At 39.9% G+C, this 144,179-nt stretch overlaps 1 protein-coding gene across 4 annotated transcripts; it reads left to right on the forward strand.

The window, feature by feature from the left end:
* The first annotated feature begins 7,861 nt into the window (after nt 1–7,861).
* Nucleotides 7,862–100,832, forward strand: MAPK10 (mitogen-activated protein kinase 10). 4 transcript variants are annotated; one of them, XM_086464727.1, is made up of 12 exons: nt 7,862–7,927; nt 20,136–20,305; nt 42,556–42,685; nt 46,105–46,163; nt 47,715–47,853; nt 49,105–49,270; nt 52,487–52,558; nt 74,721–74,903; nt 77,074–77,198; nt 93,544–93,607; nt 94,452–94,529; nt 100,690–100,832. In XM_086464727.1, exons 1-12 carry the CDS (start codon nt 7,862–7,864, stop codon nt 100,830–100,832), a joined length of 1,395 nt encoding a protein of 464 aa, XP_086320853.1. The 4 variants fall into 4 exon arrangements, with proteins under 4 accessions (XP_086320853.1, XP_086320854.1, XP_086320855.1 ...); XM_086464728.1 differs by lacking the exon at nt 52,487–52,558 and adding an exon at nt 63,413–63,484; XM_086464729.1 differs by lacking the exons at nt 7,862–7,927; nt 52,487–52,558 and adding an exon at nt 63,413–63,484 and having other exon boundaries at nt 20,184–20,305; nt 100,696–100,832.
* The last annotated feature ends 43,347 nt before the right edge of the window (nt 100,833–144,179 follow it).

Below are 144,179 nucleotides of genomic sequence, written 5' to 3' on the forward strand. Positions count from 1 at the left end.
AGCCTCTTACACTTTTTAGAGTAATAGTATTTTTAGTTGTCTAGCTACTGTATTAATATGTAAATATAAACCGAGGCAGGAATTGAACATCCTGACTTTGCAACTACAACTGAAGCAACTCTCCTTGCTTGGATTAGAGAGGTGGGATAACAGATTTACCAAGGTCCCTTCCAATGTGAGTGGTTCTGTTTCTGAACAACTGTGAGGTGTAAATTGGCTGGCTTGGTTCATAGGCCAATTATACAGTTCTTTCGAAGTTATGATGATAAATATAGATGTTTCAGTTCAGCAAGATATTCCATAGTCCTAAACAGCTTTTCATATCTGTCATACAACCTTTGATATAGGAAAGATGAGCATTGGTAGAGTGTAATGTAATTTTTTACCAAATAAGTAAAAGCATGGCTAAATATTATTTTGTTCACATAATTTGTTCTTCTTAAGCCACCAAAACTGTAAATTTTTCCTCTAAATTGAATGAAACTGTCATAGAAATTGCTGTTTACTCTGCCATAGTGACACAAAATCAAGGTACCCTGAAACAGGATCTGTATCTGGATCTAAGTGCCCTGACCTTTCATACATTTCTCCTGAAGTTAGTTTTGCTTTTAACTAGGATATTCATTCTTTTTACATGCACCTTTCATTAATGGGGTGGTTAACTTGTGTAACAGAGCAACGTACTAAGAATGAGATCCAACAGCATACAGTTTAATGTGTTAGAAATTAACTCCAAACGGTTGAGCTTAGAATATATAATTTAGACAAATCTATTAATTTTATTGATACTACTTGATGCAGACAATAATTTAATATGTTTCTCTATGTATTCCATAGAATATATGTCATTTTCACCAGTCATACAGTGCCAGGGCCATCTGTGTTAAAGACAAATTTAACTGAAATGGAATTAGGTTTGGAGGTTGTGCTCTGACTTGGGAGTGTATTAAAAATAGTTTTGATGTGATTCATTACATACCTTCAGGCAGTTTTGCCACTGACTTTTATCTAAGCAACAGCTTTTTATTGTTTGTTTGTTTGTTTGTTTTTTAATAGAGGAAAATGAATTTCTGACATGGCAGAATTTTTTGTTCAACTGAGCTTAAATGGTCACTTCAATTTTTTGTCTTTTTTTTTTTTTTTTTTTCCAGAAAGAGAAAGCAAATTAAAACCAAGTGCCAAAAGAGAAAAAATACAGGGGAAAATAATTTAATAAAGGAATTTTATTTTTACCATTGTGGTAAAGGTTGTTATCTTATGGTAGGCGAGTAATAAGTGTTCTACTCTTTCCGGTTAGGTTTTCTTCATTTTTTGGTGACAATAGTAGCCATAGTCTATGTTTTTACTACTCTAGGTTCACCCTGTCCAAATTCAGAGCTGCTTCCAACATCAAAGTCTTATTTAATGTCTCTAGGAAATGGGTAGATTTTATTTTCTCTTTGAATTTGCATCAGAGAATGAAGATATTCAGCTACAAATGAAAAGATGGTATGAGAGATTGTGACAAGATCATGATAAACTTTGACTGTTTAATCTGTTGAAGCATCGTACAGGAGCAGCTTTTTTCTCTGATAGCATCTGTTCATAAAAGTAAATATCTGCTTACTTAGGTATGTGATATCTTGGACTGTTATAACTTGAGCATTTACACCAGTTATTAGGAGTGAAAATCTGACTCTCAATAATTGACTTGAGAATACATGGGAAGCTGGTAGCAAGGCCAGACTGGGAGCTCATTTGTTCCTGTCTTCTGCATGAGCTGTGATCATTAGGAAAACCTGCTTGTCAGTCCCCTATATTTTCAGTCTGTATGCCCTTTTTCCTTTCATATATATTACCCCTGAAAACATTTTCAGTGCTATTCCTAAATTTTTTATCTTCGCCACTCTTTTTTTCTCTCCCAGCAGGTCAGTTTTAGAGCTGCTTGCATGATTCTTGTGAATTTTTACATACCCTCACTTCTCATCCCAGTGGAAGATGAATCTGTTTGTGCTGGGATCTAACCTTAATAATCACCCTGTTCACACCATTGCTTTCTCCAGTTTTTCAAAAAATAATTAAAATGAGAGCACAGATACAACAGAAAAACACTCTTTCTCAGTAGAAGCACTCTCCTTGTCTATTGTTAATCCACATGCAAATTTCCATTCATATTTATCCTCTGTCAGGTCTTGAAGCTTCTTGCCAAGTAGTGGGTCTCATGGAAGCTGATGTTGAAAATGCCCTCTTGTTGCAGTGCTCTAAATTAGATGTGAAAAAAAAGTAAGTTCTATAAAAATTGCTGATAAGCCTGAAGGTCTGGTCTTTGAAGACCAATTTGGTAGGATGTTTGGACATATATATCCCAGTTATACCTGGCAGCAATGATATGAAAAATGCAGGCAAATTGCAGCCCTTGTTTCTTGATCCAGCATGTTAAAAAAGACAGAGCCCGCATATGAAATTCCATGAGTCTGGGGATCGGAAATTACCGTTCTCTGCTGGTAGGTATGCTTTCTCACTGTGTGACTTGGGTCAGGTCTTCACTATTTCATAGATTCAGGATACAAGGATGCTCAATGGAAAGATGCAGTATACTGACAATACTCTGTAAGTTCTTTATGGTTCTATTTGTTTATACAGAGCATATCAGCCAAATTTCAGTAAAGGGAAAATATAGAAAAAATACTCAAAGCTTCAGAGAACTGATAAACTACTGTGATGAGAGTATATATTTTCAGATGAAGGAGAGAGGAATTCCAGTACTGGAAATGCACAAAATTATTCAAACACGTTTTCAAAACAGGATGCATTAATAATTTATAAATGTTAATCTTTGGACATTAGTGTTTTTCAAGAAGGGTTTTAAGTGACAGCTGAGCTGATAAATTGTCCCCTCTCACTGAAGTGGGATGGGATAATATTTTTTTTTAAATAAGTCTAAACGATTGTGCTATTTCATTGATTTTTTTTTTTCACACTCTGAATCTTTCTATTCATGAATTTAATACAATGAGGCAGCAATAAATACTTTAATTAGCCTTTTGTAGTGGAAGTATAGAACCACATGCCTGTGAAGACAGGGAGCACATTCCTGGTACCTGTTGTGCACACGTGATGTATTCGGATCGTCATTTCAAACAAGCAGAAATGCTGGATTTGCCTCCTGAGATATATATATATATATAGTTTCCCTTATTATTGAGATTATCATACTTGATGGAACTGGGAATAGATTATAGCATATTATTGGGGTATGTATCCTGTGATTCTGTTAAAACCTTCCCGTTTGCAGCCATCCTGTGCCAGGTTTAAATCTAGTTTAAATTTAGATACAAGTCATTCTGTCTATGATATCTTCAGCTGCCATTTGATTTCTGTTTAAACTGGAACTCGTACTTTTTAAGATTTTTTTTTTTAACATAGGGTCAGTTTTTAAATTGGGATTTGAAGAATTTCTTTCAAATTCATTTTGTTGTACGATATGTAAATACCTCTCAGAGTACAGCCTCAGGAGTGTGGGAGGTGGTGAGAACAGCACCAGGGCTAGTTTGGGAGTTGATTCATTTCAACTGCAGCAACATGGGTTTAAATATACGTCAAACAGCTGTTGCAGGTTTTCTCATCAAGAACCTCATTTCAGCCCTGGATCAGTGTATTTGACATAGATGGTTTTGCTGTGGGGTGAGGTGAAGAATCCTGCCTGTCTACGCTGTGATGAAGAAAGTAGTATTGCAGCAGGGCAGCTGGCTCCTTCATCTCTCTGCATTAAAAAATTATGTGGAGCTTTCCTGAGGTTCCACATTTCTCTTCTGAATTGCCACCAAAAAAAGATTTAAATATGCTTTGACAGGTCAAGGCAATTTCCATTGGGTGTGAGGGATTTGCCTGTTGATTAGGAGACATAGGGATGAGAAACCATCATGGAGATATTTTCTGAAAAGAAAGTGACCGTGATGCTTTCTCCAGACAAGACAGCTTGTTAAGTGTCAGCTAGAGAAGCAGCTTAGAGGCAACATGGTGCGTGCGAGTGCTGAGACTCTCCTTGGACCAGTTCAGCAACAGTTCAGGCCCTCACGCTCAAAGTTCATATTCATCAGCTAGTACTAGAAGAGGTGTGATCAAAGCAAGGCAAACATAGGCTCTCCATTCATGATCCAGAAGACAATTATTATGAAGAGTGGAGTCTGGAAAGGAAAGCAAGGTTCCCTAGGCCCAAAGAGTGGCCGCCAAATTGCTGAGACCAACATCTTCCAGCTTTGAGAGTGAGGAAGGAATTCAAGGACAAGCAGAAAGATTTACTGCGGGAGGCTATATTTGAGAACTACAGTTACTATGGGTTTTCTAGTCTGCTTTGTCTACTGTCATTGCACAATTTCCTCTCTGCTCTCAGTAATTATACTAATAGTATTGATTTAATCCTTTCAGTCTTCAAAGAGCCGTTTGAATAATAATGACATAATCCGCCTGACCCCTGGAGGGAAAGATAAGCATTATTAAAAATAAACAGTCCTTCTCCAGAAAAGACAGATTTGGTAGCAGCACTGAGGGGAAGCAGAAGTTCATGCCTAAAATTGCGGCATGTCATTAGCCCACGTTCTGTTTAGAGGAGTAGCTGTTGATAAGAGAGGAGGGGTGGCATGAAGAAGAGGATGGCGAAGCAGCAAGCCAGGTATAGGCCAAGCCTCAGTGCTATCTTCACAGTCCCAGGCAGCAGTTCACTTGGGGGCTGTGCCGCTGGACAGCTCAGAGGATTTTCAGGATTTTCTTGCTCTTGCCTTCATGTGTACTTTCCTCCTCCTATTTTAGTGCCTCCTAGTTTTGTCTCGCCTGAAAGTAGATCATGTATTTGCTGCTGAGACTTGTATGTTTTTACGAGTTCTGGCATACAGATGCCTTGATGCTGATGAAAATTCGAGATCCAATTGTGGTGATGGTGTTTCGTAGACAGGTTCTCTCCCTGTGATGCTACTGCGATCTCTGCTTCCCACCTGGATGCCAGTCTGGGTTATCACAAGGTGTTTTGTTTTATCAGCACTGTTCCATTCTCCCAGTTCTTCCCACCCTGGGTGACTTTGCTTTTTGTTGAAAAGATGAAGCATCAGAAGTAGGGTAAAGAAATACTGGATGCTTATGCTTTCACCTAAAGCTCAGATCCTTAGTGAGTGAGGCTGTTTGTCAGTAGCTTCTTGTTTTATAACTGCTTTATGTTGTGACACAGTTATCTCAGCATCAGGCCAGTTCTTTATTTGCTCTACACAGACACTTCTTCAATGTTTGTAGTGATGTGGTGTCACCTAGCACCAGAGGAGGTATGATCAAGGGTATTTATGCAGTTGAGTGTGAATGTATTTTCTGCATGAAGACATTAGAAGTTACATACATGTGTGATTGCTTACAGGACACTGAAAGGGAATCTCTTATGAATTCAATTTACAAAGATATGTGCATGTAAAATATGAACTCAAATCTGTTTTGCCCTGGGTATACACTTTTCCAGACATCTGTGCTACAGAAAGGTATTCTCATTCCTGGTGTACAGTTGGAGGATCTCAGCTCTCTAGTGAGTCATTTGATATATCATATCAATTTTGAGATACCATACTTCTATTAATTTGACATATTATACTTCTATTATTTTATAAGCAGTAGCTGCATACAAGAACAACATAATAAATTATAAAGTGTATTCCGGTTCATAAAATTCACCAGCCTATTGGTCTGCCCAGGGTGACTATTAACAGCTATAGCCACTTCTGTGGAAAGCTAAGGAGCTGTATATGACTAGTAATGCATGTATAATACAAAGTGCGTCTTCTCCGTAGATTAGACCCTTGCAGCAAATTCAGTGAGGAACCAGATTTCTCCAATTCACTTCCCTTGTTTTCTTCACTTTCCACTATTAGACTCTGTCTTGAGTGTGGTATGTTATGACTAATGACATTTCAGTCATTGATTATTATAGCAATATAATGCGTCCAGCCAATAGGATTTCATAGTGTATATATCTGCAGCGTGAAAGTGTAATTATCTGCTGGCTTTCCAGAAATCACTGGCGATATGACTAATGTTAAAAGCTTTTTCTATATCTTTCTTTCTCCTTCTCATTTTAATATAAACTCTCTGTGGAATGTGAGGCTCTGGTAATGACTCACTGGGCAATGAGGCAGCAATCTCAGACACTGTAACGTGATGCAGAAAAGGTCATACATTTGCTTTCTAATAGGATTGTTCATTCATTCATTAACTATTAAATACACATGGGAGCATGTGACACATTCAAGTTGGCAAGTATTGGTGAATACTTTCTTGCAGTTTCTTAAGTCCTGATCGGTTTATATGAGATGAAGTTACTCCAAATTAAGTCTTGTCTTATTTAGTGACATTTACACCTGTAGTCAGTTAATTGTTCTTATTGAAGACAAGTGCCCTAAGGAGGCACGTAGTGTTTCAGAACCTTGGCTGTATCTTAATGGAATAATGGTTGTGGGTTTTCTTTTTACTTGTAAGTCTGTGCAATGAGCTTATATTTAAAGGAAAAACATGAAGGTAAACATGAAAGTCTATATTATTTGTCTCTTTTTATCTAGAAGTTGCTGGGGTTTTAGTTGTACTGTTAAAAGTTGATTTTTTTTCTTGAAATGGAGTCATGCAGAAAAATAGTGGTGCTCCAAAGTCCTGTGACATAGCTACCTATTTCAGCCTGATGGGATTACTGCAAGTTTTTTTCATTGATGTCACATGCTAGAATGCAGGTAGGAAAGGATCGGTTAGTCAGAGCTGAATGCGGTACTATAGAATTAAGTTAAAACAGCTGTAATAGGGTACACAGGGAGGTCTGTCTAGTCTAGTGTATGGCTGTCTTGGCAAGTATCACATCCGTGTGAAAGAATCTGAAAATAGGGTGACCATCTAGTGGCAGACTGTGACTCAGGGTAGTCTCAAAACAAAGGTGATATTTTTGAGGTTAATAGCCTTCAGCAGATTCCTTCATATGTGAATTTGCCTAACCATACTAGGACTTGTGTTGACTTCTGACATCCACAGCAACATGGAGTTTCACATTCTGGTGAAAGAATGTACGAAAAATTCTCTCCTATTACTGATCCTGAATCCTCTGTTTGATAATTTGATGCCACATACCCCTTTTATTTTAAAAAATAAAAAACAAACCAGAGAAGAGTGGTTTCCTTTTCACATTTCAGTATGCCAATCATTCTATGGATTTCCAGCATGCCACTCATTCTATGGATTTCCAGCATATCTCTACTCAGACAGTTCTTCTCTAGGTTAAAAAAAACTCTCCATCTGTGTGATTGTTTCTTGTAAGGAATCTGTATGTGCTTTGGACCCTTCTTACCACCCTTTTCTGTAACTTTTCTAGTTGTAAGTTGTTAAAATGAGAACCAGAACTACATGTAATATTCATAAAGTTGTTGTGCCATGAATTTATGCAGTGACATAACGAGTTTTTCCGTTTCTATAACTTTCCTAATAATTGTCAACTTAGGACTTGTTTTGTTCCTCCCAATAATAATAACTGTCTCCCATTCCCACATTGTTTAGAACATTATTGAACTGATTTTTATTTTTGTTGATGTAGGAATATATAAGACATGATAAACTTTGAGGTAATGGCATCAGTTACTGTAAAATTTTGCAGATGTAACCAAGTCATATTTGAGACCATAAACTTGACAAGCATCAGAAAGACTTTAGAGCCTATTTACAGTTCAGTGTTCTAACTGATTTGGGTTGCTCACAAGTCGCGTAGCAACTCAGGTTGGTTTTATAATCCAAATGTAGATAGAGCTGGATTGGTCTTGCACATCACCAGAAATACAAGGTTTCTATGTTTACTTTTCCTTAATTGCAGGTATTTATGAGCCGCCATTTCTTGTATTATTGTGGTGAACCTACTCTGGATGTGAAGATTGCCTTTTGTCAGGTGTGTGTTCCTTACAGGTAAAACAAGGTACAGTATATACTTGTACTTCATTTTGCAGTCCATACAGTAACAAAAGAAAAAGAAAAAAGTGAATTTCAGCAGCTTACTGCTAGTAACTCATTAAGCTTACTGCTCGTAACTCATTATAAGAGTGAGAGTAAATGTAAAAAATAGAAGAACGCATCACAGAAATTACTTTTCTATTTATTTTGAAGTTTGCTCTTAGTGACTTTTAATTTTGTTTTGCTAAAATGTCAGTTAATGTTCTGAGAATTTTTTTTAGGTAAAAATAATAGCATAGTTTGCAAACAGAAAAGATGTTGGCTGTACTTCCAATAAACTTAATGATGAATCAAAAAAATATAACAATATGTATGCAGATGCTTTCACAGAAACATGCAAATTAAAAATAATTTATCTTAGTCTCAGTTTTTGTGAGACAGAGCCTTTTATACTGTAGCCTTTGAATATAATTTTCTGTCCCTTAGTCTACCTTTACTGGAAGTGAAGGGAGGGTAATTAAAATTATGAGGTTTGTCTTGTCTCCAGTTGTTCAGGTTCTGGAGTCACAAGACTACACTATAGCCAATTCTGTATTTCTTAATTACCATTGAAATTGTTTGGTCACAATGCTTGGAACTCTGTAAGACTGAAACTAACTTTGTGATATGAAGAAAAAAGCATATTGATTTGTCCAGGTTTTGGTTCTCTTGGTTAAAGTTAGTTAAAATAAACACGAGTCACAAATCTGGGTGCATGGTTTTCCATCATGAATGAAAGGTGACTTTTTTGCTCTCTTCTGAACAGTGTTTTGTGTTTGAATTCTGTCTCTTCATAGTTTTTTTTTGTGAGATGTGACACCAGTAATCTAACTAGCTGGAAGGACATTAGGGACATTCTTCATTTTTTGAGGGGTGAGAACAATTCTGCATTCTAGAAATGGAATTATGGTGAACACTGTTTTTTTCCCTTTGTGGTGGGTTGACCCTGGCTGGATGCCAGGTGCCCACCAAAGATGCTCTGTCTCTCCCCCTCCTTCACAGCTGGACAGGGGAGAGAAAAGGTAATGTCAGGCTTGTGGGTCAAGATGAGGACAGGGAGATCATCCAGACAGTCACGGACAAAACAGACTCAATTTGTGGAAAAAACATCATTTATTACCAATCAAATCAGAGAGGAGTAATGAGAAACAAAATAAAATCTTAAAACACCTTCCCCCCACCCCTCCCTTCTTCCCGGGCTTAATTTTATTCCCAATTTCTCTACCTCCTCCCCCTGAGCGGCACAGGGGACAGGGAATGGGGGTCGCGGTCTGTCCCTCACAGGCTGTTTCTGCTGCTCCTTCCTCCTCAGGAGGAGGGCTCCTCACACTCTTCCCCTGCTCCAGCATGGGGTCCCTCTCACAGGACACAGTCCTCCATGACTTCTCCAGCGTGAGTCCTTCCCACGGGGCTGCAGCTTTTCATGAACTGCTCCAGTGTGGGTCTCTTCCATGGTGTGCAGGCCCTCAGGAACAGATTGCTCCAGCATGTATCCCCTTAAGGGTCACAAATCCTGGCAGAAAACCTACTCCAGCATGGGCTCCTCTCACTCCACAGGACCACAGGTCCTGCCAGGAGCCTGCTCCAGCATGGGCTTCCCACGGGGTCACAGCCTCCTTTGGGTGTCCACCTGCTCCGGCATGGGGTCTTCCGCAGGTTGTAGGCAGATATCTGCTCGACTACGAACCTCTATGGGCTGCAGGGGGACAGCCTGCCTCACCATGGTCTTCACCACAGGTTGCAGGGGAATCGCTGCTCCAGCACCTGGAGCATCTCCTCCCCCTCCTTCTTCACTGACTTTGGTGTCTGCAGGATGTTTCTCTCATATATTCTCACTCCTCTCTCTCACTGCAATTGCTGCTGTGCAGCAATTTTTTCCCTTTCTTAAATACATTAGCACAGAGGCTGCCATCACTGATGGGCTCAGCCTTGTCCAGCAGCAGGTCAGTCTTGGAGCTGCTGGTATTGGCTCTATCAGATATAGGAGAAACTTCTAGCAGCTTCTCACAGAAGCCACCCCTTTAACCCCTGCTGCTACCAAAACCTTGCCACGCAAATCTATACACCTATATATTACGTCCAAGTAAGTGAAAGTACAGTTCCAAAAAAGAAAGGGCTATTACTTGTATGTAAGCATTTAACACAAAACAGTGACAGGTTTTGGGAGGTTTGTTTTGTGTTTTTTAACTCAGGAGTACTAAATATATTTGTTCTGCTGAGAGGGTTGGCTCTGCACTTAATAAATCATCAGCTCTAGGATGGATCTTGGCTCTTCAGTTTGATAATCTGTTTAACTGTCTTTGTCCTTTTTTATCTCCTGTTCTTCACATGCATATGTATACCTAACTGGCTTAATTCTTCCATTGTTTTTGAGAGAAGAAAGGATTTTGTCAAACATAGTGGGTTTGCAATTTTTTGAGTTCACTTGCAAAACAAAAAATTCAAAAATTTTTTTTAAAATTGCAAAAAATGGGGTTTTGCTCACATTGTATGAAAAAGATGCTATTGATCAAAAAGCTACTTTCACTGTGCAGAACACAGTTTTTTGCATAGCTCTGCTTGTCACCTTTCCTCTCCGTTTTACTTAGACCAAAGCAGAGCTGTACAGAAACATTTCTATTTTACATGTACAGAGGAAATGTACTCCTGATCACTTCCTTTTATGCTCAGTGTTCCTTTAGTCTTAGCATCAGTCAGTGTGTGACCATATATATAGCCAATGCTTTCTGTCACTGCACTCCGGGTTCTTGATTTTGTGGAATCATGCCATTGTAATTATTGCTTTGCTGTTATCCTAACTTAATAAAAGGTGTTCAGAGGCACACAGAGAACCAAATGTATTAAAATGTTTTTGTTACATGCATATGTCATAAAATCAACAGCATTTTGGATTAATTTTTCTCACTGAATTAAACTGATTCAAGTTTAATGCCTACAGCAGGTACCCAAAAAGAAGTCATCCAATAAATACATACAGAAGATACTATTCTGACATTTCAGGAAACAGGATTCTATCCTTAAAGCACTTATTGCACAAATACCTTTTCCAGGTCTTCAGATCTCCAGATTCATTCTCCTGAGGATAAAAGCTGTTTCAGACTTCTTGTTAATTTATTCTGTCCATAAAGATAGGCCCCAATCCAAACAGCAGTAAAGCACATTGTTAGCATTAAGTACAAGAATAGTCTTTAAATTAAGAGTTTTGTTGCATTAAGACCTTAGCTGTTATGGATGCTGCTCATTTGTATTGCATAGTGTGGGATGTGGGTTGTATCTGTATCCTGGTAATACTTGGTCCAAACATCCAGATCTTTACATAGAGACTATTTATTCAACAGTCCCAAGGCAGTAGGATTGTTTATTCCACCCTTATTCTTAATGCTAATATGGAAATCAAATGCCCTGTGGCTTACTAGTAGTCCTTCTGCTCTAAGTGTAAAGTTCGTTTGTACCATTGGGAAACTTCTATTTGCTGAATCAGTAACTCTGAGAGGTTCAGGAACTAATGTTAACACATGATAATGATGTGACAGCAGAATCACTATCATCAGCAAGAGGTAGATACTGCCACTCAAATCTTGAGGTACCTACAACTGACAAGGATCCCAGCAGTATCTAGACAAGAGGCCACAAAAATGTAGTTTCCAGTGAACACAATGCAACTCAATAATTTTTTTCATGTGATTCAACAAATGCAAAATTTATTTCTACTATATAGGCATGCAACAGAATCAGAAAAAGTCAGGGTGGCACAGTTCGATCCTGCCCTGTTGACCTGTTAAGATGAGAGCCTCTAGTGGTGGTGTACTAGAATACACATTGATCCAATGAACTGTTGCAATTTTGTGACTCGTGTTTATGACGCAGAATAGAAGTCCTGCTCCCATTTGGAATTTATGCATCACTGTAAGCTTTCTACAAAGTATAGAGTTGTACCTTTATAAAGGTACCGTATTGAAGAGTATTCCAATGATTGTTAGTACTGCAGACATAGTTTTCTTGTAATAAATATTTTGTTACTTATTTGCAAATATTTGCGATTTCTGTCTCGTGGCCTAAAAAGCATAGCTTTATGTGCTATGAAAGAAAGTGACATATTCCTAATTATAGACTCTTCCTCTTGACACAGAGCTTATGTCACTGAGTATACTAGTTTTATACGATGAAATGCTGGTTCAGCAGAAATAGAATCTTAAGGATTTCCAACTTAAGGAAAAAAAGAAAAGCCCTTCCTGAGAAATATTCATAGTATAAGTGGACTAAATATGCCCTCCCCTCCCACACATCTGCATTTGCAGTATAAAAATACCTAAGTCTGGCTTTACTGCACATTTCTATCCAAATTGTTATCTGAAATGCCATTTTTATTAAGGCTGAGGGAAAGGACATCTGCTTTTCTATCACAATAGAAAGGTAGAACAAGAATACTTCTTTTTTAGGCTTACAGAATTTGATTAGACTTTTATAAGGCTGATATCACCAATAGATTTTACCTGTAGAACCCTACACATTCTTATTGAATTACAGTGTAATGCAGGGTAGTATATTGTGAGTAGAATAGGACATTAAATTTTAGAGTGCTGAATAATAGCCTAAAGGATACTGACTGCTTCATTCATGTTTTCCTTCATTTAGTTTTTCAATTTATTTTTTTTAATCAACATCAAGATGTGTATAACCTGTCAGAATTTTCAAGTCTTCTAAACTGTAGCTGTATGGGATACCTTCATTTAGAATACAATTCTATGACTTTTTTTTTACTTGGAGCAGTAGTCCTGAATTTTCTCATCTTTGAAAAACACATCTTTATTATTAGAATTCATATGTCACTATTTTCATAGTGCTGCAACAATTAATTTTTAGCAGAAAAGCAGGACATGGGATTACTGAGATGAGATATCTGGCCATGCACATTAAGAAAAAGTTTAATGTGAATCAGGAACATAAATTCACATGCTAATTCTTTGGTACGGCATCATCACTAGTCTTTATTTCCTAGTTTAAACAATTTCATGTCCCAGATAGAGTATGTCATCTTTGTTGCATACTGAAATTGGAATTGGTGCTGTACCAATGCCACCAAAAGAAAACCTTAGAATGAAATTTTAGTTTGCAAGTCAAGGGTGTTTTTGCAAACTTCCCCTCAATTTGTGTTTTAAAAAAAACAAACCAAAACAAAACAAAAGGTTTTTAAAAGCTCTAATTTCTCTCTAGACATCTTTTTTGCCCTGTATTCTGCTAACTTGCTTTACTTCCACAGTCATGCATACCTGTCTTGAACAAAATGTGTATACACTTCCTAGATGCAGTATTGCATCAATGACTGTTTAAAAATCACATAGTTTTAGAAAATTATTCGTTTTACACACAGAAAAGACCAGCTTTATTAATTGCATTCCTCTCCATTGATTGGTTGATTCATCTGGTCTGTTTTTTAATTTTATCCTAACTTTGATGAACAACTTTAATTACAACTAATGCTTTAATCAGATTGGATGGAGTTACTACTTTGACCATTAAAGAAACTGTCTTGATACAGAATGCCCTATATTTATGCCTTCTATCCAACGGGAGATTAATTGGTATTCATAAGCCATCAACAAGCAGTGACCTATATCTTAGATTTCTAGGACTAAAATGGTACCTCATAGTATCAAGAGCTGTCTATTCCTAACAAAAGGTGTGGTTAAATTATTCAGCTTCTCAGAGTCTTTACTTCTAAAAGGGAGAATCTTTTCATTAGCTATTGTCTTTACAGTGAACATTATAATTATATAATTATATCGAGAAATTCAATTTTTTTGATACTTTATCTTGTTTTGTGCTGCTTCTTTACGCTTCTTTTTAAAGGAAGCCATGATGTGCATTGGGGCATAGCATTTCATGTAGTCAGTCTTCTTGCTGCCACACTTTCATGCTAGAAAAAAGCTTCTTAAACAATACCCAGTATTTCAGTGTAATTCCAGTTTCCTGAGCAGTCTAAAGCATTTGAAACATACTGTATTATCAATATGTGCAATAAATAAAGAGACACTGTTAATCCCATCTTGGCTCTCCTATGCTCTTAACACACTATTCTTCTATGTTCCCTTTACTACTGTTGATAAATTGAGTGTACTTTTCATTTCTTAGTGTTGCAATGTTTTGGCCAAATTTTAGTGATCCCATTTCTCTTTTCTAATCTTAATTGTATCTTGCTTCTTCCCATGTTATTGTTTCTTTTTGAAATCTAGAGCCTCAGAACAAACTGATTAATACAAACTGCAGTGTTTCCTCTCTTCTCATTTCTCTTGTGAGTTAGATGTGGCTGTTGCAACTGCTTTCCTCTGTTTTGGACACAATTCCACAGTGTGTATCTGCTAGCTTCCTATCTCTGGAGCTGTGACTGAATAAGATGTTCTCAAACTTCTTTACCATAGCTTTCTCACCCACTTTTAAATCTTTCTGTCTTGTATTTTTGGCTACCTTTTCCATTTGGATAACTGATTAAGTTCCTGTCCATAAAGAAACCTCACTCTTAAGGAAACTTTTCTCTCAGCGTTCCTTTATCAGTCTTCTTATCCATACCTTCTTTGGTACGATGACCAGGTTCAATGTTACCTGTGTGTCAGTGTTGAATTCTTCAGGCATCGGGGGAATAAGGAATCATTTTGAACTAGTTGCTTTGTTGTGCACATACTCACATATTGCTCCTTTCAGAAGTCTGGCCTGGAATGAAGCAGACACCTATTTGTCACATTTGGCTTCTGAGCAACAGATGATACCACAGTTGCAAATGGACTACAGAAATTTTTTGCCTGTAAGAAAGAGAGAAACAATTAAAAGTAATTAAAGCTCAGTGAACACGTGGAGGACAAGTGAAGAACAGGCAAATAGCTCTTTGCTTTATGTTTCCAGTAGGTACTGAAGAAAAGGAAACAGAATACAGTCCTGCTGCTTCTTGTGTAATCAGAACTAGGTAAGAGCCAGTTCTGAAGCTACTGTGGTTTCGGTAACTCAGTTAGAAGAGGTTAAACAAGGACAGTGTGTTTAAACAAAAAAAAACTCTGCAACTGACTCTCCCCTTGCGACTGAGCAAGGTTGAGCAAAGGAGGCATGGCACATCTTCTGGGCATGGCGCAGCAGTCTGAGCAGTTGGTCGTGCAGGCAGGACCAGCTATAGTTGCAACCTGGGCAGAGGTTGTTGGCAGAAGAAATGTGGCGACCCAGACAGAGATCCCATGCAAGCATGCAGGTGTCCAGGTCTCCGACTGCAGAGAGTGCCAGAGCCTGGCATTTGTAATGGAGGGCAACAGTGGCAACACCTGTGTTCAGTGTGACCAGATGAATGATCTGCTCAGCCTGGTGGCTGAGATGAAGGAGGAAGTCAAAAGGCTGAGGACTATAAGGGAGTGTGAGAGGGAGATAGATTGGTGGAGTCAGACCCTTCCATCCCTGAGGCAAAGGCAGCAGGCAGAGGCTCCACAAGAAGCAGAGGATCCCCTCTTCTCCTCCCACCAGGTAAAAGGAGGGTACCTAAGAGAAAGGCGGGAGTGGAAACACATCCTTCCTCGGAGAGTCAGGCAAATCCCCTCCCGGCCTTCCATGCCTCCCCAGTTGCCACTGTGCAACAGGTATGGGGCTTTGGAAATTGAGGGCCAGGAGAATGAGAATGGAGATGAAGGTCCATCAGGGGAGTCACCCAAGTTGAGTCAGTCACCCCCACACATCAGGACTACTTTTATTAAGAGGAAAAGGAGAGTAACTGTAGTAGGTGATTCCCTTCCGAGGTGAACAGAGGGCCCCGTATGCCGTCTAGATTCACACCACAGGGAAGTCTGCTGCCTCCATAGAGCCTGAGTTAGAAATATTACTAGGGAACTCTCCAGTCTGGTACAGCCATCAGATTGCTATCCACTGTTGGCTATCCAGATTGGTAGCAGAAGTCTGAAAGCAATTAAAAAAGACTTCAGGGCACTGGGGAGATCACTTGATGGCTCAGGAGCACAGGTAGTGTTTCTTTTCAATCCCTCCAATGATGGGGAAGAATTCTGATAGAAGGAGGAAAACTCACCTGATTGACAAGCTTAGAGGCTGGTGCCACCAGCGGAATTCTGGGTTTTTTGATCACAGGGAGGTTTACACTACACAGGGTCTGCTGATGACAGATGGAGTTCATCTGTCTCAGACGGGAAAAAGGATCTTTACGTATGAACTGGCCGGACGCATTGAAAGGGCTTTAAACTAGGTCTGAAGGGGGAAGGGGGTAAAACCGGGCTCCCTAGACTTGAACCTAAGGGTGGCAGGCCACTGTTGGGAGTGAAATCATTAGCCCGTCTCAAGTGTATCTACACTAATGCATGCAGCATGGGCAACAAACTTACTAGACATCTGCTGGAAATACAACACAGCAGAGAAGCAGTCCAGGAGGTTCCTGGAGGGTGTGGAAGAGAACTTCCTGACCCAGCTGGTAAGTGAGCCCACCAGGGGAGATGCCTCACTAGACCTTCTGTTACTAACAGAGAAGGACTGGTGGGTGATGTGGTGGTCAAAGGCTGTCTTGGGCTTAGCGACCATGAAATGACAGAGTTTACAGTTTTTGGCATAATAAGGAGGAGGGGCAGTAAAACCACTAGCATGGACTTCCAAAGGGCAGACTTTGACCTGTTCAGGACACTGGTTGAGAAAGTCCCTTGGGGGTCAGCACTAAAGGGGAAAGGGGTCCAGGAAAGCTGGACATTTTTCAAGAAGGAAGTCGTAAAGGCACAGGAGCAAGCTGTCCCCATGTGCTGTAAGACAAACTGATGGGAAAATGACTGGCCTGGCTGAACAGGGAACTTTTGCTGGGACTTAGGAGAAAGAGAAGAGTCTATACAACCTTTGGAATAAGGGGCAGGCTACTCAAGAAGGGTACAGGGATTTAGTCAGGTCATGTAGAAAGAATATTAGGAAGGCAAAAGCTCAGCTAGAAATCAGTCTGTCCACTGTTGCAAGAGATAGTAAGAAGTGTTTTTACAAATACATTAACGATAAAAAAAGAGCCAGGGAGAATCTCCATCCTTTATTGGATGTGAGGGGGAACATTGTCACCTAGGGTGAGGAAAAGGCTGAGGTACTTAATGCCTTCTTTACCTCAGTCTTTAATGGTCAGACCAGTTATCCTCAAGGTAATCAGCCCCTTGAGCTGGAGGACAGGGATGGAGACCAGAAGGATTCCCTCATAATCCAGGAAGTAGTAGTTAATGACTTGCTCTGCCAATTGGATACTCACAAGTCTATGGGGCCAGAGGAGATCCACCCAAGAATACTGAGGCAGCTGGCGGGGGAACTTGCCAAGCCACCCTCTGTCATTTATCAGCAATCCTGGTTAACAGGAGAGGTCCGGGAAGACTGGAGGCTTGCCAATGTGATGCCCATTTACAAGCACGGCTGGAAGAAGGATCCAGGGAACTACAGGCCTGTCAGCCTGATCTTGGTACTGGGCAAGACTATGGGGCGGTTCATCTTAGGTGTGCTCACACAGCAAGAGCAGGATATCCAGGGAATCAGGATGGGTTCATAAACCATAACCCAGCAGCACGGGTTCGTAAAAGGCAGATCCTATTTGACCAACCTGATCTCTTTCTATAATCTGGTGACCCACCTAGTGGATGAGGGAAGAGCTGTGGGTGTTGTCTACCTTGACTTCAGTAAGGCATTTGACACAGTCTCCCACAGCATCGTATTGGTCTTATCAGTTGTGGTCTTCTGCATCCCGTTGATCAACATCACTTTAGTTGCTGCTGAAATGGCTAAAGTGATTGCATACATTAATTACCCACATAACTGAGGTACTACAGAGTGGTTTTCCTGAGCTGTTTTAATTTATTTTTAAGACATTCCTGGATTGAAAACAACCACCTGCTGGAACTGCAGTAGTTCAGAAATCCCACTGTAGGCAGCATGAGATTCCAAAGGCCAGCAGTTCACAGGGTCTGTCTAACTTAAAAGCAAGTAATTTTGATGTGCACAGGATTCTAAATGTAGTGTGAAAAAACATGTTTTCCCATGTAGCTCCATACCACATGATGAACTGTTGGGTAGCTCAGGAGTGAGGATGCAAACAAGTCATGGCAGGTCTGGCTCACCCAAGCCTTAACACAGTCATCTGGCTTGTTTTAAAAAGTCGCTGTATCTGTGCTTCCAGAGGAGCTGGCTACAAGTCAGGCTTATTAAGGAATGCAGTTTTTATGCTGACACTTTATATAACATGGGTTTCAGAGTAACGGGTGCTAGTGCTGAATATTGTCTGCATTGTTCCGATAATGACATCAGAAAAAACACACTGCAAATGTGTCTGTGTAGCCAGAGGGAGCTGTGATTATTTCCTGCCTATCAGGAGCATATTATTACAATAAAGCCTCTCAATTCCAGGTCTGGTATGAATAGCTGAGCTAGCCAAATTTATGCATTTCCCTTCACTTAATGGAAGGAGTTTTAACACTAAGGTTACACAGTGCAAATCAGATGCATTCTGTCTGCAGATGAGAAAAATTCAAATCTTTTCCGGTATCATTTCACTTTCTCTAAGCTTGAATATAGCACTGTGTCAATGTCCATAAATCTCTCACTTCCTGCATTTGGGAAAAAAAAAACAAAAAAAAACCCCCCAAAAAAAGCACCTTACCCTGTGTCTGATTAGCAAGTAAATGTAATGTTTCTAATTTCGCTTCTGAAATGAGATTTTCTGTTTGAATGAACAGCTACGTTCATGAAAATGTTTGAAATTCTCTAAATCTGGTGGTTAAGATTAAGCAATGCTTTCCAGTGACAATGGGCCTTCCAGTTAGATAATGGACAGGAAAAGAATATTAATTGTACTATGGCAAACCTAGTAGAATCCAAGTTTTCAGCAAGGTCAGTGATCTGTTTTTAATGACCAGCCTCATGGAACACTGGAACAATGTCCTTTTAAATTGAAAAAATAAAATACTCCAAACTGACTTTACATTTTTCCCTGCTCGATCAAAATTCAACTTAGTAGTCTATGGTCACATAACAGGGTGGATTATTCAGAGTTTGGGGGGGAAGGCAATTTATAATAGGTCAAATAAAATTTAGAAGCTATATTTGTGAACACTGAAAACAAATGTGCAGGCAGAGAGGAGGACATTTGGGTTTTGCTTCTATTTATAGAAGGCATTTGGAAAGATCTTGACTTCCATACATCAATTGTCAACTATTTGAGGACAGTTCTGTTGTAATATGTTGAGCTTTTGCATCCTGTGCTCAGCATCATGTGGTATAGAATCCTAAATTACAAACACTAACTTCCGATTTTTATCTCAAATTACTCTATACTTTGTTCTATAGTCTTCGGGGAAATGAGCTCCCTGGTAGTCATAAAATGGTTATAATGTAACTTTCTGCATAGCAATGTTACAAATTTTTATGAGGTTGCAGCACTGCAGTGCTAGTTCATTGCAAGCATGAAAAGTTTACACTAACTTGTTTTGTGTCATGAAAATTAGCCTTTGTTTAGGACTAATAGATTTGCATTTGAGCAACTCTTCTGTTCTTAGGAACCCAGAACCTGGGAAGATCTCCTTAGCTACTGAATACTCTCCATGATACTGAGCCGTGTCAGGTCACAGTTTGTCTCATAAACTGCTCTGTTTCTTTTGGAACTCCTGTTGAACGGTTCTCAAGGCCTTTATCGTATCTTCAGGGAAAGTTTTAGTGCTCATGAATAGACTTATTTATTCTATCTGACAAATGATGAAAAGCCTAATTCCTGTATCTCTTATCCCACTTCTACACTGATGTAACTCTTCTCACTTTAAAATAAGCTATTTATTGCAATAATAAATCAGGGCAGAATCAGCATGAACACACAAACCAGTAGTCATAAAGCAGCAGTAATGGCAAGCAGAGACCAGTTGAGAGGAACTATGTCACAAACATCAGCTGGAGAATTCACTAACTTTAATCAGTGGCTTTTAATGGTTACTTCCGGAGTGAAAGAGTGTTTGATAAAGTCTTCTGAGAGCATTTGAGGATTCATGTAGATCTATGACAATGAGCCTAAAATGACAAGAATTTGTATTGGAAAATTAGCCTGACTGTTTTATTAGTATTCTGATGTTTTACTAGTCTTGGTGTCTGTGTTTTTTCTACTCCCTCCTCCCTTCCCTTCTTCTGTACAACAGGGATTTGGGAAACAAGTGGATGTGTCATATATTGCCAAACATTACAACATGAGCAAAAGCAAAGTTGACAACCAGTTCTACAGCGTGGAAGTAGGTGACTCGACCTTCACAGTTCTCAAACGCTACCAGAACTTGAAACCTATTGGCTCTGGGGCTCAGGGAATAGTTTGGTAAGTATCAGCAGTTTCTCTTATGCTTTTAAATAGGATTTGCCTTTTGCATTTCTTCACAGTTTGGTAGCCAAAGACATCGTCTAAAATTGCAAAAATAACAGTCAGGCAACAGACATCCTGAGGCAGAAGGAGCCTAGTTGTTTGCTAATAAATTGTCCTGCTGATGAGAATTACAGCAGTAGGTTTGTTTCTCCACATAGCAAAATGTAACTAGCAAGAAAGCAGGAGAAACATCTTATCATAATTAGCACTACTACAACAGTGGCACTATTTCCAAAGGCAGTGCAAATAATATCCCAAGCAAACCCTGTAATTTTAGTCTTTGTACAGTAAAAGTCACTGAGAGCAATATAGAAACTTGTTGCATCCCATAGTATTTTCAAGTATTCGGAATGGAAGCCTTTCAATTCGAGGTAACTGCTAATGTTTCCTTTATTTCTTAAAAAAGACATTGCAGTGATGCAACTAATGCGAACCTAAGACGCAGATTCAGTAGCTGTCCTAAATAATTCAAAAGGCTTGTGGAATTTGAAATTATTATGTTCAAAAATTGTGATACCCTAGTTGGCTTTTGCCTCTGCATTTTTAGATATGGCTCTTAAATTTCAGTGGCTTCTATTTCAATGTCTCTGCACAGGTATGTGTTACCTGTTTAATTACGAGGCATTAGGGTAACTAACATGATCTTTTATCTATAACTTCATCAGAGATGAAGTCTCATTCCATCTGTCAACTTTATCACTGCTCTTTTGATGGGGTGTGTGTTACCTTACAGTTGGAGGCAGTGGTAAAGCAACAGGTTCCTTGAATCTAGGGGCAAGTGGTGGTCCGTGGATCACTGGCATTGGCACTATAATTGACAGCGTAACAATAATGAGCAACACATCGTTAGGTCTCAGTCTGTCACTTGCAGTGCTCAGTATATTTTGAGGCCACACAAGCAAAGATTGATCTAAATGATCAACTACTTTATTTCATATCTTAAACATAAAAGGGTTAAAGGCTAGTTTAAAATCAGCTTTGGGAAAGAAACTTAACTTTGTGTTGAGTACTACTCATGTTCATTTTGTGCTATTTGTCCACTTCCTTATACAGCAGCAGATGGTTTTTCTTCCTACTTACTATTAGTTACTTACTATTCCTCTATTAGATTTAGAGGAAAATCAGGTTTTGTTGAACCTCCCTGCAACCAAATTGCTGTAATGATCAATTATGAGCAGAAAAAAAAAAAACCCATAGAAAATAAGCTAAATAAAATAAATAACATCCTGTGAATTTGTCTTTCATACTAAGAGTCAACAAGCAAAAATTAAGAATGCCTTAGGAAAGAAAATCAAACCAGAAAACAAGTAAGTTCAAGTGAAAGTTAACACAAATCCCTTGAAATAGCTGAGCAGCGTGAAGAGGCCACAGAAGGCCTTTTACAGTTTGATGATACAGATGTAGATGTATTATATGATAGATGGGGAAGATAATGAACACTTTTGCTTAGTATGTGTTACATTGTGATCTACTTGTCATGAGGCATAATTTACCAGAAATCTATTAACATGCTATGAGCAAAGCATGAAGAAACAATGAAGTGATAAATGAATGAAAAAAATTGTGAGATAAATATATGTAGTTTAGCTAAGGGAAGACAATACATGATTAAAAAAATACTCAATTGTGTAAGTTTCTACTTGCATAATAATAATAATTATATAGTAATAATAGTAAGTTTACATAGTTGTCACAGTCCACTCAGTAGACTTATGATGGTTCGTTTGCTGTGATCTTGAAGTGCAAAATTAAGGCGACCACGCCAAAGGGGTTTGCTTCAATCAAACAGTGAGACATTATTGTTCACCTGTAAAGCGGTGTGCGATAGGTAAAGAGGGTGAAAGGGAAATGAAAAGTAAAGTGGAAAAAGGACAGAGACTGATAGCTACCACCATGGGTCCAAGGCATCCCTATGGTCCCAGGTCCAGTCAGCGTCCCGCCTGTCCTAACGATCGTCGTGTTCCTTGGTGGGGAAAGCTTCCAAAGTTCAGTTGCTGAGGAGCCATATTTTGTGCCAAGTAACGCACCTTGCTCAACCTCTTCTTGGCTCCATTGATGCTTATCAATCTTTCTTGACAGCAGTTATGTTGTCCACCTGGTCAGCTCAGGCTCGTCCCTGGTACTGGAAAACTGCATGGCACTCTTCATACCATGCAGCTCTCCGTCCCTGGGTGTTCATACCACATTCCATTCTCGGGATCAGCAACTGCGTCTCAGGCAGGCCGCTGCAGACTCATGTCAAGATGTTAGCCTAAATTTTGGGGTACCTTATTGTCCATATCCCTGATGACAAAGTTGAGGCAATGCTGTTTTCCGGACTGACTCTTACAACAGTAAACTTAAATAGTGTAAATTTCTACTGCAGAAACTTAGACTATTTAGAAACTCTAATTATTTTGATGGATATAGGGTTACACCTAGAAAAAGTAGATTACTTTAAGGGAAAAAATATACTTTTCATCCACCAGCACTCCCAAGTCCTTCTCCCCAGGAGTGCTCCAAATCTACTCATTGCCCAGCCTGTAGCTGTGCTTGGGATTGCCTCAACCCCTGTGCGGTTGGCCTGGGCCCACCTCTCCAGCCTGTCAAGGTCCCTCTGGATGGCCTCTCTTCCCTCCAGCATGTCAACCTCACTACACAACTTGGTGTCATCAGCAAACCGGCTGAGGGTGCACTCGATGCCACCGTCCATGTCACTGACAAAGACATTAAACAGCACCGGTCCCCAGTACCAATCCCTGAGGAACACCACTTGTCACTGGTCTCCACTCAGACATCAAGCCATTGATCGCAACTCTTTGAGTGTGACCTTCTAACCAATTTCTTATGCACCAAGTGGTCTATCCATTAAATCCATGTCTTTCCAGTTTGGAGACCAGGATGTTGTGCAGCACAGTGTCAAAGGCTTTGCACAAGTCCAGCTAGATGACATCAGTTGCTGTTCCCTTGTCAATTGATGCTGTAACTCCATCATAAAAGGCCACTAGATTTGTCAGGCAGGATTTTCCCTTGGTGAAGCCATGTTGGTTGCCACCGATCACCTCTACATTTTCCATGTGCCATAGCAGAGCCTTCAGGAGGATCTTCTCCATGATCTTGCCAGGCACAGAGGTGAGACTGACCAGCCTGTAGTTGCCTGTGTCTTCCTTTTTTCCCTTTTTGAAAATGGGGGTGATGTTTTCCCTTTTCCAGTCAGCGGGCACTTCACCAGACTGCCATGACTTCTCAAATATGATGGAAAGTGGCCTAGCAATTTGGTCTGCTAGTTCTCTCAGGTCCTGTGAATGGATCTCATCAGGTCCCATGGACTTGTACAGCTTCAGGTTCTTTAGATAGTCACGAACCTGATCTTTGTTTATAGTGGGAGGATCTTCCTTCTCCCGATCCCTGCCTTATGCTTCTTCAACTAGGACAGTGCGACCAGAGCCCTTGCCTGTGAAGACTGAGGCAAAGAAGTCATTGAGAACCTCAGCCTTCTCCATATCCCTCATGACCAGTTCTCATGTTTCCTTCCAGAGAGGGCCCACAGCTTCCCCAGTCTTCCTTTTATCACTGACATACCTATAAAAGTTTTTCTCGTTAACCTTGATGTCCCTGGCCATATTTAATTCTATCTGGACTTTAGCTTTCCTTACCTGATCACTGGCTACTTGGACAACTTCTTTATATTCTTCCCAGTCTACCTGTCCTTTCTTCCACTTTCTGTAACTTCTCTTTTTTTGTCTTTAAGTGTGTCCAGGAGTTGCTTGTTCATCCATGCAGGCCTCTTGGCATTCTTGCCTGCCTTCCTCTTTTTTGGGACGCATTGCTTCTGGACTCAGAGGAGGTGGTCCTGGAACATGGACAAGCTTTCCTGGGCCCCTCTCCCCTTCAGGGCTTCATCCCATGGTACTCCACCAAGTATATCCCTGAAGAGGTCAAAGTCTGCTCTCTTGAAGTCCAGGGTAGTAAGCTTGCTGTGCACTCTCCTTGTTGCCCTGAGGATCTTGAATTCTAACATTTCATGGTCACTGCAGCCAAGGCTTCCCTTGAGTTTCACGTTAATCTCCAGCCTCTCCTTATTGGTGAGAACAAGGTCCAGCATGGCACGCCTTCTCGTCTGTTCCTTTACCACCTGGAGAAGGAAATTGTCATCACTGCATTCCAGGAACCTCCTGGATTGCTTGTGCCCTGCTGCACCTTCCTTCCAACAGATGTCCAGGTGATTGAAGTCCCCCATGAGGACCAGGGCTTGTGAACGTGAAGCCACTCCTATCTGTCTATAAGAGGGCCTTGTCTGCTGTTTTCCCCACACTGGAAGAGCTGAGCTCCTGATGACCTTTCTGCTTTGCCTAGTACTTGTCACACAACTGTAATTCCCACATCTTGAAAAAAAAAAGGGACCTATTTAATAATAGCTTTTTCAACAATTTGACATCAAATCTCTTAGTACTGATTAGGTGTGAGATATTCCATGCCAAGGACTGCCTCAGCACTAACTTCAGGACCACACTCCACTTGCTAGCAACAGCTTCCCTCTTAACTTGGATGTGGACCCCACGTGCCCAGAATGCTGGCTGCCTTAGCTCCTTGCCAGATATACTTGGACAGGAAAACTGTCTGCCGCCCAAGAGTTAATTGTAGAGCCAGAGGGAGATGGAGGAGACATATGATATTTTTCGGGCAGCACTGGAAGCTGGTGTTGCAGGGTTCCTAGGCAAAGCAACTCCTGGACACACAGAGTATTGAAATCTTTTTCATACAATTCTGTAAACAGATGTCAACATAAGCAGGAGAATTTAAGTGGAAAATAGTTCATCTTGTGGAACAGAAGGGAAGTAGGGAATGTGGTTATGAAAGAAGTTGGGACTTGATTTCACTTAATTATTCTGAAAACTACATCAAAGACAAAATCATTTTCTTGATATGGAAGCATTAAAGTAAAGGTATTAAAGTCTTCAGGGGATGATAATTTATTAAATTATGTGAAAAAGAGAAAGCCATATGGTGTGTGTTAGTTATAATGTCATTGTGCCCATGAGAAATAATTATAAACTCAGTAAGAAAGTGGTACGGGCTGTAGATGTAGTGCATTCGGTATCTTTGGAAATTAATTGTGGGAGCTTTCAATGGAGTTTGTGTTAACTATATTCACAAAATTATTTTTGCCAGCAGGAAGAAAGCAAAAGCTGCTTGGAATATTTTAAGCAGGGAAGTTCTGCAAAAACTACTCTTAATGAAACTGTAGGCTGTTTGCTCACTGTACATCATACTGACATCTGTGAGAAAGACTACATAGGGTGTGTTTGCATAAAATTATCATGTTGTTAGAGGCATGATGACAATGGGACATAGTTGAAACACAGCTTGTAATTTATTAGACCAAGATGTAGTTGTAAAAACTACACAGGCTTTTAACCACATGAGTTGATCTTCAAGTCTGTCATAGAAACAGAAAACATCAAAGGTAAAATAAGTTGAGAATGGTTTTCTAAGTTTAGATACATGCCACTTAAACCACTGGGAGAAGAGGTAGTTGATACAGCTCTGCAGTGTTTGAAGGGAGTTGACAAGTACCTTATTTTACAAGGAAGAGAGAGAGACAGGTCATTTTCAGCCTGTGGGTACGGATGGTTTAGATAAGGGTGGAGGGAGAGGAATTCTCATGTTCCATAAAATCAACAGAAATATGCTGATGTCGGACTGGGTGTGTCTTTGTGTTTTAAATGAATGCTTTTTGCCTGGAAGCAAGGCAATTGATGTGTAGGTTTTCTGCTGTGCTTTGCAAGCTATCATTTTTTATACTGCCTTTGATATTTTTGATACTGCCTGTGATGTCTAGAAAAATTATGTTATACAGGAATATTTCAAGAGCAATTTGAAGGTGCTGTGATAGTTTTTGAATTTATGATGAAAAGAAGGGTGAAGTCCAGTTTTCCACGGCAGGTAGTCAGGAAATCACTTATCACTTCCAGCCTTGAGGATACAAGTAATTAAAATCTTAGAAGCACCTTATGAAGACATTTGGCCTGGTTTATGACCATATTGATGCCTATACCTGTGTGCATTATCAGGAAAAAGTGTTAGCTTTGAAGACAAATTTGTCTGGGTGAGTATCAAACAGATGAGTCTGATGATCTTTCAGCTGAAATCCTGAATGTTTATCTTGCTCTCTTGTGAAGAGTGAAGACAGGCTTTCATGCTGTATGATGTTGGGATGTGTTCTAATAACATGTCAGCTGGACCAGAGGATTGTTAGCTGCGAAGTCCTTTATGCTATCTAGTTTACGCAAAAAGATTTTGTGTCTTGGAGTAATGTTTGGGGTTGGAGTAGTACGGGAGCAGGAATAATGGTTCAAGGATAGGCTTGAAGAGATCTGGTTGCTCTTCAGTGAATGCATCATAAATTTAGAAAGATATCTCCAGATGTAGAGGAGACTATAAATATATACTTGAAGTAGTAAATAGAGCAAATTGTGGTGTTTTTTTCTCTTGGAATTAGTGATTTGATGGTATCTTCGAGCCTGAATAGGAAGGAGATCGCAGAGTCTTTTTGTGTTGTCTGTAACAGGTAGAGTCAGCAAGTCAACTGACAGCTTGCTATGTTGCCCAAGGTTACTGTAGGTTCTCCTTTGCTGATTTAATTGTAATTTGGTGGTAGAATTTTAAGGAGTGCAGAGTTCTTTCAAATCAGCATGTTCTGATGATGGTCCTTTTTGAGGCTTATATAACTGCCGATTCTTTCCCTAAAGTAATCATAGAACCATAGAATCATTTAGATTGGAAAAGAGCCTCAAGTCCAACCATTAACCCAACACTACAAAGTCCACCACTAAACCATGTCCCTAAATGTCATGTCTACACGTCTTTTAAATACTTCCAGGGATGGTCACTCAACCTCTTTCCATAGTGTTCAAAGGCTGGAGGAGGCATGCCACAGATATTGTCCACTGCAAGATACATCAGGGGTTTTTTCTTGCTTTCCTCCTTGAAACTATCATAGGGAAGTGTCTTGTGTCATGATACTGGTAATGGAAGATCTGTTCGGGTGGAGTTAGCTAGAACTTCCTCTAATTCTCTGTATATTCATGTATTACATATACTAAGACAATTATTATTGGGAAACCTCTTCCATCCCATAGATTTCTGGCAGAGTTCTTGAACACAGTCAATCAATACAACCTTCTGTGTGGAATGTGCCTGTAAATGATGAAGATGATTAGATCTTTTGCAAGTTTTGCAAAAGTTTGCAAAAACACTTGAGCTCTTTTGTATGATGGTGTCACGTAAAAGGGTAACGTGGTTGATATATGGTTGAGGGAAGCCCTCCCGCTGTTTATGTCTAAGGAAAAGGAGGCGGGGGAGGGAAAACCCTCCTGTTGAACCAGTCCACAGTTGATGTCTAAGAATACAGAGAATAAAGAAACCCTCCCGTTGTGTCACAAGTGTCAGAGTGGACCCCCTTGCTGTCTAAAATCCTCTCAGAAAGAAGCCTAGGTGTGGCTAGATCCACCCTTAGTCCCAGACTTGGTCAACAGTTTATGTCTAAAAGTGTATGTAGTGTTGGTGTACTACTTCCAGACTCCTTTTTGTTCTTATTAATCTTAACCCAGAGCCCTCAAAGGATTTTCACTGGGACAGTTTCACAAGCACCATATTACAGACATTTGCTTGTCAGAGCCCTCTCTGTTCACTTAAACAATTTTGCAAAGTTGCAAATATAGGTAATTTATTAAGGCAACAGATGTAACAAGTTCGGAATTGCCATTGATAAATGCACTGTCTCAAACAAATATAAATGTCATCCCAAGATATTAATACATCTCTATTGACTACCATTAGGTTCCACATAAACATAAGGAAAAACTTTTTCACTATGAGGGTGACAGAGCACTGGAACAGGCTGCCCAGAGAGGTGGTGGAGTCTCATTCTCTGGAGACATTCCAAATCCACCTGGATGCGTTCCTGTGTGACCTACTCTAGGTGTTCCTGCTCTGGCAGCGGGGTTGGACTAGATGATCTTCCAAGGTCCCTTCCAACCCCTAACATTCTGTGATCCTGTGATACCATTAACCATATATACACCATAACAAGTAAGCACTACAATAAGCAAGCATAGATTAAGTAAGCACTACAGCAAGGAAGATAACTAAGTATCGCGATTCTCACCAAGAAGGTGTCCCTGCTTCGGGAGGAGAGAGGTCCAGGCTGTCAACCCATACGGTGGTTGGAGTTCTTGCCCTCAAAATAGAGTATTCTAAAGACTAATTATAACGTATTGATGAGGTGGGACTGAGTCATATCTTGTGTGCTGATTAGCTCCTAGCAGGCTGATAATGGGGGTGGGGGGAGGAAAGCCAGCACTCACTACAGATGTGGACTCGTTCTCTGATGTTGTTGGTACAACCTCAGACAATTAGTCCCTGTCTCTGGCCTTGTTGATACAACCTTTGGCTATAAGACTTTCACCTTATCCCCGCAGTTGTAGTAATTAGGCTGGGTTGTAAAACATCCGAATTGCCAGGTCGTAAAACTTTCAACATCTGTGCAGTGTCTTGGCCAGACCAGCAAGATGCTTATCCTTCTTTCACTGCTCAAACAATAAGCTCACTAGTTTGCCTGCATTCTGTCCCAGGCTGGTACAAGATAAGCACACTTAGTGGCCTGCACCTTTGTTACATGGCAAGCTGGGCAGTTTTCCCACAGATGGTTATCCTTCAGTTCTGGTTTTGTGTAGCACAGCTGACTCCTGATCTGAGTATAATGTTCTAAAGTGATACTGCAATGGGAATAATGGTAAAAGCCATAGAAAAGAGAAGCTGGCACTTCTGACCATAATCAATTCTCAGTCCATGCTGATCAAAGAAGAATAGTCTATGCTTTTGCTATGGTGCAGTGGAAAAGAGACAGAGAATAGTGGGCTTCTCAGTGTCTTACAGTTAATGCACAGCCTTATTTGTATTGTTTAGCTAGACAGTGGTGTATTAAAGTTCTTGAGAGATCAATATATTTCTCCATTATGACCCTGCTATCCCAGTAATACTGTTCTGGTTTCTTTGTAACACTGAATTGAAATACTGTATTTCTTGATAGAGGTCAACATTTCTGCTTTTATACACTGGCATATTTCCATTGAAGTTCAGAGGTGTTCTCACCGCAGGATAGATCGCTAATTTTCCTTAGAAGAGGAGAACAAAGAAAACATGTCATTCAGAGGAAAAATGAAGTGAACCATGTACCCAGATATGCCTAGAATTTCAGAGGCCCTGAAGGGAGTGGCAGTGTTAATTTTGTCAGTCCCAGTCTCTCCTGTGAATCAGTACTGAGCATATGTCATGAGCTCAGTTACTTGCATTTCAGTTACAGTCACATTTTGCAGCCTTTTTGTGCTTAAAAAACGCTGAAGATTTATCCTGTTCTGTTAAAGATTCTCCAAATTGTATCCATTAGTTCAGCTTGTGTTCTCTTTCTCATGCTGTTGTGTACTTTGCTTATGTGCTTTGACACTCCATTCCTGAGGAGGTTTTTGAAGACAACCTTTAGAGAGTTTTACAAGTGTTTCGTGTGAGAGTAATGTAGAAAATAGCTGCCAGTTTGTACTGTGAACTATTACTGTACTCTTAGTGAAATAAGCATGTCAATTTAAACAAATTCTCTGATGTTTCCCAGTGCTAATATCATCTCATACAATGGCAACACCTGATGAGATTTCTTTTTTTTTCTCTTGAGAACAAGTGGTTTAAACTATTGCCATAAAGTTTTGTCACTTTAGGAAGTTCTTAAATGTTGAAATACCGTAAGTAAACTCACAGCAAGTTTCAAGGCTCACTCATTCACTTGTACTTTGCAGGATTTTTCTCCAACTACCAATTTGCATTCACATTGTAGTATTCTTTCGATTTTCCAGCATGTCATTGCTCTGAAATGCCAAAAATTTAATTGCATGTATTCAGTTAGCTATTGATCACCATCTGATGTACATCTGGAACAGCACATTCTGGTTTGTTGTTCTGATATATCTGTGCCTTTACTCTTCAGAAAGACAGCAGATTTCTCAATTTTATTTGCAATCTCGATCACCAGCAGATGAATTTTAAGGTACTGAGAGACTCTCAGTGAGAACAGCAAAGGATGAGTATCTCTGCGGATTTGAGCTCCAGAATATTGTGTGAGTGCACCTAAGTTGGTCAGATTTGTGTTTCTTAAGGTGATGTAATTAGAACTTGCATAGTAACACACATTCAGAGACAATTCACACGGATATGGGGCAAGAGGAGGAGGCACTGTCTTGCAATGCTCTTGCTGATGACTCAACAAAGAACTTATCTTGAATGTGGAGGAAACTGCTGTTAGGATCATAAGGAATAGTTGCCATATGTCAAACTATACATAACACATCTGAAAAATTACATAAGTCAACTGCCTTTAAGAATAAGCAGCTTCTATTCCACGTTTGCTTTGATTCTTAGACCTTCTTCTATCTGATACCAGTATCTTTAATACAAGTAGGAAAGAAGCAAAAAAATATATATATCCAGTAGCAGTGCATGAAGGCACCTGAGGAAGGATGAAGACCCATTTTTATGCCACAGGAGTACCTGAGATGTAATGTTTGAGCAAGAATTATTGTTGAATCTTTTTTTTAAAAGTCTGACATGTAATTACTTTACAAAAAGTATTTCTCAATTTTTTTTGTAATGTCCTTTTTCTACTTAAGTGCAGATGTTCCAGGTATGCAGGAAGTCACCATTTTTGTCTTCTCGTGTTTCATTTTCCTTTGCTAGTACACAGAAATTTAAAATGTAATTTAGGTTCTGGTAGTCACTAACAATATGTAGTAGAACACACCACAGTATGGTCTTCTAGCAGAGAGATCAGGGTCTCTAAAATCCTCAGATTGACTGTATTTCTGATTCTGTCCTTTTTTCTTCTTTTTCTCTTTAAAGAAACTCCGTAGTTTCTGTGACCACAATAGTTCAGCAGGCAAAATTTATTCCAAATTTTCTCTCTACAAGTTTATGAAAATAAAAAAATATGTTGGTGTAAAAACTATCTTTGTGTAAACTGGTTTTGTGAACCCTGACAGCAATACTGGCTTTACTTGGTCATAAACTACAGTACTGTAAAGGCACTGTCAGGCTCATTTGACAGCACTGACATCCAGGATTTTCATTTGGATCTGTACAATCCTTAGGTATAGAGCAGGTTTGTTCATAGCCATGACTGGATAAGCATTTATGATCCTGTTAGAGCCATTAAAAAATTTATCAGCTGTTTGTAAATTCTGTGGCTGCAGAGAAGTAACTGGATGTTTGTGTAAACTAAGCTCTTTCTGTGTGGGCTGATTAAAAACTCATTTTAATTTACACTTTTCACTATCAGGCAGTAAAATTATGTAACTCCCTTTACAAATGTCAGACACCTGTCTGTTCCTTTCCCGTCAAAAACTTCCTTTTGGTCACTGCTAGATCTCCATATTCTCCCATTTGTTCTATCTCACTCCTACTCTGTGACCCACTGGATTTTTTTTTTCAAGACTCTCCTTGCTTGTCTTGTTTTTTTAGGTTGTCTGCCTGGAATTCAGCTGCAGACAAATTTCAGTTCAAGGAGGTAGTCAGGGTTGGAATTAACTACTGTCAGTGCATTGCAGCCATTCCTTAACCGAGTTCAGACTTACCCTTTTATTTCACTCACTTGAAATCCTGTCACCACTGAAACGAAGACTGTTGCATCGTCATCACTGACTACCATGTGGTTAATATGATAGCAATTGCACTAAACACTTCCATTCCCTCTTAGGGACAAGGTGTTCCTCCTGTGATAGGAGAGTAGCTGTGACCGTATGGAATCAGAGAGACAGGGCTATAGGACAGAGCATCCAAATAAATGGGCAGGTATCAAAACAAAGAAGCAATGGAACCAGGAACAGAAGAACTAGAGCCAGTCTGGAAGGAAATGCAGCTAGACAATTCAATTTTCTTTGGCAGCATGTATTGTTGTTATTTATTTTCTGATATTCACAGATTTTCACAGTGCTTTACAGAAAGCAAAAAGTTGACCCTTGTCCCAAGACCTGCTGTCCTTAGACAATCATAAAAAACAGTAACAGTCAAAAAAATTGGAATGTAACAGAAGTTGTACAAAATAGAAAGACAATACCGAACAAAAGATGGTGTGTGAAGCCTAGGTGAAGTTTGTGAACCATGTGAGACACATCTGGCATGACATGAGTGGGAAAACTCACCAGAATGGTCAAGAGTTGGCAATAAAGAGAGGCAGTTAGGAAGGGAAGCAGAAAGGAGGAGGAGTCAAAGGCAGGAGTGAAAGCAAGTGGCAACAGGACACCAAGGGGGGATTTGAATTTTTCTGCTTGTATTTTTTTCTGGATTCATGGTGTTATTTCCCATCCAAAATTGGTTGGTGCCCATTTACAAACTGGAACTAAATTGTGTAGCTCTGGGGTCACTAATTCCCTATGAGCCACAGAAGGGGGTAGAGCCTCTAATTCAAACAAAAATCTTGTTTTAAAATTGTGTTGGAGCACCTACATCTTGAAATTCTGGTGTAACAGTGCAATTCAAAAACCTAAGTAATTTTTAATTTTGTTCCCCTTGAACAAAGGCATTTTGGCTTTATACAAAGGCATTATACAGAAGGTAAAGCATTTTGCATTCCATCAGTTTTACCTACTAGCATCTTATCTGTGTCAGAGATGTCCCTCGGTATGAGAGACTGCAGATACAGAATTACCCCAGTTGGATAAGAGAGTGCTGAACGAGTTAGAGCAACCTGGGTTGATTGAGTTAGTGTCAGCACAGGTGCAGGCTGTGGACTAGCCCTTTGGCTGGGAGGGTACAGGTGACATATGTGACAGCATTGGTTTTCCTCCCTCCCAGAACAGCACCAAGTGACATTTTGGCATCTCTGATCTTCTGTTTCTGTCTGCTTAGAATAGCCTTACAGAGATTGCAGGGTTAGTTTTGGGAAACCGGGACTTGAGTAGCCTTTTAGGGTTAACGTTTTTACGTTGACTTTTTTTTCCTTCCATGATTATCACAGTGCAGATGATGACTTACTGACAATATGTTCTGAATGCTTGGTTGAATTTTTATTTTTAATCAGTTGAGAAATGCAGCAAGAAAGGTTATGAAATAATGTTTCTTCTTCTCCAGACTGAGAGCTTTTGTTCTGTTTCTCAGGCAAGACAGCAAGTCTTTTAAATTGTGACTGTTAGGTGGCTATGGAAGATAGGAACTTCTATTTCAGTTTGTAGATCCAAAAATAACAGATTTATCATATGACTGACAGTTTGAATTTGCTAGGTACTTAACTTCTGCCAGGCGCACAGACTCTGTCTTGGTGTATTTCCCTAGTCTTGTAAATTGCTGTTAAATGAGGAAATTGGACTTTCTCTGGCTTTGCTGCTTAATGCAACTTGAAAACTGTCCAAATATATACCCTGCTGACAGTTCAGAGCACTGAATGTGAGTTCTCTTTTCCAGATTCAGTGTCTTATACCCATTCTCCAAATGTTGGGCAAACACTCAATATGGTTTAACTACAAATCACACTTTAACTTCCTTTGCCTATGTATTTTCTGCCACTGAATATTCATAGGCACACCCAGCTCTGATCCATTTTTCAGGTTTTTACCTTGCTCTGGCTTCGGTAAAGCCTTGAGCATACAAAGAATGAGTAGTGTGGCATTCTGCAGAAACCACACGATTGTTATCTCTTACATGTCACACAGGTAAGGGAAAGCGTTTTGGTCTAGAGCCATTTTACAGCAGAATGAAAAAAAACTTGGCTTCTTTCACTGACAAGGTTGAATTTCCTAGGCTGGCAGTTAACAAAAGTATTGTCAGCTAGCAGACTATATAACGAATTAGTGAAAAGAGAAATGCCAGAACCAGAAAGTACTGGTTTTATACTTCTGTTCAGAAAAGGATTCTACAACCAAGACACTTTCAGAACCAAGTATAAAGAATTAGCAGAGTATATATAGATGAGAAGTATGTACACATACTTTATATTCAGCATCCTCATAAATATTTCAGTCACCAGGTAAACTAAAATAGCACCCATTATGAGAGGCATGCCAGGCAATGCATGAACAGTATAGCTGTTTTCCACATTGCCTTTCCCTATCCTTGCAATGTCTTTGTGAGTGAGAATGGCTATGGGAAAAGAGCTTATCCAAAAAAGAGCATCAATATACAAACTGATGAATGGGTTCCAAAATGGTTCTTGTTAGGGCATCACCAACTCATGTAAGTAGAAAGATAACTAAATTGAGGTTCAAGCTGTGGATGAGAGTCATAGAGGTATTTTTGTACAACTTGAGCCAAAAGGGCATAACCTTGCGCATCTGAATTGTCAGCTCAGTCAAGAGATTTTGGTCTGTGTGAGGTGTGGAGCTTCTGTATACACAGGCTTGTGGTTTGTGGTGGTGATGGAGCTGGAGAGGACAGTCACCTTTAAGAACTAAGAACTACTAAAGGTTTTGATGGAAGAGCTCTTTGTTAACATGAACAGATTTAATACTTTTGTGTGTGTAATTGTTTTAAAAGAAGGTATCAGCAGAGCAGGTTCCGTATAGTAAGAGAAGAATTTTTTAGCAAGTGATAGAGGGCAAATTTTACAGCAGATCCTCCTTTTTCTTAATAGATTACAGCATATGATTCCTTTTGTTCCTCAGCAGTTTTCCAAGTGTGTAGCTTCTTTTGCCACATAGTGAATTATTTTGTTATTATTTTGCAGTTTTGCCCAGCAGTATAATTAGTGAAGTTATAATATAACTATAATATAATATAAATATCATAAGCACTGGAACAGTTTGCCCAGAGTGGTGGTGGAGGCCCCATCCCTGGAGACATTCAAGATCAGGCTTGATGGGGCTCTGGGCAACCTGATCTATCTAAAGATGTCCCTGCTTTCTGCAGGGGGGTTGGACTAGATGACCTTTGGGGGTCACTTCCAGTCCAATGGATTCTATGATTCTGTGATAATATAGCACATTTGGAGCCACCAGTGACAGATGTTGCGTGAACTTTTATTGTAAATATGTTTACTAACATAACTGTATTTTGCAAGGTGGGAAATAGAATAAGAGAGTGTTGTGGAGTCTCCTTCTCTGGAGATACTCAAAACCTGCCTGGACGCAGTCCTGTGCAACCTGCTGTAGCTGAACCTGCTTTAGCAGGGGGTTGGATGATCTCCAGCGGTCACTCCAAACCCTTACTATTCTGTGATTCTGTGGTAAGTATGTTGTAGTGAAGAAACCTGTATTAAAATGCTACAGTAATAATTTCAGTGACACTATAATGAAACGATACAGGAGACGTGAACATACTTTAGTCAAAATGTGCCACGTATGCTCTTCTTTGCTCTAAACCATTTAACATCTAAATGTAAAGTCCATAATATGAATTGGACAATAAACTTCTTAATTTTCATAGGACTTTATTTCAGCATCAGTCTTACGAGCGAAGTTTGAGAGCAAGCATTTTCTAGCGTAGTACACTAAATGAAGAGTATTGTGCAAGCACAGAGCAAGACATGTCTTTTCTGTTTTTAACTGGATTTTGCCTGCCATAAGTTTATTAAATGTATGTGGACATTGGACAGCATGTGCACACTGAACAATGGGCCTGATTCTCTAAGAGTTTTCTTTGAAAAGAAACCTGTCTTTCCTTATTAAACACTGAAATGTAAAATAAAGCCACATGTTCTGACCTTTTTCTTAAAATCATCCAGTTTTAATTATACATCTTTGAAGTTTAAGCGCTACAGAATTAACTATGTGATCTTGACAGCAGTGTGTAACTCTTATCAAGGACTAGGATGATAACCCAAATGATTCGAGCACTTCTGTCCTCTCTCACGCTACTTCATTTCAACACAGGATAAGAGATCATATGTTGAATATTTAGCAGTGAATTACCTTGCTTTGGCTGCAATGTTCCCAAAGGCCCAAAGAAGGGACCTGCTGCCATTTAAAATGCACTGAGGTGACAGCTTAGTTCAACCTTTCTTTTTGTCTTTGCTGCTTAGGTTTTGTGTCATCTTGGCATGTGAAGGGGCTCCAAAGGGCACCAGCTGGAGCACCTTGCTGACAAGGTGTTTGCTGTGGCAGGATGCCTGTGTTTGACTTCTCTGCTGCACTTCAGCATGTGCAGTGCAGGAAGGAATGTTTTGAGCTGAATCAGTAATATCTGCTGTGATGAGGAACCTCATGGAAGGTCTTGAAGGCTGATTTATTTGTTCTGTGAAACCTCTATGGCAACAGTAAAAAAGTAAATGATGACTTGTGTTGAGTTGGGGATGCAGCCTGATTGTATTTCCTAATCCAACTGTTACCAGCTGATTGCAAGAAGCTATGAGCTGATGAAAACTCAAAACAAATAGCTGGAACAGTATACGGTAACAGGAAAAGTGCAGCATCATCCATTATGAAACTATTGGTCTCCTCAAGCAGCAGCTCTGAACATTGTCTCAGAGGCCACTGAATTTCTCTGCATTTTGAGAAACAGACCTGATCCAGATTGTAGAGCTGCCATTTCTGACAACAGGTCTGCAAATCTTCATTACAGTCATATTGGTTATTTTCTGGGTTTTCAGCATGCAGGCTTGGTTCCAAACCTAATAAGGATATCAAAAGGCTCTTGTTCATTACAGCGGTCTTTGACTTGTACTGTTTGTTGGAAACTGTTTCTGCATGTTGGTGCATGTATGGAATTCTTTTCTTTTATACTGTTTTTGTGGAAAACATTCAATAGTTTTAAAGATACTTTCTGGAGAGGAGTTTTCACTCTAAAAATAATGATTTTTTTTTCTGTTTCAAAGTAATTATTGAAGAAAGGAATAGAAAGGAATATGCACTGTTTGTAAATAGAAATGTATCAAAGTCTGCCTTTACAAACTCAGAAGTTACATGTCAAAAGGAGAAAAGAAAAGGTAAGAAAGAGAAGGTGTAAATTCATTCTAAAATTCGGACTGATAAGTAAGTTCAACATAAAAGCAAACAAACAAAACACACAAAAAACCCTACTAGAACACACTTTAAAATTTGCTTAAAGCAAAATAACCTTTTCACTCTTTTTCGTTACAGTGCTTGCCTAAAATGGGACCCTAAGTAGAGAGGGAAAAAAAAGCACTTAACATATTTTATGGTTAAAATTTCATAAACCACTTCTACGGAAATTTTGCTTGATATAGGAAAAAGAGATTTGGCTCTTGTCATTCCTGAAAAATAACTTCTTCAGCAGGTGTACTAGTGATAGTTATCTGAAACCAAGGGCAGCGAGATTGAAGTCAGAGAAATTACTGCGAAAAGGATTTATATATACATCCATCTATGCTTTTCTTTTTATGTATATGTGTATATGCATTTAGGTGTGTATCTGTGTGTGTATATTATGTGTTCTGCCCCATGTATCAGTGACGAATGTTGAGGATGAGCTACCATTAGCATTCTTGTTAAATGTGATTTTCAAGGTTATCAGTTTTCTCTACTGATGGAGATCTCGGCACTAAATAACCAGGGTATTTCAAATACACAGATCAGTGCTTTGTTTAACAAGATCAGTTTCAGCTTTCTTCCTTCTTGCTGTGTTGGGATGAAGGAAATAAGGCAAAATGCTAATGTCAGTGCCAAAACTACCTTACTTTTAGCAGGATCAAGTAATGCAGATATAAATAGCAGTGATTTGTAACAAACAGGGTTGCAGCTGGAGTCTTTCTAGAGGAAAGTAAAGACTGAAGTTTGTCACTTCAGACAGTAGGTGTAATATTGAGTAGCTTTTCAGAAAGATTTTAATGCCGTATTTGTTGCAATATATATATGTAGTGATAGGTAAGAGGAACATTCAGTGTTCCTTGGATTTCTACAACATACAAAGAAGAGACTTTCCTAATATAGAAATCTGTCTGCTGAGATTGCCAAGTCTCCATTTCACAGCCTGCCCTAGGAGGCTGGAGGCTGGGAGCTTCACTTCCTGTTTCAGGCTTCCATTCTGTCATCTGAGAGCTAATAACAGTGTTTTAATGAAGTAGTGGCTTGAGAATGGGTAAGCATCTTTAGAAGGATGTGTGCCCCATCTGAAGAATCTTGAAACTAAAGACTAGCAAAAATTGCCTTTTGTTTAAGTGTTTACTTGGTAAGTGACTATTGAAATAGAAACTTGGACATGAAACTAAAATGCTTTTCTTTGCTTTTTGAAATAGGTATAAAAATGAATGCCTGGTCCTTTAAGTGTGCGATAACAGAGCATTGCTCGTTGACTGTTACATTCTGAACTTGCACACAATATTAGTGGTAAATGATGATCTGGGTTTGTGTAAATCTGACTAGAATGAGTTTCTTTTTTTTTTTTTTCCTGCTGAAGTCAGCAAAGAGTCTTGTTAAATGGTTGTAATTACATATATCTCTTTGTAGTCATGAATTTACATTTGCATCTGGCTAAAATTTTTTATCTCTGCTAAATAGATTTGTTTCTAAATTATTTACAGTTTAAAAAGGCACTTTTAACACTAACATTTACCTTGCCAAACTAGGCATAAACAAAATTTATAGGGAAAGGGTTTATTTACTGCATTTTATGTCTGTACAGCTGCCAGAGATATGGCAGTAAACTTGGAGGATTTTTCTGAGCCCATGTTGCAGTAAAACTACCATTTTATAACAAGACCAGGGGTGAATTATAGTCTTTGTTATAAAAATCAGGCAAATGTATAAATTAAAAAATACTTTCATAGTTGAGCAAGAGGTGTTACGGTAGAGTTTCCAGAGAAAGAAGCACAGGCTTTTAGTTGCAAGTCCAGTCTTTTATTGAAGATCTTGAAATTGACTTTCACGCTCAGCCTTTTCATAGCAGTTCACAGACACTCATTACTCTCTCTCTCTTATTCCTGCTCCCCTGAGTCACCTGTTTATACAGCCACTCTTCTGCCAGTGACTGAAGTTTGTCTTAAGAAGGCTGATATATCATCAATACTAACCTTGGTGTTCCAAGGTAAGGATTTTGTGTAGCAAGCACCAGAGAGAGGACCTACGTGTGGTATCTGTAATTTCATTGTAGTAAAATCCATAGTCAGCTGTCTGTAAACAAAAGCTTCTCACTGGTGAATAGAAAAAAAACATCAGTGCTGTTAATTTACTTAGTGCAATGAATTAATGTATTGACTTCTCAAAGCAGTTGGACACCTTCCATTTGACAGAAGACAATGACAGAACTGCAGTCAAAATCCTTGTATCTCAAAGTAAATATCCCTATACAAAGGATGAGTTTAGTTGTTTTATTTTCCTCCATGGTATGTAAAGCACTGGCAACAGATCATAAAAGCCAAAGGCTTAAGAAGACTATGATTTTCTGATTTTAGGTTGATGCTTTTTTATCTATTGCTTTGATGGAGAGAGAAAATTCTGAAAAGCAAACGGAGATCAGAAACTGGAGAAAATGGTTGCCCAGACAAGCTTTTGGAGTTACTGTTTTCTAACTGCAAGTCAGTAATTTTATGGTGTAATTAATGAGATTAAAATATGAGAAAAATTATTAAAATTATTCAAAGTACTTTTACGTAGCTCAGATGAGTCTCATGTAGGCTTTTCTTAAAAGAAGTTGGGTGATGAAGTAATATGGATTAGCTGAGAGATTTGTCTGCTGAAGTATAGTTGCAATATACGTCCATGAATGATTGAGACAAAACATTTAATTGTTGAAAGATCATGGAGTTTAAGTCCTTTGGCTTTGCATTTTATTTGTTCAATACTTTCTTAATGGAATTAAAGGATATTTTAGTTGTGGCCTTTATGACGCCCTGTTGTGGCTGAACTAAACGGCAATGAAAGACACAATTCTGACAGTTGCTATGGGAGGTTTGCTTTCTGCTACATACTATTAGGCTATAAAAAACACATAAGGTTTAGCTGAGTGAAATTGTCTGGCCAGAATGAAGTCAAGTCAGACTCGATCTTTGATAGCTTTATCACCTAAGCTGCTTCATATACACTTTAACTAGTGAGTGCAATATCATTGTTTATGCATGTGCCTAGCATGATATTAGCTGGGTCATAAAAGTTATATGCCTTATTAATGAATAAGAGAAGAAAGAATTGTTACCAAAAAGACAGTAAGGATGATATTGGAGAGCACATGGTCCAATTCACCTGTTCAAAGCAGAGTCAACTAGAGCAGGTTGCTCAGGACCACTGGAAGAGTCTGCCTCGATCTACTTTACTCCTCACCGCAGATACTTAAGAACAGTGGTAAGATCCCCCCCAAGCTTTTTTCTTCTCCAGGCTAAACAGCTCACTCAGCCTCTCCTTGTATGACAGATGTTGCAGTCCCTAATCATCTTTATGGCTCATCAGCGGAATTACTCCCTATCTTTCTTGTACTGGGGAGCCCAGAGCTGGACCCAGCACTCCAGATGGGACCTTAGTAGCACTGAGCAGAATGTAAGGATCACTTCCCTTGACCTGCTAGCAACAGCCTTGCTCAATGCAGCCCAGGATGCTGTTGTTCTTTGCCACAAGGGCACATTGCTGGCTCGTGTTCAGCTTGTTGTCCATGAGGACCCCTGCGTCCTTCTCTGCAAAGCTGCTTTCCAGACTGTCTGCCCCCAAGTGTGTAATGGTGCCTGTTGTTATTCCTCCCCAGGTGCAGACCTTGGCATTTCACAGTGATGATAATTTGGGGAAATTCAGTATTTATTTTTACCTTTTTCTGTAAGCGAACATTTTATCAGAAATAGTTTCATATGAAAATGTTAAAATGGAACTTCCTGACAGGTTCAGAATATCTGTAAGGGTAGTCATCAGGAATCTTTTTTTTTTTTCTCTCTGAACATATTTTTTTGGGAAATATCACCATCCTGCCCCAAATGTCAACAGTGGACTAAAGCATTAAAGCATTCTTTGCAAAACTCCTTGTCACCTTTAGCAAAAAATTACTCTTATTTGTGGGATGCATTTGGTATGTTATTTATGCAGGAGTAGTGTAATTCAAATGTTCTTCTCCACCTGTGCAGTTTCCAAGATGTACATTGCCAACACTTTTTTACTTATTTAGAGCACTTGTACATTTTTGTTGGGTATGTGACTAAGCTTCTAACGCTTGCGTGCTTTCTGCTCTATACTGGTCAGTAAGACTCTGTAAGTGAATGAGAGAGAATGTCTAAAATAAGCAGGAATTAATAAGAGAAAAAAATACAGGGTTTTGAATATTTAACTTTCATGCTTTAAAAAGTCATTCTTTTTACAACAACTAGTGGTTTGGTTGATTCATCTTTTGGAAAATACACTGTTGCTCTTCATGGTCTACCAGAAAACTTGTGTCGTGCCTTTCCTTATTGTTGGTAAAAGGGAGAATCAGGCAGAGGGTCTGAGGACTGTCCGTAGAGGAATATTTCTAAGTATTAGTGTGCTTTGTGAAATGTAGAAGTCAAAATTTGTGTACTCAGATTTGAACCACCAAAATAAGTGGTTCAAATTTATAGCAGATGAAGATCATAAAAATAACTGAAGGTTATAGAAAACATTTAAAAATTTAAGGAGAATTTTAGGAGCCCAGCTTTAAAAGCCCACTGTGCAAATGTTTTTTGGGTTTTTTCTTCATGTTTCCAAAATTTTTAACTAAGCGTATGTGTCATTACGAGAAGGAAACAGTGAAGAAATTTTATGAAATAGCTCTGTTTCTAGGTATGTTCTTGGAATTTGATGATATGGTCTCACAGAATGATTAAATAACTTGATTTCATTAGAAATATTGTAGGGGAAAAGACAAGCTTCATTCTAGATAATAGCGGGCAATTGTTCATTGAGCCACTTGGTGTCCTTAATAATGACAGAAAAAGCAAAAGCTCCTCTGCTGTACCCAATGCACAGAGAGTTGCTTTATGGAACAACTTCTTGTCTTATCGAGTTTTTACTGTATGTTTATTTGAAGTTACTTAATTATTTTTTCCCTACCCCTTGAAATTAAGTGTCAGTTTCCAATGGAATTGGAGTTCAAAAGTAGTGGTACATGCTGTCTTCTGCTGATGTGGTGGTACGTGTCTCCTTTTGATGTCTTCTTTTTGCTGACTAGAAACTCTCTCCTTCTTTTGTCCCAGTATTTTTCTCAGTGGAAAAAAAGGCAAAAGTAGACTTGAGGCTCAGGAAATGCCATGAGGAGTGCATGATACCCTCTAAGATCCGTAACCCCTGTGTTTATAATTACTGCAGTGCTGCATATGATGCCATCCTTGACAGAAACGTGGCCATTAAGAAGCTCAGCAGACCATTTCAGAACCAAACTCATGCCAAGCGAGCTTACAGGGAGCTGGTCCTCATGAAGTGTGTGAATCATAAAAATGTAAGTTTTCAGTAGGTAACCGGAGAAGTGGTATGTATATTGGTTTGTTAGAAAGAAAATGGTTGGGTGCCTTTTTAAAACAGAAGAAATTAAAAGTAAATTATGGCCAAGGGCTACAGTCTTTCTGGTACTATATGCCCACATGAGAGAGTGAGGATCTTCCATGTCCTTACTTAGAGGCTACACCAAATGGGGGTGCTGCCAGAAGGGTTCAGGTGATAGATGGAGAGAGAGCAGAATACGTTCTTGTCAACTCCTTATCCAGAAATGCATAAGTGGTTGTTGGAATCCTGGGTCCATCCTCTTGTCACCAGGATTCATGACTCAAAAGCAGTGTCTCTTGAGTTGGAGTACCCATGGAAAAGCGGCACTCCTTGTTCTGGACTTCATCTGAAGCCATGACATAGATGTAATGTATAGATTGTACAAGATGAGAGGTCGTCACAGTGAACATTGCTGCAAAACTGCTGAAGAAAATTAAGAACCCAAAGCACTTTTCCATTCTCATGTATTTGTGTGTAAGCTAATGTTGTGGAGCCACGAACTGTGAAGCCTCAACACATTGTGCCATGCCTTCCTCATCAGTGTTCTTCTTGAAACAAACAGCAGTAGTTAGGTTCTAGACTTTCCTGCTTCTTACGTCTACTACCTATTGTGTGACATTTAGTATCTATAATGAATGAAAATAATCCTACACTGCAGCAAAAGAGTTACTCTAGGGCTGTACGCTAATTGTAACCATCTGTCTTATTAGTTAGAACTATCTGCCTGACACTGTGTAAGCTTGCTTTTTTTGTAGTGAGATATGTAGGATTGTACTGTCAATGGATCTCCCAAGGATTTGTTTTTCCTACAATTCCTTGATCTCTGCTGTGGCTTGGTGCCATACCTGTGTGCCCCTTCCTTTTCATTAGAAGAGATTTTTTCAGTTTGCTACATGTTTACTCTTGCCTCAGATCCTGCAATGACTCTGTCCTCATGCAAAGCATAAATGAGCTTGAAAAGTGTGATGTAAGGTGAGATTTGACACTTGTTCTCAATCACAAATTCACACAGAAAGAAAAAGGACTGACCCTCTCTAGGTGGTCCTGCTCTGGCAGTGGGGTTGGACTAGATGATCTTTTGAGGTCCCTTCCAACCCCTGACATTCTGTGATTCTGTGACCCTAAAATAGCAACAGCAGGACTTGCCACACACAGTGTCCTCTGCACCACATCTGGGAATTGACTTGTGCATACATTTCCACTGTGTTGATCAAGACTGTACCTGTCTCTTCTCTGTTGACTCGGATGGTAACTAACCTCAATGAGATCAATGCATGGGGCTTTGAAAATGCAGGGATGAGTGAGTAGTTTTCCATGTAGGTGGGAGAATGATGCATTCCCACTTCAAATTTTTAATGGACTGGAAAGAGCAGAGGGCAGCAGGAGTGGTATTAATTTTAAATATATACTTTTTAAAATGCTGCATAAGAACTGGCAACAGCACCACATGGGCTGCGTTAGAGTTTTAATCTGTCTGTACAGAGAAGTGCAAAGGAGGGAAAGGATTGTAAAGGAACCTATGTGGAGACAAGAATCAGTCATAATATGTGAAGTAGACAGAACAAATATTGAACCATACTTGTTAGAAAGCTGTCATGGTTTAAGCCTACCCAGCTGGCACCAAAAAGCAGCACATAGCCGCTCACTCACCCCTACCCCACCCCCTGAGGGATGAGGAGGAGAAAATACGACCAAAAAGGTTTGAGGCTCGAGGCAAACGACAGGGAGGGCTCACTCTCCAGTTATGGTCACAGGCAAAAAGACAGACTCAACTTGGGCATAACATCATACATTTAATACAAACAACCACCACCATCAAGGAGAACAGGAGATACAACCACGTCTTAAATACAACACACCTCCCCACCCCCAACCCCTCCGGTCTTCCCGGGCTCAGCTCTGCTCCCTCTTCCCCCCCAGCAGCGCAGGGGGCAGGGAATGGGGGTCCCAGTCCGGCCGGCACAAGGTGTCCCCGCTGCTCCTTCCCCCTCAGGGAGAGGGGCCCTCGCAGCCCTCCCCTGCCCCACCGCGGGGTCCCTCTCCCGGCAGACATTCCTCCTCCCGCTGCCCCAACGCGAGTCCTTCCCGCGGGGCCGCAGCTCCCCAGAACCCCCCAGCGCGGGTCCCTCCCGGGGCTGCCGCCCTCCCACCGACGGGCGGCTCCAGCGCGGCCGCAGTCGCGGCTGCTCCGGGCCCGGTCCCTGCTCCTCCGGCCCGGGGCCCTCCGCGGGCTGCAGGGCGACCTCTGGGCCACCGCTGGGCTCCAGGGGCTGCAGGGGCTCAGCCGCCACCCCCCCGCGGGCCGCAGGGGAACCCCTGCCCCGGCACAGCTCCCCCTCTCCTGCCTCACTGACCGGGGTGTCCGCAGGGATGTCTCTCTCCCACCCCCCTTCTCTCACCCACTCACCGACCCAGACAGACAAAACGACAGCAGACAATCCACAGGTTCTTTCACTCTTAAATGGAGTTATTTGCGGAGGCTCCATTGGTCTGGCGTTGGCCAGAGGCAGGTCCGAAATTGGAGCTGGGGGAGTTTCTGGAAGCCTCTTACTGGAGCCACCTCCATAGCCCTCTCCCCCGAAACCAAAACCGCAGCAAAACCCCGCCAGACACCAAACTCTACAAAAGCCTAGAGAGATGATAGGGGCAGGGAGAGAGACATTCAGATGTCTTCACGGCATCTATGATCTTCTACCTCTGTTGCCCACACAGAAGGAAAGCATTGGAAATTCAGATCCCTGAGGTCACATTTTTCCTCTATGCCGTTTCACACATTCTTTCAACAGTCCAGCCCAATTCAAGTTGCAGTATGCAAGACGACTTTGTCCAGAATGTGTTTACCCTTTTAAAATGCTTCTACTAAAAAGCAGTACCTCTCATGATGGAATTTGTGTCACCGTGTGTGTATATATATATCCTCAAAGGAATTGAGGCCATGTCAGATGGAAGGAAGGTCTTCTGTTTATTTTTAATTAGATGGTCCTTTGATTATTTGCTCAGATGATCATTCTTCATATATGAGAATTTTCTGACTGTAGTACAAGGACTGCTCTACTAGACTGAGCTGAAGTTGGTCTTTGAACCTGTAACTTCAAAATTCAGAGGACTGTCTCACCCTTAGCATTTTGATTTGTCACTGATCATCACTAACCTTCTCTGAGAAACCATTTCAAGTGCACCTAGAAGAAATCTTAGAGATCTGGGGTATTTTATTGTGAATGTTGCCAACTTTTTACTGACCCATAAAGTTAGAAATGTTAGTATAAATTGAGCAGTGAAAAAACAGAGTTTATCCTTTAATGCACACTTCAAAATGGGTTCAACTGCTTACATTTACCACTTCTCTTCATCCTTTTGTCTTACGTTGCTTTTCAGATTATCAGTTTATTAAATGTCTTCACACCACAGAAATCTCTGGAGGAGTTCCAGGATGTGTAAGTAACACAGGCAGTAATTAAACTAAAGCTTTAGAGATGTGTGGGCATTATAGTGTACCTTGAATGCAATAACTCAGTGAAACTCAGCCCCTCTAAAAAAGATCACGTGTAGTCTACAGTGTGGGTAGACAGATATTCTGCATTTGCATACTGAGAGCGCTTTTGACACAAGTTGCCAAATAACAGGTTTCCTAAGAACTGTAATAGTGTGCAAAGCCTGCTGGTGGCTCTTCTTGGGAGGATTAGTGCATTTATATTTGCCTTCACATGCAGAGGAAGGGGTATGAGTAGTTAAAAGGGCCTGCTTTTGTGTTATTAACTTGCTTGGGAAATGATGGTTGTTATGTGACTCGCTGACATGTGTGAGGTTTTGAAATGTAGCACTTCTTTCTGAAATAACTTCGCATAAAAAAGACTGATGTGAAGCATTTCCTCATTTCATATTTGTTTTGATATAACCTTTGACTGTGTAAAATTACTTGCCTGAGGAACTAGTGCTAGGCGTAGAGGACAACTGCCATCTCTGCTGAACATTGCCCTGTTGCACAAGCACTACAGTGCATAGTATGAACCTGCCCTGAATGAAATTTTAAATATTCAGTGTTTTATATAGTTCTACTCCTTTTACCTTTCAGTCTTTCCCATATTCTGTATGCATTGTATGGAAATGTATTCCCATTCTGTACTCCAGTATCAGCTGTAATAACAGACAGATAGCAATGGCCGAAGCCAGGCAACTACTGTTCTGGTTTTGGCACATGGAATTTCCACATAATATTGTCACTGCAGACTTGGGCAGAGCAGAGGAGGCAACTAGTGCTGGAAAGAAGACAAGGCATGCAGCTCACATTGAAATGGAGAGCTAGTGTTTTCCTCAAAGTTTGAGAATGCTTTAATATAATGTTACAGTTATGAATCAGCTGTGCTTGTGAGATATCTCATAAGAAATGAGCTGATGCGTTTAACATTAACTTACCGCTAAAGGGGATTGGGTTAACATCTTGCTGAGATTGCCAGTGAAGCTTATTTATCAGAAGCACAAGAACAATTAGTTGTAATGAGAATTGTGCAGTCATGCAATCTTAGGGGGATTTTTTCAGACACGTCACATAGAGATGCATATTTTAGCCTCTCTACTACTCTCCAATTCCTGTGTGTGCTGTGGTAGCCAATCCTCATAATGGTCAAACGCCAAGCAGTTGTTTCATTTGGTGCTGGTGGCTCTTCTGTTTCCTGCACATTTCAGTTGCCATGCCACCTGTTTGCCCATGTAGGGTACATCCTCTGTCATGGGGAATGTAACAAGAAAGGGCCAGCAATCCACCTGTTTTGCTGGGATGCTAAAAGAAAGGTGTCTCTGCAGTGAGATGGCGCAGTGAGAAACCACAATGGTACCGTTGTGAGTGGGCCCAGTCTCCAGCTGTGTTACTCCCAGTTATCAGAAATAAAGTGAATTTTGAAACAAGAAAAGGCATTGTTGCTAGTTTGAGATGATGCTGTTGTTCCTCTTCAACACAGACTAACCCTATGACTTTGCTTTTCATTCAGTTACCTGGTAATGGAGTTAATGGATGCCAATCTGTGCCAGGTTATTCAGATGGAGCTAGACCATGAGCGAATGTCTTATCTACTGTACCAAATGCTCTGTGGTATCAAGCATCTTCACTCTGCAGGAATTATTCACAGGGTAAGGGGCTTTTGGTTTAAAACTTAAGGCAGCATATGACATCATCATGAAGACTTTAGAAACCCCTTGAGTTTCTTGTGTACTATGGATCAAAGTCCTATCTCCCAGTAAAATGACTATAAACTTACGAGTTACAGTCCGTCCCTTTAGCAGAGTAGCTTCATGCTTGTGTTAGGAATGAGATTATTTGTGAACTTCACCAGACAAAAAGGTAATGTGATTATTAAAAATAATAACCAAATAAGAAGCATTGGAAATCATCAAAAGGATTATGATCTCTGAAATGTGTAGATAAATGTTATTTCTACTGAAAATGCGGCTGACTACATCTAGCAGGCATGACGTTCGAATTGATGTTATAGCGTGGTCCAAGCATTGCTTGATCAGGATCCGCAGAGGTCAGGGCATATGAAATTGGCATTTGCCATCATTTATGTGTACTAAAAAAATGAAAAGACTGCTAAGTGAAAATTAAATGCATCCTCTCACTTTGCTTTTCCACACCAGAGTGCTGTGTCTAGTAAGGATGTGGTACCTGGCTGCGAATGCCAGAGGTAGCGTTATATGTGATTGTTGACAACAGAGGGAACGGCTCATGTGAGCAGGAGGTAATTCTGAATGGATTGAAAATATCCTGAGTTAACTTCTTTATTGAAATGTGCTTTTACTAATTTGAGATTTCCAGCCAAAAAAAAACACACCCAAAAATATTTCCCTTCCATTATGAGAGGAAGAAAACAAGGGCTGATAAAGTGGGCTATAAAATGGATGCTGCTTTACAATATACAAAGATCTCCTTTCTTGGCACATTGTATGTTTAGCAAATGATGATATATTTGGTTTCCAGATAGTCATCCAGCAAAGGATGAATTGGACTATTATAAATTAAGCATTAAAGTATCTCCACACGTACGATTGGAATGTGTCTATTGGGCTCACAGCATTAAAAATAAAAACGGTACTCTAATACTAATCCTAGTTTCTTGAACTGCTAAATGCAATTCCACACCAGTAGGCTCCTGCTATCCAGGTAAAGCCCCACAGTATGCCAAGTTAGAACATCTTCCAGGACAGTTTGCTAGAAAAACAGTAGCAAGGTTTTGCTGTGTATTTACAATTATATCTGATAGTAACTGTAAGCGTCAGAAGAGTAAAAGAATATTTGAAGAGTGACCTAAAATATCAGTCCATATCACAGCTGCGCTTGGCTTTATGAAGGACAGTCATATGTCTTTTCACTATCTTTTGCAGGATTTAAAACCAAGTAATATTGTGGTAAAATCTGACTGCACATTGAAGATTTTGGATTTTGGGCTGGCCAGGACTGCAGGCACCAGCTTCATGATGACTCCATATGTGGTGACGCGGTACTACAGAGCACCAGAGGTCATCTTGGGAATGGGCTACAAGGAGAACGGTAGGGCAGCAATTTCATAGCAAGCACAGTGCGACCTGAAGTGTAAGGTCTGCCTCTACAATTGTAAGGGGCATCAGAAGGAGACAAAGAAAACATTAATGGAAAATGACACCTTGATTTTAAAAGGCAGGTCATTTAGAGCAGTTTCTCACTGTTGTATGCTGCAGCTACAGAATGTATTTGAGATGCAATGCTGGTGAATTTATCAGTGTGGGATTGCAGAGTAATAAGAAACTTGTTCTTGATTGTGGTTGACTTAACAAATACAATTAGCTTTGTCTGACAAGAATGACTTTGGCTTCTGTGGCTGTGAAACGGTGTGGGAACCACTGGAATTGCTGAACAAGTGACGTGTTCTAAATTTGAGTCTGGGTCTCTGAATTGTTTGAGGGAAGAAGAAGAGGTACAAGCTGAAACAGGGAATCCTAGTCCTTCCAGAATTTCTCCAAATCCAGAGCTAAATTTGAATTTCAGAAATGGTTTCTGTCTTTGTGATAGGTTTAATTGAAGTCCCAGGTTTTGCTGACAGGTATCGTGTGGACAAGATCTAGGTATAAATTTTGCAGTTTGAGTCTCTTTTAATGGAAAGTAGAGTTGGATAGAAGAGGGAAAAGCTGAAGCTAAAAAACCATGCATCTAATTTGTATGTAATCCCCCTAGATGTAAACAGGATTTTGCTCTGAACAGTCTGTGAGGGATCTGGATACCTGTTAGTCCCTGGAAAAATTGTGAAAAGCAAGTAGGAGGTGCTTACTATAGACAAGCAGGTAAAGAAAAATTCACATTTTGCAGGGAATGAAGGGAAAACTTTATAAGTTATTCTCATTTTGTAACAAAACCAAGAGTTACATCTGAGTGCCAGGTAGACCAGGCAGGAAAGGAGGGGATACAACATATAGCAGGGAAAAATCTGCTCTGACAAAGATTCTGCTGTCAAAAGCTACCACTTGTCTGTTTGACACCGAGACTTTTTGGTGACAAATACAGCAAACATCAAACCCAGGAATTTATTATAAAGTCTTAATTTATGTTGAAGAGGTTAGTTAACCTGCAGGAGAACATTTACTAACAGCCAACTGCATCCTGTAAAGGGCAGTGAAATGGATCTTGGGAGCTGATTCCATGACTTAATCAAGAATAAAGGCATGCTCACACAACCTTTTCCAAACTTAGCAAGTCTCTGCATGAATTATTTATTGTGAATTTACAGTACACATTTTAATATAAAAGTCTAAAAAGTAGAGAATTATTAAGCAGAGTCTGCGTACAGAATAATTTCTGAAAAGGGAATAATCTTCCTTAAAACATTTTGTAATTGATATTTTTGATAAATGCCATTAGAAATTTGAACTAGGCTCTGCACGCTTTAGATAGTACCTTAGTTAATATCCAGATTTCCTTTTACTGTGAAATGAATTATTTTGGGGGTTTGTTTCTCTCTGGACCAATCATCGACCAATCACCTTTTGGTAGATGATTACCTTTGTTGTTATTGTCCCTGAAAGGACAGAGAAAGCACTTGTTTTTCACATGATTAAAATCACACCAGCAAAAAGCTAGACACACTTTTGCGATGAAGTACACAGCTGGGAAGGTACTAAGAATGTTTGCCACATCCAAAAGTCCTGATCAAATGTCCATTAATGTTATCATAGAGACTTCCTTTGACTTCCTTGGGCAATGAATATGGCTCAAGATGCCTGATGTCATCTTACTTGTACAAAGCAAAAATAAAGTAAACAGAGAAAGAAAATGAAATATTTTAAAATGGTCAGCTATCTGAGGAGCCAGTCTGCTTGGAGGCTCTGATCCAGCTCCCAAGGAAAACAAAAAGGGTTGTTCTTTGCTTCCCTGCTCTGGCCTATGCTGCCACATTACTGAAGCTCCTCTACTTTTTTTTTTCCCTCTTACTATGTACACTGTCTGTATAAGGACTGTTCACTGCTTTAATTTTCTTCTGCACTTGATTGGCTAAAGATGCATAATTATCACCAGTTTGCTGCACTTCCGTGGAAGGTCCCAAAACTGTCACTATGAAGAAAACTCTGCCACTGCCTCAGGCATGCTCTTGCTGTCCCATGCCCCTGATACCTGTACCCTCCTTTTCCCAAATGGAACATTTCACCTTTATTTTGTTTTACCAAGAAATGAGTTGTTTGTTTCTTTGGTTTGTTTTGGATTGCTTTTGAAAGATAAAAAGGGGAAGAAAAAGAGGAGAAACTGGTTGTGTAGGTCAAACATGACCACAAAATGAGGATTCAAAGTTGAGAAACGTGGTCTTTTAAAGCATTTGAAAGCAGTTTTTTCCCCTTCACATGGAATACAGGTCTCTTCTTTCTGTGCATACTGTATCACTATCTATCTAGCCTTTTTTCTTGTAAGACTTAAAGGACAAAAGAAACCCCAACCAAGTCAAGCAGATAAAGTCACTATGAATATTGCATCTAAAAGCTGAGGCAGGATCAGGAAGATAAGAAATGCTCTTAGTCTTGTTGGTACTTGTCCTGCAAAGCGTTTATTTTAGGATTTATTTTGAGCACTTACAGAGTGAAAAGCAGAGTCCACACACGTCACACTCCCCAATTCTTTCCAGTCAGTATGTAGGTACAGATAGATACATACCAATGGGTAGCTATAGGCAGGACATAGATACAGAACCTGAAGCAGGACTTTTAAATAACCCTTAAGGGTGATATTTATCCATATGGCCTTTACTCATGTGAGCAGTTCTGTTTGGAACCTCTTGTGCACTGCTGCAGAGAGACTCAGTCCTACAGGACAAAGCCTAGAAACTTCCTGGGTACAAGTAGGATTTATTCCAGATGATCATCGTCTGGGTTTGGTTTCTGTTTGCTTTTGGTTTTTTCTTAAAAAAAAAAAAAAGAGGGGTTTTTTTTCACCATAAACACAGTGTATACCACAGGTCTGTGCAGTTGTTACTTGATCTTTACTTGCTAGCTGTGGGCCTTTTCCCAAAAATGTTGATTATAAACTTTTTCCACCGTTGTTACTAACTACTGTTGAGCTGACACAGTTTTTACTTATTTACTTCTTTATTTTAGCTTTTGGTGAGACATGAAAAAAAAACCAACAAAACCACAAAACAAACTGTACTGTTCTGATCAACTTGCTCTTTTTCCCCTCTTTTAGGAGTGAAATGTCGTAGTTAACTTTGCTTTTTTTTCCTCCTTCACTTCCCTGTCTCTGCTGTTCTAGTGGATATATGGTCTGTGGGATGCATTATGGGAGAAATGGTTCGCCACAAAATCCTCTTTCCAGGAAGGGACTGTATCCTTGTGCCATTTGCCGCAGCTTCACCTATTATTTGTTCCTCTCCTCCACCCCATCCCTTTTACCATATAATGAATATACCAGAACTGTAAAGATAGAAGCAAAAAGTTGAATCCCAGAGGTATGAGTAAATGAAAATAGCACACTACTGATATGAACAAAATTGAAAATGAAAAACAGATGCACAGAATTATTTCAGTCAAATCAGTTACTTTATCTTAAAACCTGGAATCATTCCATTTTACACAGTCTTTCTGTCATACTAATAAGCAATATAGAAAACAAGCATTATGATTACAAATTGGATAGCTTTACTTATTTTTCTTCAAAATAAAAAAAGAAAAGAATCCTAACTTGGCCCATCTGGTTCCTGTAAATCTGTTTTTCTGCTTTTGTGTTTTGGAAATAGTGACTTCGTAACATTTGTGGTGACATCATAATCTTTTGCTTGCTAATGCATCATGGATTTGGATTCATCTCAATGCTGTATGGGCTCAGAGTTGAGTCAATACAACATTTTTTTTCTTTAAAACAAAATGAAGAATTTGACTCGCTCAGTTTAAGGCAACTGTTTAGCTGCTGTGGTTTCCAAACTGGCCTGAAATCAGATTTTGTTGATTCAAAAATGGACTTGACTTTACTTGCATGAGGTCTGTGTCATTAATTAAATTGTATTTCCCTCCCGTCTTGTTCTTCTCGTCTTGAGTGACAGTATTTTTACCACTTCCAAGGTGGTGAAAGCAATATTAGAAAACGAAAACAAAAGAGGACGTGTCTACTTAGACTTCAGTTTATCACAGGCTAAGCCTGCCCGTGATGGCTGGAAAGTGTAAGTAGTGTGTATTTTGCCCATCAGACTAAAACACAGCAACATAACATGTTGTCCACTTTCAGAAACGAAAAGGCATATTATTTTCAGCAGGTTGGCAGAAAGCCACCATAAAAATCTGGTGTCAGCAAACTCTGCAGTTGGTGTGGAGAAAACTCAGTTTTTACAGACATGTAGTCATGGAAGTAATTATTTTTTTACTGGCGCTTGAGTGATTCCCCTAGTGTTTGCCAGAGGTAGGTCCTGCCTGTCCTATTGTCACAGATCTGTCCACTGTCTCTGAAAACGGAACTCTGCCCAGTAGCCAGGTGAAGATGCAGTTATACTTTACTAACAGGTAGATTGGGAAACTGCAGGTACCTCCTGTTTGCTGAAGAGCAAACAGCAACATTGTACTGGCTTCCAGTCTTATAGGAATATGGACTGGAAAGTTACTGGATGCAAAACATGACAATGAAGTAAAAATGGTGGGTTTTATTATTAGTGGATAGCTTTGAGATGTCACTCCATAGGTGCTGAGCTTTTCCTGCAACATGTGGAGGAGGCCGCATACCCACCTTCTGATGTAATCTGAATGGGCAGAGCAGCTCCCAGAATTCATGAGACCTGTAATTCAGTGTGATAGTTATGCTCTGTTTCAGTGGTAACACCACCCCAGAAACACCATCAGAACTCTTCAACCAAATACCATGCTCTTTCCTCTTTTTTTTTTAATGTACAAAGAAAAACTAAGCAATCTATAATATACTTGAGGTTGAGGTGTAAATACTGTGGATATTTCCATTTAGTCTATTTGGAGAGAAGTTCTTAGTTGATAAGCACCTAGAATATAGAAAAAAAGCTATTTCATTGTAAAAACGTAGCACCGCTGTTAGTGGGTTGCTCTCCTTTTTCAACAATAAATGATATTTAAGAGTCACGTTCTTCTGCCTATTTCCAGAAAAAAATAAATGCTATATAATTTAAATAATATAGCTTTTAAAAAATCATTCAAACATGAGAATTACTTTGTTTTGTATCTGGCTGTGCCAAGTCTCTTATGACAATGTCTTACTCAGGGATAGCAGCAGAATATTTTTAAAAACCTTTTAACATTTCAGTATTAGTTAAAAATAACAACTGAATTTTTGAAAAAATGCAGAAAACATTGTGTAAATTGTGGGATAGTCCTACTTTTTAAATCATTGGAAATCCCATACCCTGAAATGCAGTATATGTGGGCCAGGTCACAACTGCTACCACATTTTAATTGTAGGTTTAGTCAAGTGAGTTGGAAGTTGTTGGGTTTTTTTTAAAAAAAGGAATCTGTACATTAATTTCCAAGTCAATACGCATTTGTTAACGAGTTTGACTCCAAGAATAAGCGTTTTCAGTGGTTTGTGTATGGGTCCAGATTATTTTTGCTCCCTCCATGGCTGTTGAGGAGATCTAGTTTGCCTCCTAGATACAGGAAGAGCTCGAGAAGCATTTATGCAGCTGCAGGTAAACTCTGCAGAACAACTTTAAAATAAAGCTTTCCTTGGACCACTTAAGGCCTTCCAGCAGTGGGTTTTCTAGCTGAAAGAGGCAAATCTGTACAGAAACTAAGAACTTCAGTTCTTTTTAATTATTCAGAAGAATGTCTACTGTATGCATTTGCTATCAATATAAGGAGCTTTGTTGTTTCTAACCTGCAGTAAGAACATTCATGTATGCCACTGTATACATCGAAGAAAAATTTCACAGCTGCTGACAAGTTTTATGAAAACAAAAATTTCAAAAGTTAATCTTAACTAAACCATTGCACTGAGTTGCCATTGCACTTAGGTGCTGCTGACTTTAATTGTAATTTCATTTTTAAAGTATTTATGGAAATTAAAACATGGAGAAGATTAATTTTAGATCATCTAATCTACAGAAATAAACTCTCTCTAAGTTATTACAAGAAATTTCTGAAATCTGTATAGACTACAGGTACCAGTGTATGATAACTGTCCTGGTTAGTATAAAAGTAAGTTAGGCATTCTCCAAAACATATGTATGTTTCTTAGTTTTATTAAAATGCTTTCTGAACTTGTGTTCAGTTAACTGCTATTTTTATTAGCAAAAAGTCAGAAAGTATTTGAAAATTATTTCTCTGTGAATATTGCTGAGGTATTTAATTTGATTCACCTAGTAGGACATTTGAGATACAGCAGAAGTAGAGGACTGGTCCATTCAAGTGCTGTCAGTTTGCAAGAAGCCAGCTGGTTTTCAGAAAAATAAGAACACCCTCCAGCCTCCTGGAAAGTACCGTGTAGAAATCGCAAGCAGTTCCTTGTACTCACCTAAAGCAGACATTTCAAAATGCTGTTAGGGAGACTTCTTTGTCAGGTCAGACCCTCATGAGAAGAAATCCACCTTTTGATCGTTCTCCAGATGGATTTACAACCAAAAGGATTTACAACCAAAATATTCCTGACAAGTTCTGGTAAGATTTTGTAGTCCACTTCTGAGCTTCTCGATCAGTGTTTCTTCAATACTTATTCCACTCTTGTCTCAGAAAGAGTGCAAGCAACTAAAACCTGCTGAAAGTCTTGGATGCCATTTGAAATACATTGGAAAACTCCAGGACTCTCCTAAAGCTGTGTTCAGCTCTAGCTAATAATGTCTTCAAAATCTCGTAAGATTTCAATTTAAGGACTGGAAATGTATTTCTGTGGATCTTTTTAAGAGAAGAAAAAACTTTGAATGGTCTGAATCTTAAATAGATTTATTAAGATCTAAGCTGCTGAGGCCACAGTGTTTCACAGGCACACATCACTTAGTGGGGAAATAAAGCAATCAGAGCATTTCTTTTCAGTACTGGGGATGTGTTTAAAGGATGGTACTCTAGCAAGTTCATGTGTGAGTCCTTCAGCAGATCAAAGGGGAAACGATGATTTAGTTATAGAAATACATTGTGATAAGCCACATGCCTTAAGTTTGGCTAGGCCTGGATTACAGTGGCAAATATGGAAAACAGAATTCCTGCTGCAAATAGCTTAGAGTCTAAGACAGTCAAAAGAGAAAATACCATTAAGACAGCAAGAGAGAAAAAAATGCAAACTTAGTCTATGTAGCTATGAATGTCCAAAATGGACTGTGAAGAGAAGTCAGCATTAACAGATGAAGTTAATGTTTTCTGGCCAGATTTTCAAAAATTCCTTTGTCTGCCAGCTGTTTTTGCGAGTGGTGGGATTAAGAGTTGCTCTTTAATATCTGACAGAGAGTATTCTATTGTATTTTCCCAGGAATTTATATGGGGAAAAAAATGCTTGCCTTAGGGAAAAAAATTTGAATCAAGTAAGTCTTTTAGGAAAAGATGTTGCCTTTCCACCACTTGTTAGCAGAATTTGTCTTTGCATTTGAAACATGATCTGAATTTATTAGTGGGTATAATCCTAGTGGTTTTGTGCACTGGTACGTGTTAGCCTGCTGCTTAACTGTCTGTTAGCTACGATGACGTTGATGGCTAAGTTTGGATTTTGTTCAGATAGATGATTCCTCCCTGGGTATATAGTAATTGGCTTTGGACTCAGGATTTTTCTTAGAATATAGTAAGTGTTTGAATTATGTTGATTTTCTTGGGGGAAGATTGCTCATATGAGATGAGGTCTGTCTCAAAAAGACTTCATTGTAGCTATGAAGACGATTTGGTTGTTGCCATTCTTCTCTTTTTTAATTCAGATAGGTATACTCTTAACAGTTTACAGTGCAATTTGCACTTAGTATTAAGAGCTCCATGCTATCTGTGATCTGTGTGGTGTTTGGAGTGGATCACAGCTGCTACAATGAAGATGATCCATTGCTCATTTCCCAACACTCACCCTAAAGATTTTCAGCATGGATCTGAACATGCAGTTTCAAAAGTGGCCAAGTGTTGAGGTGTAGATACATGCTACACTTGCTGCTGCCTCATATGAGTTTCAGCCAAGGCTTAGTTGCCTTTTCAGGCACTTATGAAAATTGGATGGTCTCAAATGTCTTCCCACCCCCACCTCCTTTTTATGCCATTAATCAGCTTTTGCTTGATGGCAACTGGACTAATTTGAGGTGAGTTTCACTGGTACAGTTGAACAGAGAATTTAGAACTTGTAGACAAAACAGATAATACTAACGTGTCTTTTGTCAAGAGCATGTAGGTATTTGGTTGGGATCAAAGAAGAGGACTGGAACACACTCAAAATCACATATCTCATATCAGATATGCAAATATATACGTATATGTAAATTATATGCTAAATTATAATCTGTATTGTAGCAGGAGAAACTACCTGTGGCATTCTTGCTCGAAGAGGTAAAATGAGTGTACTTGAATACTCTTTGAGACCTAGGAAGAGATACTTCAAAGTCAAAATTTAAATTAAGCTGAAAAGAGGGTTTGAAGCTAGCAAGTGTAGGATTTGCAAAACGTGTTTTAAATGTTACTGTCTTTTAGATGCAGCATAGTGTGTTTCACATTCCTTGGTAAGATTCTCCATAGGTGTCTCTTACTGCAATGACTTTTTTTTTATATAGTTATACTCAAAAGAAAATGGGAGACAGGGAAGGGCATGAGTCATTCCTCATGCCTCCACTCATTCTTGAGCTTGCATCTCAGGATTCCCATGGCCTTTTCTTAATATACATGCGCCTCTTAATACCCTTTGACATCACTTCCGGTCCCTCTGAAAGCTCTGCTGTTCTGAAAGGGATAGTGGAGCGTGAGTTGCAAAGGAAAAACAATAGTTTTTCGGCACATGGTTGACACTGCAACATAAGAGCCAACCTCTGAGGAAAAGCACCGATTTGGATGTGATTTGTACCTCCTTCTGCATTTTTCCAGGTGGGCCAGGCTCTGGCACCTGCCTGTTTACTGCAGGTTAATTCTTTCTATGCCAAATGAAGGTGAGCATCTGCTAGTCTGAATCTCAGAGAGAGACGGATCAGCTGTGTCATAAGAAGGCACGATGGCCCGAACAACCCCATGCAGCGCTACAGGCTTGGGGAGGAGTGGCTGGAGAACTGCCAGGCAGAGAGGGATCTGGGAGTGTTGACTGACAGCCGGCTGAGCATGAGACAGCAGTGTGCCCAGGTGGCCAAGAAGGCCAATGGCGTCCTGGTCTGTATCGGGAATAGTGTTGTCAGCAGGAGCAGGGAGGTGATCGTGCCCCTGTACTTGGCTTTGGTGAGGCCATACCTCGAGTGCTGTGTCCAGTTTTGGAACCCTCTCTACAAGAAGGACATTGAGGTGCTGGAGAGAGTACAGAGGTGGGGAGCATGTCTCATATGAGGAACAGCTGAGGGATCTGGGGCTGTTTAGGCTGGAGAAGAGAAGGCTGAGGGGAGGCCTTATCACTCTCTACAACTACCTGAAAGGAGGTGGTAGCGAGGCGGGGGTTGGTCTGTTCTCCCTAGTAACAAGCGATAGAACAAGGGGAAATGGACTTAAGCTGCACCAGGGGAGGTTCAGGCTGGGTATTAGGAAGAATTTCTTTACTGAAAGGGTTGTCAGGCATTGGAACAGCCTGCCCAGGGAGGTGGTGGAGTCACCCTCCCTGGAGGTGTTTAAGAGATGGGTAGATGTTGTACTCAGGGACATGATTTAGTGGTGTTGGTAGACCTAGGACAAAGGTTGGACTTGATGATCTTGAAGGTTTTTTCCAACTGAAACTGTTCTATGATTCTATGATTCCATTCCATATGTTAGGTGAGGGGAGAAATTTAATGAAATACAACAAGGGCAAGCGTAGAGTCTTGGGAAAGAACAATCCCATGTACCTGTATAGGTCAAGGACTGAGCTGTTAGAGAGTAGCGTAGGGGAATGGGACCTGGGGGTCCTGGTGGACAGCAGGATGACCATGAGCCAGCAACGCGCCCTCGTGGCCAAGAAGGCCAATGGCATCCTGGGGTGTATTAGAAGAAGTGTGGTCAGTAGGTCGAGAGAGGTTTTCCTACCCCTCTACTCTGCCTTGGTGAGACTGCATCTGGAATGTTGTGTCCAGTTCTGGGCCCCTCAGGTCAAGAAGGACAGGGAACTGCTTGAAAGAGTCCAGCACAGAGCCACAAAGATGGTTAAGGGGGTGGAACATCTCCCTTATGATGAAAGGCTGAGGGAGATGGGTCTCTTTAGCTTGGAGAAGAGGAGACTGAGGGGTGACCACATCAATGTTTATAAATACGTAAAGGGCGAGTGTCAGGAGGATGGAGCCAGGCTCTTCTCTGTGATGGCCAATGATAGGAGAAGGGACAACGGGTGCAAGCTGCAGCATAGGAGGTTCCACATTAACATAAGGAAAAACTTTTTCCCTGTGAGGGTGACAGAGCCCTGGAACAGGCTGCCCAGAGAGGTTGTGGAGTCTCCTTCTCTGGAGACATTCAAATCCCACCTGGACTCATTCCTGTGTGACCTGCTGTAGGTGGTCCTGCTCTGGCAGGGGGGTTGGACTAGATGGTATTTTGAGATCACTTCCAACCCCTAACATTCTGTGATTCTGTGATATCAGTTTGGAAGTCGCAGAAAGTTTAAATAAAAATTTAAAAAAAAAAGAGATAAATTCATACATTGATTTGAAGCATGACACTTGTAAAATTGTGGCAACTCCCTCTTGCTTCCATCTAGAGTCTGTCAGGAGAGTAGCTGTACTCTACAGTGTTTTGCACCTTTAGTTGCAGGTAGTAAATTGCCATATTCAAACACTTTGGAACCCTTTTACTGTTACTGAGAAGTATTAATGTTTTAATAACATCATGTGGAAAGTGGTGTTTCAAATTAGAAAGGAAAGACTGTTGCAGGAAATCTTAATGGATTGAGCTGATACTGTGCTAAGCAGTTGTTAAAACATGTTGAAATCCATGCATATAATAAATACAAGCATGAAGGGAAGGTTTTTGGTATCTCAGCAAGGTCCTGGGATTGGAATATCACAAAACTGGGAGTTTGCCATGATTTAGACAGAATTGAGAGATGGAAGGGTTGAGCGGGTTTGGGGGAGGCTTTTAATCTTTTTCAAGTCTTTGAGCAATCTTCACAATTGTGATTGGGAGTGCTACACATCACAAACTTTCCTTGGCACTGGCAGTCTGAAGCCTTTGTAGCTGTGCTGCCTGGAGCTTGTGAAAAAAAGAAGAAAAAAAAAAAAGCAGCTTTGCCCATGTATGACCAAGAACTACCAAGTATTTTTATAAACCATGTCCTTTTTCTATTGCATAGAAATAACAGAAAAACCTGTAAAACCAAGGTACAGTGCCTGATACAGACTGCTGTTATTTTTCTTCCTGAAAATTCAAGTAAGGGCCTAGAAATGGTTCTTCAGAGCAGACCTCAGTGCAGATCTGCAGGAGAACTCAACAACAGCAATGGAAGTAAAGGGAGGTCATACCCAGCAAGGTATCTTTGCATTTTAGGAGGACTTGGAGACAGCTCACTGTGTTGTGACAGGCATGCTCAGTTGCCTTGAAATTTACTAGAGTTTGCACCTCAGCCACTGGGAAACAGCATTGTGTGCTAAATACTTTGGCCTACAGTTACACAAATAAAATCAGATGTCACAATTTGCTTCATAAATATGTCCATCATAATCTTCCCAAGATAGTTTTGAGGACGTGATTATCTCTTTTCAGCTTGCAGAGGGGGTGATTTCTGCATCACTAAAACAGGAGCTATTACAAAAATGAATGTTTGGCATTCTCACTAATGCTCTGGGCAGAAAGTGTTAACTAGCCCATGAGTTTGGGAAAGACAGCAAAGCTCTGTCAGCTGTGCCTGCATCTCTGGTCTCCAGAGTTTCATGTGGGATGCGTTTCATGCATTTTAATTTGAATGTCATGATTTCCATTGTATGAAAAGCAGAGCTTACCAAGTGCAGGTCTGAAGAGCCACCTCAGTATGAGTTTTAGAAAGGGCAGTTGCAGATTTTCCTTATGGGCTCCCTTTCAATGTGTTTGTCAAATCCCAGAGAACCTGCAGTTTGGCAGGAGAATGCAGGGCCATTATGAAGCAATGAGGAAGGAAATGAGCTATGCTGTCTTCAGTATCAGAGTGACACCCATGCTTTTTCCAATCTGTCCAGCATGGTAGGAGCAACTTTCTGCAGAAACAGAAAAGGAAATTGCATCCACAGTCAAGTTACAAGTGAGGTGTCCATGACAGTTAGCTTGGTTCCTTTCCATACAGAAACATCTTTGGCTAGTTCTACAGTTCCTGATCCTTTGCTGAAAGGAATCTGAAACCGGGAAGGATGAGCAAGCACTCATTTGGGTCAGGAATTTGGGTCAGGAAGTACGAGACTAAAGCACAAAGAGGAACAGATGTCTTACTAATGTTCTTCTACCCCAACTCACCTTTCTCTCCTCACCATCTCTTCTAGTCACGTTTCCTGTGAAGGGCTGTGTCAGCAACCAGACCAGCCTGCTTCCCCAGGACACAGGAAGGTTTGGGGGGCACAGTGCATGCATGTGTGGCAATAGAGCAATTTCTGTTCAGCCTCCACAAACTCTGTTCAAGGCCCCAGGGAGATTTTGGAGGTTCCTATGGAGGACAGCTTCATTCCCCAAATGTTTTGCAAGACAGGCCTGACACAATCACTTTAGAGGGTATTTTTTAACTGTTTGGCATGGAATCAGAACCAGGAGGTGGACCAGAGATTAAGATTTGCTGTATGAGTATTGAGCACAGCATAGAGCGGTAATGTCAGAAAATAAAAAGGAATTAATAACAGATGAACAAACAACTGCTTGCTCTATCTTTTCCTGATATTTTGCATGCCATTCAGCTTGTGATGAAAGCAGCAATAATTTGCATCTCTAGGTTTGCTTATTGCTTCCAAACAAGCAGCCTTTTATTTTTTTCTTTGTTTGTTCATTGATTTATTTCTTGTGTAGTGATGAAGCTTATGCTAAATAAAGCAATAGGCAACCATAGACCCAGGCACATAAAGATTTCCACAGATAGGTCATTTGCCTTCAAAGTCAAATCCACTTTAAACTGTTGCTCAATATGAATTATAAGAGTAAATTTAACCAAGCAGCATGACACTTTCATTTTTTTCCCACAGTTTCTGGCCCTGAGAGACCAGTCTGTCCCTTTTCTTGCTTCCATGCCCTATGACTTACCATAGAGCAAGGACAGCAGAGGTAATGTGGTTACATTGGTAGCGGGGAAACGCCACCTTAATCCCATACTGGATATAAGGAGTCTGATTTTCATCTCAAGTTCCAGCGTAAATTGTGGTTAGCTTTGTTTGACCCAGCTGAACTGCTTTTCTCTGTATGAGGTAAATAGTCCCCCAGTTTGCTCTGAATTTCAATGCAGAAGGTACAGCTTAGTGCTTCTGTGTCTCAACTGCCCTATTTAGAAATCACGTTTTCCTATCACGGCAAATGGAAATCTGAGATTCTCAAGACCCCTATTATGGACTGCTGGCTTCACTGAGATTCAATGGAAGCAAGCCAAGAGGCTCTAAAGCAAGCATTATTGGAGTTGAATGATCTCAACAAATTCTATTCATACCCCTGAATAAGACGTGGGTATGTCTTCACAAGGACCCTAGTTCCTTTTGTGGCTTCTGGCAGTTCAGCTTGTGAAAATATGCACGCATCTCTGCTAACTGAAAAGATAAAGGAAAAGCTATTTGCATATCCTCATTGAATACAGAGACCAGCATTCATTTACAATACAAAGCAGTATAAAACTAGGTAATGAATGCAAATGGAAACTTAAAAAAAGACAAAATTAATTGGTAAATTTTAATTGCAAAGTTGTATTATGACACAGTAGCCAGCCGTGGGTCTCGCTTTCTTTTCTGTATTTAATAGTATTGTCTTTCATCCACACTGGGGGAAAGAAAACTGTTGGAGTCAATTTTTCTCAGACCTGCTATGTTGTCATGAAACTTGTATGCTCAAGCAGAGCGAAAGGCAGATCCGTGTCTGCGGTGTGGGCTACAGGCTGTGTGCTATAGCATGATTGGATAAGTCTTCTCATTTATTTGTTGTTCTGTTCCTGTTTTCTTGTTTACCTTCATTTCATTTTTGTTTTCAGTTGACATGTGGTCAGTAGGGTGCATCATGGGAGAAATGATTAAAGGTGCTGTGTTGTTTCCTGGCACTGATCGTATCCTTCCTAGCAGCCGTTTTGGCCTCAGTAGGTGCTTCCAACTCTTTCCTCTCCAGCCCCTTCCTGCTAAACTAGTGCTGACATAGATTTGTACTGTACCTAAAGTGCTGGGTTAAGTCCCATTGCAAAATCCTTGCAAACCAAAATGTCAATAAACCATTACTCCAGTCAGTAAAAGCCTTGGGTGGAAACAGCAGCGAATATAGTGTAAGGAGATGGAAAACAACGTCCTACATGTTTCATTGCAATTGCTTTCTGCAGCCAGTGACCACTTGTTTTAAGTTTTGTTGCTATAAATGTCTCTTTATTAATTTGGCGGGGGGTAGGGGCAGTGTTTCATAAATGACAGGGGTTTTTTAAGTTCAGGTTGTAGCATGGTAGGCACAAGTCACTGTTTACCTCAGGATGGCATGTAAGAGTTTCTGCATTTTAGGAATAAGTTATGATTAACTCAGTCATGACTTTTAAAAATGCTTATTTCTTTGCTTGTTTGCTCTGCAAGTGGTATTGAAGTAGGAAAGTAGGAAAAGGCTTCAGTTTGGGGGACAATTTCTTCTTCCCAAGACTGAAATTATCACTTAATTTTGTAGGAATTTGATGACTCAAAAGACTGAGAATTTCCTTGGAAACTGTTGTAGTGGACTTCAGTCTGTCATCCTTTATTTAAGAATATGTAGCTATTACATGAAAGCAGAATATATTTTTGACATCAACAAGAAGTGATCTATAGATAAATGCATTAAATCAGTGGACAAGGGGTCCAAGCAGACTAGGTATATGTACGTTTTCCCTAGAGACCATTCTGCATTCAGGAGTGAGACAGTCATAATTCTTACTTTATTCAATGCCTTATTAAAGCTTTGATATATACTCTGTTAAACATTTATCAGATTGTGAAAGTGGTTTCTTCTTGTGCACAACAGCAACTGGGCTCCGTGCATGCTTGGTCTAACTCCAGTGATTCACGGTTCATAGGATTACACAAACGAGAAATGGAGATGATCTGTGTACAAGTTTTCCTTCTAATTTACACTGTGTGCTTAGATAACAGAGGAGTTCCAGACATTATTCATTTTTATGTACCTTTCTCTGAACATGTGTGCGTGTACAATTATGTGTATGTGTGTATATTTATAAATACATACTTACTAATTCAATTTAGCACTTTTGACCTCATACACACTTTAAAGGGTTCAATATTTTGATTAAAATGTGGAAAAAAGTAGTATCTGAAGAGCATTGAAGAAATGAAAGCAGGCAATGATAACATTAATATTTTTACACCCTTCTCTAGTAAGATTCTGATTTGTGTTTTGGCCAAAATATTGGATGAGCATATGCATACTGAAATGAACACTAAAATTCCTATGTGCTTTCACATGCGGTGGAGCACATCTCATCCGCATATGTGAAGGTAAACATTTCCCTTCTATGTGTTAATGTAAATCATTAGCACCTATTTGTGCTCCATGAAGATTTGGACAAGGCTGTGCTTCTTTTTTCTGTGATTGTGGAGTGAGAAATTTAAGTGTTGTGGGGGTTAGCATAGTTCAGCGTTGTAATCGGAACTGGGTTTATGTTAATAGACTTATGTTTTGTAAGATATCATTTAAAGAAATCCCCAAGTCAGTACAAAAAGAATTGAACATGTCTTATTTAGCGCTTCAAAAACTGGTTTGACACAGCTGCATACTTGTTAAAAAGAAATCACGCAACGCATTAAACCATTATGTGCTGTTTATTATTGCAATAACCCCACAGAACTTGGTGTTACCAGCTGCTCACTTGTTTGGGATTGTTCTGTAATTGAGTTCACGTTCTTCGTTTGTATTTATAATACGTTGCTAAATTTGCACTGTGTTTTGTGTACCACTGTGCTTTTCTTCTGCTGTTCCACGACTGTCTATTCTGTGAACAGAGAATGATGCTATTGCTTTATTTCAGCCCACTGAGCATCCCTCCTCAAAGCCACCTCTTCTCCAAATCCATCCTCCCCAACCTCTTCCCTGCTGCTGAGCAGCAGCTGGCAGGAGTTCAGCACTTCTTACTCCTGTGCCCATCTGTGCAGCTGAAAACCAGTCAGAAAGCCGCAAAAGCAGACCCAGCCTGCTGAGACTGATGACCTCGTGGCATCTTCTTCCTTAATTCTGCATAGGAAATGCTTTGCGTTTTTATTGAAAAAAAAAAAGATTAATTCTTTACAGGTGTGATGGAGTTGGGCAGCTGTATAATCCCATCAGCAGGGACTATGAGCCGTAAGAGCCTGAAGGCAGCATACTTAAGGATGTATTTAAGTGAACAAGGAGCAAGAGTAATTAGAAATCTGTTTCTTTAAAAAAAAAAAAAAAAAAAAAAAAGGAAAAAAAGCTTCCTTTTCAACATAAAATGAGTGTAAAATGGGTTAAGACTGGCAGTGTACCAGAATTTGTTATCAGCAATTTTTTCTTCACAGGCAGTGCTTTATTTCACAACCACGCTGTGATTTGAAGAGTATTTAATATGAATTTATGTCAATTTTTATGCATAAATATCTGTGAAAAGCAGTTTTGAAATGGAAAGATTGAATATTCATAAGAAATGCATCTATCAGTCATATATTTGACTGCAAACTTTACTATTTGCCATTTTTCAGTGGTTAAGGAGTGCAGGTCATTTGACATCGTTTCTGTTTACAGAACTAAATAGTCTGTTCAGCTAACTTAAACAACTTCTGCAGCAAAATAGAGACATCTTCCACAGATGTGGAAAATTCACAAGCAGAAAGGAAATGTCTTTGAGTAAGTGCAAAGTGGAGTGCTTAGCTGGGCTGCAGCTCTCTTCCACTCCTTTAACCATCTGAATTCACTGAAATCGCTTGGCTGGAGCTGAGTACACAATCCACTTCTATTCTTTTTTAAAATCCTGTTGTGAGTGAATGCTTTGCAGTGTCCAAAATTCTTTTTTTTAAATGTTATATGAAACTTCTTTCCAAAATTAACAGGCATAGTTCTGCTTAGAGAGACACTATTATCATGAAGCTTGGATATACTAGTGCCTCAAGCAAGGAGAAAATGGCAACACGGTCTGTTGTGTTGCCTCAGAAGCGATTTAGAAAGTTGATTGTGCCTGTGAGTCGGCTCTTATTCCTTGTGTTTTTCTCAAAATTTTATGAGGGAGACTGTTGCTCTTTTCTCACCACTGCATAAACGATCTGAAGGAGTTAAGAAAGTGCCTTAGTCTTCTGGTGAGCTGTGAAAGTGGTAGTTATACATGGATTTTTAATTTTTTTTTTTAAACTGCTGAATGCATTTTGAGCAGACAAGGAAGAATATGCCTTTAAATCCTGTAGTTGGGAATGCTTAGGGAGACAAGTATATATATTCAGTAGAGAGATTTAAGGTTAGTGTGCTGTCAGCTTCTCTTAGCATAAACTGCAGATGGCCATACAAGCTATCACTTACAGAGCCTTATTACAACTGCAATCATGTTATGCATGTCACAGAGATTGGGGTATTGGGATTTTATGCACAGTTTTGCAGTTCATTTAGAAGGTATTTAACAATGGTAATGTTCATAGGCTGCCTCTTAGGCTAGGTACATGATCACCATGCATCCAGCTGTATATGTTACAAAGACAGCAGTGTACCACAACAGAAGACTCTAGAAGCCTAGAAACAGCCTGGAGTACTACAAGTAGATACTGCAATGGTGAGGAGACGTCCACGAGGGAAATGGTAGTACTTATCCAACAGCAAGATTGCAGTCCTGTGCTGCAATATCTGGATTATCCACTAAGCACTGATTTGCTTGCTGCTGTGTAAGCAAAGATGCTCAGCAACTGAATCAAATGCCAGCTAAAAAAAATAGCAGTTGAAAATTTTAGTGAAGGTGTCATCATAGATATAAATCCGAAGGGTTAAAGACAGCTACACAACCAAGACTGGTATCTCCTAACTTCTGAATGATCAGTAGCAATCTTTTGAAGTAATTTTATTTCTGCTACAAGTTGTTTTTATTACTACCACATGTTCTATTATAGCATATAAATAGCAACTACTGTTTTTACACTTGCAAAATATTTCCTGTTACATTTGTTATACAAATGCCACGTTATTCTCAAAGCATTCACCTTGGCACAGAAAATGCACTAGCTGTCTTGTCAGATGCTAGCACTTTCTATTTCTTCTGTGTGTTTTTTATAAACTGGATTGACATCAGTATGTAAATTATATGACTGTGGAAAAAAATATGTACCTGACACTGATGTTTCCCACAGTGAAGCTGGTTAGTTTGGTTTTTATTAACAGATTTATTTACAAAAAAAAAAGTCCTATTTAAAAAACCTGAAAAATAGTTCAGCTATCAGCTTTGCTGGTGTGAAAATTTGGTGTTGGGGAGGGAAATACAGAACTGCTCGCAGTAATTATTCAAATTTTGAGAAGTTAGGAGCATCAAAAATTTGTACGCAATGCAGTTAGTTTTCATTGGTGGAACGTTCATATTTAAGGAGAAAACTATCAGAAAGCTGGTTTCCTTAACATCTTGAGATTGAAAAGGGATTAATTTACCCTGTATGCCTGTAATGAAGGAAGAACTTCCATGTCCATTTTGGTTTTGTTGTGCCTACCTTAACAAAAGCAAGAGTTGACATGCCCTAGCCCTAGCCATCTCCAGAAGAGCACATTTAGCCAGAAAGAGCAAATCCTGCTCCAGTGCAGTACAGCTAGTGTAGATGTGCGCTCGCAGCCCAGGAAGCCAATCACATCCTGGGCTGCATCAAAAGAAGGGTGGCCAGCAGGTTGAGGGAGGGGATTCTCTCCCTCTACTCTGCCCTCATGAGACCCCGCCTGCAGTGGTGTGTTCAGCTCTGGGGCTCCCAGCATAAGACAGACATGGACCTGCTTGAGCGGATCCAGAGGAGGGCCATGAAGATGATCAGGTGGCTGGAGCACCTCCCCTATGAGGACAGGCTGAGAGAGTTGGGGTTGTTCAGCCTGGAGAAGAGAAGGCTCCGGGGAGACCTTATTGCAGCCTCCCAGTACTTAAAGGGAGCCTACAGGAAAGGTGGGGAGGGACTCTTGATCAGGGAGTGTAGTGATAGGACGACAGATAATGGTTTCAAACTGAAAGAGGGGAGATTTAGATATTAGGAAGAAATTCTTTACTGTGAGGGTGGTGAGACACTGGAACAGGTTGTCCAGAGAAGCTGTGGCCGCCCCGTCCCTGACAGTGTTCAAGGCCAGGTTGGATGGGGCTTTGAGCAACCTGGTCTAGTGGAAGGTGACCCTGCCCATGGTGGGGGGGTTAGAACTAGATGATCTTTAAGGTCCCTTCCAACCCAAACCTTTCTATGACTCTATGTGCTGCTTAATAGGTGAAGAAAGTGGAGTCCAGTATGCTGGGCAGGGAAGCATGATTCCCACCATTGCCACCACCATCCAGCACAATTCCAGAAGCTCTGTTATAAACGGGGATTTTGGCAGAATTACTTGTTTTCCACATCACAATCCACAGATATTGTGCGAGGAGGATTTTAGGAAGAGGCTTTTGTAGCACAGCCACACTTTGGAGTAGTGTGGAAAAGAACCATTGGTCTCTGGTGATCGCTTGGCTGTAAAGATTTGCAACAGGAGATTCCCCACCACCACCCTTTTTCAGGAAAAGAAACGTGAACAATTACAGTAAGTTATTGCTAAATGTTAAATGGCTGAGCACTGACAAGTTTCTGACTACCAGGGAAGAATGAACAAGCTTAACTATATGTGCATCATAGTATGCTGTTATTTGTATTGCAGTAGAACTAAAACATCCTGTTACAAACTACTTCTGTAAAACCTTGCTGTTGAACGTAAGGAAAATATGATCCTTCACTCAAAAAAAAAAATTATAGAATGAGAAGGTGTTGTGGTTTGAGCCTACCCTACCACTCGCTCACTCCTACCCCTTGCTCACCCCTACCCGTCCCCTGAGAGACTGGGAGGAGAAAATGCAACCAAAAAAGGTTTGAGGCTCGAGGCAAACGACAGGGAGGGCTCACTCTCCAGTTATGGTCACAGGCAAAAAGACAGACTCAACTTGGGCATAACATCATACATTTAATACAAAACAACCACCACCATCAAGGAGAACAGGAGATACAACCACGTCTTAAATACAACACACCTCCCCACCCCCAACCCCTCCGGTCTTCCCGGGCTCAGCTCTGCTCCCTCTTCCCCCCCAGCAGCGCAGGGGGCAGGGAATGGGGGTCCCAGTCCGGCCGGCACAAGGGGTCTCCGCTGCTCCTTCCCCCTCAGGGAGAGGGGCCCTCGCAGCCCTCCCCTGCCCCACCGCGGGGTCCCTCTCCCGGCAGACATTCCTCCTCCCGCTGCCCCAACGCGAGTCCTTCCCGCGGGGCCGCAGCTCCCCAGAACCCCCCAGCGCGGGTCCCTCCCGGGGCTGCCGCCCTCCCACCGACGGGCGGCTCCAGCGCGGCCGCAGTCGCGGCTGCTCCGGGCCCGGTCCCTGCTCCTCCGGCCCGGGGCCCTCCGCGGGCTGCAGGGCGACCTCTGGGCCACCGCTGGGCTCCAGGGGCTGCAGGGGCTCAGCCGCCACCCCCCCGCGGGCCGCAGGGGAACCCCTGCCCCGGCACAGCTCCCCCTCTCCTGCCTCACTGACCGGGGTGTCCGCAGGGATGTCTCTCTCCCACCCCCCTTCTCTCACCCACTCACCGACCCAGACAGACAAAACGACAGCAGACAATCCACAGGTTCTTTCACTCTTAAATAGTTATTCGCAGAGGCGCCATTGGCCTGGCCTTGGCCAGAGGCGGGTCCGAAATTGGAGCCGGGGGAGCTTCTGGAAGCCTCTTACAGGAGCTCTCTCCGTAGCCCCCTCCCCCGATACCAAAACCGTAGCAAAACCCTACCAGACACCACACCACCACAGAAGGAGAAAGAAAAATTATTACCATTTTGAGGCTAGCTAGCTTAAGTATGAAGACAACAATTTGTTGTCTAAATTTCATTTTTTAATTATAAGCTATTAATTTGTAGAAATGCTTTTAATATTTTCTGATTGAGACAGAGAAGTATTGTAAATTTTCCGTTATAGCCAACCTCCATTTCCATAGTTTGAATATTGGCAGAAATGTAATTTAACTGAAGTCTGCAGGACAAGTGGGAGAACAAAATGGTGGTCCGTAATTCACACTCATGAAATACATTGCATCAATGGGAACAGAAACAACAGTAATAGTAAGCTTTCAACTTGTACCTCTAAATAGATCATGTCACTGTGAAATCTGATTTTTTTTCTGTAGAAATACTTTATTGTGCATTCAAAGTATTATTTTCCCATTAGAAATATTGTGTGTGTGCTTCAGAAAAATACACCTCTTAATCTGCAGTTCAGATTCTGGTTATTTTTGAAGTAAATAACCAAGTATTTAGAAAGCAAAGGAGAACAATCCTTAAGACAATATTAGAGTGCAAAGAGAAAAGGTGATTGGGAAGCTTGAGGCAACCTGAGGCCTCACTTGATAAATCTTCATTCAAAAGATACACATTTTGGACCTATTTTCTTAAATACGTTTTTTTGCTGTAATTTTGTATGGACATCTTAATGTTAGTGAAAGTGCCACAGTGTTAGTGCCAGGGACAAACTAATAAATCCAGGTTAGATCCCTTCTTCTGTCTTAAGTCATACTGATGCTATTGTATGTAGTTGACACATTTTCCTTGATCCTGTCTGGGGCAAGGGACAGCTGATGTGATTCAAATAGCTTTAAAGCAGATATTTCATCATCTTTCAGAGTTTTGGGTTGTAATTCTTCCAACTTCCAGTCTGTCCAACATTTGCTTAATTTCCAGGGGAAAACAGGGTCTTCTGTTAGCAGAAGTTTTTCTTCTTTAAGTTTTTTTTTTTTCACTCAAGTACAGGTTAATCTTTTTTGGCCTGGGAAATTTCTGTCTGAATTATGTGATCATTAACTTGTCGTACCATTTTTTCAGTTGGTGTCCAAATAACATCTGTAGTCACAGTCACTCATTGGTCAATGTAACCTAGGTTGAGACTAGGATTGTTCTATAGTAACATTTGTTTTCTGAAGAATTACTGAAGTTAATCGTCACTGTCAGCTAGAGAATGCTTCTTCTCTTTGCTTCAACAAGTAGACCTCAGATCTTTTTCAAAACTTTTATTATTTTTAATCTCATACTATGACGGGTACAACCTCTCATCGTCAGATGCACCACAGATGCATTACAGCTGATGACTGTATAAAACATGACAATGAAGTGGAGCTGGACTAGTATTCAGCAAGAACATTCTTGCACGTTTTCATGTGTTGGACCTCAGAATATAATCAACTGCTAGTAAAGCCTAGGTAAGCGGAGAAACACTACTAGACAGAAAATATGTGTGTCCATCTGACTGAAAAATGGTTTGTCTCCGCCAGCTCTCTCTTTGCTATTGCTATTATTAGGAGAAAAAAACAGGTCCTGAGTGGTCCATCATGTCAATTTGTGTGTATGTGTATAGATACATATGAAGAGCAAATTAATGTATTTTATATAAGGGGTTTTGGCAGTATTTGAGCAGCATAAGTCAGAAATAATACAGTAAAGAAGCACGATTATCTATTCAGATCATTCAGCTACTCAAAACTAGTCCCTGAAATTGCTGAGTTGTAAAGCTTGCAAATTTTGGCCCTTGCTGTAAGCCAGGGCTGCAAAAACTCCAATGCCGTCCTCCTGCAAATCAAAGCTAGTCAAGGAGTGGAACGTGGTCACTCTGCCAGCTCCCTTGGCTGTGGCTGTTGTCTTTGCACTGGTGACTCACGAAGCTTCTTCCACCTCTTAAAACCTTCTAATTGCAGGTGGTAGCCTGCTTGTCTGTTGTCTCTTAGAGCGTTTCCATCAGCTTAGAAGAAATGTGTGCAGCAGGCACTGGCCTGTTGCCTGAGGATTCTCCTTCTCTCCTCTCCATCACTATTGACACTGGTTCCCACCATGCACGGCCTATTCTGGGAGATTTTTTTACTCCTTTTTCCTCATTGCACACATCCAGAGCATCTTACTGCATCTTCCCTCTCAACATATCCAAGTCCCACAACATTCTGTAATCCCAAAGATCTCTTTTTGGCCTTCATTAAATGCCTGAGAGATGGTTAACTTGCTCTGTACAAGCATAAGCTTCTGACCTCTGCTTCAAAGCAAGTCCTGTATTTGGCCCTCCTTGTTTATCAAATGGCCTTCACTCAGTCTGCACAAGTAATGCTTCCAGTGATGCTTTTACAGCTTGGCTTTCTCACTCATTTAGCTTCCCCTAGCACAATTAACAGCACCTTCATTTCTGTATTCTCTGTTCTCTGCAAAGCACGTACACACTGTATTTTCAAGTTCCTCAGAAGGACTCCTTCTGAAATAGCCCAGCCAGCAAACCATGAGGTGTGTTAGCTTGGATACATTTAAAATGTCAAAACACTTATTTTCTAATAAAATGTTTAATGAACTATTCAGGCTACTCTTGGAGCAGCTGTAGTGTTGGATAACTTTATTGTTGTTACAATTCTTTCGTTTTCTGTTGAGAAAAGATATTTTTCACAGACAACACAAGATATATACAACCTATGGAGTGTATGTGTGGGAGGGGCTGTTCTACATAAATCTTTGATTTAGTGTAAAAAATGAAATTTATTCAGAAAAATCATTATAGACCACTGCTATTTCTAGCAACCTTTTTCAATTGAAGTTAAAACCATTCAAAACACTGTTTCAGCATTCTTAAAGCGTACGTTTAAATTGTTTTCATTCCTTTAAACACTTTTGATTAGTAAAGATGCAATTTTTAAATGAATTACTTGATTTTTGTTTAAACAAGACAGTTCAGGTGAACCCAAGCTAAGTCTGTCTTGAATTTTCAAGGTATGTGAAAATACTAGGTTTCCAGTTCCCTAAACTTAAACACTTCTTTGAAAATCTGAAATTGATACTGCACCAAAGAGCTAGTTTTTGCCTGACTTTTTTTTTTTTTTTTTCTTGTTATCTTAATTCTGTTGACCTGATTTCTCTCCTAGATTGTAAGGAACCATCTTTAGTATTTGGGAAACTCCCCCACACCTATGACACTCATGACAATAATAGCTTAGAAGAACAATGTAAAAAAAGAAAAGTCTGTGCTTAAATACTTTGAATGTTTGTCTTTTAAAAGCTTTTTATTGCCAGTATGTTCTTAACAAACAAAACTCCCTTCATCACGTTGCTTAACATCAATGTACCCATGGCTGCATGTACGCTTCCTTTTTTTTTTATGCTATCATCAGTTTCTTACCACTCTGAATTAGGTACTGTGATGTAGAGATGGTTCTGATTTTATAGACACTTGCTTAATAATTATTCTCTTTTTTTGGCACAGTAAAGCTTGCTCTGAATATGGCTGGAAGAGCTGCATAACACCTATCAGTTGCCTAATTGTTATCAAGAAACTAAAAAAATCAACACCAAAACAAACAAACAGTAACTCAGTACAAGTTGCCTTAATACAATTTCTTTTTCAGCGTGAGAGCCTGTTTCTTATTAGTCAGTAACAGTTTTGCAATGTAGCCACCACATTTGCAGTTAAAGAGAAACATCTGTCTATACCTGAGGCATCATTTGTCTGTAGAAAGTGGGTCCCAGTGCATTCTTGTAAAATCAAACAAATTGCTTTAGAGCTGTTACTGGTTGGGTGGTTTTAGCAAAATTAGCACCAATAAAGTTATTGGAGGGAGTAAACATACAAGCACAAGGCAAAAGAGCTGAAGGTAACTTTTATCCCATGCAGAACTCCTTTGAGCCAGCTGGGTCTCACCCTCCGCAGACTGACTAGAGCGGGCAGGTGAACATGTCCTTCTTCCCTGCTGTGCCCGTGTAGCCAAGGTGACATAGAGGCAGTTACCTGCATGTAAAAAAAAGCGAGCGCAAGTCATTGGATTGCAAGTTAAGGATAAAAATGGTAACAAGTGTTGATCTGGAAAGAGGAAGCTATGTGTTTTCCCGTGGTGGTTTTAGGATTGCACAACGCCCTCAAGTAGGTATAGTTGTGAGAGACAGTTTTGTGCTTCGCAAGCTGTAGGACCTGCACGCAAAATGATGAAAAAAGATAGTGACTGTAAAGATGTTATGAAGGGAATTAAATACCTCTGAGGATTCCCAGAGAACACTTAAAACAGAAATGTCAGGAGACTATACTGGGTTTTGCATTTTGTTTTCCTTAACTACTTACTGATGTTCAGATATTGATCAGTGGAATAAAGTTATTGAGCAGCTGGGAACACCCTGTCCAGAATTTATGAAGAAGCTGCAACCGACGGTACGGAACTATGTTGAGAACAGACCCAAGTACGCTGGCCTCACTTTCCCCAAACTTTTTCCAGACTCTCTCTTCCCAGCTGACTCAGAACACAACAAACTCAAAGGTATGGCGGACATATGGTATGTGGTTCACATGTCAACAGCTACAATGCAATGAAGGTTGTTTTCAATTTTACTTCTCTCTGGTTGCACTCCCTTTTAATGCAATTAGTTGCAGACATGAATGGCTGCTTGGGTTTTGTTCAGCTGAGAGGCAGCTTTTGGAAATGATTTTTGGAGACCTTGGTGCCTGGGCAGTCAAAGCAACACACATTATCACTGCTGCGTGTTGAGCATATGATGGTCGGTGTCATGTTTCTGTACCATGAGGAACTGAGGTGTTCCTTTACTCGCATTCTTAAACTTGAAACACAAAAGGACAGTAGAACTTCCATCGGAAGATCTCAGCGCTTGCACTTTTTTGTTTTACATGAAAAATATCAGTTCAGCCAGATGCCTGCCTCATAGCTCTACCTTCACTAGACAATAGAAAGATATTAGCAATGTCAGCCAAAATGGTCTTGATGTAGCTGGAGTTTAGTATCTGCTGTGGGTGGATTTCTTCTTTTGAAAAATGCTGTGGGCCGGCTCAGATATGTGAAGTAGAACACTAGCTTAATTACAGTGTGACTAGATATACCCCTGTAAAACATAAGTTGCAATGATTTTAATCATATATTGAAGTCTCATTTTATTTTAATGACCTTCAATTGGAAAGAGTGATTAATGTGTGTTTAGCATAGAAAGTTTTTCTTGTCACAGCTCTGGAACCCTTGCAAACTTGTACTGTATATCACTTTGCACCACTTGAGTGCTTGGGGCCACTTGTTACAGAGTCCTTGAAATGGTTTTCAATTGTTTGCCGTTTGCATGTCATTACATTACCCAGAATACTCTTCCAATTGTCAACTGCTTCATAGCAAGGCTGCTGTTGGCTCTGGTAGCAAAGTGAAAGGTCTGAGCAGATGCTTTTGGATAAATGGAATTTTATACTTCTAGTACAATGAAATTAAATAATGGAATTTTCTTGGATTTGGAGCTAATGGATCGAAATGACTGTCAAACAGTGCTGTTATCTTTTGGAAGCACATGCATTTGAGTATACTCAATGCTAGTTTTTAAGATATAGTCACAGAACAAGAAACAGTGCATTAAAAAAATTCTGCATGTGCATCATTGTATCATCCCATGCCCTCCCTAAATATTTCACTATAATGTAATGTTAATGATTTAATTAGATATCACTTTTACTCACCCATGTCTGATGAGATACCTAGTAATATTTTTGCACTTACATCTCTTTACAAACTTTTTCATTTCATTTTCTTGTTCATTTACACGGGAAATAATTTTGAGCATGGAAGAGCTTAGAACACTACATTGATAGTAATATTAGAAATATATGTTGTTATAATTTTTTACGTGACGTTTAGATGGTATTTTATTTGCTACAAACTCTAGACAGTAAAAACAATTTGGGTAATAGAAGGATGAGTTTGTGGCCTAATAGGCAAAATGGGCTATATTATCAGATAAAATAAATCAATGTTGCAAAATAAACTCAATGTATATATAAGGCTCTGCATTTTTGTGGTGGAGGATGATGTGTCCTACTGATTTAAACTTTGTTATGTGGTATAAACAAGATTTAAGCTGTTCCAAGGCACTTCCATACCGCTATGTGTTGATCCCAGGCTGCAGATTTGAAGTTATTACTTCTAATGGGGTGCCCTAAGATAGGCTTAGTACCTATGCCTCACTAAAATATTTAATACCTCCCAGCAGGCTAGGTGAAAAATGTTAAAACATACAGAGACATTTAGAAGTTTTTCTGAGCCACCGTAAGAGTACCTGTAAGTTTCAGGGTTTGATTTAGTAATGCCATGCTTTTAGACTTCATTATGTAAGCTTTTGTTTTCTGATTCTGGCAATAATACAGATACCTCAAGCACATTTTTCTTGGGTATATTATTCAACCCTGTACATGGAATCTGCATACATGTAAAATGTTGTTGAAGATTGTTAGGGGACTTAGGGTATGCAGCCCTGATGTTGGCACCTTCCTAATGAATCCAACCAAAAATGATTACTGAAGAACGCCAAGGCAAGGAGCAGAAGTACATACAATCTCTAAAAGGGTAGTGTCATTGTTACTTTCCTAATGCAATTAACTCTCCTCTGGAGGCAGTAATTGTTTTGTACTAATATTATGTTTATCTCATTTCATTGTTCTAGCCAGCCAAGCCAGGGACCTTTTATCAAAGATGCTAGTCATTGATCCAGCCAAGCGAATATCAGTAGATGAAGCCTTACAACATCCATATATTAATGTCTGGTATGACCCAGCAGAAGTGGAGGCGGTAAGTGAAGTGTGACTCCTTATGATTCATAGATTCTGCTGCTTTACAGCGGGTTGGTAACGAGCATGCTATAAAGAAACAATGTTGTTGTGACTGTGGTGGTCTTTGGATTTACATGAATTGAGATCTGTAGGGACAGGATATAACTCTTTGTTAGATTAGCTAACAATAGATGGGAGAAGCAAAAACACTTCAAGTATATGAAGCCATTTTCTGCTTTCTTCTAGACAACATGAAGAAAGGATTTTGAACCCAGTAGCTCACTTGGTTTTATTAATTTTGGTTGGAAAAGGCCTTTCAGATCATCGGGTCCAACCATTATCCTAACACTACCATGCCCACCACTAAACCATGTCCCTAAGCACCACATCTGTAAGTCTTTTGAACACCTCCAGGGATGATGACTCCACCATTTCCCTGGGCAGCCTGTTCCAATGTCTAACCACTCTCAGTAAAGAGATTTTTCCTAATACCCAATCTAAATCTCCCCTGGCACAGCTTGAGGCCATTACCTCTTGTCCTGTCATTAGTTACCTGGGAGAAGAGACCAACACCGGCCTCACTACAGCTTCCTTTTTAGGTAGCTGTACAGAGCCATAAGGTCTCCCCTCAGCCTCCTCTTCTTTAGGCTAAACAATCCCAGTTCCCTCAGGTGCTCCTCATAAGACATGTTTTCCAGACCCCTCACCAGCTTCGTTGCCCTTCTCTGGACACGCTCCAGCACCTCAATGTCTTTCTTATACTGTGGCACCCAAAACTGGACACAGTACTCAAGGTGAGGTCTCGCCAGTGCTGAGTACAGGGGCATAATCACTTCCCTGCTCCTGCTGGCCACACTATTTCTGATACATGCCAGGGTGCTGTTGGCCTTCTTGGCCACCTGAGCACACTGCTGGCTCATGTTCAGCTGGCTGTCGACCAGCACCCCCAGGTCCTTTTCTGCCGGGCAGCTTTTCAGCCACTCATCCCCCAGCCTGTAGCACTGCATGGGGTTGCTGTGACCCAAGTGCAAGACCCAGCTCTTGGCCTTGTTGAGCCTCACAGCATTGGCCTCAGCCCATCGATCCAGCCTGTCCAGGTCCCCCTGTAGAGCCTTCCTACTCTCAAGCAGATCAACACTCCTGCTTAATGTCATATCATCTGCAGTCTTGCTGAGGATGCACTTGATACCCTCATCCAGGTTGTTGATAAAGGTATTAAACAACACTGGCCCAAATACTGAGCCCAGGGAAACACCGCTTTTGACTGGTCGCCAACTGAATTTAACTCCATTCACCACAACTCTCTGGGCTCAGCCATCCAGCCAGTTTCTAACCCAGCGAAGAGTACACCTGTCTAGTCCATGAGCTGCCAGCTTGTCCAATAGGATGCTGTGGGAGACTGTGTCAAATGCCTTACTGAAGTCCAGGTCGACAACATCCACAGCTCTTCCCTCATCCACTGGGTGGGTCACCAGATCATAGAAAGAGATCAGGTTGGTCAAACAGGACCTGCCTTTCATAAATCCATGCTGGCTGGGCCTGATTCCGTGGATGTCCTGCACTTGCCGTGTGAGCACACCCAGGATGAACCGTTGCATAATCTTGCCTGGTACTGAGGTCAGGCTGACAGACCTGTAGCTCCCTGGAATTAGCTATGTAAGTCAGTCTGGGAAATATACTGTCTTTCTCTCTAAACCTTTCCTTGTGGAAAACAGCAAACGTCACTTCCTATGTTTGTGTTCAAGGATATACATGAAGAGGCGGAGAATTAAACAAAACAATAAAATAACCTGAAGTTGAGATTCAGAAAAATATTAGCAGGAATTAAATTATTCCTTAAAATGAAGCAGGGGCACATGTGTTTTCCTGGGCCATGGTTCAATGTTCAGTATCATGTACACTGTGTGCAAACAGAAATGGAATTTTTTCTTATAATCCTGTCATGCTCTAGACACCTCTCCATATACCTTGATGAGGCTGGTGTTAACAGGAATAAGTGCAATATATAGGCAGTTTAGTGATGTGATATAGTAGGTTATAGGTGTACATTCAGAGATGTTCTCTGTAATACTCTGTATGAAATGTATGAAAACAGAGCTCAGTATTTCAAAAGGTTTAGAAATCTTAATTAACCACAATAGGAAACTAGGACCCTGAACCTTGCAAAATTAAATCACTGCTGTTTAGTTATATGCTCCAATTCAGTGTGTGTTCTTGAAAGTAACAGTAAACGGAATGCACAAAACCCCATCAAATTTCACATGCATAGGATTTTTGCAGAGTGTGTTACTTAGGAATGCTTTATAGGGGATGGTTCTGCTATCTAAAGAGCCTTTATTTTTTGTATCCTGTTTAGTTTCTTCAAGAAAGAAGTTTATCAGTCTGAAGCGTAAACATTTAATATCCTGCAATATTTTACCCCCTTGCATGGACATGTTAGGTTCACATCCCTCTTGAAGATCTCATTCCATTCTCAGATACTTCTGTTGTATCTCCGTGCACTTCTTAACTCCATTTTGTGGAACGCCTCTCATGTCAGAACTCAGATTTGGGTCCCTCTTTAGGTGCGCTTTGAATTTAACCATGGAGAGCCACTTCTGATGCAGAACAGGAAGGGAGTTTGATACAGTGGATATTTTGATGCAATGATTTGTCCAATTTCCAAATGTATGCTCTTGGTTGTATTTCAGATTGAAGCAGAGGTTGAATTTTTGTCATAATGAGGTTGCCCTTTTGGAAGGAAAAACTTGCCATACACACCTAGAATTACAGCTGATACTGAACCTCGTATTACTGTCCTCCGACGCAGACAGAGACCAGGGGTACTTTTATGCCTGAATACACAATGGTTTAATTTCTGATTGTACCTTAGAGTCCTCATATCCTTTTTCTGGATCATGGCTGTAAAACAGGGATAATAATTATTCATTTTGCCTGCCAGGTGAATTGGCTAGAATCTAATGAGCCCACTAGCTCTCAAAAGCCTCCAGTAATTAGTCTAGTTCATTGAGGCGTTAGTCTCTCACATGCACCTCCTATCACCATAGATACCTGTACAAATGTGGTGCCACATGCTATCAAATCACATTCCTTGCGTTTTCACTGTTGCCTGCATTTTATTGCTTAGTACAGGAGGTGCAAAGCAGTGGAAAACCAAACTGTCATTGCTCCCATAGCACCTCAAAGTACAGAGGACGTCCTATGAGGAAGGAACAGCACCTTTAGATGTTCAACTTCAAATGCCTAGTGTCATTCCAGTTATTTGTAGTTTGCATCTTTGTCTGTATTGCATCTTTTTAGATAACCCTTTGTTCTCTTCACCCACCTGATTCTTTGCACAGTTATTGTGCAGTTAACATGGGCTGAACATCAGCATCCCCAGCTGCTTTCTCTGTCTCTCTTAGCTTCAGAGTTTTCTCTTCCAAAACATGCTATGTCCTGTCAATAACATACTGTAGAATCATATTAATACTTTTGTCATGAGTACTTTGACAGTGAACTGTTATTGAATTGCTTTGACATCAATCGCTCTATGGTACAGAGACCCTTCTTCTCTTTGGATCACAGCAGGTTAAAAATCAGGAAGGTTCAGGTTGTGTGCAGGGTAACCTAACTAGAAGAACATGGGATTAATAGATATTCATTCTGTTTTGTCTAGAAAGAGCCTGGCTTCATTTAACACTCATTATTTTTCGAGTCTTGTTTTCAGAGGAAGAGTTAAGCTGGAGGACATTCTTTTTTGCGATTAACAGTTTATGAAATTCTAAATTTCCATCTGTTCATGCTGACACACCTTCAGTGGCTAGCTGTGAATCATTTACTAATTATTTTCTGGAAAAAACTTAACTCACTTGGCTTTTCTTTGCTTCTTGATTCAGCTGTTGAAGTGCGGTTAGTCTGTGTTTTTTATTGGCATTGTCTTCATGATGGAGTAAGTTTCTCAGATTCGTGGGAGATTGGTGGCTTTCTGTTCTTTCTCAAAAAAAGTGTCCAGAGGTTCTGGGACTCTTACTAACTGGCAGTGCCTCTACAAGGAGAAGTTGTGCTACACTGGACAGCAAGTTTTACTTGTGCATCCGTGTTACAACTTGCCACTTCTGGCTGAGCACTTGATTGTCTGATCAGCTATTAGTTCTTTACAAGACAGCAAGGTATGTGATAAACTTGTTTGCTGGTAACACGAGTGATTTAGTGCTTCAAGCATGAAGTAACTTGTTTCCTCTTGGAAAAAGCTGTGTTTGTGCACAACATGCTGTGTCCCTCTGTCTGTGACCTCAGACACGGACCAGGGGAACCTAGTGTATCCTTTAGGATACCTTCTGGATTATCTTGTTACACTGCACTGATATCCAATATCTTAAATGATTACAGCTTTGTGCAGTAGTTTATATTATGCTGTAACGGGTCTGCGTGGCAAGGTTTTGGTAGCAGTGGGGTTACAGGGGTGGCTTCTGTACGAAGCTGCTCGAAGTTTCCCCTATGTCGGATATAGCCAATGCCAGCCGGCTTTAAGACGGACCCGCCGCTGGCCAAGGCCGAGCCCATCAGCAACAGCGTTTTTCGCCTCTGTGATAACGTATTTAAGAGAGTGAAAAAGTTGTTGGGCAGCAGTAATTGCAGCGAGTGAGAGGAGTGAGAATGTGTGAGAGAAACATCCTGCAGACACCAAGGTCAGTGAAGAAGGAGGGGGAGGAGATGCTCCAGGCGCCGGAGCAGCGATTCCCCTGTGGCCTGTGGTGAAGACCATGGTGAGGCAGGCTGTCCCCCTGCAGCCCATGGGCGGTGGAGCAGATGACTGCCTACACCCCGTGGAGGGCCCCCACGCCGGAGTAGGTGGATCCCTGAAGGAAGCTGTGACCCCGTGGGAAGCCTGCACCGGAGCAGGCTCCTGGCAGGACCTGTGGCCCGTGGAGAGAGAGAAGCCCACGCTGGAGCAGGTTTGCTGCTAGAGACCCCGTGAGGGCGGCTCACGCTGGAGCAGTCGGTTCCTGAAGGACTGCACACCATGGAGGAGACCCACGTTGGAGCAGTTCATGAAGGACTGAACCCGTGGGAAGACTCACGTTGGAGAAGTCATGGAGGACTTTCTCCCGTGAGGGGGACCCCACATTGGAGCAGGGGAAACGTGTGAGGAGTCCTCCTCCTGAGGAGGAAGGAGCGGCAGAAAACAACAGAGTGATGAACTGACCCCAACCCCCATTCCCTGTTTCCCTCCCTGTGCCGCTCGTGGGGAGGAGGGAGGAAAATCGGGATCAAAGTTAAGCCTGGGAAAAGAGGGAGGAGTCGGGGGAAGGTGTTTTAAGATTTGGTTTTATTTCTCATTACTCCTCTCTGAGTTAATTGGTAATAAATTACATTTTCCTTTAGTCGAGTCTGTTTTGCCCGTGACGGTAAATGCTGAGTGATCTCCCTTCCTTATCTCAACACCACAAGCCTGTTGTTATTTTTTCCTCTCCCCAGTCCAGTTAAGGAGGGAGAGTGATAGAGTGGCTTTGGTGGGCACCTGACATTTTGGCCAGGGTCGGCCCACCACGTATGCCAGGCTCTGCATCGTACTAATTCACTTGTTCTTCTGTGTTACTTGTTGCAATTTTGTATTATTAAGGGTATTGGATAAAGAATTGAACTACTATCACAAAAGTCTTTGCATCTCTCTCAAATAAATACTTCACTGAAATATCCACCTTACAGTTGCAGAAGAGAGGATCAAATGCAGTAAACATTTCCTAACACCATGCATTAAGCATGTCATGGGCAATGGGGAAATTACTGTTGTCTTATGTATTTTTGTTAGATCTTGCCAACTGTGTAGCAGGGGTGGGAGTTGGTGCTTATCTAAAAATGTCCAACAAATGAGCTTTTTGAGAGGTAGGTACTTTTGCTGATTCATTTAATAATCTGACTCTGTGAATTTGTCTTTGATGAACTAAACTGCAGAAGTTACGATAGGGTACAATTGCACAGAGAAGTACTATTTGAATGACATGTAAAAACCTAAAAATGGTTTTCTAGCTCATTGATGTTTTTGAAAAAATAAAACAACTCAGGGACATCAGTATGAAGAACAAATTGTGGTCTGATTCTTCCAGGTTGTGTACATCGTAAGTTTTCTATTCCAATTTGAATGGAACAAGTAATTTTCCCCTGTCTTGGTAAGCTATTTTATCAATGTATACTGTGAAACAACTGCACCAGCACATTTCATCACTGACTTTTCTGATGTATCTGTGGATCTAGCACACTGAATTTTGAAAGGTGAAAATGGAATCTACCACTGCCACTGGACCTCAGTTCTGCAGCTAAACTGTTTCTAGATCACAGAATCACGGAATCACAGAATCACAGAATGGGAGGCGTTGGAAGGGACCTCTGCAGATCATCTAGTCCAACCCCCCTGCTAAAGCAGGTTCAGCTAGAGCAGGTTGCACAGGATCACTGCGTCCAGGCATGTTTTGATGTAAACCGGAAGACAATTCTAGATCAAAGCACTGTTGAAACATGTTGAAATCCTCACACTGGTATCAGGCCTTTTTTCCCACAAACTATGCCGTAGTTTGTGAAGCTTATAAAAATGTCTTGCGGGGAAAGTAGACAAACGTATACTGATCGTTAACTCTTTCATGGAATGCAGTTAAGGGTTTTTCCCAGTATGGTCTCAACTTTTTCTGCCTACCTATCTTAGCTGTGTTTGGGAGCTAGCTTTTATAAATGAAGGACAAAAGCAAATGAAAGACCACGATCTAAATAGTTTTTTCCAACTATTTAACCCGATGTTGCTTATGATCATTCATTTACAGATTTGGTATCTGTGTTTATGATTGGAATAGGACGAAATTTGCTGGTTTATGCAAACATATATCAGCCTAAGGCGAGTCTGCTGCTATGAAGTTTCTGTTCTCAGTGCGTAATAAGTTGCATGAAATTGTTTGTGTTCCCTGTCTGGAATATTTCCAACCCAAGGAAGAGGTCATGACATTTTCTCTTTCCATGACAGTCCCGCAAACTTACATAATAGTAAAGTGATGGAAAGACGTTGAGCCAATGTGGAGCACAGTAGCCGTTCTTACTCAAACTAGTGTCCTTTCCAACATTTGTGCAACGCTTCTCTGTCTCTTAAAGGTATTTTGATTATCAGGAGACCGGACTATTCTAACACTTTGCTGCTTCAGCTAGCTGATAAACCAGTTAATGGATTTTGTGTTTGCAAAATCTGAGTATTGAGCTCTACTCTTGTTTTCTGTTCTCTTTGCTTATTTCATGTTGAAATTCAGAAGTGCTATTTTTACTATGTTGGCCATTTTTGAAGCATTTGTCCCCTGGTATCTTTACCCCAAGATGATCTTTTGTTAAAGCAGGTTTTAGGTGGGTGTTTGTATTTCAGTAGCAAATTTGGTCCTTTTTTTCACCCTTTTTTGTGAATTTTCCTTGGGGTAATCACGAGCCTTGCTGGTTTGCAGTTGCTTGCTCCTGCATTTTACAAACATACTATTTTACAGCCTATGATTTATTTTTTTTTTGCAATTGCATTCAGTGAGTCTTGTGTCAGAATCTGTCTTCTGCAACTCGTCTCATTCAAGGTGCATAAATTTATTTTTCCTGCCTGAGAACAAAGCTTTAGAGACAGAAATTTAATAAAAGCTTGGTTGTCTTTGACTCAATAAAAGCTCAACACTTCAATTCTCTGTTGTCTGGGTTCTGACATTACATCACTCTGCGTGTGACAAACAGGCAGATCAGAACTCCTCTGTCAGGCAGAGGGATCAGGAGCACTTTACAGAAGCTTACCTGCAGGATTCTTCATCTTTTCCTCTCTTCCTTTACACAAGGAAGTACGTTGTATTTGTGGATGTACCTGTCTATTAGATTTCAAGTAATAGCTCTGTTGCTTCCTGGCAAAGGGAGAAGAAAAGCTGTAAGCCAGATTTTACATTCTGTCTTTCTAGATTGCAGCCAACAGGTACTAACTGCAGTTTTTGATTTGCCTTTCAAGGGGGCCTTGTCTCTTCCTAGATGAGCACACTAGCTTCAGAGATTTGCGTCTATTTCATGGGCTGAGTGACAGAGGGTACAATAGGAGCCTCAGCTATTGACTGCAAAGTGGGCAGGCAAGGATGGAGCGGACGGAGGAGTGGGAGAAAGGATGGACTACCAAAGACAGATACTCCGCCACTTCCTTAGGGAAAGTTTGCAGAGGACCAGCTGGCACCTTAATGAATTTAGGATTTGCAGCATGATGAGGAAGCCACCCTGCTTTTTCACAGACTGCCTTGCAAATATGCAGGCCAGGGAACCTGAAAAGAGAGCAACAGGAAAATGAATGATGGAGATGCTTTTGGTCACTTGCATTGTGCTTAATTTCTCACTGTTTTTCCTGATTGCCCCACTGGAACTTAGAAGCTTGCATTGTGTTATATCTGTCCATGTTCACTGCACTGTCTCTTTGGTGGCACTTGATAACCACTATTCCACAGAGTGAGGTCTTTCATCATGTGACTAAAGGTTTGGTAGTGGGGTGATTTGGGGTTTTTTGAGTCATCCTCCATAGTGTATAAGTATGAGGCAGGATTCCTTCCACTGTCAATAACCCTGTAGGGATAACACAGAAATTAAGATACAGAGGTATTAAACAAGATGGTGTTTTCAACCAGTATAGCACTGGCGGGGGGCAGGGGAAGGGACTTAACTTAGCTGTCTAGTTAGATTACTTGGCATCTGTGGTACAGTATTCATTTGATTCAGAGGCCTAGGAGGACAGGTAACTGAAAGCGTTTAATGTGACAGGAGTTTTAAAGTGAGCTCTTGCAATATCATGAAGTGTCAGTGTGTGCTGGAGTAGACCATGAAAAGCACCGAAGACAGTTCAGGGAATAAGCAGAGAATTTGGGGTCAAAGTTTAACCTGGAGGTAATGACTGTCTGTGTCTGCCCAGATTTACAGCATTATGGATGTGAAGGGAACAGATAAAGTAGCCTTGTCCGGTTAAAAAGCAGACTAGTGAGACAGTTACAGTCCCTTTTTATATGTGTATTAAAAGTTTTTGGCCTTTCACAGGCTGTATGGGGGCAATAAAACTATTATGCCTCATTCTAATAGGCAAAGACTGTAACACAAAAGGGAAATGGTAGGAATGCAATACCCTTTCCCCACTGATGTGTAACAGCATTAAACTCTTATGGTTGACCTTAAGTGACATGTTGTGATTCCCTGATACAGAGAGGAAGACGATATGTTATTAGATGTGCTTATTAGACTTGCTATTCACTAACAGCAGGAGGTTACAGAAACAGTGCTCTGACTCTCCCAGAGACGTCTGCATAAAAACGAACCACGTCCAAAGCCCTCAATAGCTCTGCAACTGTCATCATAGTTACATTTAGAAACAGCCCTTGCACAGTTTTTAAGCTTCCTTGTGGAGTGAGTAGGTAAGCTAGGCTTTGGATTTAGAGGAAATCCTTATATCTAACATACTAATCTAGTTAGGCAGCTTCTTTTGAGCCCACTCAGCTTGCCACAGTATCCTGGATCATAAAGTCACACTGTTAGGTTCTCCAGAGCATACAACATTACTCTGAAATTAATTTGAATAGTATTAGTCACAGCTAAGATAACTTCTGTATTCAACCAGTTATAACTAACTAAAATACGTGTTTTAAAAAAAACATGAAAACATACAGATAATGAGTGTTTATGATTATGTGGAATTCCCAAGATTTTAGGAACTGTTGAAATTTGTTATCAGTCTTCACTCCTAATTTATTTGTAGGGAAACCAGAGCTCAAAGAGGAGAAGTATTATTTACTGATATTAGACAGGAAATGTATTGTAAAATCAGAATAGGAACCTGTAGACCTTACTTCTCTTGTTTTATCATTCAGTTAAAGATTCCTTCTTCCTGTATGTTACATGCAGAAACTGTCTAGGTTCCACTTTCAAACAAATCTTATGTTTATTACTCTCATGTTATTTGCCTACATAACAACATTTGGACTATTATTGTGAATGAGACACCTGATACCTTTTCTCCCTCAAAGTGCTCTTGTTCTATTTTTATGAAAGAAGGCATTTCCAACAACTTTTGCCTCCACATGTAGACTCACCTGTTTATTGTAGATAATCTGAATTATCTCCCTGATGATATATTAGCTTTTCTGCTTTCTTGTCTGAAAATGCTGTGCTTGAGACTGTTTTCTTTTACACAGCTGCCTTTTTTTGAAGTTGCTATAGATTCTTATCCTTCATTGAGATGGTCTGTGAATAAACCCCAAATCAATATTTAATTTTTTGTTTGTCCCCTAATGTTTATGTGATGCTGCCTATATGCATGTCACTGTTTTTATCCCAAAATGTTTATATTGTTTGTGAACAGAATGATTCCTAGACACTTGCTGTTGAATAGCTTTAGCATTGCTGTCTGGGTGGCTGTCAAATCAAACTTCAGAACACTTGTGCTGGTTGTTCTCTAGGACTGCATTGGCTTGAGCTGACTGATCTCTAGTCTAACTCCTTCCATATTGTTGGCATTAGAAATAATTTTGAATGGGGTACCTACTTACCTGTATCAAAGTCACATTCTTATGCAAGACTGTGGCTGCTTTCTATTCCTCCCCTTAGTTTTTCAATTATTATGCTATTTCATAAAAAATTAACCAAGTATTTTTTGGCCAAAAAGATTTGCTTGCACATTTCTGGAAGATGCTATCTTAGAAGAATTTTTGCTGTTTAGGGACAATTGTTTAGGACTTAATCTTGCACATTTTTTCTTCACCTGTAAATGACTTCATTTTAAATACCTGTGTGATCTCGTATTGGTTCCTACTTGGGAGCAATATTGTTCCATTCCGTGGGAACAAATCTAGCAGCAAAATTTGCCTTAGATTATCATCTGATATTTTCTGTTAACTGGTTTCAAAATTCATCTTAGATTTTACTGTCCCTGTAGTTATTGCTTGTTATCAGACATATGCCATCCATTAGAAGAGAGATTTCTTAGAAAACAGAAAGATCAGATGTTAAAAATATTCCTTTTAAGCATTTCTCTATGTTGACAGAATTTTACAAGTGATAGATTTTTGCGGGGTTTTATTCACTGTAACTCACACTGCTTTCGTTACTGTTTTTATTTTCATTGAATTTATATTTCAGTGGAGTATCTGTTCATCTAGACCACCCACGAGGGGCTGAGTTGTGAATTATCATTTATTTTTCTATGCATGCCAGCCTGTATGTTACCTTTTATTAATGTGATGCTGTTTCCAACAGTGCTTGTGAAGAGATCTTGGTTTGTGGTCCTGTCTGAGGTCCTGTACAGGATGATAGAAACCACTGCTGTATTGTCTTAGCCCTGTATAAACTATCTATGACCAGCTGTTAAATACAATCTCTTCAAATGAATTTCAAGTTTCATAGTTTGTCATGAGAAAAAAAAAAGTCACCACTCTCTTATTTAGCTGTGAGTGCTGAACATCCATGATGGTGGAGAAGTGCTTCTGGTGAGCTCTGTGACCTTGGCAAACAACACTTTAAAGAAGGTGTCACCTTCACTATATGTGACACTTCATGGCAAAATCAAGGCCGTCAGGTTGTGCATATTTTCTGGTAATTTTTTCTCTTGCTCAGCCCAGTGAGCAAAGACATCGTATCTAAACTCTTTGGTGATCTGCCACAGAGTTCTTTTATCAATCAGTACAGGGTCTGGTTTTCTCCTTAGAGATCAATGGTGCACATGTGTTATCTTACAAGAGAAGTTTGCAGCTGTGCTTCGTACTCAAGCACAGATATTTTCTCTAGTCAGTGACATCTGTCCATTTATAGCTGATTAATTATGGAAGCTGAACACAGCTCCTGCAGCGGTCTTTGTTCATGTTAGTGAGAAGTAGTAGTTACAGTACAAAGAGGCATTTCTTTTCTTCTTTTTCTTTTCCAACCCAAACTAAAGCTTTTTCCAGCTTCCTGTTGTACGTATCTGCAAGCTGTTCAGTCATTTGTGTGCAGCCAAGTAAGCTTGACTCCTGATGCATGGTATCCTTACAGTCCAGCTGTTCAGAAACAGCTCAGACCACAGTTTCTTGGATGAATGCTGTGCATGGAGTTTTCCAAAAGGCTCTGCAAAGAGTCTGAGGAATTAATGGGTTCAGAGGCATCTCTTCTTCCATATCTATAGTTGAGATTGTGCCCAGCCCACTACTGGGTCCTTGGGCAATATAGGGTGAAATCCAATGCCCTTGACACTTTCCTCTCTAGCTAAAGAGACTTCAGGCCTGGGGTGAGAGCACACTGGTGTACTTTGGCTTGCACTGCAGAAATAAATATATAAATGGTATCAGTAGCAATCTAGGTTGTCATAAAACACAAAGGGATTTTTATGTTTATGTGTTATGAGGATCATACCATTAATTTTTACAGCCTGCATTGCCTCTGATTTGTATATTGTTAATTCTGCCGTTGCCTTGTGCGTGGCTCCACAACTACTGCTCCAGAGCCTGTGATTCTGGAAACAGGTGCAGAATAAAGCCTTGCTCCTGCCAAGCTTTCTAAAAGCAACTCATCCCAAGGTCTTCACTGTGCTGGTAGTAGCTCTGCAGAGGCAGGGATGGAGATGGCAGGATTTATTCAAGTCTGAGCTCCAGCCCATTCCCTTTGCTTTCTAGCAGTGGCATACAAACCAATCCATGTTGCTTTGGGAAAGAGACAATACGTCAGCCTCAACATATATTTTGCTTTTTTCCCTAGTAAAAAGCTTTTCCTCCATGGATATTAGAAAGGTGTTTAACAAATCCAGTAGTCTCCTGATATTTATCTGATCACATGAAAAAAACCTGTCTTTTGTGGGTTTTGGTTTGGGGGGGAGCAGTTTGGGGTTGGTTCTTTTTTTTAGAAAAAGGTCCATGTAGATATTTTCGGGGGTTCTGGGTTTTTTCTGGTAATTTTTATTATATTCAATTAATGTTAAATTTAATGCAAAAAAAAATTAAATCCATTCATAAATTGTAAAAGCCAGAACCACTGAAACAACAAGGTATTCTTTTAATGTCTACAAGAAAAATAGAATTCAGTCCTTCTCTTCTGGATCCAAAAATAGACTCTTCTTTGTTATTGTTGCCAATGTGATTGCTTACAAATCAATCTGATCTGGGGAGAAAATGACTACCTTAAACTGAAGCTAGATGCTGCCACCCATAGGCTTGATCCACACTCTACTTTGATTTAACGCTAGTTTAACTATATTTTTTCTCACACCTATACAAACTAAACCATGTAACTCTCAGTTGGGATGTGCTGTATGAAGGATTTATAAGAATGTCTATAATACTGCAACTACATCCTCATAAAAAATTAAAAATCACAGAATCACAGAATGTCAGGGGTTGGAAGGGACCTCGAAAGATCATCTGGTCCAACCCCCCTGTCAGAGCATATGATGAACTCAGTCATTTTCTAAGGCTTTTGGTAGCAAAGTATTTTTTATGCCAACCTTTGTACAAGGACTGGAATCAAGTGCCCAGGAGGACCCAGGTATGGCAGCTGCTCTGCCATTGCTGTGACAATGCTTGTGTTAAAAACCTCTCTTCCTCCTTCTAATTTTAGAAATTGCTTAAAAAAACCCCAAACCAAGTTAGCAGAAAATGGGTGGTCAGGCCCTGGAGAAGATTATCTAGGCTGATAAAAACATATTAAGCCTTGCAGTTTTCATTAAGATTAATGAGGATCATGGGAAAATAAATTCAGTCCTGAAAATGTTGTGGTATTATCAGCTCAGCTCTGTGCCTTGAAACAATGAAAATATGTCCTTAGAGCTCATTTCCTTGTATCAAGGAATTTAGATGGAAAGGCTTCACTTCTCCCAGCGCTAGAGCACTGAGCCGGCCTCTCAGCAGAGCTCCATTCACCTGTGTTCTGCACAGGCTTTAGAGGTTATAGATCCTGCCTGTGTGAACAGGAAGGATTTATTCATGTCATTATCATGCCGAATATTTTTTACCCTTGGCTCTCATGTTCCTGCCAAGAGCCATGTTTTATAGCTGTGGGTTCTGCTAGCTCACAAAAAAGGTCTGCGCTATAAACAGTGATACAACAGCAAAGTGCTGTGCAGGTGCAGTTTCTGGCATTCTGTGGCATGTGAAGTACAGAGCTTCGTTGCTCTCCCTTGATTGTCTTCATAGCAAAGTAGGAGTTTGGTAACAAATGAGACTATTCTGGACTCTCTCCCTGGAAAATGTCTTCATTTCCAGAATGTTGATCTAGGAAATAATTACTGCTGCTTTTCTTGTTGCCTATTAGCCAATTATGCCTACTTAAGATGTAGCTGAAATAAATTAGGAGACATAAGCTGAAGACTTTGTGGCTGTGTGAACTGAGGACAGGAATGTGCACTTAATCACTAATTAATTTTGATTCTGTAATTTGTGTTTGGGAATTGTAGTAGTGAAGGAATCTGTTCTCTTATTTCTGGCTGGGGGAGAAATACCCCTGTTTTTCTATGATGAAAGGTGTAAAAAGAATATTTACACTTGGTAGGAGCAATTTTACCCACGGTCTATGCTTTTTGTAAGCCCCTCCCTGAAGCTTTTAGAAAGAAAGGTACTTGCAGGACATTCTTGTCCAACTTGGTTCCACCTGGCAGAGAAGCAGTGGGTCTGTCGCTGTGATTCAAACTACAACTCAGCCAAATACCTCCCCTTCTGCTACCATAAAAGCCAAGAGCCAGTTACGTAGTTGAGCTAACAGCCTCTGTAAGTCTCCTGTAAATACCTAACCCCCCAGCATGTTCTTGTCTCCTCCAGCTTTCTTTGCTGTCCCCTGGTAGGAAATGCATGCTGCTGGGCTGGCTGAATGGCTGAACAGTAGTCCAGCAGGCTCAGCTGGAGGAGTGGAGCTTACTTGGCACATCCCGCTGGTCAATGCTGAGGCTCACCTGCGCTCTTTAGTGTTCAGCTCTCTGATATCACAACCAGAAGAAACATGGTGTCCCCACAGAGATTGCATTGATTTTGGTTGAATCTATCTTAAGCTTCAGGACTGACTGGAAGGGACTAAGAAGGGTTGTTAGGCTGCATTGGTTTTGGACTCAGACTTCTTACGTGGTTGTGTCTTACCTTGCTGACATAGCAAAACATCATGTACCGCTGCTGAGTCCTGGCACTCACTTTAACTCATGGCATATGTTTCAGGTTCCCTCTTGGCACCTTCTCAGGTATGAGACTTGGCAATCCAGGACTTCGCCTAATTCCCTTGTCTTTAGCCCCAGTACAAATGTCACTCTGCAGGAACTTCTCTTGTTTTCAGTGGACTTGTCCAGTTCAGCTACCTTGCTCTCAGCTATCTATAATTTTCTTGGTCCGTATTACGTCACTGAGCTATTACTTTCTGAGTTGTATCTGTAGCATGCAAACAGCTTAATAGACTGATGGTGTTCGAGTCCTGAGAGCAAATTCTCAACTTAGTGAATCAGAAAATAGCTTGGTAAATGTGCATTTAGTAGTTTTGAAAGGGACACAATGGCCAAGTAACCAAGATGAAAGTTAGAGGAAATACAAGCGAGAAAAGTATTGTAGGTCTTGTTTCCATCTTTATTAGATACTCTTACCTCAGATGCTGAAGCTTCTTGGTAGAAGGAAGGAGGAGAGGGTCCTCTGCCTTGCTTGGCAGTTGTACTTAGCAGCTAACATCAGGAGAGACAATGAACACATGGCTTATTGGCCCAATGAAAGCAGGTATTCAGGCTCTCAGAAACTCTAGTTGCCTTTGTCTCGGTAAATTCCAGGATCCGCTACTTCTGTGACATTCTCATGAACTAAAAAATATAGTAAAATAAACCCCAAACCTTTCTGGTCAAAGCCAAGTTGCTTAAAAAGATGTATACTGGAAAGCTTGGGAATTTGGACCAGGGATCAAAAATTCTGGCTTGTAGATTTACTTCATAATTAGAGTTACTCTGAGAAGTTTGTATAACAGCAAGTGTGATGTCTAAAGGGCAGCTTAAAAATTAATATAGTAATATTACTACTAATTAATCAGGATTGTATTTGTCTGGTACTCTGACAGTACTTTCTCTGCCAATGCGAACAATCTGTGTGTGGAGTTTCTGGGCTCAGTATACACTCAACGGCATTGTTGACCTGGGTTCTATTTCAACTGTAACTATGACTTTTTTTAAAAGCAAAAGGGAGAAGCATATTGATTTCTTCTACCTAAAGAGTTGAATTCCAGAAGTGTTAATCCTTTTAATATTCAAATGTGTCTTATGTTTTTGCATATACAGGATGAATAACAAAGAGGGAGAAGAGAATTTATCTTTATAAATAATTACTTCTAATTATTTACATATAACAGACAATCAATTAAATAGCTTTGTTTCTTTCCTGCAGCCTCCTCCCCAGATATATGATAAACAGCTGGATGAAAGGGAACATACAATCGAGGAATGGAAAGGTAATCGCAGTTTAGAATTATATGGGAAGGGCTATTTCAGTGGCGAAACAGCCATGTCCCACCACCAAGTGTGTCTGAAAGAATTCCTTTGACATGAACAGTTGATGCTAGCCCTGTGAACTGGTCCTTTGGTAATGAAAATATAAGAAATGTCCTGAGAACTGTCACTATCTACACAGGTTAATGTTAACACAGGAGGTGCAGATGCCAGTGCTTCATTGAAATCTAAGGGTATCATCTTGAGAACAGAGTACTGTTCAGCAGGACGATGCATCAGAATTTTACCCACAGTAGGAAGCACTGTGTTCCTGTGCTGCTTCATTTCTAGATAGTGCAGCATTAAACACAAAAATCACAGACTGGCAGGGGTTGGAAGGTACGTCTGGAGATCATCTAGTCCAACCTCCCTGCTAAAGCAGGTTCACCTAGAGCAGGTTACACAGGACTGCATCCAGGCGGGTTTTGAATATCTCAGGAGCAGGAGACTCCACAACCTCCCTGGACAGCCTGTTCCAGTGCTCTGTCACCCGTAATGTAAGTTTTTCCTCATGCTGAGGCAGAACTTCGTGTCCTCCAGTTTGTGCCTGTTGCCCCTTGTCCTGAAACAATTCCTCTGTTCTAGTTTAACCCTGTTCTCTCAATTCAGCTCCAAAAGGAGATGATATGAGAGGAGGGGAGTGGGAGAGAGGTCTTAGGCAAGTAGAGCTGTCAGACTCATGAAGACAAGGTAGGGCAGACCTAGAGAGCTCATGGGAGGGCTATGACACCGTGTTTCATGATAGTTGTTTTGTTCCTATCACAGGCACTGGTTCCTGTTTGTAACTGTTGCATTTCTCTCTTCCAGAACTCATCTACAAAGAAGTAATGAATTCTGAAGAAAAGACTAAAAATGGCGTAGTAAAAGGACAGCCTTCTCCTTCAGGTACTCAGCCCCATTGAATAACTTTGATGTGTTTTCTGTACTGACAAAAAGAGAATGGAGATAGCTGAAGCACTTGGGCTACTCTTGCAGTTATGTAGACCAATTAAGAAGTTTTTATGAAATCCAGTGCTTCTAATGGGTTGACCTTGATAAATTGCACTCTAGTGTCACGTTAACAGTAAAAAATTAGCTTGCTTGCTATTTGAGATATAGTTGTCCTGGTATTTTCTATGGAAAGATCTGTGGTTACAGATCGTATTCCTGTGGGGAGGGAGGCTTATCTCACACTACTATTATTATACTGCTTATGGATGGATAATTGAACTAATACTCTTCTAGTTGATATAAGCAAAAGTGGTGATGTTAGGTTGTATCCATCTGTTGGACATGTGACACTGCACCTCCCCCGTGCAAGCGTCTGGTACCTACTCTGGTAGTTTATCCTTTCAGAAGTCTGATAACATTAGAACAGCTGGCTGACAAGCTTGGTTAACGCTTCGATGAGAAGGGAAAGCTGTCTTCAAACACGGATTCTTAAAGTCCTGTCACAAAAAAGTCACAACTAAATTTCACCTGAGGAAAATTCACATCAGCAGTCTTTTCACAGAAATGCAGACTGTGACTGTCAGTACACAGACATACATATTTGTGAAGGTACGCTTTCACTGGCAGACTTGAAGTGCCCAGATTTTAAGCACGGTGTTCCAGTAGCATTTATGGATAAAACTACCTTCTGTAGAGCCTTTCATCAAAGTAAAATAATTTCTCAAAGCAGTCAGTGTTCTCTGCCTATTTTCAAAGATTTTTTTTTTGCATTCTCATTTTTCACTTGCTGCTGAGCAAATAATGTTAGAACAAGAATGCATCATTAGTAACTGACAGGACAAGGGGAAACACAGCAACATTAGAGGAAGTTAATAGAGTGCTGGATGGTAATATTAAAGCGCTAGCAATGCACCTGGGTTTTTACATCAATGAATTAAGATATTGAAAACAATCCATTTTGTTCTTGCTGAGTAGCAAACAAAATATAAGATGTGCAGATTTAATTTACCAAATTATTGTAACACCACTGAAAAGAAATCTGGGGCCCTGATAAGTGTCTGATAAATCCTCATCCTTAAGTGTCTCTCGTACAGAATGGTGGTTGCAATCTGATTTATGATCAAGAAACACTGTAGTCACTGTTTTCAGGAATTAACTACCCAGGGGATTTTTTAATGTATTCCATGTTCTGTTTTTACTACATGGAAGGGTTTTATTGTTTATGTAAAACATTTCTGAACACACAAAATTGCCATTTCTTACCTGTCTTTCTTTTGCTGTTCCCCTTTGACTGTGTTTGGATTGTTAGGCACCAACAAGTATAGGAACTGTTTAAAAATTTCTCTGAGATGAGGCTGTTTTATGAAACAGTAGATTTCCCGGTTTTCATCACTTTGTGTGCCTGACTTAATTTTTCCAACTGAATGAAATACTGAAAGAATGAGGTAAACCAAGTCACCAGTTCTGAGCACAAGGGAAATGAGGGAGACTCTACAGACACATTGCTCATTGGTCGGTGTTCTTGGCAAGAATTCAGAAAGCGCTCTATCAATAGTCATAGCAAGCAAACTGGAGATGGGTTTCTGTGATTACTCGATCAGAGCTTTTGGGGAGACAGCTGGAGTTGACAGCACCAAGGATAATAGTCGCCCATTGATAGTACAGGCTACTGTGTATCAGGGTGTCAGTCACTTAGTGCTTCTTGTTCTGTGAAGAAATAGTTAATACAACATACAAACTTGAAGTGTGGGGCTTGGGGGGAACACCAAGTGCCCCTCATGTTCATGTCCAACAAAGAAAATCAACTGTGTCTAAAACTGTTCCTAACAGATATTTCTGCTGCCTGTTCCAAAAAAACCTCTGTAGGCTACCTTGTTTATTTTCAAAAAGCTTTTTGTATTGCCTTGCCTAAATCTTTTTTTGCTGCAGTTTAACTGTTATTTCTTGTCCTGTTCTCCAGAGAACATGGGGAACAGTTTCCTCCATCTTTCTTTCTGGCAGATTTTAGCTCACGTAAATTCCATTATCACATCTCTAATCAGTCTTCCTTCCTTTGAACTTTACTACCCGCATCTTTCAAACTTTAAAACTTACTGTTTTTTTCTGCACTTTATCTGGTTGTCTTCTGTCTTTCACAGATCACAGTGTCCAAACCTATCTGCTAAAGGCACTAACAGTGCTGAATTCAGTGGAAGGATTTGCGTTTAGGTGTATATATACGTGCTACAGAAATATGTAAGCAACACGTGCAAACAACATATGCATGTCCACATGCACACATGAACATTGAATTTAATCTTAGGTGGTAGTTTTTGCTTTTCTATTCTATGTCATAGAATTGCTAAGCGGTTCTCTTTTATTTATAAATTCAGATGCTGTACCCCTTACCAACATGCTCACTACTCAAAGGGTCTATGCCATATCATTACTAGCCTGGGAGAATAAAAGTGATTAGAATAAAATGTTTTCTCGGTGGAACTCAGTCACAACAATACATGTGAGAAATAGCCACTAAATTTAATCAGCCTTCAAGACTGTTGAATAATTCACACACTTATAACATGAAGATATGTACCTTTTATATACCTGTATCCTCTCCAGAATACACATACGTGTGTCTGTATGTGGCTGTCACACATGCGTATGTGCATCTTCTGTTGAAGTCTCCTTCTGGGTTCCACGGAAGATGTATTATTTATTTTAAATTACTAACTTTACCTTGAAGTGCAGTAGAACTTCTCACTAGCAGTCTCAGGACTCTTCTGCTCTGTCACTTCTGAAGCAGAGAAGCAAAGGATATAAACTGTTTTATGCAAAGATATGTGATGAATTTACCAACACTGTTTTCTGTTTGGTTAATGCAGTTCTGATGGGTATTATCAAACAGCAAGTATTTCCATTAAATAAAAAATTTAATACAAGGCTGTAGATTATTTAGAATTATACTTAAGTTCTGTCCAAAGTAAAGACCCTTGCTGTTTTTTGCAGATTTCCTCTGCTGTGATGCTGCCTATTATCTAACCTCCTCTCACACTCTCCTCTAGCCTTCACTACCCAGCTATAGTTTCATACCTAACGTTTTCAACTGTCTTCTCATTTCTGGATACTGAATATAGCGCTGATCTTAGCACATCTTATTCTTAGCAGTTCCATTTCTTGATGAAAATTGCTCTTTTATTCTTCCTGCCTTTTAGTTGCTGTCTGATTTGGTCATTTTTGTTGCTGTCACTCAAGAACTACTGGATAGGTTTAGTAGCCCTCTTCTGTCATGTGCAGAGACTCAAATAAGCAGCTGATGAACTTGCCAAGACATTGGATGTCTAGAATTACTAATTATAAATCATGTAAAGAAGCTGAGCAAATCCCCAAGGCAGACACAACATTTTTTTGGAAACAGCAAAAGCTGCAATTCTCCTTTCAGTTTTTTCTCCCACATCTGTACCACTTTGCAGCTCAATTCTTAAAGGCACTTTCATAGATGCTAATTAAATAGGGCTTCACAGGAGCCCTCTGAGGAAGGAATCCCTGCTTTACAGCATGGAAGGTGACATGTGGCTTAGAAGAGTAGCTGTCAAGTCAACGGCAGAGCCAGGAACAGATCCCAAGAGCTGTTTCTCACCTGCTCTAACCTTTCGCTCTTTTCCTCGACCCTGCAGTCAGTGAGAAGCTTCCTGCCAAACAGCAAATTCATAAATGGGGCTCTTTTTCTCTTTTGAATGCACCTGTATCATTTCAGCACAGTTTCACCTGGAACCGGTCCCTTCAGAAGCAGGCTGTTGTAGCACCAGGCAGGTGCTAGGCATAGCAAATGAAGCATTACTTATTGACTAGGACAGTTTTGGTTGGATTTCTGAGTGCATAAGTGCTGCTTTGTGCTGCTGAATTCTTTAATTCTTTCATTCAGGTTTGGTGTGGTTTCATTTGGTTTTGTGGGTATTTTGTGAGTCTGGGTGCTTTGAGGCTGGGACAGTAACTATCAGGTCTGTGTGTCACGTCACATGGAATTGTGCTGAAAGCTAGGAATAACCACAAAAATGCACTTTCCAGAAACTTATGGGCTGAGTTGATACTTGCTGACATGCACATAGTAGGGTTTATTGAATTCAGTGGTGCTGAATCACTGTAACACAGTCTTCACCTATACAATTTCTGCAGCTATTTCTTCAGTTATTTTGCTAAGCTAAGTTGATCACACATTCATCAAAGAAAGCTGCACAGCAACCTACTGGAATTCTTTGCATTTGATTGCTGAGACAGTATCCATGACTTAATGGCAGGCTTCTGTCCAGCACTGTAAATGTTTAGAAAGGTAATATATTGTTTAGTCATTAATGTAATTAAAGTCAGACATATTTTGACTATACCTAAATGCATTTGTCTTGGCTGATTAGTATTTTCATAAAATGCCACATGGTTTAATAGCATGTAAACATGAAGTAACAGTATTGTACTAGGTGATTACTGATCATTATGAATGAGGTATGTGTAAATAACTCTTAGAAAAACAGTTCTGTCAGAAAAGATGGATGCAGTCATCAATGAGACACCATTGAGATTGCTCTTTTTGCAGTATTTACAAAATTAACTATTTTATTTTCCAAATTATCATGAGAATAAACTAATTTAAGGGTTCTTCTGATGCCAGAACATCTTTCTGCCGCTACAACAGCAGAAAGCAGTTCCCATCTGGAGCTCTGAACATGAGCGTATCTGTTTCTGTTTTGTGCATATTTATAGTGGATGTGTATAAAGGGAAAAAAAAAGTTGAGGAAAAGAGGAGCGGTTGGAGTTACGGTATGGCAGCTTGTTTTCTCAAAGTAATGTTTTTATTGCAAACTGGAAAGTGACAGAAATCCTCTCCTTTTGCTCATAGCATCATATATTTTGTCTAGGCTGTACAGAAAGCTATTAATTTCTCTATGAAGAATATATAGAGAGTTTTGTAATTTTACTAAGTATGTTTTATTAGATGTGTTGTCTTGCTTTTCAAGGCAACAGATGTTAATTTCTGTCTGTTTTGAGGAAATGAAAATGTGTAAAAGTCAACGAAGAAAACTTTTCGGCCATAAGAATGAAATGGCATGTCTCTGCAGAACAAAGATCTGCGTGTCACGGTGACTAGCTACAATTTCCAGCTGTGCAATATCATGCAAAATCACATTTTATTGTCGTGAATATTTAATGAAAATTAATGTATCCCTGTCAACTACAGACAGTGTTAATTTTGGTGGAAAGATGACAACAAAATGTTGCCTGAAAGTTCAGTGGGAAAAGATACCAATCAAACTGTTGTTTGCTACTCTGAGAACTTAAGTATGGGCTGAGGTTAATGGATAGAGTGATGGTTGAGTAGTCATAGGTGCACAATAAATACATTATTGATGTGGCTCTATATTTATCATACAGTTATGTGCATTTATAGGACAGATAATTTGTGATAATATTCAGAGATATGATAAATATTCATTCATGTTAATGGTAATCTCATGAAGGTATATTCTTTGTTTCACAAAGTCAGAGTGATTTTTTTGATAATACCTGGTACTGTCATCATTTTACAGAGGACAGGTAAACTTTGATGCAGAAAAATACTGTCACAACTGAAATCCTGGCCTTAGTCACCTAGTCCTTAACTAAGAGGAAAAAATTCAGCCTTGCCTCCCCCACAGCCATCTTCTCTGCATTGCCACTAGGTAATTCGATTTCACCCATTATACTAAACTGCCTACAAGAAAACCAGGATTTTACGAGAGAGTATGGAGGATTGTGTTGGGTTTTTTAATCATCTTGTTGGTGCCTGTGTGATCCTAGCAGGCATCTGATTGTTGGGTGTTTTGTAACTCTAAGAAGACTAGAAAGAAATGGAGTGATAGACACAAGATGAACCATACCTCTTCAAAACAGACTGTTGAGGGAGAGAATTTCCTGGTAAAATATTTATTATCCAATGCCTAAAGTTTGTACGGTCCATTTTCTGCTAATGTTTGCCATTGTTTAAAATGGTCTGTGTACTTACATGCCTGTTACCACAGGGTAAGTATCCTTTGCTTTTTAAGCTTTGAGAAGTTCTGGGGTTTCAGGTTTAATCACGTTGGTGTTCGTTTTCGTAGCACAGGTGCAGCAGTGAACAGCAGTGAAAGCCTCCCTCCATCCTCATCTGTCAATGACATCTCATCCATGTCCACGGATCAAACACTGGCGTCTGACACAGACAGCAGCCTGGAAGCTTCTGCAGGACCCCTTGGTTGTTGCAGGTGACTAGCCGCCTGCCTGCGAAACCCAGCGTTCTTCAGAGGATGATGTAATTTAGGAGGAAAAATTAACAGGAGTTAAGAGATGAAAAGGAAGATAAATAAAATACAAAGATTTAAATGAAACAAAAAAATCTTTTCAGCCTGCTTCTCCTACAGAGTTATGTAATGCAGCTAAGCTCAAGTGTATATTTAACTTATAGTTGCTCTGCTTTGGTCTTCTTCCAATGATGCTTACGGGGGAAAAAAACAAAAGGAACTGAAAAATCCTTTTTTTTTTACCCTCTTCCCGTAACACATAAAATTAATGGCTGCAAAACCAGCAACCTGCAACTGTCCTTTTCACACTGGCATGACAAGGTGTGCAGTAGCCACTCTCAAACATGAGTGCGTATCTGCCTTTGCTCTCTCTTCTGTTGTCTTCTCTCCAGTGAGGCAGATAGGGATATACATGCATTTTTCTTTGTATACAAATAGCACATACACACACATGCCAATAGAATTCTGGCAGTGTATGCAGCTGTGTGCCTATAGGAACACGCACATCTGTATACATACTTAGTGTGCACTCCACAACTAAATGGCCCATTTCAGGTGAACTGCATAACTACATACGTGATATTACCAGCATATATATTCTATTTGCTTGCTCATTGATGAGGTTGCATATCTTGTATGAGGATTTGTGGAAGTGTAAATAACCACATCAAACTGTGGCTCCGTCACTTGAAGATGTAGCACCAAAATTTCTGCTGATAGTTGTATATATATTTTGAAATAGTAACCAGTTTGTATTGAAAGAAGAAGCCACAGAGCTTCATAGAAAAGTGTTTGTTTGTGAATGTTAAGATTTGTTCTGATTTTTAGAGCAGATATGCCAAGCTAAGACCAGGTTAGAAGGAAGCACATGCATCTTTGCAAGCTACAGGGAACAAGAATAAAGGGGTTTTTATGCATGTCTAAGCCCAGAAAGGTTTATCTCAGTAAGCAACTTTTCCTGTCAGTGTTAACTGAGTTATCATCTTAGTTCATAGATTATGAACTAGGGCTCGCTATTATGAGTTACATGTATGCTTGTATGTTAGGGGGTATGACAGGGTTGTGGAACAGGCAGATGATGATCAAAAGGACATGTAACAATTTTTTTTTATTTTACGTCTAGACCATTACTAGGTTAAACAGAGAAAGGATACTTGCGGCCCGCTCCCTCTCAGTACATGTTTGTGACTTAGAGGTTGTTTTCCCTTGCAGGGATCTTCGCTACTAAGAGAACAGCCCTTCTCCAGGTGCTTTTGGCTGTTCGTTTGCTTGTGAGAAATCATCTGACTCCCCAGGAAGTTTTATCAATCAATCAGCTGTGTAACATGGAAAAGAACCACAGAGTGCAGGGGTCTAGTATTCCTGTATTCTAAGTAATAGCAGAGGATATCAATCAGCTAGTGCGCTGGGCTGAAAGGGTTGCAATCAGGGGACTTAGGCAGTTTTGATAAGTTCTGAAGAACCCAACAGTGACTGAATATCAAATTGATTTTACCAGGTAATAAACATGTAGGATTCCCAGTTTTTTTTACCAGAGAATGGCAAAACTCCACACAGAATTGCAGAACAACTGAATGTTTTTCCGGCCAAAACAGCAATTAGCATTTTCCACTGCAAAGTCATCATTACCTGAGTTGGAAACTAACTAAAATCTGAGTCATCTCTCCTCTTATGAAAGTGTGCCATGTAAACTGAAGTTAGCTAAATCATATTCTAATGTTTTTCCAAATGTCAAAGAGAGAAACTGTTTAGAATACATTGTTGGGTATTTTAAATTCACTAATTCTTTTGTATTCAAAATTCTACCAAAATAGGACTGTTATATTAGGTAGCTTACAAGCCTGCCATTCTGTGGTAGGAAAAGAAAATGGAGTATCAAGTCAGATTTTGTTCAAAGGCAAGAAAGCAAAGAAAAAACCCTTCTCTCCAGGGTAGGGAGGAGGGGAGCTAAAAACTAAGTGGATATAAAATAATTTCAGACTTGGTAGGTCCGAGCTGTCTCAAAATTGCTGTAGGAAATGTTTTTGTTTTTTTTTCCCCAGGTGTATTTTTGGTAGATTTTTATGGAATTTTTTTTAAGAATAAAATTAGCTCAATAATGTTCTAAAAACTCAGAGCAGTAATTGTAAAAGCAATAATTTACTACTGCTAAAAATGTTTAGCAATATTCTCTCTTAAGCCATGAAACATCAAGTCATTGTTGAGTGATATAACTCTCACTTCAAAGCCAATGATCATAAAAATATTGAAAGGTAAACAGCAATGCTCTGTAGGTATGAAGGCAATAACACCAAGGGTGACTATTTAGCAATAATGAAATGTATCACTTCCAGATTTAATTCTCCATACGTATATATTAATAATATTCAGGTAACTAGTATCTGCTTTACATTCCTTAGTGCACCATTTGGGTGTGTAATTTAAACAAAATTAAAAAAGTGTCTCAAAGAGGCAAAGCTGTGTGTAAGAGAAACTGCAAAAATACCGCAAATGTAGACCATGGATTGGATTGGAAAAACCACAGTTCATCGACAGCGATACTATGGAGATGTGGCATAGGTAGTAGCAGAGAAGACATTTCTAGTAGACAGAGGCTTGTAGATCTCCCATGTTTCATCTATCAAAGCCAAAAACGTGCTTTTAGTCCCATGGTATAATTCAGTCTTGTTTGGGTATATGAGTGCTGGGTGGAGAATTAGTCACCGTAGAGGATGTCCTAGTGATCGGCGCTAAATGAACACAACATAGAAGTTATATAGCTTTATTCCCAGAAACCCTGATTCCGCTAAGCACCAGTGCTTGTACAAACATTTAATGGAGACTATAGAGATGCATACATAATTTTAACTAGCTTGTGCTTTTGTCCTTTGCTCAGCAGTGATCGACATCAGCATCTGCTTAAGTGCCTTGCTGAAATGGGGCCTGAAAGAATTACTGCATCTCTTTTTGTCCTCAAATTCGTTAGTCTCCTTTATGAGAAGCTCTTCTCTGGGGGAGGAGACTTGGGGCTGTCCATATTGGACACTAGAAAAAAGCCATCAATGAAGAAAAGCAATAGTTCTTTACAGTTCTAGTCCTTGTATCTCCAAACTGAAGTAGTGACCATCAAACAGGAATAGTGTCTTCTGCTTTGCTTTGTGTCAGGAAGTTGGTGCTGTCAGCTGATACCTTACAAGAATGTATGTACTCTTGAATAAAAGATTGCAGTGATGATGTTCTGTGGCCGTGTTAAGGTAAACAAAATTTTTCTTTCAGATTCTAGAAGTTTTTATACCCTTCTCTTCAAATTTATTCCCCTTTATTCCAATATTCTGTTCAGTTTGATAATGATAGATACTTTTCTTCTTTTTCTTGCCGGTGATCTTTTAAATCTACCTCTGTTTAAAATGTTACTAAATAGTACTTGAGTAACAGTTTTCACCACGTTCTCTGAGGTTTGCAGTTGTAAGCATAATTGCCACCACTGCAGAGATGTAGGAAATTGGGAAGCCAGAGATCTATGACAGATGTTCCAAGGTATTTAGGCACTAAAGGGGCAATCAGAGAACCTGTGCCAGAAGTGGCATATCTTCCATTAGCGTGAATGGCAAATGACACCTTGGCATTTTTGAAAATATGCCTAAGAGCCTATTGGTATCTTAAATGCTTGAATACGCAATAAAATTCTGTCCCAAGTGGTTTACTTAAGTCATGTAGCTAGCCATCAGCAGGGTGAGGAAAATGGCAGAAGCATCTTAACTATCAGTGGCTGCTCAGAGCACTAGTTGCAAAAGTTAGCATTGAGGAGGTAGAGAGGAAAGTTGCTGCAAAATATTCCTGCTTTATTTTCAGATGGAGTACTTTTGGCTAGTATGAGAAACTAAAAAAGAAAAAGAAAAAAGAAGTCAGAATTGCTTTTAAAAGACCCTTCCTCCATTTTCCTTCTCAATGATGAGATTAAATGAGGATGAAGTATTGATTTACTTCCAAGTTGATACAAGGTTATGCATGTTTCCATCCAAAATTTTCTGTAATTTTTGAAATCAGTCTTCAGATACGGGCTTGGTGGATGGAATAGTACCTTGTCAGTTTTGACTATATTCCATTAAAATGTAATAGATCTTTAGGGAGTTCAGGTATTTGAGTTGGTCACATACTGATTTATGCTAATGGCATTGTGGTTGATAATCCTCCCATACTATCTAGAATTTCATGGCATAGAATGGTTCAGGAATCTTAGCAAGCTTGCGTTATACAAAGCGGAGCTTAAATTGGAGTGCAAGTATGGTAATGTGTCAAAAAAAAAAAAAAAGGTTACAGAAAGCCTGATTGGGTAGTTCCCTAATGCACTGATGGTTTTCCGCTGGGATTCACAAGTTCCTGCATGATGTTGACCTCCAGAGATTACACAAGACAAATGATCATGTCACTGATGTCACTGTATCACTCTTCTAAACTTATAACCAAGAATAGATTCATATATATGGTTTTATCATCATATATATTGCTTTACTTTCAACTTTTGGGCTAACAATACTGAAGAAATTAGACATGTTGCAGTGCCTTTAGGAAGTTTTCCAAAGTAGTGCTACTTAACTGATTTGAATTGTATTCTAATGTTTGTCAGTAAGCACCAGTGATTTCTTTTTCACCAACGTATTTTCTCATGAAATATGCGCTAATAGTCAATTTTAGAACTGCCTGAGAGAGTCAGTTTCAGCAAATCTCCCAAATTTTTTATTAAAAAAGGAAAAATGTGTTTTGAGTAGTTTTGAGTATCCTGAAATCATTGTGAAATGTAATTGGAAGATTTTAATTCAAAATAACTTTTAATTGCCCAATGTTAGCTTATTTATATGACAAACTTTGCAGTATTTCAAAGGATGAAAAATTATTTTTGTTTCAGACCTATCTGTATTTCTTCACGCTTATTGAGATTTTAAATTTTGTGTGAATTCAAACATGCAAAAACAAAACCAAAAAAGGCATTTCTGTATGCTTCCAGGGAGAGCAATATGAAAGAAAACCTGCAGGGAAGAATTAGTCTTTTAATTGTGTGGCAAAAAAGTCTGAGTTAATGATTCACTTGAAGTTTAGGCTTTTGTTTTTCTTACTTTCATATGTGTGTGTAGGAAAGAGAAGGAGTGCATATGGATGTGATTTTTAGAACCTATGTTCTATTCATATTTGATCCAAGTTCTCAGTGTGCATAAAGAGCATAACTGTAATGTAATCGCGCATCTTCAAGAATCTGATGGCTGTGGTTATTTGCACTTCCACCGCTTTACTAAGGACACAGTTAACTAATTGCAAGATCAAGTTGATCTTTTTCACACACACACAAAAAGAAAATCATTGTGCAGTAGGTTTGAATATTCCACAAATATGTAATGTCTTAATTAGTAAGATGTTTGGGGGAGGCGGGCGAATGGTGAATGTGTCGTCTTCACCGATGAGCTGGAAAACAGACCTGTCCAGTGGAATTTAGTGGAATCTGCTTAGTGTGTTAGGAATACACTAAGAACTTGCCAATGTGGCCTGATATTTTTTTCTTTTCTTTTTTTAAATTAAATATTGATTGCAAGAGATGAATTGTTTCACTTAATTTCTGTTCAGGCTTATTGACCCATGGCAAGTTTGAGTTTTAAAGAGGGTGATTCGACAAAAGAATGTTGAAAAACTTCAACTGAGGCTAATGGTGCCTTTTTACCTGAGAGTGAAAAGCTGAAAAGCACATATTGAAGGAAGACACAGTCAATTTGGGAAACAAATGTATGCCTACCATGCTTATCATTTCAGACAGGTAAGCCTGTCTCTTTTGCTAATTTTCACTGCACAGGAAATCAAGATATTTATAATGTAAATAGTTGTATTGATATTTTTCCTTCTTCTGTAACTAATATGTAATGATCCAACACACTATTTCTGTTAAATCTTTTACAGTAAGGTCACTGTATGCCTAAATATGGTTGACCTCTGACCTTTGCCTAAGTCAGTCACATGTTGAAGAGGAGGGTGCTGAAGGTTTCAGTGTACATACAGAATCATGTATATTTAGTAAATTGAGTAAGTGGGACTTACGGCCAGTATATATTAAGCCACAAAAGTAACAAAGCTCCAGATCTTAACTAGCAAAAACAACTGTTCACCTTGCCATGTCCATCCTGTAATAAGATCTAAGTTGCACCTGCCTGTAGTTCTGCATGATCAGACTTCAAAGTATAACTAACAAAATTTGTAATGTATCAGTGTTGATAAACGTAGATATAAAAAAAAAAAGAAGAAAAAAGAAAAAAAAAAAGAAAAAAATTGACCAACAGAAGAAAATCAACAACAACAGTTCAGTATCAAGACTGGAAGATGAGACATGTCCTATTTTGTTGCACAGTTATAGCTGAAAAGAACAACCAGTGTCAGTCAGTACAAATGGACTGCAGTAGTGACATTTGTTAAGGAACCAACTTTATTTCCATATTGTTTTGTTCTTACCCTGTTTTCCTTTGATGATCTGTTGTTCCCTGCGTGTAGTACAGGGGAGAACAGGGCCTCAGTCATCAGTGTTTTATGGGTCAATGTCACATCAATGATTTCTGTTCGTTTAACAACTACGGAATTTAGATGGGAATCTCGTGTTCTCCCATATGTCAAAAGGAATCCTGTCAGAGCTTCCTCATGAGGATACTCTTCTCACTGCTGTCTTGACTCCTGTCCGTTGAATGACTTTGCAGTGTTCCCAATAAACAGCACAACGCAACAAACCATATTGATTGAGGGCTTCATTACATGCGTGTTGTGCACGTGTATTTTCACAGGGGCTCAAAGTCATGCAGGGACAGGACTTAATTGAAATACAGTGTGTACTCTATGCATGACGCCTATATGACACCTTTATGACCTTATAGTGGTAAAACTGCTGATCTTTACAGATGTGGATCTGGACCGTCTCTTTTCTGGAGGAAAGTTGTAGTGAACCTCGGTCCTTATCTTACAAACCACTCGCTCCTATCCAGAGCAGCTAAGTGGAAGTTAAAGCGTTGTGAGGGCCTTCTGGGGGGCCGTGCACAGGGGTGAATTTCATGCTGTTTGAATGTGATCTTGCCAAAAAGCCTGTATGTCTAGCAGGGGAGACTGTGACTGTTCTAAAAGGAGTGTTTGTGTTGTTTACTTTGAAACAAGCTTTGCTAATTAAAATAGTGTATTCTGGAGTCCTATTTGAATGGCATGAAGGGTATCAATGAAGAAGATACAAAGTGTGCTTGTACAGCTCTCCTGGCTTCTTGTTTCTTTTCCTTCAGCCCTTGCTAGGGCACACAGATAAAGCTGTAAACATGTGGAAGTTGCCAGGATTACAAAATCCAGTTAGTGCTCCTTCTGATGTGCTTCATCATTAATTTAAGAAGCATTTCTAGCGCTACAGAAATGTAAGGGAATCTTAATGCATATGAGACTCAGACTTTTTGTCTTTATGTAGCTTAGGAGTTTATTCCTCTGGTTGACTGCCTAAAAATATTGGGGAAAAATGGTTGCATGATTGAACAGAATGAAGAAAAACTGCCAAGTAAAAGCTAGTCCCTCTCTCACCTCTTCCTCCATTAAAAAATGTAAAACAAGATCCAGCCAGCGACAACAAAAAAAACCCAAAACCACCATACCAACTGCAGTTACTGTTTGGGGACTGTTTTTTCACAAAGCTAACACACTTCACTCCAATTGAAAAAGGAACAAACAGGAGAGAAGTGCTGCCTTTTGAAAAACATTGTTGTTGTTCTCAGTTCTTGCACAAGCTATCTGTACCCATTATATTTTCAAGCAAGTCAAACCATAATACACAAAGGACATTTTTATGTTTGGATTTATCATATGTAGACATGAAAAGAAAAATTGCAAACAGGCTTCTGTTGAAACAACTTGAAGAGGGGAGAGCTATAGAAAAGAATTAAACTACCTTGTAAGCACTGTAAAGAAATAAAATCTTAGAGTTGTTGGTACTTAACTGCCATTTCAAACATGCTGTGCAGAGCTGGTACTCTTGCTCTGACGTGCTAAAACAGGACAATTTTCAAGGTCTGTTCTCCTCCCAGTTTGTATATGCAGAGATTGGCTAAGCTACAACAGATAATACAAACCTCTGATTCACAGTGGCTAGGGAATTTTGCCTTTATGATTCTTGCTGCAAAATGGGAAGGACAGGGACCAGCTTTTTTGTTTTACTGGGTACCTTTTGAGACAATTGATGATTCGTGCTTTTCTGAGAGGTTTGCCCTTTTCAGGAGTCAGAATTTTTATGCCCATATTTCAGTGATTTACACATCATTGAATCCAGATCTGAAGCCGTAACTGTGATTTAGCTTCAAATAACCCAGAGTCCTAAATTCCAGAAAAAAGTGAAGTTGTATTTGAACAGGACAGGTCTATCTCCTATAATACTCCTTGGCATTCAGTGAAAGTGCCTTTTGTAGCAACAGACCAGCCTGAATTTTTCTTCAGGCAGCTTGCATGATGGCCTAAACATCTCTTGTTTGGTAAGGGGGAGTATGTGTTGCACGCTGATGAGCTGTAGGAAATCGATGGAAACATCTGTGCCAAAGCAGAGTTGAAGAAAGGAGATCAGAGTACCTCTGCAAAACTTCCCCTCCCTCTCCACTTGAGGCAGATGAACGGGATGAAGGTCAAGGTCAGTGAACAACCTTTTTTTCTCAAACTGAAGAACATTCACTGTGGTGGTGTGAGGCATGTCTGAACGTGCTGAGACCCGTTCTCAGTCCCCTTACAGTATGTATGGCTGTTGTGATCTGCATGTGGGAGTCACTTTCTAGTTTGATGGCAGAGTTGAAGTTTCGCTTCTCCTGTGGAACCCTCTGCTGGAGGCTGTTCAGTTTTGGCTCTGATTCTATGTGTGTGTTGACGCTTAGAAAACAACAATTCTGTGGGCTCCATTCACTGCCCTGTGGCTGCGACTCTCTTCCAGTACATACAGATAAAGACCAAGATCATCTTGTTTTTCAACATGCTCTCCTCTCCCAAACCCTCTGTTAATGTTACAGCTTGGAGCCTGAACTGCAAATCTGCTGTGCCTCCAAGAAAACATGATGATCAGTATAGTGTAAGGAGCCAGGGAGGAAGTTTAGCTGGTTAAATTAATACCAGTTTCCTAATGTATTCATCTTACTTTGAAATTCACTGCTGGGAAGGAGTAAGTGTTGTTTGTCTCCTGATGTTTCTGTATGATGTTCTGTCCACATTCCAGGAGCACTTACACATGGAATAGTAATTAGGGCAGTGAAGAAAATAGCTCTCTTTCTGAGTATGTCTATTAAATGGATAGACTGGGGCTTTTGTTAAGTAAGTCCCATTATGGGGAGTGTCTGACTTGCTATCTGGAAGATTTTAGCCTTTCTTGTGTCATAAGCCTGAAACTAACAGTGGGGGCATTTAACATTTCTCTGGCTAAATTTGAAATGTGTGAAATTATTCCCACCTCTACTTCACATCTAACATTGGAGAATAAGGGGAATTATCTTTGATTCTTACAAACTCATGACGCAGAAATTACAAAGACATAGCCACTGCAACAAAATACCGCTTCCATTTTCCAGAACAATTAATGGTTTAATGTGTGGATGACGTAAAAAGCTGTGCAATGACCCTTTCCTGCTGTTAACCCAAGCTAGCTAAAGACATGTCTGATGTTACAAGATTAAGCTGTGTTAGTGATTAAGAAATTGATGGCAGATACTACGAAAACATCTTTAAATCTTGATTTGTCATCAACAAATGTTCAGAAAAATTACCTCTGGAATTTTTTGTCTTGGAAAATCTGTTTATGCCCATGCTTTGCTGGATTTGTCCTCAGCATTCTCTAGACAGTATTCCTGCTCTTGGAGTAGTCTTATCTTTTCAGCTCAGTTGCATCATCTTAGGAGAAAAAGGATATGTTTTAAGTGTTCTCATCAGAATGCTAGATCACAGCTAGAATAAGTGTTCATTTTTTGGTTTTCTTCCTGTTGTGTTTAACCCTAGCCAGCAACTAAGCACCATGCAGGTGCTCGCTCACTCCTCCCCTCTCCCAGTGGGATGTGAAGGTGAATCAGGGAAAAAAAAAAAAAGTAACTCATGGGTCGAGATAAGAACAGTTTAATAACTAAAATAAAATATAAAAATAACAACAATAAAATCTATAATAATAACAACAACAACAATTGTAATGAAAAGGAATATAATGAGAGAGAAATAAAACCCAAGAAAAGACAAGTGATGCACAATGCAACTGCTCGCCACCCGCTGACTGATGCCCAAGCAGCGATTGCTCCCCCACCGCCAGCCCTCCCCAGTTTATATACTGGGAATGACGTTCTACGGTATGGAAGATCCCTTTGGCTAGTTTGGGTCAGCTGCCCTGGCCATGCTCCCTCACAGCTTCTTGTGCACCTGCACACTAGCAAAACACGGGAAGTTGAAAAAGTCCTCGATTTCCTAGCAACAGCTAAAAACATCAGTATAGTATCAACATTCTTCTCACACCAGTTCCCATACTGAATCCAAAACACAGCACTGTTCTAGCTACTAAGAAGAAAAATTAGCTCTATCCCAGCTGAAACCAGGACATTCTTTTCTACATGAGTAAAAAAGTATTACCTTATTACTTACCCTAAGTACTTTAATAGCAAAAATAAAAGTCTTGGAGGTATGTCACCATAGGGTGCTGTTAAATGTGCCCACCCCACACCTCTTTTCCAAAGAGCAGTCTGCCTTTCAGGGAAAAATTTGTGGATGTAGGTGTTTGGGGTGAATGGAGACTTTCTTAATGTCAGCCTCAGTCCAGAATTAACAGGGTTTGAACACAGATAAATTCAGAGTGTGTACAAAAGCTCTTTTCAGTAAAATTGGAAGTACTCTAGGGCCCAGCATGTAACTGAGTGGACTAAAGGATGAAGCTCTGGTTTTAAAATCAATGAACATTATGATGAATAGTCCAAACCTCGTGTCTGAATACTGCTGAATTTCAGAGTTCCAGGCAGCCAGAACATTGTCCAAATTCTTCTTCAAAAGCCTAATGCCATGTAACAGCTGTGTTCTCAGAGCAAGATTCCTCTGAGAGTTTTAGTGTATGTCTTCCTGAAATGTCAGTTAGTTGAAGGATTATTGTGATTATCTGCTTAAAGGAAAACATTAATTTTGGCGATGTGCAGACCTCTCACCTTTTTTTCACCAGAAAGGAGAAAAGTAATATCTCCTTGAGCAACATTGCAACATGCTATCATGATGCTGACTGCAGGTGGGTCAGTGGGAGAATGCTGGCCAGGTTTCAGTACAGTTGTACTCATCAGTTTCAGCTTTCTGACTCTGTTTTGACACAAGCACAAGACAGGATTAGCGGACGTGGCAATAAAATTACAGCATGTATTGCTAAAATAATTCATTTGCCAACAGGGTCATACGATTTCTGAAACATATGAAGTAAGTTTTCATTTCCATTTTTGGATGTAATTACTAGCAGAAGCAAATTAACAGGATAACCAAGCTGTCCATTGGTTTTAACGTTGGGTTAAGCACTTAGCACAGAGACAAAGGTGAACACTCACATGTACTGCAAAAATGCACTGCCACTGTTACGTAACACTGAATCCAGAGGGGACTATGATTCCACATCCAGTCTGCACTGCGCTGCAAGCAATTCACGGGACCATCCAATTCACAGGACCATCCGATTCACAGGACCATCCATTTCACAGGACCATCCAGCAATTGGGGGGGGGGAGATTTAAAAAATCAGTGTGCAGTGCAGTTTTTTTAAAGCTAATGCAGGAAGGCAGCCATAGTTATTCCAGCTTCTCCTCTGTGTTAGATCATATCCCTTACCTCAGGTTAATGCTGCGCTCACCTTATTCTTCTGAATGTGGTATTGCAGAGCTGTGCAGGCACAGCTCCCTGCCGCAAGGAAGGCGCACGATATAGGCGAAGATTGCCACCTAAAGGCAAAAATGTGCTCAAGGCTCCAGCAAAAGCGTAATTGAGCGAGCCGTTCAGCCTGTACATCATCTGCTTGTTGCATTTCCTCTCCAGCCAGACTGACCCTGGACAGTTCACGGTGTACTTGATGGTCTGGACCATTTCTTGGACAAAGCATAATTCTACGTTTTCAGTAAGTTTTCATTAATTTTTCTTCGTTTTCCAATACATTTTGTGTGTGAATTGCTCCTGTAGTACAGGCGTTGAGAAGAAAGATTGTCAAATGAGCAGAATCAAGGGGCAGATGGCGGTGGAGACAAACCGATTGGGGGTGTGGGTAGATTTGGCCACCATCAATCTCTTCAAAACTGTTTGGAGTCTGGGAAGTAAAAGGCAACACTGAATTTAGGCAATTACTTTTTGCAGATCTTCAACTGTCTGGTCTGTGTCCAACTTGAAATTACATAGTGAAAACTTCTTCCGACAGAGCATGCAAAGATATGTCCAAACAGACATGCTATGTAAGCAGATTTATCTTCCCTTTAGATAGCCACCAGACAGCAGTACAATTGGACAACACTATCATGCTGGGAAATTGCTTTGTGTTAAGTACTTTTCTCCACAAATCCCTGCTCTAGTTGTTTTCTTTTTTTTTTTTTTTTTTCTTTTTATGTCCACTTTAACAGAAAGGCATTCTCTAAACCGTACTATACCATAGGAACCATCCAAAGATGGAGCTTTATGGCTTACCACAGTACCTTTTGGAATCCGCACAAAATTTTTTTCTGGTTAAATTACTACATTTAACACAAAGCAACTCCCTAGCAGGAAGATGTTGCCAAGCTCTGTTTGCTGTTCTCTCATGACTCCTCTTTGGTGGACTCTGCCCTGATGCTATATCAGCTCTTCCCAGCCATTCCACCTAAACTTACTGAGGTAGTATAGATTAAAAAAAAAAAAAAAAGAAAGGCATAAAGTGAAACTAGAGGAAAAGTAAGTACACATCTGTAATGGTAAACTGTTTCCTTAAAAAATGATTGCCATGGTATCTGAATCTGTCATTGACTCCATTTCCTGTGTTTCTTGCTTTGGGGTCTGACAAATTTTACGTCCAGTGTGGTAACATGTGCTTTGTTATCTACGAACCATAATAGAATAGTTTGGGTTGGAAGTGACCTTTAAAGGTCATCTAGTCCAGCCCCCCTGCAGTGAGCAGAGACATCTTCAACTAGATCAGGTTGCTTGGAGCCCCATCCAACCTGACCTTGAATGTTTCCAGGGATCGACAACCTGTTCCAGTGTTTCACCACCCTCATTGTAATAAATTCTTCCTTTTAACTAGTCTAAATCTGCCCTCTTTTAGTTTAAAACCATTACGCCTTGTCGTATCGCAACAGACCTACTAAAAAGTTTGTCCCCACCTTTCCTGCAGGCCCCCTTTAAGTACTGCAAGGCCACTATAAGGTCTCCCCGGAGCCTTCTCTTCTGCAGGCTGAACAACCCCAGCTCTCTCAGCCTGTCCTCATAGGAGAGGCACTCCAGCCCGCTGATCATCTTCATGGCCCTCCTTGTCTTTCCTGTACTAAGGACTCCAGAGCTGGATGCAGCACTCCAGTACCACCAAACTATAGAGAGATCAACCTTAACATAACATTAATTAGTCCTTATCCCCTCAACAACTTCTTCTTTAGTGGTGGAAATAGTCAGGACTGGCAGACTGAAGTTGAAAGGAATCACAGGTGACTACTGAAAGTAATATTGCTTTAGGCTAAACTTCCCTTTACATCCATACAGCTCAACCTGATGCTTCCACACAAAGTGAATACTATAATGTTTTAGAAAACTTGCCAAGTGATACAGTTGGTATCTTTTGGTTTTAAGCTCTGGTGCATTTATTTATTACGGGCTACTCCATCAGCTCAGGAAATGAGCTCTCTTAAAGATAATAGCATTCAATAATGATCACATCTTTCATTTCACCGTGTCAGAGAAGCCACTTAAAATGATGATTTAATCCATATTCCTGATACGTGGTCTGTAAGAAGTGTGTTACAAGTAAAGAAAAAAAAACGTGACTGCATCAACATTGAAACCTTGCTGTGAGGAGCAAATGACTTTGCCCTTCATAGTGAAGTAGATGCAGAGAATGAATATTTTCATTGATTGGATGGTGTAGGTGATGTACGGTTAATATGCAGGGAACAGCTACATAATATAGTAAGTGCACACAAAGAGCATTTTTTTTTCTTCACAAAAGAGCATTAAGTGGAAGAGCAGTCAGAGCAGTAACAACATAGCAATTAACTGAAAAATTGCAATTAATTCACCAAGCTAAATGGAAAACATCTCCTTACCAAATTTTTTGTAAAACAGAATCCAGTAAGGCCTGTCTCAGGCAATGAGTTTCTATCAGGTGTTTCTTCAAGTATGAATTACTACTATGTGTGCTACATGCGATTAAGTCATATCACAATGCTTAAGATGTTCAAAGGCTAGTTAGGAAAGTAAAATACATTGTATATAGGCAGCAGTTGATTTAAATTAGTGTGGTGTTTTGGGGAAATATCCCTGGAAACATTTTGGCACAATAGCTTTTTCGTTGGTTTGTTTCAACGCAGCACTGAAATACAGCCATAGACTTGCCCCCAGCTCACTTCAATGCAGAGGATATTTTATGTTCTCTTCCTTTCATTTTTTTAACTACCGAGGAGTACATTTGCCTCAGTAGTAGTAACAAATTAATCTATTGTAGTGACTTTTTTTGCAATTACTCAAGTCTTTCTGTGAGAATACATCTAATGTTTTTAGGAGTTTTTATGTTCCAAGAAAACAAAGCAGGTTGTTAAGAATGTGGGACAATAGTTTCAGCCAAGCTGTGCAAATAACCAACACTAATGAACTGATACACTACCAGACGTCTGAGCAGCTGGTTGAAACAGCTCTGAAACTATAAGCAATGTTGTTGTTGATGCTGTGTTCAGCGTTTTGAACTGATGAATGAACGCCTGACAGCCATGCTGGTTACAGTCATCACTCTTTTAGGAAATACCAAGTTTAATGAGCACAATAGAACAAAGCAATACCTGCTAATTTGAAACAGTCTCCCTGTAGGCAAACGGTTGTGAATAATACCAAATCAGAACTTCACCTTCAGCCCAGGTCAGAAGTCAGTTCAATACCACATGTGCTGTTGGAGCATCAGGCTTTTATAACCTCATGTAAGATTACCCCTGAAACACACACACACACATGCATGCGTGTCAGGGTAGGGAGAGGTGGGGATGGTCAGCATATTATCCTGTCATGTGAATACAGGCATGCTGGTTTTGCACTGCAGAGAAGCAGTGGACTCCTCATCATTCCTCTCCATGCCAGGAGGACTTCATTTCTTCACAGTGTTCTGAGAGCAATTGCTGGTTTGGGGGTTGTGGCCTTTGATGTCAAATAATTCACCTTGTGGGTTTTGCTTCAGTTGGTGCACGATGTTTTCCCTGAGGTTCAGTAATATGAACTGGAATGTTTATTGTCACACAGGCTAAGAACTAGTCTTTAGTTTGCCCGTGGGAGGCCTCTTCTAACTAACTCACATGGCTCCAGCCTACCCATTCAGATAGTTTCAAACTTAAAAGACTATGGCAGGCAGCTCCTAAGGCTGGGAAAGAAAATTACTATTCTTCAACTGAGCACGACTTAAAATAGCAATTAAAAGAACTAATGTGACAGAAGTATGGATGGTGTACTTTTATCCTTTAAGGTATTCCTTAAAGTTTAACCCTTTCCCTCCACGTTCTTGACACACTAAAACTTTGTCCTCCTCTTTCAGGACAACAACGTTGTAGGAACAGAGTTTACTAGTGTAATGCATTACAGTCTCCTCCCCATCTCAGTCATGGATGCCACAGCGGGGTAGAGTTAAGACCTCAATGAGAAAGGGAGACTAAGGTACTTGCTGCAGTCATTCCTGCACTGCAGACCCCACGTGTACATTCTCCTTTACTAACAATGCTCATGCAGGTCCAAGGCTGTATCTTTTGTTCAGGCAAAAACTCCTCCAATGTGTGAGGGATTTGGCTGAACAAGGAGGTCAGATTCAAGGTCAAACCTTATATATGGATGGAGGCAGAGAAAGAAACGGTTTAACTGCTGAGACTATATGTAATTATTTTCTGTAAAATAACTAAATAAATAGCAGCTCAATTGGTTTGGGCTTATTTTTCTTTGTACTGATTGTGACTGATTTTGTTCTGGTGTGAGGAGGAGTTAAATGCGCAGTTTCTCTACAGCAGTACAGTGTAGGACTCTGATAGCGCCGTCACCTTCTCTGCTCCCTGAATTTCAACTCCAACCACCGACAGATTTTTTAGAAAAGTATAATAATTTCAGGAAATGACTTACCTATGTCTCCTATCCTGAACTAATTCTTTTTTTTTTTTAGAAGGAAGAACAAAAAAGACACTCAAAATTTTGAAGTTCCTCTGTATGAATACCTTCTATATGTATGTGACTGAAAATAAAAGCAAGTCTTTGAGATCAGAACCATAGTGTGGACTGCTTTATACACTTTCACCTCACAAACCCTGCTTTTCAAGAGTATTAATATTATCAAATGCCATGCAATCATGTTTGGCAATTGCCCTCTGCAGAACAGCAAAGCAAATAAAAGAACTTTGTCTTGCAGTTTACAGGTACTGGATATAATTAGTTTCTGTAGTGTGGCACTACTCTGGCTTGTGGTGGTAAACATTTGAAATGACACAGTTTTTCAGTCACTTCCTTGACAAGAGAATTAAGGATTGACTAATATACTGAACCAGAAAACAATTTACTACCAGGGTTAATTCTGGTTCTTTTTTTTTCCTAATACTTTGGTATTCAGGAATGGTATAGAAATCTTAGTGATACTTACTTTAGTGCTTTGATTACAACTGTTTCTCTAACAATTCAAATTAACCAAGAATCACAGCACTGAAAAAAAACCCTTGGTTTTTGTTCATAAATACTTTTTACACAAAGCTGTAACTATTATTCAAAGACAGATTGAATTAGAATGGAAATAGGAAGGCACTATGATTTTTAAAAAGTGATGTGCTTTTTATATTTTATCTTGTCTATTTGTTATCTTAAAATTTTGGTTAGGATACTAGATGTAAATGAAACATCCAACATTTCCAACAGTGTTCTGAAGTTTCACTACCACCAGATATTTCTTCCAAGCAATAAAAATTAAATCAGGTTTTATGGAGGGAAATCTGAAATTAATTCTATATTTACATTAGATTTTCATAAAATTATTTACAACTTTTTTTTTTTTAGTCAGTGACAGATCCATCAGCCCAAACAGCACAACCACTGTGTATCCTATTGTTTTAGAAACTAACTTTTTTTAAAAATTTTTTTTTTTTTTGGCTGTCACAATGTCCATTTTATTACCCACAGTGTGCTCCTGTTTCATGTGTTACTGTCTTATGAGTGCTGCCATACAATGAAGTTGTCCACTTGCGTAACTGCTATCACTCTTTCGTTATCCTGTGATTCCTTGCTGGTCTTAGTAGAAGTGCCACAAATCAAGACTAGCCATCATACCTTAAACAAGTTGAATTCAGTTTCCTGTGTTTGGAGCTAAACTTCCCGGGATTGCTACGTCTCCACTCAAAATCACATGCAGAAAACCGATGACCTCCCTCTTCCCCACCTAGTTTTATCAGAAATAACAGATTGCCAAAAATGTTGCAAATAGTGACACTAAGATGTCCATTAAGGAACTTTTGTTATGCTGATGATGCAAATTTTTTATTATCTTGCACACAGTCTGAAATAAAATTTGCCTGGGCCTCCCTGTATTTAAGAAACTGTGAAGCCAGATATTAACTCATTATCAATCACAAAAAGATAGCTTGCATTCCTACAGAAAAGAGAAATAGAGGTAAGAGATTTGTTATTGTTAACTCATCTATGAACACTAAAACATGCAGCACATAGCAAGAGAGTGAAAGTAAATTTAATAACAAAGAAAGTAAAGGACAGAGAAAATACACATACAAAAATATTTTGTGTAAAGAATTCCAGAGTTTCAGCCACACTCATCTGTTTGGTTAATAGCATTACAGGACCACAGAATAGGGGGAGAAACATGCTACTCCAGAAAGCTGTCTGTTCTGGTGTTTTGAAGGAGAGAGAGGTCTTGGTCACAGCATCTGTGCTAATGGTGTGCCAGCTATGCCAAGTAGGTGTCACTCCACCGCAACTACTTGAAACAGATTACATGAAATATACAACAGGCTTAACACCCAAGCATACAGATGGCAAAATATTAGACTGAAAGATTAAGTAGCATGCTAATTTCGTGTGCATATCTTAGACTATCTGATTTTATTCATTATTTGCTTTAAAAACAAAAGAAAAGAAGTCCAGGGTGAAAAGGGAGCTCCTTTATTTTTCAGAGCAGAACAGATGTGCACCAGATTGCAATCCCTTGTGTAAAGAATACACTTCAGTTCTGCAGCATTGCTAACGTTAACAAAAATCAGCTGAACTTCAGATTTGTTTTCTTGAACATTTAAGTCAGCTGACTTAAAGTGTCTGTGGAACAGTCTGTGGTTTGCTGTAAAATCTGTAAAGAATATCTAGCGTCAAGCCAGTCACAAGTGGGCAGTACGCTAAAATACCTGCTTTGGGATTACTGTTTTGCTAGTATTCTGAAATAGAAAGCACTCCAGCAGTGTCATAACAAATATTCTCTGGACCCCTTCTTGGGTAATAATTACACAACTAATGGTAACAAGGACACTTTAGTCTGAGCTTTAGCAGGCATAATTAATCAGTGCATCTCCAGTGACTTCAGTGTATTTATGGCAAAATCAACATATAATCTTACTTGCAACATCTCCATTCAGAGAAAAAATACTTTGTGTTCCATTTTTTAAAACAGAATAATTCTTGTTACGCTTTCTATGCTTCACACCATATTCGAACATTGGAAGTATTAGTTAGGAAGATGAATGACACTGACATTGGAGTAGACTAATGCACTTAAACCAAACAAGAACTGCTTTAAACTGAGATTTTCTAGGTATAAAATAAAGTGGATGCTGCACTTTTGGTGAAAGCACCTCCCAGCTAGAGCAGGACAGAAAAGAGATAGAAAGAGACAAGCCAGTGGGTGGAAACATACAGGATGTTTCAAGTCAAAGGGTGAAACAAGTCCACAGAAAATTACAAACACATGAGCAGCAAGTTTTAGTTGGGCACAGAAATGGCTAAGAAGGCAACCAAAAATGAAGTCATCTCATCCCCACTCCTGGAGCAAGAGTGTGGTCGTGCCACAGAATTCTAACCTCCCTGAACACAGAAATTCTCAGGAAAGCTGCAAGAAAGGAGTGTGTATATAGGACTGTTACGACAGAGTCTAAGCACAGGACAGCATCAGACAGACAAGACAGGAAACTACCATGTGCTACTGCAAGGGATAAGTTTGTTTTCTTAGGTGTTTAAGTTCCAAAACCAGATCACATTGTCACTGCATGTGGGACAGAAGGCTGCAGATGCAGTCATACAACAGAAAACCCCTGGATTGGGGTGGGTCAAGAGGAAGGTAATGCGTACAACTCAAATGACCGCTGATTTGCTGATGGCTCATGTATATGGCATTTTTTAAGCTATGAAGACCTCCCTACAGGTTTTTTTTTACTATTGTTGTTTCCATCCAAGTAACACAAGGTCAACTCTTAACTACAAATGATTTAGGAAGGAAAAATACCCACCCACACAGTGGAATTTTGGAAGGAGTGCCTCCTTTTTTTGCCTTTTCCAAATTACATCATAAGACTGCTCTGGTCCTCCCTTGTTTCCTTCTTGTAAGTACTTTCCTTCTGAGTACCATTTTATGCATAGTGATACTCAGAGAACTCCTATGTAGGGCCCAACAAGCAAGAAGATCTTGCTTTTTCTTAATTGCAAGATACATCTGCTTTTAGTCCCCAAATTTGGGTTGTCTACTCATGGAAGAGTAACCACAGCATTTGACTTGGGTGTGCAGTCACTTAGTCTGCTTGAATAATTCCAGGGACTGAATAATCAAACTGTACTTGTTTTGAACAAACATGAGCCATCCACAGGCTCATGTTTATTTACATACACTACTGATCAGACCACTTAAAAAATAAGTTCACAATTTACATGCAGAGAAGTCATAAATCAGGAGCAGACTTCTCCACCTAAATACTTCATAAACTTTTGAGCTAGTGTAGTTTCTTACCCTTGTTCCACTCACCACGTAAGTTTCCTGAGCATTGCTAACACAGACTAGCCTACTGTCAAAAAGAAGATAGTTGATTCATATTAAAATCTAGTAAGGTCATGTCTGCTTCTCTTGAAAAGAAAGAACAATGACAATGTAATAATGGAACTGGTCAGGCTTACTTATATAAAATACGCTGTTCATATTGGTATAAAGCAGCCATACCAGCAGCAAATACAAATCTTAAAGAGCATTTTAAAAAATACTAATATATTACCCCAGGAACCGTGAAAAGATAAGTTCTTCAAATTTTCAGTGATCTCCAGATAAATTAGTTTTCCATAATTCATGTTTTCACTCCCACTCTTACACAGCCTAACAAATGTGGTTATTTTCCACATTATTTGATTTCATATCTAACGTATTCCCATGGCTATCTAGCAATGATAAATTAATTCAGATTAAAATAAGAAATGAAAAACATATTCTTACATATTTTGTTTGCTGCATGTGCATAACATATGGTTAAGTTTGTTTGTTTAAATCTCTACCTGATAAGCCTTGGAGACAATGGTTCTATTTAAAAGTTGTAAAGGAAATAATTGACATCAAATAGTTTCCTGTAATAGAAAAGAGACTACTCCCCCAATGCACCCAGCTAAGAGTTTTGGGCCAGCATCTGATCCAATAGCACGTGTTAAATCCCCTTACCTTAAGCTTCATTTAAAACTGTCATACAAACCAGTTAAGTTAGTGATAGCCTTGGTCACACTGCATTTGGGTACATTCCCCTGGCATTTTTTTTTTTTTCCAAACAGGAGATTAATAAAGGGTGCTAGTCACCCTCTATTAATTTTCTTTCACCTTGTTTTTTCATTCCTTTTTCTTCCTAACAGTTACATGAAAACTGGCCAGGCCTGTCTATGAAGGTTCCAAGTCAAACCCTACACAAACCCTTAAAGTTCTAGCATTTTCCAGGTATGCTTTAATGGGAAAGCCTCATAGAATTACAGGTATGTCTAGTTTAGGCTTCTTTAATTTTCTCAGTTCATCCCAGGCTAAATACAGTCCTGTCACACAGAAGGATGTGCCCATTCAGTCTCAAGAGGGAGCTGTCAAAGTCATGACAGCTCACACCTTGGTTTTACTGACTGCAGATCCTCTGTCACTGGACAGCTGCTGACTACCACACGAATATGGAGCTCTGGATGCTTGGCACTGGCTCTCTAGAGGACAATTCTATTGATAGTAGATGTAGAAAGGGCAGAGAGTGTCCCTGCTAAGGAAGAACAGCCTCTGAACACTGAAATGAAATGTTCACAGCTGGGGAGAAAGGAAGGAAAAAGTAGAGCATCCACTGCCAGAAAAACAAAAGACTGGGTAGTCAGAAAAAACAAGTCGTTACAGAAATCGGCTATTTCCATGCAAGTCTATAAATGGAGAAGGGTCAGCTTTTCCTTAACAAGACACAAAAATTCAGTAACAAGAAAATGTACTACTACCTCATTCCCAAGTCCAGAAACAGCCTGCTGTTCTTGAAGGTACTTCTCTATGGAATTTTGGTATATGAGGGTCAGAAAATATGTTGTGGAAAAACATACATCAATATTTTTCTCAGTAAATAATGGCAGTTTCCCAATTCTGACCTGAGGTAGACCTACTATGACATGTACCACAGGAGACTAAGTTTTATTTGTAGTCATGCAATAGTATAATCCAAGTAATAAGAACACTCCGTTAATGACAACCTCTAGACATTTCTTTTTCTCCAGCTTTAACTGGTAATGTGGTTATGATTTGCTGTCATGGCAAACTGTACAATTTGAATATACCCCTTCAACATATTTTGCATTCATGGTAAGTGTGCCTTCCCTGGGGCACTATTATTTTCTATTCCCATGCAATGGGATAAATTACACAGCGATGTGGACAACACAATCAAATCCTAGCACAAGAAACAGGGAAAAATTACATGTCTTCTGCTTAAATGGAAATTAAACACTTTAAAAAGCTTCTTTGAGGACTATCATTTTAGAATGAGATCATTCTTTGCACCAGTGGTAACAAAAGACGGATAATGTCTCACTGGTGGCTCTGTTTCCTCATCACTCAAATGTCATGGCACAGATTGTGCTGTCCAGACACATAGCAGACACTTGCATTAGTAGACTTTCCCATTCCGATCTCTACGTCTACCACGGATGTGCCTGCCTCCAGACCTGCTGCAAATGTGGCAGCCAAGCACTGTGCCTCGAGCATCATTACCAAGTAAGATACTGCCTGAGAGCTCCCTGACGTGCTCCTCAGCCTGTCACACCAACCCACGCACTGACTGACTCTGCTCTTCTGTCACAGGCTTTGCACCCAGCCCTCCCGTGCACATCTCCCTCCATAGGCCCGGGACACAGAAACAGCTCAGTCCCAGCAACTCGAATTCCAGCTAAGCACTCTGACGTTTGCAACGCATATCCAGTTCGTTAGCTATGTGTCTAGTCCCAGCAGCTCTTGCTTTCAATCAGCAATCTTTATGTGGGGAGGAAAGCATGCAAAAGGAGCAGATAAGGCCTGAATTCTCCTTACCTGTTCAGGGGGTATGTGCTGTCTAAGTTGCATATTACAGGAACACCTGGTGGTGTTCCTCGTGTACAATTGCTGTCTCTGTTCACTGGTGACATCATGCCACAGACTGACATGGTTCACTGCTGAAAGAGGATGTATAAAGTGCTTCCTAATTTAATGATGCTATGAAAAGGAAGGTACCACCACATGCTGTTGTATCAATCCACTCTGTTATTGCTATTTCTGCCATTAATGGATTCAGCCATGGTTGCATGGTTAATGATGATGACTGACTGTAATTGACATAATAAGATGCATCCTGTGAGTGCAAAGTAGTTGGATTGTAATTAGTCACGTGATAAACACACATGGTACATTTTATGCTTGGGTTCCTAAGAATACAAGCTGCCAAACAAAGAGAATGAGGTACAGTTTCTTTGATTTCTAGGTGGCACAGCTAAATTAGTTAAAGTAGTGTCAAGCCAGAGTTGCAACCTCAGAACAATGGAAATTACTCAAAAGATCAGAACATTCTAACACTCTGACTGCACTTGTACACACTAAATTCTGTTGCAAACGTAGCCTGAAATGCTCCTTGTGTGAAATGCCCTGTAATTTCTAAACATGCTGAGTAAAGATTTTATTTAAAAGCATAAACTAGTGGTTCCATCATAAGGAAGTCTTTTACAAAGAATCCCTTTGAAATTTAAATAAGATAGTCTTCTACCTTCTCCACAGTTGCAGGGAGAAAAGGGCATGTTTTAAATTCAAAATAGTACAGGACATATTATGAAAGGTAGTGAAGTGAAAATAGATTAATAACTATTGCTATGTGTAGCCAGAAGAAAACCTTCCAGAGACTAAGCAAGAGTCTGATTCCTTCTAGACTACCAACTCTTCTGTAGGAAGCACGTGTGACTGGAAGTAAAAAACTTCCAGTACTCTGCAGCAAGTTTCCTGCAAAACCCTAAATATATCAGGTCATGCCTCAGTTTTCCCTTCTTTGAAATGTGACTAGTATTACCTCTCCATATGTGTTGTGAGATTTAGCACATCTGTATAGTGACCTGCTTTGAAAGCTTCAAGAGGCAGGAGTTACAGATGTTGAAATATTATCAGGCATCGAATGACACATGAAAATATATAAATAGGATTATAAAGCCAGAACTGAAAATTAAGCACTTCATTAACACTTGACCCAAACTGTCAAGTGTTCCCTTTACAGTGATTAAACAATGACCTGGCTTTTAGAAGCGAGAAACTTTTCGAAGGGCATGTTTCTATCGCAAACTCTTTTCCATCTCTGCTTGTTTTAAAAGTAATTTATGGCCAGGGAATACTAAAGAAATTTCTCTTTGGGGCTAATGACTGTTATAAATTCTGTTAGGATTTCAAGTTGTGGAAATATATAGTACAACAGCAACAGAGAAGAAGAATGTCCAACATACTGCCTCATCCGCTTCATACTTCAGAAATAACTTCCAGTTAACAAAGCAGAAAAAAGTTATTAAGAGAAGCAATGTGACACAACTAAATAGAAGCAGGAAAGAAGCATCAAAAAATATTATATAATTATATTAATACAATTCTTTTAATTGTCAAAGTAAATGCAAAATTTCTTCAAATGTTCACATCCAATTCTCACAGAAGTCAGCTAGAGTGGCTGACATATGCATTATTGAAGATAAAACCAGAATAGAGGGCTGCCACTTGCTCTGTGTGAGGAGTTCTCTTCTTCAAAAGGAAGTGTCTTGACTGAAAACCTACGACAGTGAAACTAATTGATAATGAATTACAAAAATGTAACATTACCATGAAAGCTTGGTAATGGTAAGCAATTAAGAAAGCAAGTTAAAGTTCTAAAAAAATGCCCAAACAAATGCACAAGCATGTACAATTATTCCAATAAAATTAAAAGCAACCCACTTCAGTGGGCATAACTGTGTGAAAAGGTTGTGACTTCTGGGGTATAACTCAGTCCCTTTAGTTTGACAAAGTCAGTTTTGTTTGATTAGGTAAAAAACTATAATCAGATATCCCAGTACATGGCTTTGTAAAAGTACGGTTTTGTACAACTTAAAAAAGGATATTAAAATAATCCTTATTCTTATGTAAGAACAGAGAGGCATTTCTTAGGAACAAAGCAGCTTTTTGGTGAAATTAATTCACAGCTTTTTATGGCAAATGCAAGTAGAAATGTAAATTACAGCAGTTTATAGAGTAAGTAGGGGAAAGAATAATTGTCCCCTATAGAGTCAGGTTATGGTCACTGTAACATCAATGTAAATCTGGAGTAATTCTGCAGATTTCAACGTAATTACTCAGGATCTACTCTGGTGGAACTCCTGTAAAGAATGATACCCTTAAGAGATTTACAGACACGTAGAAGAGGTTTTGGTGAGTACGGAAATAAATTCTAGCACCATTAAAAGGTGTACAATATTTCTAAGGCATTAGATGTATTCTCTTATTTTTGTTTTCTTTTGCATCTTTGATAGTTCCTTTGGTGGTTTTTACAGGGATCCTACTTCTTTAATTCTGTGATTCTCTCACTGTTTCCCTGGAGCCTATGATCAGCCTTTTTTTGCTGGTTATTTCGAAGCATTTAATGATTTGACAGACATGTTTGCATCAGTGTCTCTTATCATTACCTCTTCATCAATGGATATTTCATCACCTGTAATGTCAGCTATCTCTTTATGTATGCTTTGCTGCTACCAAAAAAGATGGCACTGGAAATATAAAAACCATAAAGAAAAACACTAAGCACAGTTTCCAGGATCAGAGAGTTTGGTACACTGTTGCTACAATGAGTGTCCCCGAGTGAATGTTGTCCATGACAGAAACAGAAAACAAATTCTCTTAGATGTCAACACAGAGAATCAGTAGTAAAAAAGTTCTGGAAAAAAAAATGGGTTATGTTAACTTGGCTTGTATTTCTTTCACTGGTTTTGCTACCTTCTAATGAAAAGTACTGCCATTAGCATACTCAGTTCCCATTCATCCCAATTAGGTTTAATGCATCCCATTCACTAGTCAAAAATAGCAAAACTGTGCAATCCTTAAAGACTTAGTTTCCAGTCATTTCTATCACCTTAGAAAAGTGAGATTTGATTAGGCATAAAAATTTACATGAGTAGCCTTAGGAATTTCAACAGCTCTGGAATGTAATAAAATGGTGCACGAGCTGTAAATGCTGGATCTACACGTTTGCCTGCAGACATTTGCTTACTGAAACATTGTGCAACTTTCATTGCACGATATTAAAAACAGAAATAAAGGATGACCCCCAAATTATAGAATTTATCAATAGATAAGCAGAATTTCTTGTTGACGTGTTTACTGAAGATCACCGGAAAACATAAAGCTGTCATTTGTACAAGTCAGAGCCTTCTCCATTTAGCGGGACTGTGAAGTTCTTACTGAGTTCGGTAAAAGTTGTACTAGCACTTGCACAGAGGATGATGCTAAGTTGCACTGCAGGAGTAGAGCAATGAATTTGTTGAAGATAAACACAATGCTTTTAGATGTCAGAGAGCTACAACAAATGAATGTTCAAAATCCAAATTGTCTGTCTGGCCTTTAAAATTTGGTCAGCTGAGAGTCATCAATTATGGAATTATAGAAACACTAAAATTTTGGGAAAAATTCTCTCTTCTCTGCGCCACCCCCCACCCTGCAACTTGTCTAGACTTTGGTCTGTCCCTTCACACAATCTAGCTACTGTTGATGTGAGAGCTTTCTCTTCAAAACAGGCTGTACTCTGGGACAGCCTTTGTGTATTTCTCAGCCTCCGTGACCCTTCATCTCATTTCAAATCTCAAATAAAAACAACTCATTTTCTCCTACTCTCCCTATACATTTTAATGTCTCTCTTCCGCTGCTCTGATTTAACTCTTGACTATAATACTCCCAAACAAAACCCTCATTAAGATAGACTCCAAAGTTAAATGCAGGAAGGACCTGTTTGAACAAGTAGTTTCTGTCTGGGCAAGAGTGTTCTCTACTGTGTATTTACTACTATTTCAACCAGTCTGGTTTTAAGTATCTAAAGCTAATTAGCTTCTGTAAATTAGATTTTCTTGAAGATTATCCTCAAGAGCTGTAAGTCTTAGTGTAGGAAATGTTTTCCTAGTAAAATCTCTAATTTTTTTCTGTTTTAATGGTAAATGTGTAACTGTACTCCCGAATATGTTTCAGGCCTCTTTTCTGTGACTGTACTGATATAGAGCCAACAAGTACACTTTAAACCTCATTGGTATCAGCCTACCAGACGGATTACACTGCAGATGAGGACCAAAAATACTTCCTCTCACTGGCATTCAGCCTTATCAAATGTTTGTAGGCAGTGCTCTCCCCGTCCCTTGATTGTCATTTAGCCAAAGAACATAGATCTAAAGGGATTTGTGAATCAAGCTGCCAAACTTCAGACACCACTTATTGCACACTTGTTGAAAATAAGGTTCCTGTTTGGGCACCAAAACTGGGAGACACCCAAAACTAATTGTTGCTTTTGAAAATCCCAGACAGTCACTATACTAGGTCTTAATCTTTCTCAGAGATTTAATCTTTGTGGTAGCTATTTCTCTTTGCCTGCTCCTTTCTGAACAACTCGTGTAATTTTCTTAGGATCTTTTCAATAGTAGAAGGACAACACCTAATCCCAAGCATAAATACTGGCTGGGTGATGAGTAGAATGAGAGCAGCCCTGTGGAGAAGGACTTGGGGGTGCTGGTGGATGAAAAACTGAACATGAGCCAGCAGTGTGCGCTCGCAGCCCAGAAAGCAAATCACATCCTGGGCTGCATCAAAAGAAGCGTGGCCAGCAGGTTGAGGAAGGTGATTCTGTCCCTCTACTCTGCTCTTGTGAGACCCCACCTGCAGTGCTGCATTCAGCTCTGGGGCCCCAGCATAAGAAGGACATGGACCTGCTCGAGAGGTTCCAGAGAAGGGCCACAAAGATGCTCAGGGGGCTGGAGCACCTTTCCTATGAGGACAGGCTGAGAGAGTTGGGGTTGTTCAGCCTGGAGAAGAGACAGCTTCGGGGAGAACTTACAGCGGCCTCCCAGTACTTGAAGGGTGCCTATAGGATAGGCGGGGAGGGACTCTTTATCAGGGAGTGTAGTGATAGGACGAGGGGTAATGGTTTCAAACTGAAAGAGGGTAGAATTTGGTTAGATATTGGGAAGAAATTCTTTACTGTGAGAGTGGCGAGACACTGGCACAGGTTGCCCAGAGAAGCTGTGGATGCCCCCTCCCTGGCAGTGTTCAAGGCCAGGTTGGATGGGGCTTTGAGCAACCTGGTCTAGTGGAAGGTGACCCTGCCCATGGCAGGGGGGCTGGAACTAGATGATCTTTAAGGTCCCTTCCAACCCAAACCATTCTGTGATTCTATGAATAATACCCTAATACAGTCTAACTCAAAAAGAAGGTGCTTTGCGGACCAAGAACTTGTGCGTGAATTGGCCTAAGACACAGTTATGTTGGGCTTTTTTCTGAGTAATCAGTCTTCCTCTAAACTAACCTTTACATGTATGCTGCAGCATGCCACACAATTTTGACTCCTCAGTTACCCATAAGCATGAGATTAAGTAAGGGTTCTAGTTTACATACAGGTTTTGTCCTAATATGCAGTCAAGGTCTGGCCAGACATGCATCCCAAACCAGGAACTCAGAAGTGCTCTTGAATCCCCCAGTTCAGACATAGATAGAGGTACACCTGTTTATTAAGAACATTTCAATAAGAATAGTAGATAATGTAATTGCCTTTTTTTTTTTTTTCCTAAGCAAAGTTGCACTACCTTATGCAAAAGCTATGACTAAAATGAGATTTTGATGGTGGAATATTTATTTGCCAGACATTCTCTGCAGAAGAAAATTTAAAGTTTGTAAGTTTGGTTAGTGTGGAAACTTTCCCTGAAGAGCTAAGGAAAAAGTCACACTCAGGAATCTATTAAGTACTGGCATGCTAGTCTTTGCAGTAAATGTATGTTGTGTTCACAACAAACAGCAGAAGTATCACACTGACAAAAGCCACTTAATTTCTCCACAGTGGAGGCAGTCCAAGGCATCCATCTTTGTGCACAATGTGTTATGTCTTTTAGTCAGTGATGTATGAAATTTCTAAAGTTATGATCATGTTTTCCGTATATTTGCATCCCTGTAAAATGCACAGTAGGTAAAGATGGAAATTATTTTTCATTGATCTTAAGCTCCAAGTTTCCTTGTTGAAGATGTTTAATTTAAAAAAATAAAATCAAATAGTCTAATGAGATAATTGTTAAGGTATTCACAAACATTTACAGGGCTAAGGAAAATGCTGTTGCAAACAGATGCTCATTAGTAGAATGAAGAACAAGGAACTAAATCTTCTTTAGAGGAAAGTAAATTACAATCAAATTTGCAGTGTTTTAAGAGAGGTGACTTTTGGGGGAGGAGATTTCTATATTCAGAGGCATATTCTAGTACACGAAGACAATGCTGCCTTATTATGTAGGCTGGATTTTCAAACATGTGTTCCATTTTACTCATTGTTTGCTTGAACTAGTAATGTATCTTTGCAAAAAAATCGTATTCCTACAAATAGTTCTTTCTGTGCCCAATCTTCAAATGCAGTAAAAAGGACAGAATATATGGTAACATGTGTTATAGCAACCATAAATTGACTTGAGACATGGAAGCAGAGTTTTAGGACAAAATCTACTACGGATCATAAACATCCATAAAAAATAATTTCTTATTTCAGTAAGACATTAACCTGTAAAAAGAAGAGGTGGGTCCTTGCCATGGAATGTATAAATGTACAGAGATCAAAATGAGGTCTTGTTGGGAATGTGGATACCAATATATTCCGTTTACCTTAAAGTGAGGAGATAGTTATCAACTTAAGCAACTTGTATGAGAAGAAAATAATATTTAAATTACACAACTAACAACATCTCAGATTACTGTAGCCTCTTAGTATGTTAATTAGTTCTACTAGTCATCTTTATTTTTACTTTTATTTTACTACTTACACAAAGTCACTGACACTATTACTTATGGCAGACTCACCTTCATGTTGAGTCCTTAATACTTCAGTTAGCACAAAGGTATTAGTATTTATGAAACAGTTACAGCCAAACATTTTTTTTATTTATCCTAAAGCAACTGTTTCCACATTTTACTTATTTTTTAATAAAAACGGTTCTTCTAGACAATCATTCTGGAAAAGTTCATTTTCACATAGCCTGAATTTGGGGCCACATCTGTAGTGACAGTATTCTTTGCAACTAAAAGTACTTTTCCTACCTGTGACTTTCTTTTCACAGCCTGTCTCCACAAAGGAGGCAGCTCGTGCAGAAACCCCAGTGGAGAAGCTCCAACCCCATGGCACAAGTGGTCAGTGGCTCCCCCACAGTGAATCTCACACCGAAGTGGAAAGAGAAGCCTTATTTAAAAAAAAAAAAAAAAAAAAAAAAAAAAAAAAAAAAAAAGCTTTCACCTAGCCAAATAGACCTTTTCCTCACCACAGTTTGTCTGACAGGGTAAAAACAATTGGCAATATTTGAAGACTTTGCCATTAAGAATTTTGTTTGTATAAGTTTGCTTTGTGCAACATTTTTCCCTCTTTTTTTCCGCTCGAACAATGCAGTACCAGTTTGGCTAGTGATGGGAAACGAAATGCGTCTTCATGGAAGGCTCCCGTCCTGGTTTCCCCATCCCTTCAGTACCCTCAGGGACGGGTGATGTACGGAAGGACACGGGACTCCAGTAGTAGAGAACCAAGACTGCCAGTTTAAGCGCCAAAGCCTGGGAGCAGACAGAAGTCAGATCATCCCCGAAAAAGCCCGCCTTTGGGGCCCGGAACAGGTTGCCGCTATCAGCGCAGTAGTTTACCCCCAAGAGAGTCAATTCTCAAGTTACCTTCGAGCTCCGGCCGGACTCTGAGGCAGGGAGGGCGGGAGGGCGGGGGCCGGGGCCGGGCGGGGCGCAGAGGGCGGGAAGGGGCCGGGGCCGGAGCCGGGCCGGGAGCTGAGGGAGAGGGCGGGGCCGGGCCTGTGTCAGCAGCTTCACCGCCGCCTCGGGGGCGCGAAGGAGGGAGGGAGCGGCTGTCGGGGGCGGAGGGCGGCTGCGCAGCCGCCCAACCGCGCTGCTGGCGGCCCTGAGGGGGCAGCGGCCAGCGGAGCGGTGTGGAGCGGCACGGGCAGCGGGAGGGCCGGGCCGGCGGGGCCGGGCGGCCGTGGTGGGTACCCGCGCCCGCTAGCCGGGTTGGGGGGGGCGGCTGCTGGCGGCGGGCCGGCCGTGCACAGGGGGAGGGAAGGAAAGACAGAGTCGCGGGGCGGAGAGCATCGCTGCTCCCGCCCTCTCCGCGCCGTGCGGGAAAGGGGCGCCGGGGCTGGCGACCGGCGCGGGAGGAGATGCTGCTCCGCTCTAACTCGCTCCCCGCGCTGCCTTACAGGAGCCGACCACAAGCTTACGCGAGCGCTGCTGCCGGGGAGGTTGAAGCTTCGGGCTCCTTGGCTCCATCACCGCCCTGCATGCGCGAACGGCGTCTCTAGACCGGCGGGTAGGTCTGCGGCTCCGCGGGCCGCCCGTCCGTGCGCGCCGGGGAGCCCTTCGTGGCCACTCTGGAGGTGTGTGGCCGTTGTGGGGGGTGGGCTGGGGGAAGGGAGTCTCGCAGCGGCCTCCCCCTCTGTCACGGGGCGGTTTCGCTCCTCGCAGGGTGGCGGGGGTGTGGCGGCGCCAGGTGAGCGGCAGCTGCCGCGGCAAGGGAGCTGGCTGGGGAGGGGAGGGAGGGAGGGCGGCGGGCCGCGGGTTTCGGGCCCTGCGGAGGTGTGCGGGTGAAGCGCCGGGCCCGCGCCGGTGCGGTGCTAGCGCACGGTGGCAGCCCTGGCCGCGTAGCGCCGCGGAGTGTGAGAGGAGGGTGAGAGAGGCCGCACAAAGCGCGGCCGGTGGTGTTGGTTCTACCCTGGGCTTCCTGCCCGGGTCGCCTTTGGGCTTGCGTTGGGCTTTCAATAACAGCAGTACCCGCGTTGGGGGTTACGTCTGCCGGCGGCGATGTGCTCGTTTTTGCTTACGCAAACCAAACAAAGCAACCCTCCCTAACTTCTTGACAGAGGGAAACTTTTTTGCCTTATTAACGTTTTTGGAGGAACAGAAATGATGTATAAATCTGTTGGCTGGTGATGAGAAATAGCGTAGGTTTCATTGGCTTTCTATCTCCTAGCAATCGACACCTCCGCAGACCGCAGGATAATCTCTCTCATATTCGAGATTGTGTCATTCTCTTTAAATTGCATGTTTAAAACAACAAAGGCAGTGACTTCATAGGGAACCGCCAGGAGCTGCTCTGTACCCCTCCTGTTTATTGGGGAAACATTTGGGAACCGGTTTGGTTTTGTAGGTGGAATCAGAAGTAAATGTAGGACGTGAAAACTGTAAGGTTGGTTGCAGGTAATCTATTAAGCATCTTATTAAGGTGTGAGTTTTGGAGAAGGGAATATGAAAGTCTTTGCATGTGGAACTAGCTGGGGCAATAACCGTGATCAGTTCATGAAGCCTTTTCAGTGTGAAGAGGACATGTTTGATGAAACTGTACAGTGAAACTGGGTCAGAATACACAGACTTTCTTCTGGGGGCTGAACCTCATGTGAGAAAACTGTCATAGAATACATATATTCCTAGGTATCTTGACTCCCGGGTCATTTGTTTGGGCTCAGGCTAGTGATGACATTTAATACCTAAAATAATTACTTCAAAGCAGGACTGCTTTCTGTGTTCAAATTATGCATCAGGCCTCTGACTGATACTTGCCTGTGCAAGTCTGTCTTTGCATGACCAGAAATATGATTTAAAAACATTTCTACAAGAGTTAGAATCGACCAGGATACAGATACAAATAACTTAAATAGTTTGGTTCTTGTGCAAGAAATACTGATGAGGAAAGAGTAAATCTAGTCTTAGAATCTTTTGGTAGAGCAGTTACAACACAGTTTGCTACCACTCCTAGTGCTATCAAACGTACCTATCTGCTCAGCTTTCACATTGGGCATATGTATTTCATCTGGAGTGTCTTTTTTTTTATCTGCCAACAAGCAAGTCGTTCCATAAACGATTTTTAAACGTAAGCAGTAATTTAAGGAAAGAAAAGAATGACAGCAAGAGACAGAAAAACCTACGATCTAACTTCTTAAGATATTTTATTACTCATTTTTTAACCTAACAATCCTGTCTGATAACTAGAAAAGCACATAACGTATTCCTCCCATAATAGGACTGATTTTTTTCTTTTGCTGTTGCACAGTAAAAAAAAAATGAACCTTCTGTAGATGAGGGGTTTTGTATTGATTTTGGGTTTTTTTGTATTCGGAGTGTGATTTTTTTTTTTTTATTACTATTTTTTTTTAAGTTAAAGGTGCAGTAAAAGTAAATACTCTTGAATATACCAGATGTAAAAGGAGACAGGCTGTATCACAGGGTGTTGTTATAGTGGCTTAATAAAAAAAAAAATTCTTGATTCTGAGACTGTTGTTCAGTGAAGTTGGAAGCTGTGAGTGCCAGTCTCGAGGACACTTGAGTAGATGGAAAAGCATGCATGAAACAAGGAAGTATCTGTGGGAGAAGGATGGGCTGAATGTTAAGGGATAAGTCAGTGCACAGTATATTTTCACCAGTATAACAGAGTATATGGAGAGGATGGTGGTCTATTCCCAGATTCACAGGTCTTTGAAAGTAAAAATGGGCTGTGATATGGATGAGTGGTAAATAACCACCACCACAACTGGTCATCTTGAGCCTATATGATAACTTGTGCATAGTATTGTCGTTTGGGATGCCTTGAAGGGAGGTAGTGAAGAAGCCTAGGGATTGCATTTGTGTGGTGAGAAGTTACCAAGGCACAAATGTTGCATTTGCTTGTTCCAGTGTGGAGGAAGGTGTTGTGTTTCTTTGCTTTTTTTCCTTTATGTTGTGATTTTTTTCAGCCATTCGGTTCTTAGAGAGTAAGTATCACAGTGAAGAACTGCAAATTAAAATACAGTCTTTCATCTGTTTACTTTTTAAAGAGCACAGCCAAGCAAATATTTTCACTTTTACATGTGGAACAGAAATTATTTGGCACGTAGGTATTTTCCTCCCAATCAAATGCAGGTATGAACAATAATAATTAGCAGTTGTATAGTACAATAAATCTTCAAAGTGCCTTCAAATCTTAATCAGCAAACCTTAATAGCATGCTATTCCTGAAAGAGAGGTAAGTAATTAGACAGATAAAATGAGACCGGGCAGACTCTTAAATGGAGTTTATTGTTGAAGTGCCAGTCAGTTGGACAAAGCTCTTCTTTATCACTGAAGTCTCTGAATACTACTGTGCATTGAATGGCTTCAAATATTTGTATGTTGAAATACATGACAATATGGCCCAGAGGGCCTGGTTAATATAGGCATATTCTTGTTCAAAGTCCTTTGCAGTTAAGGAGACCTTACACTCATGAGTCTCTCTAGTGGTTGTTCTGGAGCACCTGTCAAGACTTACTGACTTGAACAAGAGCAAGGTCAGCTCTTCAAGGCGAATAATTTTCTTTTGAAGAGCTTTCCATTTTACTCATGCAACAAGCCTAGAATGTTTAGTCCATTGATGATATTGGTAAAACTCAAAGTGATTTTGCCAGGAGTTTGTTAGACCTGAGAACATGTAAGTATTGATCTGACTGCTGCGTTTTAGACATTTGAGAGGGAGTGTTGGTTAGCAGCCCAATGCTCTGTCAGTCTCCCTTTTTTTTTTTTTTCTTCCTTTGCTTACAGAAAAACTGGGTGGAATTCTACTGTTTTAAAATGAGCTAGTCAGTGAGACAGAGTCTGAAAAGCAAGTCTTGGGGTGGCGTGTCATGGTGCAGGAAATATTTGTAAGCAGTTGCACTAAGCTGCCGCTTACCATGGGACAAGCATGGATGGAAGCTATGAATACCAGAGTAAGTTAATGTTGTGTGTCGCCAGTTAACTATTAATGAAATCTGTGCATCTGTAAAGAAGGGTGGAACTTCTGAAAGAAGTGTTTCCCAGCCCCACCTCCTCCTGAAGTGTAGAGAAGGAAGCTGGCACTTAGAGATGGGAAGGGCAGAAGAAGACTCTTTGGTGCCGTTTTTATTTTGTCCAGGCTTTTCTTTCTCCTATGCTAGTTAAATACCTGGTGAGCAACTAGGCATATTCTTTGTGCATCATTATCTATTAAAATGCTTTCTTTATAGAAGGCAATTAATTGAGTAGGCTGCCTTGGGACAATGATATGCCTTGTGAATTTGAAATCCAATTGCAAGGATAGAGATCTGCACCAGTTGGCTTATGAAACTCCGTAGGAAGAATAATAGAGGTGAGAAGGCTTTGTTCTCAGGGTTTCATCTGTTGTTCTTGATCTTTTATGTGTAAATTTAATATGCCACAGAAATGTCTGCAAGTAATATGTCAAGAATTAAAGGAGACCTAGTATTAAAACTGCTGATTTTTGATTGCTGGTATTTATAGGGAATACTGTGGTTTTGCAGAAAGTTGAGTGTTATTAGGGATTTGTAGATGACAGGGTAATGTCAGATTTAGAACTAGGTGTTGTGTCAGCTCATTGTTCCTGCTTCAAACAGTCTGTCATTAAATTAGATGAGAATGGGCACTTGGAAAAGAGAGGGAAGCTTTATTTCTCATTTCATAGCTAGAAGTAAAGCATGAGGAGAAGAATTGACTGACCTAAAAATGATGAAAATTTAAGTGCACAAGTTTGAAATTGAACACAAACCTCTTCATGAACTAATACGACACTCATAAAACATCACTTTTTTCAGTAGACTCTGATATGAAAAGACTTTCAGTTTCTGTGTGCTTCTACTTTGTTAGAGGAAGGGCATGGTTTTCTGGGGTGTTCTCCCAACTCTGGATACTTTTTTTTTTTTTTTTTTTGCTTCTTGAAAATTGTCTTGGTAAAGAACATTTGTCTGTATCTGTGGGAGAGTTATGGGAGGGAACATCCTACAGAGCTTGCTGAAATTTTTGAAAGTGAGTCTGAATGGTATTTGAATGATGTTGACATCTTTGAGTATTTGTATGTAGTGTAGGTACTCAGTTTCAGGCACATGTGCAGAGAGGTACCTCAGAAGTAGCATATCTGAAGTCTGTTTTATTTAGGAAAAAAAATAAATCTTGAGCTGAAAGGCTGCTTGGGTGACTTTTCTTGAACAATGCTGATGCAGGTGATTATATTTGTGCTGTAAGCTTGAAATTGATGCTGAGTTTAATAGGAAACACTCCTGTTAAATTCTCTTCCTTGAGAGAGTTAGAACAGAGGGTCTTTCCCATTAGACCTTGCCCTGAAATCGAATTTTGTTTGTCGCTCTATAATTTGTAAAGGGGAGAAAGCTGTTAGATCATACAAATTCCTCATGTTTTGAAGGCAGAATGTGCTTTTCATCATAATGAATGCTACAGTCTTACTGGATATATCATTAGAAATACCAGGTACTCCTGTGTTTGTTTGATATCCTGTATCACAACAGCTGTAAAAGCTGTTTTAACTACAACTGTATATATATGTAGGTACAGCTGGTGTTCTCTAGCAGCCAGATGACAGAACATAGTAGGTTCCAGGACGTCCTTGTGTGTTGGGATTTTGCCACCACTGCTGTGTGCTATATAAGACTAAAAATACTAGTTCATTGCAATAGCATAGTTGTGCCAATGTATTAGAAATTGTTGGATTCTCTGTTGACTTCAATGCTATTTCAGAATTGACATTGAAAGGCATAAAGAGTTGTTAATGTAAATAACATTTACAGTGAAGTTCCATACTTGAAGATGTAAGCTTCTGAGTCTCATGTCCATTCTGTAATTTTTATTTGTGTAGTAGCCGGTGTTGTACTTGGGTAGTGGGCAGGTCCTCAAAACCGGTTACAGAAAAACCCCAAGGAACTGAGTGCAAAGGCTTTCTAAGTTATTACTGAGTACAGACAGAACATGGCTTATCTCATTATCTCAAGGGTTATACACACTCATTTGCAGCTCCCTTTTTGTGCAGGGGAATTGGTTCCCAGTGATTAATTTTATGCTTTGGATTAGGATTTTTCCCTTTTTAATATTAAAATTTCTTTAGTATCTCAATAGTATGTGTAGTTTGGCTACTGTATTTTCCCATTTTTGTATGGACGTGAGCAGCTACAAGGAGGGCATAAAAAAGCCCCAATAAACCCATGACATTGGTGGTTCCAGGGATTTCTTAGGGTCACTAGTGAAAGTAGTGGGACTTGACTTGGAAAGCCATATCTGCTGTGCAGCAGGTATTCAGAGACCCTGTAGGACATTGCTGTTAAAATATTAACTACAAAATTTCAAACTTGTAAGCAACCTTATTTTTTATTAAACGTGTTTCATCTTTCTTGATGGGGCTGTTGAATTTTTCTGCTAACTGCTTCTTAATAACCCATATATTGTAATTTTAAAAAGATTAAATGGACTAAAGTGAGGCCTAAATTAGGCTTTGAAACTTAAACTGTTAGAAATAGTTGTGCTTCCTAGAAAGTCATGCCTGGTTTAAATGATAAAAGATTTGGACATGCATATTGCCTTAAATAATAGAGGTGTGAAAAAATGGAGTGTTTAGATTTTTATCCATATCATACATAGATAGTTAAACTTTATATAACTTTTCTACCAGTTTGCTCATCAGAGTATCAGTACTGTAAAACAATCTTGCTGATTCTTCTTCTCTTGTCACAATTCATCATGTGCAACAGTATTACTGATTTTACCCATTTCTCTCTTCACGTGATTTATTGTTTCAGCAAAGAGAAGAGTTAAGAGAAGGGAAAGGGAGCGGATGGTTTGCCTTTTAGTATCTTTACTGTAAAATCAGTGAGTGGAAAATTCCTTCCTAGTGCTTGGGATTATGGTCAGTGAAATAATACCTCACTTTTCCCCAAGTCAATGCAAAGCAGTATTTGCCTTCAATGAATTAACATGGGAGTGGGAATTCCAGGCAAGCAAACGGTACCACTGTATTGACAAGTGCTGCTTTTATTCTTTACTTTTTAATGTTAGTGAATAACAGCATACATGTTATTTTGAGAGACATCTCTGTAGTGTACGTTGCTGACTGGACAATTGTGTGGTTAGGTTTATGTAGAGTTATCCCTCCAGCAGCCTAATTAAAGACTATATGTAACTTCCTTAAATGTTATGTTTCAACAGGTGATAAATACTGTTTTCTCCTTCAGAGGTTTTGTTATGGTATTTCTTTCAAGTGCCTTAGTATGTTTTAACTATTTTTCAGTGATTGAGGGGCATTTTTTTGTTTGTTCTTCTGAAGTTTGCTTTCATCTTCTGTTAGTCTCAAAATTGGGCTTCTTCACATTACTTTGACTTGCAGGAGATAGGGGAGTACTACCTGTATATACGCATGTATAAATCAGAGATTTATTTGTCAATAAGCTTTCTCTGCACTTTTCAGTAAAGGTTTTATCATCTCAGATGGGTTTTCAGAAGAAAAGAGATTCTGTCCAGCCTTCATAAGACTCTGTCTTTTAGAGTTCTTATATATCTTCAGTCATCTTTTCTCTGTTCTTAGACCAGTGCCCTGCACTTGAAGGAATTTCCTCTTAACCATTTGAAGGAGAGTTTCAGAAACCCTTGCAGACAAAGTCAGCTTATTGATTTGTGTTAGAAATCTGTATAAGGAGTAGCAGCAAAGAAAAATAACACATCTAATGAATCCACTGAAATATATATATAAAAAAGGTTGCAATCTAGGGGAAATTAAGATTTTTAATGATATTTTTCCATAAAAGTAACTTTGACATTTTGTGCATGCTGGTGTTTGACATCTGAACTGATACACCCTGAAGAGCAATGAGAATCTATCTCCCTGCTAACTTCACTGGAAATTTGAGTAGGATGCAAGTAGAATACAAATACTGTTGACATCCTTATTGATACGTAGCATTACAATAGACAATAGAGTATGTGTCTGTATGTCTATAAATTAAGAAAAAGTGTTCTCTCACAGGAGTAGTGGTTGTGAAATATTAAATAGCTTGTATCTGAAAAAAGAAAGAAATTATTTAACAAGTTAGCTAGAATATACCTGTACAGCACCTGGAAGACCTATCATCTCCTGTGCTGGTGTTGGAAGCTTCTGTGAGCTGAGGTTTCTCTCTGATAAAGGCTGGGATGAATTTTCAGACCTATGAACTTGCAAGTACTTTTGGGTCTCCCAGCTTAGTGGTCAGGTTTAAGGCCTTCAAGGGTTAATAATTATCTGATATGTGGTATGGTTCTTTCATTTGTTTGTTTTTCTTGGGGTTTTTTGTAGGTTTGGTGTGGTTTTTTTGTTTGTTTTTGGGTTTTTTTTGGTTTTTTTGTTTTTTCTTAAACTGTTTGTCCTCATCCATTTTTATTTGTAACTCCAAAAATCAGAAATTTGCCTGGGAAGTCCACTATAATGATCCATTTAATAAGAATTGCAGGAAATGGACACTAAGGTTTTGAGGAAACCCCAAAACATTAGACTTATGTTTCCTGAAAAAGAGTTCTTCTGATGCTATTTTCTGGCAAATGTACACGCTTAGCAAAACAAGCTAATTCCCAAGAACCTTAAATTTTGAACAGCTTAATTTTTTCAGTGTACCCTGTCATTGCAATCCCTTGAATGACCTTAATAAAGAATTTAAAGATTATCTGATTATAAAGATTTGCTAGCTGGCAGTGATGAAAGTTTGTTTCATCAGCTATATAGACTCATTTATTGAGTGGCTTTGCAGTTAGGTCATCACATGTGTGGAACAGCCAAATCAGCCTGGAGCTTTAAGTGCATAGGCTAATGCATAGAACTGAATTACTGAAATAGCTTTGCAAAGCTCCTTTATGTCAAATGAAAATGTGTGTGCTCACAATGATTGTTACAAGACTCTGGTGTTCTAGAAGAGAGTGATACATTGTAAAAATTAACTTTTTTTTCCCCTTTGTTTTCAGTGGTTTTTGATACCGTTGTATCACATTAGCACTAGTGTTTGCTTTAATCTATTGACAAAAGTTCCAGCAAGAGCAGTTTTCTCCCTTTTTCCTTGCTCCCTGGTACAGTTATATCCTCTGTGAATTTGAGAAATATTGTATGTAGATGAAGAAAACATTAAGCCTACTTTTTGTTGGTTTGTCACAAAATACTAAGGAAAACCCTAAAAAGGTTTTTATTGCCATTTTGTAATTATTTTTGCATGCATTGTCTTCTGAATAGAAAATACTTTGGTTGGACATTTGGATTTCTCAGTTACTGTGGTGGTAGTGTACACAGCAAGGGTTGACAGAAGAAAACATTTTCTGTTATTTTTGGTAGCTGCAAATGTTTACTGCTGAATGGCTACTAAAAGTCAGGTGACTGTGAGGCATTACGGGTCCTTCAAGACCCTTAGTGTGTTCTTCTCTAGTGAAATTTGAGAATATAGGTTACTGTCTTCACAGCAAACAAAAGAAAATACTCTTTGTGAACTGCTTAATTAAATTACAACTGTGTTGCTGGAACAAAGTGTCATATGGAGTAAAAGTGTAGATGTATTCAGAAAGGGATTAGAGAAATTAACAGAACAGAGACCATTAGTGACTATTGGATTTGACTGTGCAGCTCTACCCTTTAGCTCAGGAACTCAATAAACTGGTGATTGCCAGGGAAGGGTGATGGGAGATGTGATCTCCTCCAATATGGTACTTCTTGTGTTGAACATTGCTTACACTTCTAAATACCAAAAGAAATGGGAAGTTCCTTCCAACTGAAAACTGCTTTAACCTTTTTTTTTTTTTAAAAAAAAAAAAAAAAAGCTTAATAAGAAATCTTCTGTGGTCTGCATTTGAAGCTTGTGTGTGTCCACGTGAGCTCACTTCTCTAAACAGCAAGAACCCTGGGAATCAAAGGAATCCAAACACTGGGAACTGCCGCGCTGTCCATGAAAGTCTGTGTTACAGCAGCATGTTGGTTGCAGTTAAGTCAGTGCTCTGGATTAGAAGCATCAGCAGTGGCCATGGCTGTACCTGAAAAATGAGAGAAGTTTCCACCTCGCTGAAGAAATGCAACCAGGACATTGAGCTGTCTTGTTCAAGCTTCAGTTCCTTGCTTGTTATTAAATGCTTCTGTCATGAATTCCTGTTTCTTCAGACCCCTTAAGGAGGGATGAAATGATGGATAATCAAGTTAATTTTCTCGCATACAGCTCTAGAGTAAAAATAGTTGCTTAGGAAGAGACAACAAAAAGACGGGCGTACCTTGGTGATATCACAAAGTTTCAGTTGCAGTATTAGTTGTTGTTAAAGAGGAAAGTGAAAATATAATATTTAATGAAATAATAAAATAGATTATATAAGTAATTGTGATTTTAAATGGTATTATTCGAAAAGCATAACAAAAAACAACTTGTGGAGACATAAATAGTTTTCATTTCTTTTACAGACGAGAAATGTGTTACTTAAGAACTGAGGGGCATTCTGCAATGGTAAAAGGCATTCTTTTTGTTCTTGATTGCCTCAACATCAGATTGTTGTTCTCTGTTGATACTAGTACATGTGCTGTTTTGCTGTATGTGGTCTTTTGGCCTTGCATGCTGCAATAAGCATAGAATAGTCAAAAAGAGCATTTTTCAGTGCAAATCAGTTTTGTGATATTGTCAGACACTGATGGAATTTGTGTCTTTCAGTACGAAGTATTAAAGAGCAGAATAGCGTCAGCAAATCGCTTTTAACGTGGTATGTGGTAATTTCGCTGATGCTTGCACAGTGCAAAATATAGTTTGCAATATTATAGAAAATATTTTTATGCGTGACATTAACGGAACTCTTTGATATATGCATTAATTTCAACTGATTCTGTCCCACCAGTTGCTTTTGCTTTGAGAATACTAAAGAACTGAAGATCACAGAATTTAACTTTTCACTGTAATATGAACTGCTGGTTGGCAAGTCTGATGATGATGCAAAGTCTGTTCTGTTTCCCTCTCCAGTGGTTTTGGAGAAGTGGAAGAGAAACTTATTGCCTGTCTAGACTTTAATAGTTTATATAAAACTTTACTTTTTATGTAGACAACATTTGTTTCAGGACTTATGATGTATTTTCAATGATTAGCTATAAATGCCAGTTAAAAACAAAACAAACAACACCACACAACTGTTGTGTCAAGAAGTAATATGCATCTAATAAGAATGGTTGCTTTTTATAATAGTTTTGGAACCTTGAGGTATACTTTAGTCTTTAAACTATTTTCAAAGAATTTGTGGAACTCACACTTTTCTATGTGATAAAAGCACCAGTTAGTGACCAGTAGGGTCTTTGATACAAAGCAACTGTAAATTGCGTGTGACTTCTGGATGGGGAAAGTTTGGGCTTCCTTCTTTTTTCTCCCCCATCTGTCAGTTGGAGAAACTGGAGGGGTTTTATATTGCCTGTTTGTAGATTGTTGGTGTAAAATAAAGGACGAAGTCATACGACTGCTTTTACAGAAGTCTGATCTTTGTGGAAGATCATCACTACAAATTGGAGAGGTCACTCAACAGTGTGATAAAAGGCAAAGGCTAGATTAGTGCCAGCTGTCTTCGGTTGTTTTTTTTGCCAAAACTCAAAATTTTAATCTCTAAATCTGTAGGTTTTAAAATGTGGCCTGGGAATGGTTCTATGCATTTTTTTCCCCTTAAATGACTGAGGTCATATTCAGCTTCTATGTAAGTGGATGAAAAATGGCCAGTAGTGTAAACCAAATCACAAAAATACTCAAAACAATTATTTGAGGGAAAAGTATTTTTCTTCTGTAATCGAATAGTAATATGTACAGGATGCCTTGGGTTTGCCAGGAAGACTTGGCGTCTGTAATGATTTTTTTAAATTTATTTTTCTTATGTGGAAGTTTCCAATGCCCCTAACTGCTACTTTGTCTATAAGCTGGGCATTTCTTCCTTGGCTAAAACAGTATGTATGCTTTTGTGCAAGCACACTTTCTTTTCTTCTCTTTCTACAGTCTGATGCAGGCTTGGTTCTGGTTTCTGCGCTGTTGTATTATACTTCTCCTTTCACTTAATCCCTCACTAGGGCAGTGGGTTCAGAGGTTAATATAACTTTCTGCTTGGTTCCATTCCTATACAGCAACTATAATTTCTAGGTGGGCATTATCTGCATATGTTCTCAGTCTGAGTAGCTCTCCATTATTGCTCATAGGAATGTTCTTAAAAGATGATGCTGTGAGTTGCTTTCCTGTCACTGTTACTAGGCCTCCAGAGGAAAAGTTTCTGCTAGTTTGTCCTTGTTATGCAGCCAAGGGTGTAATATGGCTCTTTGTCCTGTAACTCTACTAATATGAATATATTTATCACCCAGACAAAGCAAAATTTCCCTCAACTCTGTTTTTTGGCGACAGTGGGCTTGGCATTGTGTCATGGGAGGAGGTGCTGCTATCTTGTTTTTCCTGTTTTTTTGGCAATGCCATCTTCTGTAGCTTGTTCTGTCCTGTAATCTCTCCAAGTACCACAATATTATGGAGAGTAGATGATGAGCAGATGGAGTCTTTGTCAATTCTAGTGTGCAAAGCTAAATAAAATCTTTTATAT

This window comes from Leptosomus discolor, chromosome 4 (genome assembly GCF_034619465.1).
Source record: "Leptosomus discolor isolate bLepDis1 chromosome 4, bLepDis1.hap2, whole genome shotgun sequence".
NCBI lineage: Eukaryota > Metazoa > Chordata > Aves > Leptosomiformes > Leptosomidae > Leptosomus > Leptosomus discolor.

Excerpts from the sequence above, each read along its gene's own strand:
- MAPK10 (XM_086464727.1), top strand. The coding sequence starts at position 7,862 with ATGAGCCGCCATTTCTTGTATTATTGTGGTGAACCTACTCTGGATGTG. Across the intron at positions 47,854-49,104 it reads CTGCAGGAATTATTCACAGG|GATTTAAAACCAAGTAATAT; the intron begins GTAAGGGGCTTT and ends TATCTTTTGCAG. Across the intron at positions 77,199-93,543 it reads ACCCAGCAGAAGTGGAGGCG|CCTCCTCCCCAGATATATGA; the intron begins GTAAGTGAAGTG and ends TCTTTCCTGCAG.